At 34.5% G+C, this 144,179-nt stretch overlaps 2 protein-coding genes across 6 annotated transcripts in view; one reads left to right on the forward strand and one right to left on the reverse strand.

Moving 5' to 3' along the window:
- Positions 1-4,751: 4,751 nt before the first annotated feature.
- Positions 4,752-94,914, forward strand: LOC140669589 (transcription factor hamlet). 4 transcript variants are annotated; one of them, XM_072899603.1, is made up of 9 exons: positions 4,752-5,118; positions 5,684-7,529; positions 59,452-59,808; positions 60,879-61,084; positions 77,601-77,732; positions 79,432-79,558; positions 88,803-88,902; positions 91,203-91,359; positions 91,439-94,914. In XM_072899603.1, the coding sequence occupies exons 2-9, from the start codon at positions 7,493-7,495 to the stop codon at positions 93,464-93,466; spliced, it is 3,144 nt and encodes a 1,047-aa protein (XP_072755704.1). In that variant the 5' UTR covers positions 4,752-5,118; positions 5,684-7,492; the 3' UTR covers positions 93,467-94,914. The 4 variants fall into 4 exon arrangements, with proteins under 4 accessions (XP_072755704.1, XP_072755709.1, XP_072755688.1 ...); XM_072899608.1 differs by lacking the exon at positions 4,752-5,118 and having other exon boundaries at positions 5,674-7,529; XM_072899587.1 differs by lacking the exons at positions 4,752-5,118; positions 5,684-7,529 and adding an exon at positions 54,040-54,678.
- A 48,566-nt stretch (positions 94,915-143,480) lies between these two features.
- Positions 143,481-144,179, reverse strand: part of LOC140669684 (uncharacterized) — a 3,036-nt gene continuing 2,337 nt past the window's right edge. The window contains exons 5-6 of one of the 2 annotated variants that reach the window (XM_072899725.1): positions 144,059-144,118; positions 143,481-143,722 (exon numbers count right to left, since the gene is read on the reverse strand). In XM_072899725.1, coding sequence (XP_072755826.1) covers positions 143,681-143,722; positions 144,059-144,118 — 102 coding nt within the window. In that variant the 3' untranslated portion in view covers positions 143,481-143,680. Of the gene's footprint in view, positions 143,723-143,814; positions 144,119-144,179 lie in introns of both variants that reach the window. The other variant, XM_072899721.1, reaches the window with a different exon arrangement.

Below are 144,179 nucleotides of genomic sequence, written 5' to 3' on the forward strand. Positions count from 1 at the left end.
CCCAAAAATTATAAATTCGGGCTGAAAAATCTATAAAGATAAAATTCAGATTAGAAGTTTAATGTTTAAACACGCGCAAAATCTAAGTAAATTCCACGTGCTCCAATGTTTTTCTCTGTAAAATTCTTTTACATTCAATAGTTTAACTTTAAACAAAATATTTAAAATACTTTGTCTAGATAGAAATCTACAACAATCCAATTAGCATTGATCGATATTTAGTTTTTATTGAAACCCTGAATTAAATAGAGCCAAGAAATTAGTTAAATATTCTGAATCGTTTATAGACATAAAACCAGATTTTAAAAAGATAAAAGAGATATTTATTTTTTAAATTATGATTTTAGCAACTGCGCTTTATATTCAATCTGTGGCAAAAATTAAATGCGAGAAAGTCGATAGGGATAACATATAGCGGTAAACCAAAAAAAAAAACTAATATGCTTTTATATTTTATTCTATTGAAAGAATTTAACAGCTGATATTAAAATAAAATTTCTTATTCGCTTTCATAAAAATATACCGATTTTATTCAACTCAATTTATTAAAAGAAGAAGAATGCAAATTTTTATTTCAATCAAAAACTTGTATTTTGAATAAAAATTGAATTATTAATTCATACCGTAGTATAATATATTTATTTAGGATTTTAGGGATTTTTATCGAAATTTACTATATCTTGGAAATTTTCTGCAAAATATGTCAAATATGAAAACGCTTTTTCAAAATTCACCTCCATTATACATCCGATATGAAAAGTGCACTCACGCATTGGATGCAATCGTTCGCTTTTTCAACTCTTGCCAAGCAATTTATTTATCTTCCAATATTACGCATAAACTGCACGTGGAATATTTATTATATTATTGTATTAATATTTATTATAATAAATATATTATTTATTATCATAAATTTCTTATAATAAATATAATATTATAACAAAAATGATATCAAGTTACATAGACTAACTATTACTTTTCTGCCGTTTGTCAATTGCATTATTTATATTTATAAATATAGAGGTACTATCGTGTTGCTTCACACATGTATCAGCGAAACTCATTCCTACGCCACTGACAGGCATGTATTCAATTCGCGCATAGAACGTGCGCGCTCTCTCGCCGTACGCAGATACGCATACTCGGGCGTGATACACGCGTATGAGCTGACCCTCACCAACACCAACGACCGACACCTGCCTCTTGTCGTTGCGAATGCATAACGCAACCAGCACGCACACGTAATACTATATCCATTTGAATATGGATGCCTTATGAAGTCACACATATCGTCCTCCCACCTGGTCCACCCTCTCTCATTCCTCCCCCTTGTTTTTTACACTTTTTTATAGTTCTCTCTCTCTCTCTCTCTCTCTCTCTCGGTCCCTCTCTCTCTCTCTCTCTGTCGGTCGTGTTTTTTACTCGTGTGCGAGCGCGGGTGGAGCACGTGCAACGGGAAACAAAGAGCACTTCGCGAAGAGGTGACCCGAGAAGCGACGCGAGGGAAAGAGAAGGTAAAGCGGGTTATGGGGTAGAGAGAAAAATGATGTTGCAAGAGGAAGAGCGCGCAAGCTGAATGAGAGTATGCGAAATGCTCTCCGACGACTGTGCGATGCAAAAGAATGGAACTAGAATGAAAATACTTGCTGGATATCGTTGGTGATTGGAAGATTTTCTCGTTAGATATTGTTCGATTCAATGATAGAAGAAAGAAATTATCAAATTAAGAATTTTGTGAGTCATTTTCTACCCTCTACTTTGATGTAAATATAATTCTCTTTTTTTGTATATATTATATATTATATATATAAAATTTAATAATAAATTCTATACAGTTTTAAATTTATATAGGGTAAACTAGGCTATGATGGCCATAAGCTGTAATTTTTTCAATAATCGCTACATAGTACGCTTTTTTAATCATTATCAAAGGTAATCGATATTTACAGTAATTTATGTGCATACATTATTCGAAATAATGATATTGTGAATCTTACATCATATTTTTACTTTTGACTACCTGCAAAGTTTTTCATGTCCACTAACTGTTATAACGTCAAATAAATTACAGTTAGGCTATCGTAATCGGCGTTAGACATATTATAAAGATATGTAAATTGTTATATGACCTATAATTTTTATTTCCGTTTTCACTATTTTTTTATAAATATGGCCATTTTTCCGTCACTATGGTCATCTTTTCCTTAAAAGTTGGGTAAGATGGCCAATGCTTACTATTTTGAGAATATAAAATTTCTATTAAATATTTTCCTTTTAATTTCGATAATATTACGTAATTTAAGCTTCAGTGAAGATAATATGCCAAACACTATTAAAAAATAACAAAAATAAAAGTATGTTTTTTGCATTTAAAAAAACTATGGCCATCTTACCCGAGTTTACCCTATATATATATGAGAGTGTAAAATTTATGACTCGTTAAATGAATCGCAATGTAACGTTGGCGATTCGAGCGGGTGGCCTCGATTAATCCGTCGCGAATCACCGATCAAGGATCTAAGAAGCGAGTCCACCACACATAATAAATATCATTTGTCTCGCTTCCGATTCTACGCTGGATGGAAACTGCGTTTCTTCACGAGAAGGAGTGGTCGACTTGCTCGAATCCCCGTTCGTCTCTTTGCATATCTACATAAGTGCTTCATTGGACATGACAATCTCTTAACAAAGGTATCGAGTATTATATTGTACATATTTTTGCATCGAGCAGAAAATTCAAACTCATCGCGTCATTTTGATTATAATTCTTCCGGTAGAATCTGGGGGAGCGGGAGAAGAGCGGAAATAGAATCGCTCGATTGGATCCTTTGATCCGGTAGCAACGAGAGTCGCGACGATAACCGTAACCCCTGGAAGCGGGCATGCTCGTATTCGTCGTTTCTTCAACGACACGGTGCGGCGGTCTTTTACGATTTTCCAGGATGAAAATAAACCGGTGCGGACGGTCCGCGTCGCGATATTTCTGCGCGAACTCGTAGAGCCAACAACTTGCGATGGCGAACCCCGTCGACAATAAGTCGCCGCGGCCAGTTCTCGTTAAAATAACGAGTCCTTACGATTTGAAAGACTCGTACGGTGCTCATACGCGCGTAATTATAACGGAAAACGATGCAGCCGGCACATTTCGGTTATTCCCGGCGCTTTTCGCCGCAAATTAAAGCGTTCATAAAGAGTGAGAATTATGTGAGAGATATGATAATTGCATTTTATTGAAGTGCTGAAGTAATTTGCTAATTACATTAATTTATGATTATGACGATATCATTATAGATGCTATATATTATTTGTAAAAAGATTTTTTAATAAATTATATTAAAGTACTATAATTTATTAAATTATTTGAAAAAATTTATATACATGATTTTTAAAATGAGAATTTTGTACGCTAAAAAAATATGATGAACATATATGAAAATAATATCGATATATGCGATTAGGTTACAAATTATTGCGAATATCATCATCATATTATTTATTAAAGGATTTTTTACTAGATTATATGTATACGATCAAAATATAATAAGTTCAAGGCTCTCTCTCTCTCTAAAAATAATTATGTATTAACAACTCTGTATGCAGAAAATAAATATTGGCAAATAATGACACGATATATGACGATACATTTAAATAAAAACAAAAATAATCTTAGAAATTCATATAATTATTAGATGTTTTTCAGATCCTTCTTTGGATCGTCCTCAGCAACTGCCAAATATTACACAATGAAAAAATTGTACAAAACAACGAGAAAATGATCGCGCATACGTACATAAAAATAATCGTGTGCTTCTGTTATCGCATAATCATTGAAGTCTTGAGAAAATAAAGTGACTAATTAACTCGGGTAAGTCTCTCTAACGGTACCCATCGGTAAATCCTCCGTGGTGCGACAATGCAAACAATGTGAACGTCATCGTACATATCCGAAGGAAAATTACGATCAGAAAGAAACGCCGCGAGAAACGAGAGAAAAAAGGAGACTTATCAAAAGAGAAAAAAGACATACCGAGATAGAGGTATATTTGTCACTAACATTAAGAAGATTGTTCTTGTAATAAGCAATTTAAAAATCAGATGGAAATCAGAATACTAGAAGGGAGGGAGGAAAGTTGATGTAAAACGGCGCAATCATTTTAACATAGACAATCTTTCTAGCAACGTGTATAGTACACTATTTAGACGCCCAATTACATGGATTTCTATTAGATTATTATTTTTTTTACGCTTCGTGTATTGCGCTATTGGGCCATTACTTATCAATGTTAACTTTCTATTATATACGATATTAAATTATTTGAAAAAAATTGATAAACATGATTTTTAAAATAACACTTTTGTATATTGAAAAAAATATGTTATAAAAATAACATATTGACATATATAGTTCTCTCAAAATTTTGTAAATTTATACAATAGCTGCAGTTGAGCTTTACTATTTAGGGTAAGTTGAAATAAAGATAACTTTCTTAAATGAACAAGTTGTCTTCTCGGATCACGCGAATCTCTGAACGCGCCGATCCGATGGGATTAAGCTAAAGAAGGGAAAGAAAAAAAAATGGGATGAGAGAAGCAGCCGATCCTGGGTCCGAAAGGACGAAGAAGCAGGGCGGAGCTGCGCCCGGAAGGGTGCGCGGGCGCGTTTCGCGCCGAACGAGCGTTCGTGGGGTCGGAGGTCGTGTTCAGGTGCGACGAAGACGGAGAGGAGGAACGCTTAGTCGAGCAAACGCACCCAGAAATGCAAAGTCGAAGTGCTGGCGTGAAGCGAGTTGCTCGTCGAGGTTCGACGTGGTAACCGTCGTCGCGTGAAATAACAGTTTTTCTCCTCAGGTCTTTCCCGCTCGCTTACGAACGTGTTCGTTTTTCGCGCGGTTGATGGATAACGTTGCTTTAATCAACAGCGGATGATTCGGAAACCGATTGACACAGCGCCGTAAATTATATGCGAGCAGTGATCGCGACGATAGACGGGGTAGAATACCAACGTTTTCGGGCATCGACTGGAATTATCAATCGATACCGCGCCACGTGTTCGCAGACAGCGTGGCAGCCCTCATGTGCAACCACGTGTAAATAATGTAACAATTGCAAGATGACTCAGTACGTAAATAACTAACGTCAGAAAATAACAAAGTATTTCATACAACATATTCGGTTTTCATATTTTAATTTTTTTTATCATATAAGTATTCTTTTTTTCTTACAATTAATTATCTTATATATGTATATAATTATTTGACTCTCTCTCTCTCTCTCTCTTTCTCTCTCTCTCTCTATCTCTCTATCTCTCTCTCTTCGAGTGTCACGTACTTTATCTGTAGAAAAAAGAACGACGATTATTGATTAAATTACACACAATACAAAATTAATATTGAAATTTAAAATAATTATTATATATGAACCGATTTGCAAAATTGCACATTTGTAAATTTACTTAACAATTTTATACATAAATTATGAAAATTCTGTCTATATAAAAAATGTAATATATAATAAAAGAGAAATTATTTGATGAAAAAAAAAAAAATACTTTTTAATAAAAACTTACGAAAATATGTAATCGTAGAAATATTTGTGTTGTCTGTAATTTTCGCAGACAATCATATTATATAATATATAATCATACGAATTACCAAATTATTCTCATTAAATTCGTCGGACGTAGCAGTTTGAGACACACAATTATTGGCGTGCTACGCGATAACTTTATCGAACAAGAATGTTTATAATCTGTGCACATGGTGAATACTTCGAGAGCGGTACAGACTACACGTCAGCAATCACGGCAGCGATAGCGGCTAGACACGAAGGCGATCGGTAATCAGCGTCGTCAGCAAATGAAAGAGCGACACCTGTTCCCAACGGATGCTATCGCACAGTTCGAGCAGACGTAAGAAGAGATGCAACGAAATTGGACACTATACAGACATCGCGTGAAATCGAACGACGATATATAATACTTTAGCAAGCAGTATATTCGGAAAGAGCGTATAATGATAACATAAAGATAACTATCGTATACTATCAAGATGATATCTGTATATCAATAATGCGTGCAATATCTATCCGATATCGATCAGATCTAATAATATAACAGCAAAATCGTGCAACGTAAATCATTAAAAGAAGAATGCAAAAGTTCCAGATGAAACTCGAGCCATGATGTTAATTTTTCTTTCTAATCATGCTTCCAATTAAAAAACGTTCGATTGTCAAGTAATAATTACGTTTTCATTCATGCCGAAATGGGCGAGCGCCCTAGAAGGAAATCAAGACAATTATCGTGCGGGAAGCATGAATGAGAGAGTCTACGGCAAGTTTCGCGCGAGAAATATCGATCGAGAGAGCACCTACTAAGGGTACGTCTGGTTATTGACGGGCGCGAGATACGAGAACGAGAAGTCGGGCGGCCTCCGGCCTCCGACGGCGGCGTCTTCCGCCTCCGACGAGGAATGTATAAGCGGCCGACAGAGACAGGCAGGTAGGACAGAAGCCCAGGAGCGAAGAGTGGCGAGAGGTCGCCGTGAGAGAGCCGCCGTGTGCACCGCGGAGGAGAGACAGCCGCTGATCATTGGTGGACAGCGGAGCCGGGTCGCCTACGTGGTGGGGAAGCCACCAGGTCGACTTTGCAGGTGGGGAAGGCGACAGGAGAAGGCGGTGGAGGAAGAGGCGTCGTCGTCGTCGTCGTCGTCGTCGTCGTCGTCGTCGTCGTCGTCGTCGTCGTCGCCGTCGTCGCCGTCGTCGCCGATGCTCGCGGTGGTAGTGTCGCGGACAGTGGTAGTGGTAGCGACATGAAGAGGAGGCAAAAGAGGGCGGAAGAGCAGGAGGTGTAACGACGGAGGTGGCTGTAAGCGAGGAGAACGAAGGGAGAGGAAGAGGTGGAGGAAGCGGCGGTGGAGGAATCGCGGGGAGAGTTTGGCCGCCGCGAGAGAGGGAGAGAGCGTCGAGCGCGAGGGGATGGTGGAGAAGGAGAAGACGCGAAGGACAGGAGAGGCCTCCTTCGCGCTGTGTCGGAGGACAGATCCGACGTGCGTCAGGATCCCAGCCGGACGGAGACCGATCGACCACACTCTCTTCACCGCCGTCGGATAAGCGGAGGAAGAGGACGCGACCGGTCGGGTCCGATCGCAACGCGGACTCTCCGATATACCGGTGTTTCCGGTCGTGTCCCCGGTATATTCGCGTCCGATGGTGTCCGGTATGCGTGTCTCCTTCGAACGTTTCCGCGGGCTTTCGATCTTTCGATCACTTTCGCTGGCAGACCGGTCGAGAGTGTGAGAGGTCACGACTTCTCGTATCTCGCGCGCCGCGACAATCCAGGATCGACGTTCTCAGGGGCGGGAGGGGTGGACAGTGCGAGCCGATTGACAGGATAGTAAACCGGTGCATAAACTCGCATGGCTCGGAGGACCGTCAGCGACGTTCTTACAGTTAGTGTTTTGTTTTCGAGTTCGCCACCCGTTGTCGTGCAGCGATGAGATCCAAGCCGGTGGCGAGGAGACTGGCACAGGGTGAGTAGCGTGACATTTCATTCACTGTCATTAATGACTAGTATTGAATTACATTAAATAAGTATTTAAAAAGTTGACTCGAAAAAAAAAAAAAAAAAAAAATTATATGTCAAATAGATATATAAAATGTGTAATTATATAATTCTATTTTTTTTACTTTTTACTTTTAATTCTATTTACAAAAAGTCTGTACGTCATATTACAAATATGCATTTTCATTTTACAACATTCTGTTAATAAAAGATTTTAAAATTTTAATAAAATCTTTTATTCTTAAAACATTATATTTATTCATATATGTTTTTGTATATAAATTGCTGAATTATTAATATTTTAAAATATTATAAATCAATCTGTGATTTTTGAAACATAAAGATTTGATGGAAAAAAATGCAAAGAAAGAAAATGAAAACAAAACCAATGTAATTCTATAATATTTTATTTTGTATTACACTCTGTTTCGAACATAATTTATCCATATATTTACCCTGTGCGCATACAGAGCTTTGTAATTTCAATTACACGCTGGGAAATACGGATGGACGAATATATGCGAGGAGATTGTAATTACTGTAGAAATTACTTGACGAATAGAAGCATTTAGAACGCTTTCAAGAAATGTGTTGTGATTTTTAATTTCTCACATATGATGCGTCGCAAGTAGTATATGACACATTTCCTCGATATGGATAAAAGAATGATTGTGCATTGTTGTAATATATATTTTTTTAATAATACTTTTCATTTTTTTACGAGTAAAAAATATAATTTCATTTTTTTCGATCGATTCCTTGTTCTTTACATATTTATTTTTTTTTTTCCTACTATACAAAATATTTAAAATTAAATTATTAATTAATCAACGTAAGATATATTTTCTGTCACATAGGTAATCACACAATTTTATATTTCTTAAGTTTCTACATTATAATAAGATGTGAAAAATTCATTATACTTTTTTACACACACACATTACGTAATTAATATCGAATTTCATAATTTCGTATTATTATTTCGTCAATGTGGTATTACTGAGAAAATATTTAATTAAATCTCAACTTATGCGTTAGTTTTAAAGAAGTTGTCCAAGATTATATTGAAAAAAAATCATTATAAAAGTAAAGCTACCTTTATTAATTTTCATTAGCGATGCGATGCGACCGCTTGTAAAATCCTCGCGATCGATAAAGGGAATCAGAAATTCGAATGAAACTCGATTCCATCGCGCTCCTGGAAACTGCTACTGTACTAGAACGGAAGACATTACGAGTCTTTCCGCGGAACTTATTTAACGAGGCAATAAAAGCACATATACTATGGCATGGAGGGGTACTATATAAAACTCATTTTCGAGACTTCGTCGTTGCAAAACGAACCTGTGTCTTGGCCAAGTCGAGACTTCGCGATCGTTTGACAGGTTTTATTTTCGACAAACACTACGTATGATACAATACACTTAATTTTTTACGGCGATAACTGTACTGTAACTATAGCTCCTTTTTATCATTATGATTAAAGAGGAAGCACTATAACAATTCTCGTTTACGATTGTTTTCAGTCGTATAAATTATTTATCTTATCGATCATTAAAATTATCTAATGTCGAGGAGCAATTTCAACTGTACCACTCTTTCGGCGGTTCGGTCGAAAACTATACCTAATATCTTTCGCCTTTAAATCGCGGGGTACTTTCGGCACAGAAGCTGTACGACCCGAGAATATAAAATTTCGTCGATAACGACGTCGTTGTCGCCCATCGGTCTTATATCCCCCGTGAAATAACCGACCATTCGAGGCATCGCGACGCGATTGGCCGTCGACGAGATCGACCGCGACGGCGAATTTCCGATAACGGCGTCGCGAACGTGTCATTGTCCGTCATGTGTCACAGCCGGGACAGGGGCGAGGAAGAGAAGAAGAGAAGAAGAGAAGAGTAGGCGGTTCTCGCGCTGGCGCACCAGGAACGTCGATATTTCCATTCCTCCTTTTCCTGTTGTCTTGTCTAGTCACTCCGGTGCTCGTCCTCTCGCCATTCCACCTCCTCGTTACAGAAGGTCCCGCCCATTGCCCGGTCTCGGCGCAAGGTGTTTGCGACTTTTTTCAATATTTCCCCCGGACAATTTTGCCGCAAACGCGGTAGGTTTTCGCGCTAATATGACAAAAGTGCAAATTCGATCTCCCTTTGTGCGCTGGTTAACAATGCAGCATCAGCTCTCGGCGTACAAAAGATTCGTCCGTGTCGACGTTAATTTATTATTGTATCATGAATGCTGGCGGAGCAAATTTTCGACGGCTCTACGTGGTTGTACGTATATCTATTGATATTTTTTTCTCCAATGCGGAAGAAAATAATAGCGTATTGAATGGAGAGATGTCGAAAGAGAGTCCACATCTAGTACATGAACCCATTGACTCGCATTTATTTCTGGCATGTTGCTGCGCGGAATTTATTATTAACCTCGCGCTTCTCCCGCTGTTAGGGCGCACGCTGGGTTCGACAAGTAGAAATACACTACACCTTTCACAAAGTTCATATAAACAGAATTATCTTTCGTGCAAACGTAATATATATATATATATATATATATATATTTTTTTTTAAAATAATTAATACATTATTTTTTATTTTTAAGTTTATAATTTTTATTGTGTCATTATAAATTTTAGAAGAAAAGTATATTCTCACGAACATTTAAATACATATGTATTGAGTTAACATTTAGTGTTTTGAGAAATTTTATGTAAATTTATTCAAAATAAATTTAGGATTTTTCGATGATTATTTATAGTGTTTTATTAATAATTTTGCCTATTATTATCAACAATCAGTTTTTACACGATATGTGGGCTATATACATATAACGCGTATTATTATAATAACTCCCTTCCTATAGTTCGATGATTCTTTATGAAGGTACATGCTCTCGACGGATCTCATAATCTATAAGCCTTAAAAATCCGTTAATGCTTGAACTCACAAAAATCGCCGAAACAATAGATCCGACCCGTCGAATTCGCGGTTAAGTCAGACGCGATTTTTTACGAGATGATGCTTGAGAAAAGAAAGCAGTTGGGGAACGTGTATAAACGTATGTATAAAGATTGTGCATATATTTTTAGAAAGTGAAATTAACCTTTAGTAATATATAAAACTGACTCTTTTTGTTTTCGCATGAAAGTAAATTGAATTACGCTAATGTTTTACTCCTACGTTTTGTGTAATAATCAGCTGTACTCATTATATTTTTACATTTTAATTTCACATTTATATAAAATTAAAAAAAAAGTATAACTCTACATTTTATAAAATAATTTACCATATATTCTTTTATCCAGCAAATATGCTAAAAAATTACACGTGCATTATAAATTTGAAATTCGTTTCGTTCGAAATCCCTGAACATCTTGATGCGCACTCGACGCATTGTGCTCGCGAGACAAGCGGGAAATTCGTGAAACTGATAGGAAGCGGAAAGAAAGAGATATACCTTCTTTCTCTCTTTATCTCTCATTCGCCAGGCTATAGGAATAATCGTGGAATCCACCTACGCGGGGGCATTTGAAAGACGCATCATCCCATTGAGAGTCGCATCTAACCGCGCGGTACCGGAAGTCGTATCCGAGAGGAGACAAAGCCAAAGAAACACAACACACGGAGTACGTGGGAGGAGTACAAGAGGGGTGGGAGTTCTGTTTCATCGCCGCTTTTGTCTCGCATCCTGAGAGAGAGTACGACTTGAATGAAAAGTATGAATAGATCGGATGATCCTAAGGTAGGTCAGTCCATTCTCGTCCCTGCGGGAGACTCTAGCTACCGCGAATCCCACCTTCTTCTTCTTCTTCTTCTTCTTCTTCTTCTTCTTCTTCTTCTTCTTACTGTCCTTCCGTTGTTTCTTAGACGAACTTGATTGAAGATGTCTTCTCTCGCTCGAATTTATTTATATATTCGAAATGATTAATATAATTGAAAGGTACTTTTCCTGTGTCTTAATGACGTATACGGTCTAATAAGGAAGAATGGATCTATGTTCTATTGATCGATTATAAAAAAAATGGTCAATTAACCGGTGATTAATTTTTCAAAGAAGAAGTTTGATTTTCCAATCGATAACTGGTTCTTAGGATTAATATTATGAGCCGAGCCAATTTCGTGAGCTCTTGGAATTTGTGAAACGTTATTGGTCTCTAGCCTTGTCAAGAATTCGACGTTTTATTTTGTTTTATAGGAGACCTCTGCGTCTATATAAATGATGTGGAGCCGCAATATCCGCAGTATACATTGTGACACAATATCTCAACTATTTGCCTACCGCATTTTTGCGTGTGGAAAAGCGTATGTAATAGCGGTCACGCGAGCGAACGTACATACTTCAAAGTCGTCTCTCGCATCGAGCAGACCCGTGGACGATGGAACACGTGATCGGCCGATCAATCGCTCACGGGCGTGCGATATCTTCCCCTTTTCTATTACAACGGACGAATTTTTACGGCGTATTATATCAACGTGTTATGCGACGAACGCGTATCGAAGACGAAGCGATCACGGGGAGAGGAAGGAAAATGAATCGGATTGGAGAGGTCGCTCGACAGAGGCGTATCTGGGAAGCTAATGAAAACTGAAGCTTCGAGCTGCCAACTTTGAATTGTTCGATTGATTGCGCGGAATAATTTTATTCAAGAATTTATAGCTAAAAAACACGCGCATTAAAATAGAAGGCGTAGAATACCTTTTTTTCTTTAACACTTTTTGCTTTTATCTCGCGATTGACAAGTTACTCTTTTTCTTCAACTTTTCTCAATGTTTTGTACAGAGTATCTTATGGCAAGTTCTTGAAACTAATCAGCTGTCATTTTTTAAATGCACATAGGGAGCAGGAAAAGTAAAATATCTATGAAATATGAAAATGCCAGAACGATAATTTTAATGATGTGTAATTGAAGTGTACACCATCAAAATTGAAACAGAAATTAAGTTTCTTTCGGAAACTATAAAAGAACTTTATTTAACATCTCTTTTAAGGTACCATTCATCATTTTTTTCACAACTCTGATCAATTTTCTTATTACTTTGGGCTGTTGAAAGATGTATTTAGTAAGATTCTCGATATTTAGCATCTTTTATAAATGTTTATTTAATGATAAGACCATCTCCGATCGTCTTTAATTTATATAGAAATAAAATTATTAAAAGATATTTGACTTTTTTGTTCCATGTGCATTCAGACATGATAGTTGATTAATTTCGGCTTTCTATGGGACACTTTGTATCTCTCTTCGAGATGCAAGATATATCCATCCGTTCCTCTTGCGCAATTTCGGACAACGTTGTTATCATTGTGCGAGAGAGTTTGAGTATTAAAGGAACTTCTCGAGGGTGAGGGGGCCATCGTATGCAGCATGATTAAGAATTACGACGCGATATATCACTCAGGCCAGATCACAGATTGTCTCCCGTTTCGTTTCGCTGTTGCGGCTTTTAATTGGCAACCGTGTGTATTTTGTGTGTGTGTATGTGTATGTGTATGTGTGTGTGCTACAGGCTTCTAAATAGTTTATCGCGATTCGCGTTGTGTCGTGTGTGACAGGCACGTCAGGCAGCTCATGTAGTCACGTTTTACGACACGACCTGGTGTTAATAATACTTAAGCGAACTACTAGCGGGAATGGCCGATCGAGAGTCGATCGCCTCGTAAAATCGATATATAATGAGATAATGATACATTTTTTTATTCTCAAAACAGATTTCCTTATCGTGATATCTTGCCAGGTTAGATAACTCTTTTATTTATCAAAAAATCATTCCAATAAAAAGTTTCTTGTATAAATTTATAAAGAACTTGCGTAATAAAATGATAATATCGAATATATAATGATATAATAATGTTTCTTAGAGGAAACTATCTCTCAGGTTCTATACTTAAATATCTCTGAATTTATTTCACAGAAAATGGGTTTCTTGTATAAATTTATAAAGAACTTGCGTAATAAAATGATAATATCGAATATGTAATGATATAATAATGTTTCTTAGAGGAAACTATCTCTCAGGTTCTATACTTAAATATCTCTGAATTTATTTCACAGAAAATGGGTACATCTATAAATTGTAACTATAAATTTATTGGCAGCTTTTCCTAAAATATAATTCATATAGTACTTAGTTTTCTAGATTTTTAATTACATATATAATTTTCTGAGAGAGAGATTTGTTTAAAACAATTGTATTATAATTACTATAGTATATTTAAAAAAAAATTAATGAGTAAATAAATAAATAATAATTTTATAATTAAACAGTTTAGATATATCTTATCTTTTATATTAATAATCAATGATATGATTTAATTGACGATTCCGGTATATCCCGAATATAAATTAAATGCTGACGCAGGCGAAACTGATGCCGAACATAAACCGAGTGTTGAGAGTTCGTCAAATCGCGCAATGGTATCGATATCAAACTCTAATTCAATGTGACGTCACTTCTGAAAGAGTACGCTCAAACACTCATTGGCGAGCCGGACGTGATCGATTCCAACGACGCGGGTTGAAATATCAACACAATGCTTCCTCGAAAAACCGAGTGTGGTTATGCAAAATCCGATAACAGAAACTTGGAACAATCATTCCTGCGCGCAGGCCTTGAATTTTCTCTTTTTACGCTTTTCTTTAAAAATCTCCTGCTTTCTTTACAAAAGTTTGCCGATATTCTCGCAGATCTCTGGACCTCGGTTCTTTTCCTTTCACGCATTTGCCGTCATCAATTAATCGTTCGTTTTGCCTACGTTTATCATTTGTTTTACCATTTCCGGCGGGGAATGCAATCAGTCCGGTTGAAAACAAATGTAGCCAATCAGGCATGACGGACAAACACGCACAGACCGAGGCAGGCTGATTTACTACACGTATCGTACACGCTTTCAACACTGATGTTCATAATCAATCGTGATAGTGTTTCCGAAATAATATGCTGCACACAGTGTCTGACCTATTGATGCGTGTAATATCGTTAATTTATTCATGAATAATGTGAAACATTTCACATGCGAAACATCTCACATTTTGAGAGTAAAAAAGCGACAATTTTAAATTTAAGTTCTTTTCTTATTGAGATAAAAAAGTAATTTATCTTTCCAAAATATTCCTCACCTTTTTCTTTCTTCGTGCAAAGATAAATTTATAGCTCGTACTTATCACGTTTCCTTGCCTATTTTTTATATCAATTCATCAGTTTTTTATTTCTATTCTCTATCTTCTTTATCTTTTTATTTCTATTCTTATTTTGACATTTGACATTATACATTATAAGTATACAAAATTGTATTTATGTGCTTATCGTATACAAAACATAAAGATAATGTACGATTGATTGACTTTTCTAGTCTTATAAGCGTGCAATCTTTTAACCTGTATAGTTTTATATGCTAAACGATCATGTTTTGCCTTGATAGATTTGAATCGCGATATCCTCGAACGGTATTAATCCAGACAACGGCAAGTGTTGCTATTGGGGATACGCATTGGCGATAAGGCGCCATTGTTGCCCGCAATTCCATAATTAAACAATTAATCATCTAATTAGACATCCGTCCCGCTTCTCCTGCATCGAGATCTTTCCTTCCGTATCGGTCGATTGTTTGTCAAATATACGCGCGCGTTAAAGCTCGGCAACGCGATTTGCCTCGCGAATTTCTTCCAATCGGCGCTCAGCGATCCTACGTCTCATGTTCAGATATGATTGTTTAAAGAAACACGGAAAAAATAAGATGAATACGAGTGCAAACTCAACCTGTTACTTATAAAGTGCTGTACTGCGTGAAATTGCATCAAATTGCTGCACTCTTGTGTTAAATAATCGGCAGATTTTTTTGAACATAAGATATTGAGTTGTAAGGTAGACGTATCAATTTTGGATCAAGACGGATTTCTGAACAAAAATAGACATTTTTATTGATACTACAAGTTTTTTAAATTTATATTATTTTAAAAATATGAATTTATAAAATAAAGCGAAATATTTAGATTTTAATGAGAAAAATATTTACATAAATAATTTTTTTTAATGCGATTAATATTTCATGTATAAGACGTTTTCTTTTTGTCAAAATCTAGATAGATTTCACTTTATTTCATAAATTCATATTTTTTAAGATATGAATTAAAAAGATTAAGTATCAATAAAAATACATATTTTTTTTGTTCAGGAATTTTATTTAGAAATTGATATGTTTATCTTATTTTAAGGCTTCTTTAGATGATATAATTTGCAATAAAATTTAAAATAGAATTTATACACCACATATTTTAATGTATACATGTAATTTAATATACTTTGATATATAGTTTATATATATTTTATACGTTTTAAACACTACATGACAGAAAATATATAAAAATAGTTTTGTCTTGAATTTTGTCGCAAATTATAAATTGTCTAAAGAAGTTTTAAGCGATAAATTTATTACCCATATGATAACATATATATTTGGTCAGATAAAAATTTGTCGATAATCTTGTTTAGGAAATTGTCTTTTTGCACATTTAATTTTTATGCCATTATTTTATTTTGCTATGCATTTGTTAAATAAAGACACGTTGTCTAGAGCTAGCTTTAAATAGTAGCCAACGTGCGCGGCCCCTGAATAAAGACTGTACTTTGCGCTATTGAGTCGTGAAATTGCCTGTGAATGGCAGACGACATCATCTCTGTAAACTTATAAGTAAATTTTTACAAACTTGTTAAACAGTTCATACATTCCTTACACACAGAGATCCAACTTGTTTTATACCTCTCAAAATTGTCTACTTATATCTTAAAAATGGGACGTATAATATAAAATTTATAAATACAGATATGATTAAAAATAAAAAAAATTAATAATCATGATAGTAATTTTTCGTTTAAGAAACGATTACAGAATTTGTAATTTTCTTCTATATACAATAATTTCTTCGGAGATGGGAGAGGAAAAAATGCGCAAAAGGGGCAAAAGAGAGAAGATAGAATGAGGTTTAAAGTTCCTTGGCCGTTGTTATCCGGTCCGAGAACCGACGTTATTTCGTGTTGCGTCGCGACTCATAAAGAGATGTCACACTCTAGGGATGGAATCTGCAGAGGATTTAGCCGCGCGTTAGCTTCTGCAGCGATAATGGCGTCGATAATGGCCGGAGAATTAGCATCGACGACGACGACGACGACGACGACGGCACGCTTCGGCCACGTCGCGCTAATGGATGCGCGTAATGCGTCGTGTCAGCGTGCATTATTGTTGACGAGGTTATTAAATCTCGAAGTCCTCCTTTATCTCGCCCGATTCCAGGTACGCTCGAGGGCCATGAAGAAACGAGTCTCGAGAGCGACGCAGACGGACAACAGGAGGAAAGAATGAAAAGAGCCGAAGAGAACCGTGGCGGATGAGCACGCGTGTCCACGCATGAGGCCGCAGGGATCGTTAAACGACGATCTTCGTCGTTTTGTCTCGCACTCTTGTCTCGAACGAGTATCTCTCATCTTAGCTGTCTCCGAGAATATTAATAGACAGAGCCAAACATTCGTGCAAACGTCGATAGTTTTTACGGTACGCCTCGATCCCCAGAAAAAATCGCAAGATTGAAACGTAGTATAAGTTTAAATGAACTCGCGAGATTTTACTGTATTTGATGATTACAATTATCAATCATGTGATTCTTCTAGTTATTTTTAAATCGCGATAATATACGGCAAATATCATTTAATATTATTTTTTACATGTCAAGTTTTACTGTAGCTGTATGAAAAATTACTGATGTAATGATTTTTAGGAATTTTTCCTTAAAGAATATTAAAAATTGATTTTTTGACGTTTTACATATGTTTTTATTGAAATTTAAATAATTCATCAGTATTTTTAAATCATGGATATTTAGCTCTTTTTTTTGTTTAATACGAATAAGCTTCTGTGCGTTCGAAAATGCACAATTCGACCGTGTGATATGCTATTTTTAGTGTAATTATTTAAAATAAATAAACTCGGTCTATTTTTAATCTGGAGGGGATATTTATGAGGTATTGAGTCTAATTTCATTAAAATAAATTAAAAATTACAAGATAGTGTCATTTTAAAATTAGATATATTTAATTAAATAAAGTGTATTTCTTGAAAGTTACAGAAAAATAATAATTATTAATTTTATAAATTTTATTTAGATTTATTTTCAAAAAAATGTTTTCTTTAAAATAATGTGAATTATTCAGTCGTTAGATTTCAAGATTTCTGGTACAACTTTAAAACGGTGTTTTGAAAAAACTTGTTTATAATTTTTACAGGCTTATTTCAAGGCGCTATTCTATTTAAACTATTATAACTCTGTCAATTTTACGAATTTTTCGATGAAATTTGAAAGACGTATTCTTCAAATTTATACTTTCAGAATATGTAAAAAAATTCGACTTTTTACTCTCTAAAGACTGGGCCTCTAACAATAAAAGGTTTTTTAAGCATTATTGGTGATTATTTTTTTAAGATATTTAATAAAAAAAATATGTTTATTTTTATCTACATAAATTCACACACTTGTTATCATCATAAACTTTTGTACGCGTCGGTGGATTGGTATACGATTAAAGCGTTTGACGAAATGGCAAGGACGATATAGGCAAAGTGTCATAAATGCACGAGTGTCTTCAAGTTAAAAGGGAGACTCGAGGGAGCGACCCTTTGGTGCGGCTCGCGTGTCCGACGTTGCTTTACGAGTCTCATTTCCCGCGATGTCATTCCGCCACGAACCACCATCGACTACTTAAACTCGTCAACGTTTCCTTCGGCTGTGGCGATCTGAGCTGAAGAACTGGGCCAGAAATTCCGGGATCAGGTCGACGTCTCAGGTCGAAAAACGGCAAACTTGAAAAAAAAAAAATACACGCGAACGCGATGTTGGAATGCCATCGATCTTGACATTTGACCGTTTTATGCCACATGTCTGTCGAATCAATCGCGCGATCTTCTCTGTCGTGATAGTTTAAGCGAAATCATGCTTGCGCAATTTTGAACACAGAAAAAGAAAGCATATCGAGTGACTAAGAAAGTAAGATCGACCGGCTCCCGTGTGTCGCGTAATTTAATAAGCCCTCCGGTTTTCGTGCCTCCATCGATCGACGACGTATTACTCGAGACGCGCGCTAAGATTTCCCCGATGACAATCGCGGCTCGCGAGCGTGTACTCGGCTCTCGTGCAACATAAAAGTGTCCCTACGTGGACGTTTGTGCCGCTCGTGCCGCTCGTGCCGCTCGTGGTCGGACCGAGAAGTCGATGTAGGAATGACATGAACGGTTATCTCAGTGGCCACGCGATATTGTCATCAGGGGTGAGAGGGCGTAAAGGTAGTTACCGTAAGGGAGAGAAGGCGAGAGAAAACGAGAGAGGAGGCGCAAGGGAGGAGGACAGCCGAGGAGGGACGTGGTGAAAGGGACGGAGGTGGACTACAGAAGGAGGTAGAGAAAGAGAAAGAAAGAGAGAGGGCACGATAAGATCATCTTACCACCCTCTGGCATAAGTCGACAGTGGCCTTTCCCTGCCCTGACCGACTCCCTCCGTGACTCGACGGAGACCATTTCGACGATAGCACACACCACCGCAGTCGGTCGGCGTGTTATCTCGCACGCGAATTAGCTCTACAGATTTCCTTCTTTTTTTTTTCTTTCTGTGTTCCTCCCTCTCTCTCTCTCTCTCTCTCTCTCTCTCTCTCTCTCTCTCTCTCTCCCTCCCTTGCCGCCTTCGGCGAACACCTCCGTCAACCCCCGCGCTGCCACTTCTAGTCCGACGACGTTGCGACAACGTCGAGGAAGGAGGAAAAGTTCTCGCGCGCGCTTCATGCAACCAACCCACCCGCATACACCTAACATGACAAGGGGAGAGTGAGGTCTCTCCTCTCCGCCCTCGTCCAGCACGTCTATCGCATTAGCGAACTGCCACGTTGTCGGTTGCACCACGTTGTGCACCTGCATTGCATGGCGCGAGGCTTGTGATTTACGCGCCGCCTCGGGAGAATCGCGCATGTGATGTCGTTTATTGGAAAGTAGCTGACCACACTCTGGGGCTTTTCTTTCAACCGCGCGACTGTTACTCTTTTGCTAAATCACGTAACTCGCGATTATAAGGCGAGAATAAACATCGGCTTGAAAAAGGGGGTCGCGTTCATTTGAATATTCTACTTCACGTGTAAGTATTCTCTTATGTCATCGGACGCTTTTTATTATAAATTTTCTGTTGATACTCATACCACGAGGATTAGATTAGATTCTAATATAAATTATTTGATGGAAAAGATTATTGTGTAAAGTAAGTTATATTCATTTCTGATAGATTGAAATCTTTTTACAAATATAATGATGATTTAGTTAAAAGATATTCGTTATCGAACATTTCAATCACACAAGGTTTATATTGATAATATTTTTTTTTTTTTTATCAACATCTATTCCTGGGTTAATGATGTGTCTAAGGAAATGATGTTCATGTTACCATGTTGTCGCGATAGAGTCTCGAGTTTCAGTCACTTTGGAAAAAAAATCGCTGCAAGATCGTATGTAGATTGTGTTTAGACAGATCTGAAAGATTTATCGATAACGACATGAGTTTACGATCAGTCCAGCAGCGATACTTATAACAATTGTTTAGGTATCGTGACGTCAGAGGTATCGCTTTTACACTTTTGGAAACATAAATACAAAGACAAAAAACCGTTGAATTTCTCTCATGATTAATTTAAAAAGATATGAAAATTAATCTGTATGTGGAGGACGCACACAGAAATAATTTTTTACTTTATTGAAAAACACTTATTGTTAATATAATTATAATAAAATAATGGTACTTTTTGATGATGTATTAGAAACGAGAATTAATATTTTTAATATTGTATTGAAATAGTTTGCGAACAATATTTTTCTCATTATGAGACGCGCTTCAGTAGCCTATGAAAGATACGTCGGATTCCAAGAGCACTTCTGATCTACATAATTCGGTGTGTACTTGTACTATCTCGAGTACTCTAACTTCATTAGCTTTATAGATCTCTTACGAGTTAAAAAGTGGATGCTGAGAACCTACGCCAGGTCAAAGACTTTTTTCTTTATATTATTTCTTCTCTTTATAATTTATATTAATATTTCTCCCCAAAAAAGTAACTTTAATAGATCATCTTTTTCAAACATATCCACTATCGATATATTTAAGAAATTATCGAATAACCTTGTGTCACGATCTGAAACCTTATCGTTTAATTACGAGAGAAGTTTTTTCTTTACCTCGCGTTACGTGTCATGAGTTGCTAATAATGGGGCGACAGACTCGAGTCCGAATATTTTGTCTCCGATATCCTGATGGTTCGGGCGACTCCACGCATCACGTAATATTTAAAATGGTTTAGAATGACAAAGAAACACAAACACACAGTCGCAGAGAAATGTGTTGCCGTTTCGAGGCACGTACACCACTGTTGCGTCTATTTTATCCTCCGCGCGTAAGAGGGTAATGCTCTTCTAAAGCGTCAAAGATGCAGTGAAATTTGTTTGATTTCGAGTGTCTTTATTCAAATTCCACGTTGTTCGAGAATTTAGCGATTTTAGGCATATTTTTATAAAATATTATAGTTATATACTTGTAAGGAGATAGATTACACTTTCGTATACTATACAATTTATATCTTTTCGGTCAATTTCTAGTCTTTCTATTAATATAACTGCTCGATCTGGTTCTGCCTCGCGTTCTGTTTCTGATGACAATCGGCAGGAGACGCGTGTGAAATTACCTTTCCGCGCGTATTACAATAATGCACCAGTCACTCCGGATGACTCTGGCGTTTCTGCGAAATGTTTCGTGCGCCCAACTATTATTACGACCTGTCGTCGTGTCTTTGGATGACAACTGAACGAAAATCAATAACGCATGGTAAATCGGAGAACAAGTTTGGAACAAAGTCCGGACAAACGTTTCCCCACGGTTTCACGCACACGTACAAATGTCACCGATGTTCGCGTTCTCGTTTGTTCGAGAAAGAGAGCTGTTGTTTAATCTTTTTCTTTTTATTTACATTGTTGAAACATAAAGAGTATTTTTGTCACGTCATGGATTTGTCTTATCAACTTATTATACATCGAAATATTACATTCTCATTTTAAGAATATTTTACTTTAATATCTTTCTCTAAATCAAGTGTCAAAAGGAGCCTCTTAATTTAAGAAAGAAATTCTCTAAAGAGTAAAGAAATTCTGTAGAGTCTCAGATATTTTTAATATATAAGAATGTATACTGAATTGTATATTTTCTTACCATTATATTTTTTATTTAATATTTGGAATTTTTAATTCCAATAATAACAAAAATAATTTTATTAATGGACATTTTCTATTTATTACAATTTTGACAAGTTAATATATAGTTTTTACTTAATTTATAAATAAGATATTTCAATAAAATATCACGTAAAAAAGAAATCCTTCTTCATTAAAAATATTTATAAGGAGAGCTTATAAAGTATATATGTACATTTCGAGAATTTTTTAATTCAATCATTACAATTTTTCCTTATATATAATTTTGTATATAATTATATAATTTTTCATTACAAAAAGAATAGTGGGACTACAGTTGAAAATAAATTTATCTCTCCATCGAGACTATAAAAGAGAAAAGTTGCATAAATTTTTTATTTTATTTAAAAGAAACAATAAACATAAAAAAAGAACAGATTTATATCCCTGTTTTCTGAGATATACGCAATCTATCAAAGATGATTATTAGTTTTCGATTTAGTTTCTAGTTTATGGCTTCTCTCGTTGCATCGCAGATGTGCATCGTGGGAAGAGAAAAGAATCTCTGTTATACATGTATATAATCGCAAGCGCGCCTATACAATATATATATATATATATATATATATATATATATATATATATATACTATCTGTATACAAATACAGATAGACAGATGGTTAGAAGTCGCAACGCGAGGCCGTAAAGATACTCGGTTTATCGTTCGGCCGACCACTAAATGCCGTCCAATTGTCTCGACTCATAAAACAAATGGCTCCTCAGAGTCATGAAGTTTTACACAGATTACAGACGTGGATCATGTCTACGATCGATCGCGAGTCAAAAAGAGGGAATGAATATTTATAAATACGATGAAAAAATTACATTCTCATCTTAAGAATATTTCACTTATCTTTATATAATATCTTCCTCTAAAATAAACGCCAAAAAAATTCTCTTAATATTAGTTTAAGAGAGATATCCTCTAAAGAATTCTCAGATATTTTCATTAATATGCATGAATATTTATTGAATAGAATAGATTTCTTATCATTATATTATTATATTATTTAATATTTGAATTTATTAATCTCAATGATAAAAAAAGAAACAGTTTTACAAATAGACATTTGTTATTTATTAAAACTTTATCTGAGTTAAATATCTGCAATTTTTACTTAATTTATAAATAAAATATTCCACAAAATACCACATAAAAGGAAAATATCCTTGTTCATTAAAAATATCTGTTAAGAGGGTTTATAAAGTATATATTTCGAGAATACAATTTTTTTTTATGTACCTCTTATCGTTCACAGATTTCCTGTAATTTGACATTGCAACCTTGTCGTACCTTTTAATTAAAGAAAAAAAAAATATATATATATATATATATATATAATGTATACAGCATTTTGCATGTCTAATCTTATACACATTTTAAAGCAAACGAACGAGAGAGAGAATCACACTTTTAACTAAATTGGAGAACATATGCATATATACTCAATATATTAACATATATGTAAGTTTAATTAAAATTTCATTTGATTTTAATTCGTTCCCTTTCGTTACTAGATTCCGGTTCACACGCTCGAGGACTGGCCGTTCTTGAAGGGAAAAAAATGTGTGTCAGTCATCGTATATTTTTCTCTCTCTCTCTCTGGAGAGACAAGAAAAAAAGTATCCCATCGCTTATCGAGTAACTAATACAAAGGAGGGTTCATTATCTTTTCGAGCGGATTCCGTCGGACGCGGTCTCGAATGTCCTTTTCTAAGTACTCTTCTCTTTCCGTTTCTGTCCTATTCTCCTCTCAATAGCGGCCACCTTATCTTCACGGAGATTCGCGCGGTTTATTCGCGCTGAATTGAATCCCGCCCTGGGAATCGTGATCGCCGGTCTCTCGCAGTTTCACGGACGTATATACATGTTCCCGTACACACACACACACACACACATATATATATATATATATACAGTGGCTGCGCTTGCTTACTCTGTACGTGATGGCCTTTACATATTAGCGGCATTTTTTAGAATTAATTTAAGTCTAAGATCCTTAAAATATATACAGGGAGCAACTCTAATCAATACGAAAATTAAATGTCTTGAATTATCGGGGTTTTCTATTTTTAAAAAATTTATTAAAAATTTTACAAAAATAATATTTTTTTCCGATTCTTTCCCAAAAGGATGTATTCGGGGGTGTTTATAAATTTTCAAAATAATAAAATATTTTCTCTCTGTCTCTCTCTTTTTCTTGTTGCATATCTTCCTTATTTCTCGCGGAATAGACACGCGCTTTCGCACGCGCTAAAACGCGTGCACGTATGTACGACGCACGCCTACGCGCAGCTCCGAATATTTATGCGCTCTTCTACACGTGCACGCGCGTGTGCGTCCGTGGTGTGTATACTTGTGCGCGCGCGTGTGCATACTGCGCTTTCATGCCATTTATTGTTCTCCGCTTGGGAACGAGAGGTCTGGTGAGACAAAAACTCGCGGTTTGAAGGAGTGAGAGAGAAAGAGAGAAGGAAAGGCGGAGATGGAGGGAGAAAAAGTAGAAGAAGAGGAAGAGCAAAGGATCGGCTGGTGGCACGAATCGGGTTTAGGACTGTGTCAAATGACACTGGTCAGGACAAGACCGCCACGATGATGGTCCCGGGAATCCTTCCAGCATCCCCTTTTCTCTTCTACCTTATACTGAAGTTTCGCTCGGGATGTAATTCACAAGACGAGACTCGCGGAGGTCGCAGGTCACGCGAGGACGAAGGGAATATCGTGAGCTGAGAGACCAGCGCCGAATTACACGCCTGTGAGCGTGTGTCTTGTGTATATTTGGCGATCTTGTTTCGGCGAAATATTCCTTGGAACCTCTCGTTCCGCTTGAAAGAGAACATTCTCATGCTAGTGGGTGACAAAATTCATAAGGAAACTTTACCAAGTAGAAAATTGCGTCTTTAAATAATTGTAGGATTGTTGAATCCCATTCTCATTGTAATCTTTTTATAATTTTATAGATTTCTTTGATAGGTCTTTTATAATAATATAAATAAAATTTAATATTCTATTTCCAAATATAATCGCGAGTAATCTAGTCAAATGGAGACAACAAAAAGTTCAAATTATTATACGCCAGATTTAATTCGTTTTTAAATGCAATGTCTAAACTCTTATCTGTAAAACATCTCGAATTTAAAATGCAAACAATTTGACAAGAAACACAAAATTATTTGATAAAGGATCGTTCGCGGGACTATGGGACTTGCGTCGGAATTTTAGTCTCGATTTACATTTTCTTATTACACATCTCTATTTATCGACGTCCGTTTAAATCGCGCGTGTTAGAAAGCTTGAAGGCAAGTAAGACATATGTGAATCCTCCCGAGACACATGCAGATCCTTACGTAATCGTAAACCACCGAGGATGTGGGCGGGATGTTCTTGCGTGACCGTACGATCGTGTTTTGAAGGATCGCTTCGTCGGGTCCCGTCTAATCGACCGCTACATTTGAACAGATGTTAACATCTTCTGGGTGCAACTGTCTGACCGCTTCTCTCTCTGATTTTATTCGAGCATCGTTAACAGTTTCCGGAGAATACAACGTAAGTGACATTGTATATCCGCATGCAATGCTAACGTAGTTATATATTCTTTTTTTCCCCGCTTGTTATCTATTATTAATATCCATTATTAATTAAATTATTAATGACAACGAGATCAATTTGTTAAACGAATTTGATGCTGCGTCAATTTACGAGAAAGAGAGCGAGAGAGAGAGAATGACAATGACCGTTATTCGAATGTCATCCTCCGAATCAATCTTTCATTGCGCGGCGTAATAGTTTCATATTATGTCACATGACACTTTATGTGTCAAACGTGTACGTATGTGAATGGCGTAGAGCGGGCGGACATGTGTGAAATTAGCTTAATCTTTGAGCTCGGATGACAATGGTGATACAAACGCGGTACGTGTACGACACGTATCGTCCCGTGTACAGGGTGACAAATCTCACCCAGTCGACACCCCTGTCCCACTCCGCTGTCTCTCCCCGTGTAAATACATTAGAGGATGATCCTCCCATTGGCGTAGATATTTTCGCGCGCGCAAGACTCTTTAATAAGTTATTATTATTATTGTATGATAAATGGAGTAATTTGGAATCTAAATATTTTTTTAAATATATTTTATATTTAATATGTCATTGTATTTGGAAAAAAACTCAACTAACGATTTGAATGATAATGATTTCAATTTATAAACTTTAAAGTTAAAACAAAATTTAATATCCACAAATAATTTTTTATATCAATAAAAAAATATATATTATATTCAAATTACATTTAAAAAAATTGTAAACTATACCTCTAAATAATTGCTGTCTCACTTGTTCCTATCTGCTGTTTCACCAGCAAACAGAATTAGTGATTATATAAAAAAAGCAAATAGTTCCAAAATATATCCACGCAGGAATCGACTGCGATACATATTTACGATCGGTTAGTGCCACGCCATTGACAGGCAGATATCGGCGGTGCAGTAATTTAACAATGAGCCAGCTGGCGCGTGCTGCAGGGAAGGTTGCGACCCCTAATGTAGTTATATAGTGTACTTTCCAACACCGACGCTCGATGCACGCGCACGCACACGCACGTGCACACACACACACACACATACACACACACACACACACACATATGTACATACACATACGGCAGCAGAATTTCACGCGGCACGGCCGACAATGAACGGGGATGCCTCAGCCCTTTTGTCACGGCGGTTCCCGCGTCAATGCACACCGAGTCTCTCGCTTCTATTTCTCTCGATCCCTCCGGTTCTCTCAGTCACATCACAATCTACCCCTATTTATCGGCCTAATTCAGTCATAGGTGCCTTTCGAAAACGCAGAATTTCTCTAAATTGCGGATCGTTTCTTGGTTGACACATAAGTCTCAATTATCTCTTTAAAATATTTTACAAACATTTTTTCCTTTCTTTAAATACAAAAAAATATTCTAGAAATTATTTGTTGCGATATAAAGGAAAGTTACCTAAACATCGATATATTTGTACAAATCCTATCATCATCTATAAATTCATCTATTGTAATTTAACCTTTATCAATTTAAACTTCATCTATTGAATTAATTATAATCTAGAACACATTATTATGATACCATTAATGCAATTTATACATGATACATTAAGGTAAACGTATCAATAGTCGGACATGTAACGATGCTAGTACGATTTTGATTAATTTTTATAACTTACAGTTTTTTTAATAATATAATTATAGAATAAATTGAAATATAAAAATGAAATATAAAAGTCTATTGTTGATGCATAAAAAACATAAAAAGTGTTCATTTATTCAATTATTTTAATAGTAACAAAAATTTTAAAGTGTATGTACAAAGTGAACCAATATCCGGATATATAAAAAATGTTTGTCCCGATTACTAAACTTTTTCGATTCAATATTTGGACACGATTTTATGCAAATAAAATAAAATGATTTCTAACAATTTTATGTAGTAACTATAATTTATTTATGAATTTTTTTATAAATTATATATTTAAAAATATAATTTTTTATAATTACAAAAGTATAACCTTTCTATAATGATTTTATAATGATATAATAAAATTTTATCTAACAAATATGATTTTTATAATAAACAATATTGTGATTTATTTTCTTTCTTTGACTTTCTTTAATTTTTTTTCTTCTAACACTCTTTCCTTCTCTGCTTCTTTTCTTTAATGATTATTTTCTTCATAGATTGTATCTTTTCTTTTTCTTTCTTCAAATGATAAGCCACTCTGATGCCACAATAGGTATTTTTTCAGTTTTTTTTTCGATATATTTTCTGGTCATAAAGCTCTTTTAAAATGGTAACGAAATCATTTTTTTTAAAAGAATGTTCTTTGAATCATGATCTCTATATTAGAAGAGATGACTAAAAAGAAATTAATTATTGGCACTATCTAATTATGTGTCATCAAAGTGAAGTGTACCGATAACTAATTGTAAGCACACGATTAGTTACCTAAATTAGTGCACCAGTAACTAAATTCGAAAAATTTATCAAAAAATATTGTTTATATCAATTAAAAGCATTTTTATAATTATTCTTATCTTTTTTGACTTGAATAATGTTATATAAAATTTTATTTATAAAATAAAACAGGAAATATATACATAAAAATCATTTTAATAAGTAAAACGAATTTTCTTAAGAAAATTTTAAGAATATTCTCAAAATATGTTGTTCGCCTAATTGCGTAACAAATTTATCTTTTACTAAATTTTAATTTTTATAATATTTAAAATTACTATATAAATATTCTTAAATATTTGAAAATTTGATAAAATTTTGATATTATAAACTATTTGAAATTAATAATGATAAATTTTTATGTTAATACCTGGATATAGAAACATGTCCGGCAATCAGTACTTTAATGCGATTTATATATGATTACAATGTTTCAGCTCTCTTTTTATAATAATTAAAAAGAATATAGTACAAAAAGAGAAGAACAAATAAAAAATAGAAAATAGCCTTTGAAATAAAAAAATTATATATTTTTCTCAAGGTATTCTTATACCATTATTGAGATCAATAAGGAAAAATAGTTCTGTAGCTTATGTTAGAAATTCATATTGGAGGATAACATGGTAAAGTGTGTTATGCAAACATTGGGTATATAAATCTTGTGCTGAAATTTCAAAAGATGAGTCTGACAATGAGTACATGTGTGACTTATGTAAAGCGATTTAAAATAGATTTTTACGTATATAATCTATGAAATATCTTTTGATAATAAACTACATTATATTGTTTATTATGTAACAATCTATAAAAACAATTTTCTTTTTCAAATTTAAAAGAGTATTTTTTTCAATGCACACTATATATGTAAATATAATTTTGGCACAAGATTTATAATTTTGTTTTTTTTTTTAATCTCTAAAGATTAGTAAAAAAATTTCAAAAAAAATTGAGAAAAACTAGAAAACATCTATCTTTACATCTGGTGATATAAGTAAAAAATATGTTATCTTGAAAGATACATGATCTTTAAAATATGGGATCTCTTTTTCGAAAAGACTGGCCACTTTATCTCTCTCTTTCCCTCTTACATATTTGAGAAAGACTAAGAAATATCAGTGAACGAAAGATAAAATTTTATTCTCATCCAGAGAATAAAAATTGTCTCTCGATGCAAATCTTACTTCGATACGAGATCTCACTGTGGATATATTACTGGCGAGATATGAATAATTGACGCGCCGAACATAATAAAATTCCGCGCCGGCCGCGTGTGTGTTTCGCAACCCCCCTGGCTTATTTCGTCGCCCCTCCTGTAGTCTCACGAGCAAGAGAGCTGCTTCCTACACCCGCCCGCTCGGAGCGTTATGATTAAGTAATAAAACATTTAGAGATTCCCCCCCCCCCCACACCCTCTCCCCTTTTCCCGGGCCTCCTCCGTACGTCAGGCTGAAAAACATCCCCCGATTTCGGCTCCCGTGTACGTCTCCATTCGATCGGTCGGCGTGTAACTCCGAGCGGACGGGCGACGTGTGTGCACGCGGTAAAGGGCGTGACGACAGATGCAACGGAACATATCTAACCCTCCTCCCCCCTCCCCGATGTCGGGGGTTCACTGGGCGTTTCTCTCTCTGTCCCTCATATATTTTTTTTTTCTCCTCTTCCTCTGCTCGCGATCGCAGATAACGTTCGGGTCCAGATCGCGATCATAATTCGTGATCGTCGCGTTGCCGTCTTTGTCTCCCTCTTTCGCTCTCTCTCTCTCTTTCTCTCGCTTTGTCCGTGTATGCATTGTTTATTGGAAAGCTAACTTCCGGTGCGCGCGGCTTTCGAGATGCGAGATAGACCTCTAGTGGTTGTAGATGTTAAATAGACGGTTGGCCAGAAATAGCAGTTACCGAATACCGCTAATCTTGTGATATCATGGAAAAGTTTTAGATCAGCGTGTATAAGAGAGATTCAATTTCGATTATACATTACAAATGATTATGCGTATTGTTTTATCGCCCTCGATTCTCTATAAGACGAAAGAAAGAAAAAAAAGTCCTATGATAAGTATCTTCAGACAAGTACATTCATATATACATATATAAATATATATATATATATATAGTTATATTAATATTGTGAAAAGATTTTATCTGAAGCTTATTATATTCTAAAATCTAATTTTAAACTAAAATACTACCGAGATAATTTATATTATATATATTTAATATTTTTAATTAAAGTATAAGTAAATACAATTATAATAAGTATAATTAAAATATAAAACACATAACTATATATCATAAATAAAATTGCGCCTTAATTACAAAAGATTGTTTAATTATGTATATGTATCAAGTTATGTGAAGGATAGTTTTTTTAATTTAATTTTTTTTACCCACGAGAAAGATAAAAATCTTACGAATGTTCTCGAAAAATTACCGACTCGGTCTCCTTCAATCGTTATTCTATCATTTCGTTGGACGAGCATTATTGGCCCGACACGAGCCGGCTATCGTTGCGTGTGTCGAGACAATGGCACGGAGTTACCGGATGCTCGTGCTTCCAAGCTTGATTTATTGGTCCCTAGAAGCTCGCGGATTGCCTGTAATTCCAGTTATTTCGATCTAATCCGAAAGTTTACTCATATCTAGCCATCTAGGCCTTCGTCCTGTACCTCCTAATTTTCTCATCTCGATTTCGGATTTTTCGCTTTCGAACTTTTCTCTCCTGCGTATCCAATATTCTTCTTCTCTTGAAAAATAGCTTTAATATATTAAATAGAGAATATTAAGATAGTGAATTTTTTTCTGTATGCAAGAAAGATAAATAAGATTATTTTATCAATAAATAATATTGTGTTTTTCAATATTGATTCTCTCACAATATATATATATATATATATATATATATATATATATATTTATAAATGTAAAATATAGCAGCGTCTATATATAACAAATATGTTTGCAAAAAATGACCGTTATTTTTACCCTCCCTCCCCTATAGTATCGTGTTCTTCTTCTTTTCTTCTTAAGAAGAAAACTCGCTTTCTTTCCGTTATTGATCACAGCAAAGACGCTCGGTCGTAGGCGGATCCTTGCTTCTAACGTTACGCGCGTTTAAGTACGTCGAAGATCGAATACAATAGCGTATGGTTACCAACATCTGACCTCGTGTACAATGTCGTCATTAGAATATGAATATAGTTACAGCTCGCGTGTCGTAAGGGCACGCGACATATTTCCATACAGTCAATTCGATTTTGCGTTATCTTGACGTTTGCTCTCTATTAAATCCTTCCACATGTAATTACCTACATACAATCTCGAAGTTATAAAATATCTGCATTTTGATTTAACAGCATCAATTTATCGATAAAAATGAGAAGAGAGAGAGAGAGAGAGAGCTAATGATATCATAATTATATATATTAGTATTTTCCATTAATATTTTTCTACATATATAATTTCACACATTTAACATAATTAATCATATTTTTTTAAATTAATCATCATATTTTTGTACTATCATTAATATTATCTTTTCGAATTAATTACATGTATTTACGAGAACATTTCTATAAATAATACGAGGATATTTCAATAAATAAGGTCGCACACAAAACATTTTACACGTGTACAGTTGTTAATGTTATATATTCTAATTATTCTAATATATATATATATATATATGACTTTTATTAATTATGTAATTATATTTGATATAATTTTATTATATAATTATGTCATTATTCTATTATTATTACATAATTATATTATTATTATTATATAATTATTTAGCAATTATAAGACAAATCAAGACTTAAATTAATGTAATTTTGCGTAGATTACATGTTACGGAATTCTATCTTATGACACAGAGAATTGACTAGCCATTCACACCATTGTGGGAAAAACAAATACATGCGCCGAAAAGCTCTTTTTCAGCACATGGAAAAGAACCCAATCAAGGAAACGAGAGATAGTGGCGTGATCGGTGTGGCGCCGCGCTGTTACTTCCGGCGCGGACGATAGGCTGACGCATAATTTCCGGTCCGAGGCCCGGAGGATCCATCGATCAAACACTTTGGATTCGAAGAGGCTTGTCTGAATATTTCAGAGATACTCGTCCTATTGTGCTGCGTTCTGTCCGAATTTTACATTCTTCACTTGCAACTAATAAGTTTACAAGAAAGAGGGATTATAAATTTATATATATATATGTACACAAATTTTTATAATCTCTTCTTTATCAATTAATCAGTTGCAAATAAAAAACAGCAAATATATAAAGAAAAAAATAAACATACATACATATATATAAATAAGAGAGGGAGAAAGCAAATTATTGCCTACGCAGAAGTATTTATTTTTATAAATGCTTTTGAAATAAATTTCTGACCATAATTTTCGCTAGAACAAACTGAAAATGTAATCAGAAGCATTCACATACATCGCGCATGCTCGAGTACAATTGTTGAAATACATTTATAAAAGGAGGAAGGGGAATTGAGCTCCGAGATTGTTTCCATAGCGTATTTTCTATAACAGAGAGAACCCCGGTGCCTTTCTCTCCTAAAATTGAATAGTGCCGATCGTTATGTAGCGCTTCTACAAACGAGTATTTTATATGACGACTTTATTGACTTAGGGATATGATATACGAGGCGCAAGAACCTCGGGAAAGCAGAGTTGCTCTCCTCTTCCTTCCCCTCTTTTACAAAATATTTTACTAACTTATCACAACCGCCGAGAAGTGGCACACCTCCTTTGCCGGTGCATCTCCCCGACAAGACTGCTTCAGGCGGTAATTATTTAGAACCCCTTTGATGGACGTTCTCTCCTGGTCTCAAGCTTAACCTCTACGTCTCTTCTCAGGTTGCCCCATAAAGTACTCGGACATTCATTGGCCTCCGGTCTACTTCTGCGTCACCGAAAACGCGAGCTCGCCTCTCGAATTCGAAGCTTCATTTCACGCCTGCTTGACGAATAGCCGCCTCTTTAGATTCACCTCTCGCATTTTTACTCCTGCATTTTCTGTATATTGTTACGCTGCGCGCGTACAAAACACAAATAACTTTAGTTTCAATTTACACAGATAATTAAACAAATATGTAAATAGTTTTTTTAAATAACTCTTGTAATGGAAGAGAAAGATATTTTAGACTTATTTTAAAAAAATAATTTTTAAATCGATTATTTATATCTAATAAGATTTAAAAAATATTAAAATTGAGATTTAGTAAAAATATTGCTAAGGAGAGAGGAGAAAAAAGAGAAAAGAGAAGCTTTTTACATATTAATATTATAAACATTAATATAATACAAAGTATTTAAAAAAAATTTTTGTTGAAAACAAATAAATATAATAATATCGAGTGGAAGGAAATTGGAAAACAGGGAAAACTCTAAATCAAATGAAATTATCGTGAAATATTAATTGCAATAAGTCAACTGTTATTTGTATCAGTGTTTTGAGTTATCATAAGTACTAGCTTTTAATATCGATCGCGTATGCAGAAATAGCGACGTTTGACGTTATCGCCAATCATTGATAGCGAAACGTGGTAGATAACGTAAGGTCATAATGAATAATATCGCGATAAACAATCGCTCATTGTCTCTATCCTCCCACAATACTGGCGCCCCGAATTTTTCCTATCTACAGGAAGAAGGAAGTCTGTATCGGAGCATGTCGAAATATCTTGCGAAGGGGAGGGAAAAAGGAGAGAGAATGAGAGACAGAGAGAGAGAGAGAGAGAGAGAGAGAGAGAGAGAGAGAGAGAGAGAGAGAGAGAGAAATAGGACAAAAAATGGCAAACATTTCATCCGTTTCATTATATGTTATTTCACTCTTTCTGCATAAATAAAATAATATTATAAACAATATGCAAAATTTAAAATATATATATATATATTAATCTATTATTGCAATTATTAATATCATATTTATTATATCAGTCGAGATAAAATAATTAATTAGATTACATAGATAAATTAGATAAATTAGATTAAATAAAATAAATAAAGAAAGAGTTATACATATTTTGTAAACACAAAAGAATGTTATAAATATAACATAAATAATCAATTTGGATCGAAATATCTTTATCATAAATGTCTTTATCGTATTAATCTATTATGTATTTAATAATTTTATTTATTGATAATAATAAATGACAATTAAAATGTAGTAATAGACGGCAAATGTATATATTTTTTATAATCAATTTTTCAAGTTGATTCTAAGATGATCTTCTAAGAATTTATCTTACTATTGATACGCGTCTGGAATAATTCTGGAAAAATGCTTGCTTATTGCGATATTATTTTATTATGATATTAAACATCCGATTAAATGGAACTCTGGGAAATCCATCGTCGCTATCGGTCAATATCGATATTTTGGGATAAGAATACCCATTGAAAATATTTTTACGTCGACACATATATGCGTATGCGCCGTGCTTTGATACTATATTTATGTCGCGTTTGCTCGATTTAGCTTCCTGCGCACGTTCTCGCGTCAGACGTGCATCGAGCTGCTTGCACTGAAACAAATTTTCCGTATACACCTGCGTTCTCAACACGATGCCGATGCCGGAGAGATCCAAATGGGATTGCGGACATTTATTAACCCGTGCACCTGCGACTGCTCTCGCTCTCTATTGTTGCGATCCTCGTCTTTTGGTATCCATTATCGCTCTCTTTCACGTGTCGAAATCTTTCGAAGAAATTCATTGTTCGGCCTCTTTTTTTTTTCCCTCTGACTGATAGTTTACAATCCTTCCTCCTGTGGCGAAACCTTGCGATATTATCCGGACACTGCAGGTCATTAGTTAAATAATCTCCGACACACAGACGATGAGCCGGAAGAATTTAAATGCTTAGCGGCTTATGTCCTCTTCTTCTTTATCTTATTTTGCTGTGTAAACAAGGGTTTGAAAATCTCTCTAGAGGTTTCTCAGAGCGGTTTGCCTTTATCTTGCTGGTTGTTTAGGCTGCCGAAGCCTCTCGTGACACGTTTAAGCGCATCATAGTAGGGGCGATCTTATACGCAGTACAGGTGGTCCGAAGATAAAAGGCGCCTGTGACACAAGACTCCTGAGGTCTCTATCTGTGAGATATTGTATCGCTGTCAATCAGCAAATATAAAAGGTTTAATTCTTTTGGAGATTCACGTAATAAAATTTACAATATTTGTCAAGCTAATTGAGTTAAATAACAAGTTGTATACGAGAAAAAATTTATAAATATTATTGCATATCATAATAATTTATTAAATACGTATGCAAAAGAAAAAAAAAATATATATATATATATATATATATATATATATATATATATATTTATTAATTAATAAATTAATTTCTGCAAAGATTTTACATATTTTAAAACAAAATTTATATAATGTCAGCTCTAATGTCAGATCAAATAAACAAGAACGAATTGAAATGTAGTTTTAGACGTGACTCATCATATCTAATTGTAAGAATCAGCTACTCGATTATAGATATCGGCAATTCTGATGTAATTTGTATTTTTGTAGCGTTAATCAAATGCAATTCTGATCGTACAAGATCAACTCATCCGGTTTAGAATTAACAGATAACAGACAACTTAACTCGTACTTAATCGTCAAAAAACAATAAGGTTGCGCGTGAAAAACACGTGCAACATACGCGCTGCGCTGTCATTCGCTTCGTTATCATATCACGCTCATTAGCTGCCATTACCGTTACCATTCCTCTCTGTCACGGCGTGTTGCGGTTAGCAGTTATGTTGCCGCGATACACAATTTATCTTTAGAACCTAGATTCTTCCCCCGAAGAGGATTTTATAGCGCGACCGTTTCATTATATTCAAAACTTGTAATATGTAATGTATTCTTCTGACGCAATTTTACATGCATATATATTTGTAAAGTGTATATTTTTGATTGTTAGAACGATGTTGCAATTCTTAAATTTTTACTTTTTTATTTCTATTAAACTATATACTGTGTGTTACGTCATCATTGTCAATATTTAGCGAAAATGCAAGAAACACTTTTCTGTGACGTTAATATGGAAAAAGATAGACTTTTACTTTATTTTATTTTATTAAAAAAAAATGTACATTATCTATAATATGTGTATCATAATAATCACGTTTTGAATGTATACACAAGAAGCGAGACTTCTAGAAGATTAAATTCGATATGTGTGACGGTCACATATTACAGATTATTTTTCAGCGCGTTATGATGCACGTATCATGCAGCGTGTGTGATACATATATACTTTATCGATTATATGTATGTGTATAAGTATATACAGAAGTTTTGGAGTTCCGTGAAGACCACAGAGTGATAAAGAAGAGTAGTTAAATACATAGATAGATACAGATATCGCATGAAAGTGTTGTTGGCAGATTTGATTACCATCGGAAACAGTTTCGGTAAATCGTCGTTTCAGTAAACATTCAGACATCATGCTATCATTATACATTTCTAGGTCAGATCTTTTCGCATCAATAAATATAATTAACGCTAATAAAGATTTGCAAGTATATAGTGCAGCATTTAATTTTGGATACTACTTGGTGGAGATAATTGTGAGTATTGTTATAATTTTTGAAAAAAAATAGCACACAAAAATCAAGATTTGTAATAAAAAGTATCGATTTATGACATTATATTGATTTTTTTTAAGATAAACGCATATCTATATCTTTCTATGTTAATAATAAGAGTGTATCGTATATTATAATTATCATATGACAAAACTATTTATCTTTATGCTTCCTCAACACTTGGTTAACATATCTAAATATATTTCTTTTCTTTTTCATATATTTAATTTTGATCGATATTTCTTGTAGTAAGCTTCTTCTAAATTTTTATTATGACTTGAATAAATTAAATCATAGTTTGTTCATTTCTCTGAACAGAATCAAAAAATGATAATAATCTGATCAATGCTTTCCAAACAAAAGTCGAAAAATATGATTCTACAGGATAGTGTTTTAAAGTATTTAAAACACTATTTTTGGATATTCAACATTTTTTTCTAAGACATTTCTAAGATGTATCCAAAAACTATATTAATTCAAAATATTCAGAAAAACATCTACTTTATTTTTGTTAATGTATTTGTTTATATCTCAGTGTTTAAGAATTAAATAAATAATTTTCTGTCACATTATTAGAAATTATATTCTTTTTTATAAACGTGATTATATATATATATATATATATATAAAAGACAATTTTAAGATTCAAGTGATTTGCAAACTTACGTAACAACTAACAATAAGTCGCATCGGTACTTCCTCTTGTGATTTCAGCCCGTAGGCCGCAGAATAATGTCAGGGAACGAAATCGGTAGAGAACACGGACCGTAATTCGTGTCGTTTCTTGTTCGGCGAACTTTACGAAGTGCCCATTTGCCTTATCGACTCTCGCTCCTTCCCTCTGCGTCGCCCCATTCTTGGACTTTTTCACTCCCTTTCTATTGACGCTACGCTACGTAAGAGTCGCGCGTCCTTGTCAGAAAGAACAACTTCTGGCACGCAATCTTGAGCAACGTACATAACTTGTACGCTCCGGTTTTCGACGAAGAAAAGAATCTCTCAAGCAGATATCTCGATCGCAGAAAGCAATTCAATATAAACATTGATTAACGATCGGTATTTAAAATTGACATATTGCTCTATATTTTCACATCAATATATGTATGAAAAAAATATCACTAGCTTCTGATACACATTTGCGAACCACTGAATTATTAATTTTTCTTTTTAAACAATTTATCAAGTTGTCGATTAAATATCTTGCCGGGAAAATATTTTGACAGGATTATCTCGATTATTGTTTATCTTTAGGGAAAATTATAGAACTACAAATGTAAAATTTAATTTATATACTTAGATGATTATTTTATGTATATTTTTCTCTCTTTCTCTTCCTTTCTTGCTCTCTCCCTCTCTCTTTTTCTCTTTCCGTTTCTTACAATAAATGTGTGAAACGTTTGTAACTTTAATAATAGTTACTCAAGTTATCTGGTGTATCCAAAGACCATCCATTCGTCTCAATCTCGACAAGACAGTTCTCGATCCCAACGATAGGATCACATGTCCGTCATGATTGATAAGATACGCGAAAGGAAGGTCCGAATCAGGAAGTGGGAGAGCAAATCTATTAACCGAGAGGGGCGCTCTTTTCTGTATAATTAAAGATGGGCCATGAAATTCGGCGAATGCACAGATTAAGAGTTCTCGATGTTATATGGTTTCACAAAAGATAATTAAAATTATCATGTGCCATTCAAATTATCACGTCATGTAATTGTAAATAGTAATCCTATAATTAGAAAGAGTTAAGAATTTAGTTAAGAAATTAATACTAATAATAAGAGATTAATTCTCTCTCTCTCTCTCTCTCTGAACAAAAAATTTTTCTCTGAAAATATTTAGTTGTATAAAAATTCTGTATTTTTTTATGATCATGTATACATTTATTTTTTATGTAAGTTACGATATTAGATAATTTAATTTTCAATATTTTTTTCTCAGAACAAAATAAAGAGTTGTTTTTGTATTCTTAAAATTTTCATATTGGGTAATTTTTTCTCTATACGATCATAGACAGAACTTATAAATTATATTGTAAAATTTTATTTCTCCAACTTAAGCTTTTTTATCTCATTTATTTAACAAATTATGTACCTTATGTATAAATAATATGTTAGATAAATATTTAAGTTGTTTATTAAGTATTAACCGTTATTGAATTATTGAAACTAAAATTTAATAAATTTAATTTATACGTGTGTGATATATTATTTCATAAATTACAAAATTAGATGTGTAATTTTTTATAAGTATATATATATATATATATATATATATATATACTATTTTTTGTTTCTTGTACAATTTATATATATGTCTATAAGCAACATCTAAATATACATATAGATTTATTTCTATTTCTTTAATAAAAATTCTTTACTTTAAAGTTGCTAAAAAAAGAAAGAGAAGATTATGGATGAAATCATCATTTCCGATGAAAAGAATTAATCGACGCGAGCAAATAAGGATCGAACGATGTGCTCTTCGCATTTTTTTTTATGTTGAAGAGAAGGAGTGAATAAACGAGAGTTCTCGCACGCGCGCGAAGCTGCCCTTAAAGATCCCCGAGATGCTTTAGGGATTGACGTCAGGAAGCGAGGGAGGGGGGAAGGGAGAGAAAAATGAGTGAAATCCATTAGAGGGGAGATTCTGTGCTTCTGACCTGTGCCTCCGATTCGCGCACACGCATTCGTACGCACGTTCACGCACGCGCGCGAGCGTGTCGCACGAAATTCACCACTGTCGGTGTTCGAAGCGCGACAAAGAAGGTAGAAATCCCCGGCTGTCACCGCGTGACGTTCCAGCCTCCGCGTCACGTGCATCGTTAATGCACTTTTCAGCTTATCTTCGCCCGTCGACGCGCGACGTGTTAATTAGCGGAACGTTTGTCTGCAGGAATGTATAATTGGCATAATGACGCAATTCTTGTCAGATGCAGATTTTAATGCTGCATTCTTTTTCATTTTCGCTCGCGACTCCATCATATGTCGTAGACGAGTATCCAGAGGAAAGGAAAATTATTATTATCATACTTCTCGTTTTTCAATATAGCATTTTTACTACCTACGTAATTTTGCATTCTTTCTCTTTACATTTTAATAAAACTCTTTGAATATATATTTTTTTTGTTATATCCTAGATGAAGGATCGATGTACATTGAATCGTTGATATCGTTTACGGGTCACTAATTGTAAGTGGCAGCAGATGCCTCGTTTCACAACAATTCACAACGATTACACCCGCCCTCAGAGCAAACTTTATATACATTCGATCATGTACCTGCAACAAAGATCGCCGACATACACACAGTCGTACTTATAATACGACTATAGGAATATAATTATTATTCATAGGTCGCGTGCTGTGCCAATCGTATCATTCTCTCGATAGCGATTTCTCTCTCTTTCTTTCTTCTGTTTGGACATGTGGTACGTGTTGCCGATACGAGATGCTGTGGTCGATCATAGGACTTGCTGGACCACGACAGATCCCCGTTCTTGTAACCCTACCCCCTCCGTACCCATTTCCAACCGCTCTCTCTCTCTCTCTCTCTCTCTCTCTCTCTCTCTCTCTCTTTTTCTTTCTTCTCTCGTCTCTTTTTTTTTTTTTTTCAAAGAACCGATCGTCGAGCCGTTTTGTCTCGGTAATGCGACGATTGTTGGCGCGAGCCTTGAAACAAAAACGTGGCCGTACCATCTGTCGGACCGAAAGAGGCGGACGCGCGCGTGAGAAAGAGAGACGGGGAGAGCTGCGGGAATGAAAGAAAAGAGCATCCGTAAATGTGCGCGACCGGGGGATTGTTTTCTAGTGGCTCGTCGTTTAACCCCCGCCGCCGATCCTCCCTTCGCGACGAGAGCCATCTCCCTCCCCTAACGTAGGGTCGTCGATAACGCCGTTTAGACTCTCGATTTTTGATCCTTTGTTGCCTCCTGTGTATCCGTCGACAATTTTGTTTCTCAACGATTTTTTTTTCTCATCGGGTTATTATTCAATCGTGCGCTTTTATAATTGATACTTTAACAAAACAACAACATCAATCATATATTTTTGTTTAAAGAAATTTGTAAAAAATATTTACTCTAAAATTTTCAGCTCGTTTTATTATTATATAAAAATTTTATTTTTTATATTATTTTTATTTACGAAAGAGTAGATGTTAATAAATATAATAAAAATCAGAGATCAAGAAAAAAACAAGGTTTTAAAAAAAATAAGGATTTGAATGTACAGTAACATGAAATTCTCAATTTTTATCGACGCTGATTTTATCGAGAGCCGTTAATTTCATGATATCCAAGTAATTTACAATCGCAAGCACGACTTGATGAAGTTCGCGGCGAGCTGCGGTTTGAGATATACGGGACACCCAGTAGGTGGTCGATCCACGCCTAACACGCACCCCGCATAACACGTAAATGCGGTGTAGTAGCAGGGTCGTGGATTCTAGCAATTACACGCCCTCAAGTGCCCTCAGAGACGGAGCCCCATTAGGACGAGAGTCGGGGGATGTTTTAGCACGGTGTGGCTCGATTTTCGAATTCGCGCGGAGTATTTAAGTTTTTGCGCGCCATTTTGATTCTATCTAAATATTTGTCAATATTCTCTGATACTGTAACTTCCGTCTAATTTTTATATTATTGGCGAGACAGGTAAAAACATATTTTTAAAAAATACTTTCTATTTATTTCTAATTCTAGCATATCTCTCACAATTTAAAACATTATTTTTTGACAGAATTGAACGGCCAAACCAATCAATTTTTATATCTAACATAGAAAAGATCCTTCTGATTTTTTTATATTCGTTTCTGTAGATCTTTCTTAAAAGAAGATATATAACAAATAAATAAAATATAATAAAATTAACAATGATAATAATTGAGAAACCATCATACATGTAGAACTGTGTTTGATTACAAGTACACCTGATTATAAAATCTATTTTTCCCCGGCTCTTTCGATCACGATGTGGCGAAAATCTGTTGCGGAAAAACATCCATTACGAGCACGACCGGTCATGTACGGCCATAGATTGCTGTAATGGCGATACAGCCGCACAAGAAGCTGCCATCCAGGCTTCTTTATATCGTGTTGTCTTACGTTGGTAGCGAGCAAAACCGGGAAACCCTCTCTGAGTGCTTCGCTATGTAAGCCATTTCGCCGAGCGGTGGGTATCGGACATTGGCATCGTTATATCCAGGTACACGTTCACATACATACCTACACAAGTGTGTATATATATATATATATATATATATATATATATATATATATATATATATATAATATCGCGCCAAAGTCATGGCTGAAAACGATTAATCCTCCACGTCGAGACGTCATTGCCATCTTCGGTCCTTTAATCGGAAGTCTCCGAATATATGTCGATGACATGACGTCACACAGTGTGCTTGCGAACTTGGTTCAAAATGAATTGATCATCTACGTTATCTGTCATCTAAATAAAAGTTACATTTATTTTGTTTAAAAAATAATTGTATTAGAAACAGAGAGAGAGAGAGAGAGAGAGAGAGAGAGAGAGGGAGAAAGGAAAAGCGTATAACATTCTCTTCGTGCTGCTGTTATCTTCAATAAATTTTCGAGCTCGCTCGAAACTTCTCGTCAAAACGTTCGTCAGCGCTCGATGTCCGCGCCACAGAGAAAAAGACTGTGAGACGAATTTTCGCGTATTTCCCCCTTCAAATGTTTAACGACCGCTCTCTTGTCGTGGCTGTAAATTCATTTCGAGCATTACAAAACGACGAGGCCGGGGTAAAACGTGTCAGTTGCGAGGCGCGCGAAAACAACGAAAATAAGTACGTTCCACGCATTGCTCGCGTCGCGGCGGCTACGTCTGTTACATCGAGATTGATTTTGCAAAGGATGAAAATGTTTTTCAAAGAAAAATGTGCAAATATATATGCACACGCATATATGTATATATATGTACGCGCGCGCGCGCCTGTGTGTGACGCACGCGTGTGTTTAGACTCTGAACGCAAATTGATATCACTCATTGTCGATGGCACGATAATCAGTTTTTTAGCGCCTGTTGCCATTTAACGTCGATCGCGAGTCTCGCTCGTAACGTGACAGGAGTCGCGTCGGAATGACAGAGCTTGATCAAAGGACCAAGCCGGGCCGTTTGATGTCTGATGCACGCGCTCCCGTTTCAACGGTCAGCAGCCGGCGGCTGAATTCGAATTCGCGATCGAACTTGAATTTCGATAGGACACCGAGTCGAATCGCACCGCAGGCTTTAACGGATATTTCGAGATCCTTTGATATTTCATATTTTTCCCAGAGATCGACGTGACGCCGAGTAATGAAATTTTCGAAAAACGATGAAAAGCCGTTGAAGCGCGATTGAAGTAACGCACTCGGGACGTCATTGGGAATAAATATCCGTTTGTTCGTTTTCGAAATGTTTGCATATTTCCTCTCTCTCTCTCTTTCTCTCTTTCTCTTATTTTAACATGTAAAATAAATACACGCGTACTTTTTTTTCAATTCAGAAATATATATATACTAAATATACGTGTATCAAATTTTTCGAAGAGAAGGGTCGCCCGCGCTTTACCTCGCAAATTTCGCGATTCGAGTTTGATGACCATTCGTTTTCAAACAATGACACGACACGAAATTGAATCTTCCCTCATCGCACCCTCCTCGCGATTCTCTAATTTTTTATCCCCAGCACTCTCGGATCCTCCTCAGTTATTTACGACTTTTCGTTGTTCCTTCTTTGTCGCGGAGGAGTCGCGTCGACTGTCGCGGCTATCGAAATCAAATTAGAGCAAAGGGGAAAGGAAGAGTCGGTCCCGGGGGCACCCTCTTGACAATTTCAAGTGAAATATAGATTCTCAGCTTATTGGCTGCGCGAGAGATCTCGGGAACGTCGATTCTCCATTTCTCACGCCTCGAATTGATTCTCTTTGCCTGCGATTGCGACTTTCGAGAAGCGCGATGGGTTAACCGCAAACAATGTCGTCGAAATGACACGTGAGCCCTTGAGCGTAGAAAATGAGAGGAAACATTCTCTTTTGGAAAACCGTCCAAGTTTTCTTTCACGATTCCAACTTTTTTTGTTGTTTTTTTTTTTTTTTTTTTTTTAGGAAAGGGTGCATCGACTTTTCACACACAATTCCGAGTGTTTTTTTTTCTTTCAAGCGTGCAGGTGGTAGACTGTTGCTCGATTAGTCTTCTACTTGTTACTCGTAATACATTATAAATCTTATGTAACGATTCCTGGCGGTGCCAGTGTTTAATCTTAAATTTTATTTAACATTGTTTGAAATTTGTCTTTTTCCTAAAAATTTAAAATATTTACGTAACTTTATTGATTGAGCAGACAATTGAGAAATTAATTTTGTTTAATAAATATAAATAAGTTTAATTTATTATTTTATTTATATATATATATATATATATATATATATAATTTTATTTATCTTCTTTTTGATAAAATTTGAAAGGAAAAATGTTCTAATCCATTTCTCGTATTTCCACCTTCCTCCCGATAAGCAATTCGACATCACAGCGATTGTTCTTAAGGCATGCGATTAAATCTCGTGGCAATCCGGCAGGATCTTTATGAAATTTCAATTACAGTACCATCGATGTCGCACCGCAGGGTGCCTGTAACCCTCGACTCTTCAACTTCACGCCTTTCAATCCCCTCCTTCTTCATGCCGCTCCGGCACCGAAAATCGTAGGATGCAACTGTAGGTTACGTTGACGAGCGCGATGTCCCTGGGATGAGAGAAACGTCTTACTCTACCTCCGCCCTTTCAATCGCGCCCTCGAAGGTCCCAAAGGGTGACGAGTAACTCTTCCCCTAACATCCTCGCGGAGTATACTGTCCATCGATTACTCTTCCACAATTGCGGATATTTCGACGGAAAGGTGCCGTTAGATCGGAGATATTCGATTCCCAGATGGCTGTCGTACCTTTATCCCCTCCTTTCGCTTGCGTCCCCTTTTTTTCGTTCCGAATCCGTGGTGCTTACCAGTCGGATGCGTAGCTTCTTTTTTCTTTCTCTTTTTCTCTCCCCTCTCTGAATAGAATCACGGAGCTATTCTTCCAAGCATTGTGAATGAAGGCGGTCTATTCGCATGTGATGGAGCGACGATTGCAGGAGATATCTGGCCTCTTATCTCCGTTATTGCGAATTCGTTTGTCAGCAAGCGATCATCTCTCGCTACGTGAAGATTCGATCAAATCCATCTGTTGATCGACGAAACAGACATGTGGGAAAATTGTGTCAAATGGACAACTTTATCTAGTAGCTCTTTGCGGTCTCTAATAAACAAAAGATTAACCTATATTATTTTACTTTTCTTATAAACCGCTATATTTTAGAGATTTTATAATTTGCAAAAAATTATAAATTTAAATATATATATATATATATATATATATATACATTTTCTCGTTTCAACAAATGCCTCTCTCGTCTGATCGAAAGCTATCAAGATAGTTCCATCTGCAGATAAATAATGGTCGCGCGACGTTAAAGGTCGATCGATAGCAATCTCGATACCACGCGATTCGGAGAGACGGACGCACAATCGTCCTTGCGTTCGAATGGGGTAGGGGGAGGGGGAGCGAGCGCGATGATCGAGTCTCCGCGGATCTCCCTCTCGCGCGCCGACATTTCCATTCCGTGGGCGTTGTGGGGTGAAAACCGGAGAGGAAGGGAAGGGGGAAGGAAGGGGGTGTAAACGGTCAGATCGTATCTACCCGGACGAGGAGAAGTGGCCACCAGGCCGCCCTTCCGCCGTAACTCTTCTCGCTCGTCTCTCCCTCTTCCCTTCACCTCTCCCCTTCCATTTCACAGGAGTCCAAGAGTCCAGGAGAGGATTTAAACTTTTGAATTGGCTTTATCTCGCGCTGCTTCTGGGGAATCGCAGAAACGCGGGGGATGCGTGGTATAAACGGAACGAGAGAAATTCCGAAGGGAGAGACGGTCAGCGCAAAGCGCGCGCGCACGCTATTGTCGGCCCCTTGTTTACGAGCCGGGCGTGAGATTCCGTCGCGGAGATTCGATTCTTTTCGCGACGATTTATTCGGCCAAGGACCGTCGCGCATATACGGCGCGGAGGATTAACTACGGCCGATATCCGGAGGCCGCGAGATTGGATTACTCGGCGTTGAGAGTCGAGCGTTCACGACCGGTGATGTATTCCCGGAGTGGAAATAAAAGAGCCGAGAAACCTTTCGCGGCGCACACATAGAAATGTACATGTCGATGAATTCTGAGACGGATAAATTTTCTCTGTTTCCCTCAATTGTTAGCTGAAATTTCATTCATCGCGCTATTTCTACAATTAATATACTTTCGATTTAAACGGGGGAATAATGATAATCTAACAGGACTTGTCGAAGTGATTATTTTTTTTTTATTTGACACAGTTACTTGAGTGATTCAAAGATAATCTTTCAGAAAGGACTTTTTGTCGTTTATCTCCTACATTTCGTTATGTTTGATTTAAGTATATAATTTAAATAATAGAGTTATAAAAAAAATTTCGAATAAAAGTTATTTTGATTAAGATTTATTTAATGATATAAACAAAGATTTTTAATTATTCTTTAAGTTAAGGAATAATATATCTATTTTAGTGTGCTTTATTTATTTTTTTAAGTATTTTAGTTACGTTTTGTATATTTATGACATGTTCGATAATGTGCAATAAAATACATACAAAACTGTATTAAAATAAATATAGTATTCCATTAAAAAAATAAAACTTATAAATATTAAAAAAATCTTTTAAATTTTTGTTTTATTATATAGATGTTTTTAAACATTATATAAATGTTTCAAACAAAATAAATTTTTATTTGAAACATTTTTTATTACTCTATTATTTAAAGAAATAACTGTATATAGATCTACATTAACTATAGTTTATATTTAATTTTCAATATCTTATATTTTTGTATCGCGATATATTATTGTCACAAATTATATTTAATCGCGATACACTATTGTCAATAAGAAGTTTCATTCACTGTATCAAGTGATTGAATGTGTTTGCGTGTTTCGTTAAGAATCGATAAAAGTGGGGTGAAGGCGCGAAAAGAAAGAGAAGAAGAGTAAAACTTCCATTTTCCTTTAATTACGATGTTGCGGAACATAGATTATGACGTTTGCTCGCGCTCAAAAACATCTGTTCCCTTTCCTTCCTCGAACGAGTTCTACCCTTACGCGGTTTGCCCCCGCTAAGGACCGATATCCGTAGGGGTCTCACCCTTCTCTCAATTCTGTTCCTCCGCGCGCGCGAGAAAACGTCGATCCGGTCGAGATTTCGTCGAGAGAGCGTGCGCCTCGTTTAAACAGCCCGAAGGACAGCCTAATTAGAATTTAATCGTCCTTGCGTGCGTCGACTCTCTCGCAGATAAATCTTATATCTTATTCCCGGTCGCCGATACTGATTACCTTCTTATTTAAACGTTACGGTCCGCGCTTAGATAAACGAAACAAATCAATTAAATTTCAGTCGATTTTTATTTTCAGATACACCCACAGAGCCGATTGGAATTTATATACACAAGATTCTGAATTCTCTCTTATTTCATTTATTATTTATAATACTGAGGGAGTAAAAACGGACGGGAGCTTCGACGCGATGTAACTTATTCATTCGGTAATTGTGAAACAGAGTTAGACGAAGAATACACATACTTTTAACCAATATCGCGATACTTTGGCCAAAAAAAATCATAAAAAGTAACGAAGTAATGTTCTTTAATTGAAAGGGAAGTCTCTCACTCGGTAGAAAAAAAAAATCTCCCGCCGCGACCTTAATTACGGCGAGCCACCCTCCAGCCAAGGGGGTTGATTAACAAGCGTTGGCAACTTTTTCGCTAACGGGTTATGCGAATTTGCGTCATCTTTTTAAGCTCTCTCTCTCTCTCTCTCTCTCTCTTTTCTTTCTTCCGCTCGGACCTAAGAACAGGATGGACGGGTGAGAACCGCTGGTGGACAAACTGATGCGGAGAAGGAGGGGGAGGGAAAAGGGCGGCGGTCAGAGGGAGAGAGAAAAGGTCGCCGAGAGATTGAAATTTAATGACGGACACGAGATAAAATTAATTTAACGGCGAGTTGCGCCTGTGAATTACCCTGGGGCTGTGTGCCGAAGCCCGGATCACAATGGCGCAATGGCCTGGCCGGTGGGCACGGCAAACTCTGCGCATACAGCACAGACACACACACACACATACAGACACACAACACACACACACACACACACACATATATATATATATATATATACATATACATACACACACGCAGTCGTTAGTTTAGCGTCGTCACCGCCGTGTATACCAGTAGCATTACTATCCCCCGTCCTCGGTCGCTACCACTACCATCAGCCACCGTCCGGAGCACCACCATCACACATAGAGTATACCATCAACATCGCGCGTGAGCCGGGGGTTCGAGCGAGCCACGCTCGAACCAAAACATAATTAGCCTGCATTGTTAATGCATCAATATTTGCACGCTGTCCTGCCTTCCAGCCGCGGCGCGCGAGCTGCGCGCTTTCCAATAAGCTCGCACTTTGTTGCATCCGCGGCGATATTACGGTCGCGATATAGGTATATACATATACATATATATATATCTATATATATATATATATATATATATATATATATATATATATATATCGCTGTTGATTACCTGTCGATTTTTTCCTTCTCTCGTTCTCTCCCTCCCTCTCTCTCTCTCCATTTCGGTGGACGCTTACCTGGACACACCAGACCGCTCTAACGTGTGTAACGCACCGCCGCCGCCGCGGTGTAAACTCGATGCACAAACCCGGTGCACCTGAATTAATCGGCGGCGAACTGACGAATCATGCGCGCCACTCACGATTAATTTATAAGCGAATTTTCGTTCGCCATAGAAAGATATATGCTAAGCGCCCTGTGTAATTTCCAGGCGCATTAACTACGGGAATGTTTCCATTGTAATATTAAGAATCGAACGACTACGCACGATGCCTTTATTACAGCAATATTCAAAAGATAATCAAAAGTAGATTGATTAAAGGTTGTTTAACAATCAATCTTCGTTATTTAGTGGATTTAATGAAAATTTGATAAATATGATTTTGCCGAGGAAAACCAAACAGGTATGTTTAGCGACTGAATTTAGAATTTTAGAACCGCAAAATTGAGAGATTCGAACAGCAGAGAAGCCAATAAACTTTAAAACACATAAGAGGTGTTGCAAAGTTAACAGAGACGATGGAACAGGGGCGTTGCACGAGGGTGTAAGAGGGCTCAACGCTATACCGGATTTTCCCTACTTCATCGACTTCCGGTTGCTCGCGTGCCGCAATTCTATCGCCCGCATCTGGATCTTTCCTTCTGCCGATCTTGGCCGCGTAACCCAGTTTCCATGAGTCTTTTTCTCCGACGTTTAATTGCGTCAATCATTATTCAATGATCGGTTAGTATTCTAATCAATATTTGGTTCATTGATCTATCAATTTATTTTGAAAATTTATAAAATTATATATGTACACTTTAAAAAGTATTTTGAAAATATTCTTTAATTAGAGTATCTCGTAGATATCAAATTCTAAATAAAATAATATATTAAATTCGATCGATGAAAGTCGTAATAAATAAAATATAAAGACCAATTAATAGACATGTAAAATTGAATGAAAATCGTCTTACTAATTATTTGAAGAAAAAAAGAATTCTCTTATAAAAAAATCATTGCGCCGTATCTTCGAAGCACGCTGAACTCAACTCTAAAAATCGTTAAGTCGAGCGAATCTCTCGAAGGGAGGCCGATGGGAGAGGAAGGGAAAGGGAGCGACGACAAGCTGCGGAGTCTCTTTCTATCGAGACGGGGGGCGTTTCGCGAGCAAGAGGAGCCCCGCGTGGGGCACACGGAGTCTTCCGTTAGTTCATCGTCTTCCGGTGACTTCCGGTGGTCTCTAACGAGGGACAATGCTTCTCGGTGCACGCTGCGTGCACGCGGCGCACAACAATCGCGTCTCAAGTTCCTCCAGGCGGGAGGGCGGTGCTGCCGGTCTCGCTTCTTCCTCGTCTCCCTCCTCCTCTGCCCCCCTCCCTCCCCCTATTCTTTCTTCCTCTCTCGACTACTTATGCCTTCATAACGCCAGCCCTCAATGACACATTAGAAGCCAGCGCTTGGAAAGGTGACGTGCGTCGTGTGCGTACACAACATCCAGATGAGAAAGAGGAAAAGGGGGCGAGCGAGAGAGAGAGAGAGAAAGAGACGATATGATTCTCTCGACTCGAACACAAATTATAGACTCCCGGGTCTCGACCGTTGACGTCTACTCCGTACATCCGTAGACTCCATTCGCTATTTCGGCCCACTCGTGGGATATACTTATGCTTATGTACTCGTGCTCTTGTTCGCGAGCGCGCAAATGGCATTCACGGACACGCACGTCTCTCTTTCTCTCTCTTTCTCTCTCTTGGCTCTCGATCCTTTTCAGCGCGGATCGCACGTCCGGGCTCCGGCCACGGGGCCTCTCATTCTCTCGTCGGCTCTCCCGGTGTCTTTGTGGGGAGACGCGCCAATCGCCTCCGGGTTATATACGTCGAGGAGTCGACTACGCGAACTTTTTTTTACAGAAGGCCACTCGAGCGCGAGACAATTGTTTAGTCGCCTCGAGGATTGACTTCTTTCTCTCCTTCCGCTTCCTCTCAATGAGTCGCTCTCTCCTTCTTTCTCTTTTCTTTTTCTTTCTCGGTCAGCTCGCTTCTTCTTCTCGCACGACCGTTAACGGTCGACGGAGACGTCGCCGAGCAGTCTGCTCTCTTTCTCGGCGTCGACAGATTTCCAATCGAACTCCGGGGGATCGCATAATGAGATATTGTACACTTTGAGTACAGTGAAAAAAAAATCTAACGAATATTGAAATTTTCCTTCCAGTTTGTATGTATTTTTCTCTAAAGCAATCTAAGTAAACAAAAATGAGGAGAAAATAATTTATAAAAATCTGTGGTAAATGGCGATTATCGTGTGTTGAAATAAACAGATTCAAACATCAACTCTCAAAAAATAGTTAATCGATTGGAAATCAATCACATCATGTAACATCATTATTAATTTTGATAATCGTAAGTAATATTGTGATACGTATACATATACATATATGAGTCTCTTAAAAGTTGAACTGATCAACTTTATTTTCCAATAAATTCTTAATTTTAGTATCAGAACATATGATAAAAAAATTATGGTTATTAATATTGGTAAATTTTACAAATATTCCATCGATTTAATTTTTGAGAGATTCATGTAACATTAGCAATTAAGAAGAAATAAAAGAATTTTTATATTTTTCAATTGTTTTTCGTTAAAATACACAATCCGTGCATATGTCGTTTGGCGATCGCGGGATAGGAGGGGGGCGGGAGAGGAGAATTCTATCTGTCGCTTCATCCTTTGACAGTCGGCGACACGCCCGCAAAATTGCTTCTCCGGCATGGAAGCTCGGCTGCGGCACGGGAGAGACAATTTTTCGGGGGTTGCAAAAAATATTAATAACTCCGGTGTTGCAGAGCAAAGGACGTAGGAGGGCTCCCCGAGTAAGGGATGGCATGGTCGGGGACTCGTGAGTGGCGGGTGAAGGCGGGGGGTGTTTGTAGTAGATCGGGGGTAGCGACGAGGGGGTGGCAAGTGTTTCTGTCAGTTTAATAGCTTCGCGCCTACCTACCTACCTACCTCCTCATCCCTCCCCTTCCCCTTCGCTCCAACAAACTCACCCTACTACGCGCACACTTTGCTGCCGACATTACAGCATCGTCACTCCACGTGTCAGAAGTTGCGCCAGACGTAGGAGGTCTGCTTAGATCTGATAACCCTTTGATATTCCTGTTATTTATTGCCCCTTCGTATGTTCGTTGGTCTTCGTCGTTGGCGACGTCGTTGTTGACGTCGTCATACGCGTGAGAATCGATTGGATCCTGGATCCTTGGTTAACTTCTCTGTCATGTTTTACAAAGCCACAATGAGTGTGAATTCAAAAGTAATTGGAAAAAAATTTAATTAGTAGAAAATAATAGACGATGAAAATTCGAAAAAACAAAAATTATATCTCGATGGCATGCGAGAAAATAAAAAAAATTGCTCTTTCATACTTTTCATAAAATAATCGCGAAATTAAGCGATATTACATTTTGCAGATATTCGTTACATATACAAGTAACGATAAATATCTAATTATCACTAAAGCTAGTGTGTAATAACATTTAATTTTGCGTAATAACACATAAATGTTTTAATTATAAATATTTGCAAAATTTCTAAATAGTAAAACATGGAAATAATGTATTACAAACAAGCGTTACATACACATATTTAATTGTCAAGTTTTAGTATTTAATTACATTTATTCCATTATCTAATTTATTATATATCGTGTCTGTATGTATGTGTGTGATCGCACATAATTAAATTGTTCAACTTTAATTCTGGCAAACTTTATTACTTCTCTGCATAATATGCGTTTTTAAGCACATAAATTCTACATTTTTTTTTATATTACAATTTAAAGATTTTTCACAGTTATTTCTTTTAAATTAAAAAAAAGTCTATGATGAGTAAAATTATAAGAATTCACAAAAAGATATTTTATTTCAGTTTTGACAAAGGATACACGGTTTCTTACCGCCAAGGTGATATCAACATCCGCGATGTGGAGACATTTTTATGCCTGTGTAAATCAAGCTCTTCCAAATATTGCGCGTAGGACGAGGTCGACGCCGAATGAACAGAAGGGTACCGGTCTTGCCGGCCATAAAGAATGATATAACTGCACGCGACACATGTCTTCCCGGCTGCGAAACACAGTCATATCGTCGTTACTGCCGCCTTTTTCCGCGCGCACCGGCTACCCGAAATGAAGATTTGTTTCGGCGTCTTTTTCTCGGCTCCGTCATATATTCCCGCGTGGCTTTATCCGCGGTCGTTCTGATTTTATGAGCGCGAGATTTAAATCATCGTATCCCCCCTCATTGCTCTGGAAAATAAACCGACAGAGAAACAGTGGGAAAATAACTCTCGATTATTTTCTTATTTTTTTTTTAAAGAGACAAAAATGAAAAAAAAACAAGACAGATGAAAATTGAATGTACGCAGAAAAAATTATCCAATAAATTAATTCAAATAAATTCTTTTAATAAAAATAGCTCTCTATCTTCGCGTTGAGCTTGCGTTTGCTAATCTTTGACTTTTGATAATATTTGGGATACTCTGATGGGATAAAAAAATAACAACAGTTCTAACAATAAGATATTTTTGTAGAACGCGTTGAAGAAGAAATAGTATATGCATATTCGAGAGTCATTGATGGAGCTCGTTTCGACCGTTTCCCAAGCGTTTGAGATTTTAAGAGAAAATCTTTTTCGATTAAGATGAATGCTACGTATTCATGGAAAAATATTTTTTTCCGTTAGACAATACGACATTGACGGTTGTCGATATTCTATTCCTCCGATTGACTTTGAAGTCGATTCGATGGTCGAATCACGTCGAATTGTCGAGTACAGTTGAAAATGAAAAAAAAAACCGAGAACTGACTTGGAAGTTTGTGACAGTCATTTTTTGCAGTGAAAAAGTGGTCACCCTTGTCCAATGAGGACTCCGATGGCTGTCCCATTGACCTCATCTCCGCGTGGGGTCCTTCCTTCCCTACGTCCTCTCGTCGAATCGCCTTTCGACGTAGACTTTTTGCGATAAAAAATATTTCAGTCCGTTGACATCCTATCGCTGGCTACTAATGCGGTTGGAGGTTTTGCTCTGCCTTGCGATCGTTCTTGAATTCACTTACGAGGAAAAATATAAAACGTGAATGTAAGGAAATATAATACACGCGTCAATGGTACGTTTCGTGTTATTCAGATTTCGGACGGTTTTCTTGGCTGATTGGTATCATGCTGGTACTATTCTAGTTTAAAAGTTTTTACAAGTATAAGAGGAATATAAAAAAATTATCATTTATACATAAAGATATTTGCTTATAATTCTCATTTTATATTTAAAAAATTTAATATATAATAATTTTATTTTTTTGCATTATTTTAATTTTATGTAGATATTTATTTTTATGTAATGTTATTTATACAAAATCTAAGGTTACATGTAATAAAAAGGGAAAAAAATATAATATATATGTTATATAAATACATTCATTGGCGTTGTGAATAAATAATTATTTGTTGTATTACATTATTATATTATATTGTTTTTATTTATTATATTATTATAATATTATTCATTTACATTACTCCGATAAAATTGTTGCGTCTCATTGGTTTCGTATAAAAATCGATTTTTATATTCAGAGCTCTCGTATCTTCGAGAAAAGAATCCCGTGCTCGACTTTGACATTCAGCTACCGCGAAATCTCCTTCGTTATCAGCATCACGTTACGCTACCCCCTCCCCTGTTATCCCCTCCTCATATTCTCTCAGACAGTCGCATTACGCTCCATCGCCGAAGCGCCGGGTCCCTCTCGCTCGCTCTCCCGAGGGATGCTGTAGTCGCCTTGGTGGGGACCTCGATGCGATAGGGGTGGCTCCGCCCGTGAACCAACCAGAGTTCCCGTTGGAGGTGACCCGCCACACCCCGTGTATCGTCCCTGGGATCCCGAGAGAACCCTCGTTGTGCCATCCTCTTCTCAACAGATTTTGGATCGTCTAGTCCGCCAAGGGCCAGCTGACACGGAGCAGCGCTCTTTCCGTTGTGTGTCGGTCTCTTCCTACCTACCAACCTACCTACCTACCTATCTACCTACCTATTACTGTTTCCGCTTGCTGGAAAGGCTCAGGCGCTACCCCCCCGGTGCGCGATCGCATCTACCCCCCCCCCCCGGAGGTAGACGGGGTACTCGGGTCCCAGTCGGAGTCGCGACCGCGTTCTCAGCCGACCCGACCGATCGATCGCTCGATCATGAAGACATTCGGCCCGGATTTCCACCGACCTCGTCGTTCGTCATTTTCGTGATGTTGACGTGATCTCTCGTGTGAGAGCAACTTCTTGTGATGCCGATGTGTCGGGAGTGATTCGAATCCTCCGAAGTCTCCGAGTCCAGAGTCATTTGGAGGATCCAGGATTCCCAAGCGAATCACCGATGAACGGTCTCGATCTGTCTCGATCCGTCGTGGATTGCAAGATGAACAACGGTAAGTCGAAGAACGATCGGGTGAGCGACGGGTATAATCGTTGACGAATCGTCCAAGAGTGTGATAATCGAGTTGGTTATTTATGTCGGTGCGAAATGAGCGAGCTGATAAGACGAAATTCTTGATATCCGGTATGACAATCAAACGATCTTGATTCGAATTCTTATCAAATTAAGATATGCATTGTGAAATTAAATTTGCTCAGTCATTTTAGCCTAATTTCATCGACAGTTTAAGTAAATAAAATAATTTATATATAGCGATTGATCATCTGTTTTTGATTATTATAACCTTATCTGCTATGTAAATAAGATGACGTTTTGCTTTATTAAAATCAGCTTTAATCGAGATCGATTGCATTGAAATGTCGTCAACTTTTAAAACATATTGTTAGTCTCTGTCATCACGAGCTTGGCAAGTTGGCACTTCTACAAGTGTCGCGTTTGAAGTGAAATATCCTCTCGTGCAAACATCAGCGAGGAAGCTTGACCGCAGTCTGTCCGGAAGTCGGACTCCGGAGATTCGATCTTCTCGTCCAATTTGGCCTGCCTCGGACCTCGACCAATTCCGTGACACGCTGATAATGTTATCGACGTTTCACGATACTGCTCCTGGCCGCAGAATCCCGTCGCTTTTCTAATTAACCTCTATCGCTTCTATTTGCGCCCTCTCCGGGCTGATAGGCAGATTCGATATTGTCAGCGAGATTGCGTCTTTAATCGCGTTATCCGCAACGGAGCTTTCGCGACGCAGCAAATTAAACATGTCGCGCGTTCTCCAAAGGATCCTCGTATCGCCAGGATGTCCTGTGCGGTCAAAGCAACGCGGTCTGCACGAGCGTAACACCGTGCGGTGCAATCACTCCTTCCGACATCTCTGTAGTCGCCAATTTGCTTAATTATTATCTTTTCCGGAAATTTATATGCGCGTGCTCGCTTCTTCTGGACAATAGTCCTGCTTTGCGAATGTTCGAGATGTATTACTCTGAACTTTTTACGAGTATTTTTATTTCGATGATTTAATCCTCTCTTGTTAATAATATTATCATTGAATAAAGAATTAATTATGACAAGATACGGAAGAAAATAATAATTGCTCTAATATTATTCAATGTCTCTATTCGAGAAAATAAATTATGAATTTTAGAGTTTGCATTTTGAAAATAAAAATTTATACAAAATTTGAGTTTCTACTTTGCACTCAAATAGGCAGTAAACGAATAGTTTTCCTTGTTGAGGAGTTTTTGGCAAAATTGTAGATTAAATAATTTTAAAGGAGAGTAATCAGTCTGCTTAAAGTATCATGTATAGCAGATTATGATAAATTGAAAATTGAGATCAAAAGTAAGAGAAAAATTCGAAAAATTTAGTTATATTTCAGAAAAGAGGGCGAAGAGAATAATTTGTGTATAAGCTTCATTTTATCTTTCATTTTCCCATTTATTAGTCTTAAACGAAATTCACTTAATAATATTTTGACGCGCACGTTTGTCTATTTAATGGCAGATTAATCCATCATTTGCTCTATCGATTTGTTAAGCCGTTCGATCGCAAAACGTCAACTGTCTATGCATTCGGCGCGTGCAACTCTAGCTACACTAGAGGCAATCGATGGACGAATTGAATCGCACACGCGCATCAATCATCGATCACACAATAGGCCCGTGCGATGCAAAAGAGTCATTTGCTTTATAACTCGCTAACTACTTCAACCTCCACATGGATATATAAACACGTATTATTATTTTAAATAGCACGGCGCAATTGATGAAATAATTCTCATCAGCCGGCTATCTACACCGCTAATAAAATATTGTAATTGTCATTTATTGTAACATTTACATATAGAAAATGGCGTACAGAATCCGTGAGATTCTATTGTAGATTTGATAATAAAATTCTCTTCTCTCTTGATAATGTAAGAGAAAATTATTTCTCGATAATACAAGAGACGAATTGAAAACTTTATAAATTTTGAACAGAGATTGACGTCTTATTGTTTCCTCTCAGGATTAAATCTATTACGGATAATCGAACGCGGAGAAATTTCTCGCGCGATCAATATAGAAAAAAAAAAAAAAAAGAGAGAGAAATTCTTCCCACGATTAATTTGCGTCGGGTACACTAAGCGTTGTACCAGAGCGACACTTTGCTCTAATCATCCTTAGAGCCTCTTGAGCCGCTATCATCGCGGATAATGTAACGCATGGCTCAACAAGTATACTCGTACTTTTCTGTCAAGGGAGAAAATACTCCCGGCACTTGTGTATCCCACAGAAGTCAAAGACCCCTGGGCTTTCGAGGGTTTCCCAAATATTGTTGTTGTATCATATCGACTCTACGACGCGAGAGGATCTGGAGTGCGTATCCGACGTACCCTCGCGTGATCAGGTCTCTTCTTTACGATCATCGCCGTCCGCGAGCGAATGTCCGCTGAATCGTGTTTGTTCTGGTCGGATTTAGACCTAAATTTGGGATGACAGTGTTGTATGCAATTGTACGCGTGTACGCAACTGTTTCGAGATTTATTTATTATTATCATGAGCTTTTATTTCTCCTTTCTTTCAATGTATATATATAATGTATAAATCTTTCTTTAAGAACAATTTAATTGTAATATTATAAGATATCATTAATCTGCAGAAATTTTTATATAAAAAAAATGTTCTTAGCAATTGTGATAAATATTTAGAATTTTGTTAATATTGCTCTATTTGTTATTTTTATTTTTATATTACTCTTGTTTATACAATTGTGATGTTATTATTCGCATAAATAGTTTGATATGGAATAATTTGTATTTTAAGACTCCGAGCATAAGCTCTAATATAGGTATTAGACGACAATCAGCGATTTATTTCCTCCTATTAGTCGTGACGCATCGATATCGCCACTCGTAGACATCCTGTCTCTTTGAGCTTCGTGTCGACTAGCACGCCTTGCAGGATCACCGTTTTCTTTTACGACTCACCCGCGTCGACGTAAGTCGACGGGGATCCGTAAGTCTTTGTTTACTCTCTCGATTAGAATGGAATTGAAGCCGGCATCGTAAAATTGATATTTTTAACGTTTTATTGCCATATACGAACCATACATAGTTGAGCCGTGTCGAAGAAATATCTCTTTTGTCTTTTCTTTTTTTCGTTTCAATAAATATCTGACAGCGAGATATGAGTAAACTAATTTAATTACAGCCCTATATAAATCGTAATTAATCGTGAGAAAATTTTCATTGTAAAATTATATATACATATATATATATGTATAGTGCTTCCTTTTCCCTTTTCTTCATCTCTTTCTCTCCTCGACGATTTATCTACTTTGATACACCTGCCAGGTCGTCGCTAAAACGATCATTTGCTTAGTCGCCGATTCACACGGAACTCTTGCTATTTGCAGAGGACTCTCAATCTTTGCGGGCGTTCTGCTGAGACTCGAGGACGCGCATACAGTTCACAGTTTGTTTTTAGATAGCCGATACACCACACGGATATCTTTCGATTCGGAGATAAGACAGGCTATTAAAAAGTGCCGGCTAGAGCGAGTTATACAAACAAAACCAGATTCATGCGATGTTTTTTATTGCTTCGAAGCGTGATATATAAAATAATTACCGCGATAAAATAGACAATAGATGATTGATTTGAAAAAAAAAAAAAAAAAAAAATACATTTAGTATTTTTCATAGAAATGTTTGTGCGTAAATCTGTACACGATTGAATTTAAAATATAATAGATATAATTTTTTAAATAACTCATCTCTTTTATTACATTCGTATATCCTTACCTAGAATTTAACAATAATAGCAAAGTTTTGACAATACACATACGATGGGTACTGTTTCGTGCTGGATGACGTCACGACGCATCAAGAATAGCCGACAAGAGGACAATAAAATCCTTATCACAGCAAACATCCTCGGCTTAGGTGTCACTGCATGCGTGCGGCAGCTGTGTCCAAGAAACGTACCGCAGATAGGGTATGCCAATTGACACTTGTCCTTGTGTGTCTAGGATTTTGTCAAGTTACAAAGAAAGAGAAAAAGCCAGAGAGAGAAAGAAAGAGGATCGCGGAATAAATTTATTGCACCGCTCTCGTGTGAAACCATTCATGATTTTCCGACCTTCATTGAGACGCAAAGTTTACACGAAGCCACGACCTTTCCCGCAACAAAACGCTCGTACTTGGGTTTAATATCACGAACCGCGACTTTATCGCGGGAACACAACGAGCTGCCGCTTTCTTAGAAATGACCGATCAATACGTCACGTTCCAGAAAATCGTCTCTCATCAACGTGTATATCCTTCCGGTAGAAATAGAATTTTCGCAAGTGGCGTATAACGGAGTGTTATTGAATATATGCAATAAACGTTTAAGATGCCAATTCGCATCTTTCAAATAATCGATACGTGAGAATTTTCACGAAATAAGTACAAGTTATAGTTGCAGATTAAACGCTAAATTGGTTTATTAAAAAAAAATATATATTCATTTCATTTCTGCTTAACTAATGTCATTATTAATAGAAATTATTATATTATATTATTATCTAATTTTACTCTTTTTACTTTTAGAGACTGAATGCAGAACTGAAAAATATCGGAAAAATAAAGAGTAAAAGTAAATTTAATATTTTTGTGAACTTACAGAAATATACACTGTATTATTACAAATAAATTAAATTTAAAAATTAATTCCTTTGTCCTTTCGAAAATTCGTTCAAGATTTGTCAATTACATTTGAGAATCTGAAGAATATTTTCTTCTTTCCAGGAAGCAGCGACGAAGGCGAGTTGACGGGCGCGACAGGCGGGGGTGGCGGCAACGAGAACACAGAAATGGAAGAGAACGGATCGACTCGCACGAGCAGCAACAACAATCCCGTTTATAGAGATCCGCGACCCCTTCAGGCTGGCGTCGCGCACGAGGTATCTCAAGATTACAACCAGCAATCGAGGACCGCCTATCAACAGCGCGGCTACTCGCCGGGGATGGACCGACAACGCAATTACGAGAAGGAGCATCAATCGTTGCAGTCTTCTAGGGAGGAGGAGAGAAAATCCTGGGATTACAACGAGAAGAACGCGCGGAAGGAATACTCGAGACTGCGGGATTACAGCAACGAGTATCGTGAGTCTTGCAATTCTCCGAACAGTTCGTATAAAAGAGTGTTTAGTCGAATTTTGTGTGAAAAAAAATTCTTCAGAATTACCTAATCTTTTTAGATATTTTGCTTAAACTTTCAAGTAAAATTACATAATTTTTAGATAATATTTTTGAAAATAAGTTGTTTTTATTATGTGCGTTTTTAAAACTTTCTATTCAAACGTTCAAAATTAAAAATTAAAAAGTCACCTGAGTTTGATGAATATTAGATTTAAAAAAGTAACAAAAAGAACCGAATGGCTTTCATAAAATAATAATGCATTTCTGTATTTTGCACAACTTTTTCATTTTTTAATCAACAAGAATTTCAATGAATATTATATGCTGTATATTTAATATCTTGCTAAAACATTCAAAATATATGAACTAGATATTATATATTTATTATATTATATATTATTTATAATATATTTTAAACATATTATTCACATAAAATTCTCATGTAGATTTTAAAATAAATATTTAACTATTAAATAAACTGTTAAATAGAATACCGTGACACTTTTTCTAACTTAAATATCAATTTATTAATCGGTCAATTTGGACAAGAGCGATATCATTATTTAAAAGCTAAAGGAAAAAAATTACACGCGAATATGTTGCCGTATCACTGATTGCTAATCAGACAAATCGGTGAACTACTTGCAATATAGAAGCAAAATTATTTAAAGAAAGTTTTCTAAAAAATCTCAAAATCTCAATAAAATTTCACGAGAAGTTTTAATAAAATTGCACGATTCTCTGATTTTTCAAGGTAAAGAGGAAATTTCTGAGAATTTCAGATCTTCTAGATTTTTTCCAAAGTAGAGAGAGAAATGGTATTTTTATGACGTTTACTTTATTGTCAGTTACATACACGTAAAAAAAAGATATTGAAAATTTGTTAAATTTGTGCGCATCCAAGTATCAATATAATCAAGTTTCCCTTCTTTAGATTTATAATACTTGCATCAACTACATACAGTTTTTTCAAAATTCTGTGTTTTTTTTATCAGAATATATCAATAAACACGTTCTAACGTTTGTCTGCGTAGAGGACATAAAGCAGGAGATAAAACAAGAGTCCAAGGATCAGTCGAGTCGTGAGTGGGTGTCACCTGTTCCGGAGGTCGAGGTCGGCGGTTTGGCACCCGGTGGCCCGTACGTTCGCGCACGCAAAGACATCCCTCGCGGCGCGAGATTCGGCCCTTACCTCGGCAAATGGGCAGGCGAACCTTTCAACCCCCGTTACGCGTGGGAGGTGAGTCGTATATACTACTTTCGCAATGTGTACAATTGGTATATCTATGTGTGTGTATGTATGTATGTGTGTGTGTGTGTGTATGGAGGGGGGGGGGGTAGGTGTGTGTTATATCGTTTTCGCACCCGTTTTCGAATTCTCGAGCGAGGCGATCGTAAAGCGAATAGGTCGGTGCTCCATCAGTTCAAACTGACCTTTCAAAGCAAAAATGTTTGCTGCGATCTCAATGTTACGAAGTAGTCGTCCCACGCTTTTGCCGTGGAACTTTTTATCGAAGCCAATCAACGTGACGAGTATTTTTTTCAATATCTGCCGATTTTAACGAAGAGCAAAAGTTTGCTTATATTTTATCATAATATTAATTTTATACAGAAGACACAAGAAAAATAATTTTATACAAATATTAATCTATTTACGAAACGATTTAACATTTTATATATTTCCTGCTATATGTGATTAGTGTAAAAATGTATTTTCCAAATGAGTATGACGTGTAAAAATAAGAGGAATATACATATAAGAGAATATTAAATTCAACAAAGTTTTTTTTGTCAGTTTTGAATATTTGTGATTTTTCTCATCAGCATCATACATTTGTACTTTTTTTTTTTTTTTTTTTTTTTTTTTGAGATTCGCGAAGATTCACACGCATGAATCTTATCCGATATCATCTCGATTCTAGATTGTCGTCAAACCGTTTGAAAGATGATCGATCTGTTTATGGTTGAAGTTCGACGCAGGAATGTTTCATCCCGCGTCCGAGCCCGATGGGTCCTATCCTACTATAATCCGGGGTATTATCCGACAGATGCCGGCAATAGTAAAGGAAAGAAAGGGAAAAGAAAGCAGATAGAGAGACAGAGTCGTCTCTTCGCTTCGACAGCAGCCACCTGGCCGATTCGTTCGCCGAAGGTGTCATCCACGTTGACAGATCTGTCAACGACGGATCGTCTCGGACAGTCTTTCACTTTCACTTCCTCCGAAAATTTTCAGATTCCTATGGAATTTGTTGGAAGTGCATACGCTGGGCCGCACATTTCCCAAGTCAACCATAAAATCGGTGTTCAAAGTCAGGATCGGAAAAGTCAGCTTGTTCAAATCTTCGACGGATAATAATTCGTGCGTGATAAGCGCTCACGATTTATTTGCGCGCTTGTCTCTCATGTCGTTGCAGTATCGTCAATTTTTTAGATATTGTGATATAATTCATTGATATTGCGATTTCACCTTCAGACCTGCTATTTGCTACGTATGTCAGAAGAGATTTCCAAGTCTGGACAGTAGGAAACTGATCGCTGGTCCAGGGGGGGATGTGATAGATATGATAGCGCGGCGGCGTTAGCGCATGTCGCACTGACAAAATGTAAATGGCGCTATCCATCTAACTGCCGACAAAAAGGCAGCCGGGGCCAACTGTCGGAGTGGCGATTACAGGATCGATTAAAGCCCAAACTACCCCTTCGTTTCGTCGGGCCGATCTATCAACCCCACGCGCGTAAACGTGCGACAGGGAAAACATCGCGAGAGAGAGAAAGAATCGATCGCGATTTCTCACATTGATCTATGCTTATTCGCAAAATCGCGCAAACTGAAAGAAAGTTTTCAAAATTATTCACATTTTTATTTTTTTTTGTCACAGTTTTTTAAAAGATATATTAAATTGATCTCACATAACGATTATTATTATATTTTGAGCATCGGAATAAAATAGAGTTTTATTACGATACTTATAAAGATTTTAAAATTTATATAGTACGTGAAATAGATAGAAGGTTTTATTTAAGAATTCTCAAATATAGAAATATTAAAATCATAGTGACAGAGGATACCCTGCGATATCGAATTTCCATGACAATATTGGTAACGAATTCTTGGGGTCTCGCGAACCTTTTCCAGAATCCGGTGAAGCAAAAAAGCTCCCTTTCGCTCGATTCGCACGTTAGAATTCCCCGATCCTAATCCTTTTCTCACATCCTTCGGGAAACGCACTAAAGTTCTCGAGGGGGGGGGGGGGAGAACAAGGATCACGAAACCGAAATTCGCCCCAAATTTCCTTGGTGTTTACCCACTCTGAAATTTCCCCGCGAAAGATCAGAAAGTTTTTATGAGATTAGATCAAACATTACTTGGATTAAGATTATTCTGAATCAATTTCTTGATCAATCTAAACAAGCATAAATTTTTTCAGTAACAAACACATCAATCTAATTTTACCAATAACTAAGACAATAAAATATATTCCTAAACATATTCCTAAATCATATATATTTTTTAACAAATTTATCTTCATTTTTCATTAATTTTTCAAATGTATGAGATAATTTTATGATTTCCGTAAAAATAAACAAAAACAAATTTTTATTTTTATATTATAATATTTTGTTATTTGTGTATGTCACGTATATAACTTTAGAAATTTGCGGAACAGCAGAAAGAGAAAGTTGTCTTTTTTTGGAGGGGCTTGGATTATTGCCAGGACTCGAGTCCTGCGGGAAGTTTAGATGTATCACTATTACATCACCTGCCGCGAGATTCGTACCTCGTTTTCCGAATCTGTCAAAAAGGGTGAGACAAAATACAAGAGGAAGAAAAAAACGGGAAGAGATGGAGGGAGAGTCGAGGAGGGGGGGGGGGGAAAGGGACCCTCTCCTCTCTCTCTCTCTTCACGATGTATCCTGTTCGGTGACGCGTGATCCGCAGGACGACCGACCTGCGGCGTGCTTGCGTGGCGACTAAACCAATCTACGGCTTAAGTTCACTCGGCCGAGAGACCCCTCATGCGTGAGGGCTCGCGCTCCAATTTGCCGAATGATTTCGAGAACCCAAGTTAAATGATCAACCGAGTTGCGTTTATTGCGTGACGGTCGACAGACACGTTTGAAAAATGATTCCGCGTATCGCTCGAACGTGTAAAACTTTGCGCCTTCTTTTTCCAATAGCGTGATACGTTGTATAAGTCCCTAATTAAATATGTGTTAAATAATTATTTTATATTATACATGTATGTGAACTATGTTCGTTATTTTTTCAGGTTTATTTATTTTATTAGTATTTTATATATTTTAATAAATAAATAAATATATATAAGAAATATAAATGTATTAAGTGCGAATTAGATTATCATGTGCACATTTTAACTCATGATTCGGTAAGTTAATAATAAAATACAAAAAATATATTTCAAAGATTTATTATTTGAAGAATAAATTTCGTTATTAACTTGAAATACATATATAAATCTTTGTTTTTCTTCTTTTTCTGGAAAATATTAAAAATCATTTGTGTGTGTGAGACGTCGAATTTACGCCTACGAGATTCCTGCTATTCTTTCGGTTATTCGCGTATGTATTCCCGCTCTTCAATATTTTCCCTCTCACTTTTCCTCGTCTTTCATATTGAATCGACGGCGTTTTTTTTTTCCACGTGGTTGCCGGTAACCCCTCTCGAGGTCTCTTGACTCGGATTGAAGACCGTTCGCCTTTCGGAGCGATCACGTGGGAGAAAAAGAAGACCGAAGTGCCGCTTGTTTTTCATATTGATGCAGCCGCACGCGCCTTGTCGAAGCACTTTTTCGGCAAATCGGTCGGAAAACTTTGCTATTACCAACGTATGCAACTGACAAATTATATTAATGGTGATTCTCAATGAGAAACGTGCCATCGTCAATCGCAAGGGTCCCAATCATATTGTTATAATATATGACGTTGTCATATCGACGTATCGTCTCTTTTTGAGAGATCAATATTTTATATCAAGGCTTCTAATTATTTAAAATTGCAAAAGTAGAAAAATTATAAACGAAAACCTGCATAATTAATAATTTTGCGAAAACGGAAACAACAAAATTTAAATGTCAAAAGTTCTTTCAAAATTGTTAAATTAGTACTCTTTTATGCATATGTATATATTTATTATAATTATTACATTGACATTTCTTATTTTTGTTTCCGACCAGAATCCATTTGAATTTATTTGTAGCTTTGAAAATGTAGATTCCGTTTACGGAATTTCTCAAGAATCGCGAGCGGGACATCGATGCAGGGATCGCATTGTCGATATTATTAAATCGCTGGTCCATCCTGAAGTAGGTATTTTAGACAATCTATGCGTTCGCCGTTTTAGACCTACAATAGGGCACATTGGTACCTATTATCCGCAAGACATTGTCCACGCGAACTGGTCTTTAGGGCGTCACTGAAGGTCAAGCCCCGGAAGTGATTCGACAATGAGGTACATTATACCCTCTCTCTCTCTTCCATCTCCTTCCTCTTTCTTCACCACCTCCTTGAATCTCGTTCTTATTAACTTCTTTAGCGCAACCTAAATGCAACGTGATCATTTCTCCTGCTGCATCCATAGAGTTTGGTATTTCAAATCGATATCCGAATGGTCAGCGGGATCGCCAGTTCTCAAGGCGTAGGGTTACGGTCCGCCTTGCGATTTCCCGTATTTGAATTTGAAATAGGAGAAAGAGGCATCGCGAATGTAGAGAGAGAGAGAGAGAGAGAGAGAGAGAAGAAGAAAATGCGCAGGATTTGTAGCTGAAATCGAACAGAGAAGGCAAGAAATGGCAAGAAACAAGTGACAATCAGTGACGCAGGGATCGCCGGTATTGTCCGAGCTGTCACACGTCAGCTGACTCGTCAGGATATCAAAAGATCCCCGTAGCGGTCATCTACGCGAATATATACACACACTCTGGTCAAGAAGAACATAAAACAACCATGTAATTGGTGCTTGGGGCACCCTGTGAGTCACTAAGTTTGAGCATTAATTTAATTTTATAGGATAATGTTGTAACGTTTTTTCGCGGTTGAATATTATCTAGGTAGGCTTGAGTGTCAACTTGAAATTTTTATGTGTCTCTCGATAAGAAAATAAGATCCGATTATAAAGAAATTTCTGTCATTTTTGTATAAAACATGTTCAGCAACATTTTTTGCGACTCGCAAGAAAAATTATATATATATATATATATATATATATATATATTTTTTTTTTTCATGAAAAATAAACCGCATTCGCAATTTTTCATATTACGGTCCTGAGGTTGACCTACGAGTGTCGCGAGAAAACCTGCAGCGTGCGATGTGCGTGAGACGCGTTGTTCGAGAGGTGCCCGAGTGACTCTCGTGGAATATAATGTAACAAGCGACGAAAAAGTTTTTCTACAAAAGCGGCACGAAGTAGTATATGCACCAAGAACAGGCGCATACGTTATTTTTTAGCAAGGGCGCGCGAATGCAAGGGCGCGACCAAGCTAACTAGCCCTTTTCTCGAGGATCGGGTTTTTGATTGACGGGTTTTGCCAGGTCCCGCGAGAGCACCTTCCCGTATTATGTTAATAGAGATATGATACACCTTTTGTTGCGACCCGTGCCGTTAAAGCGCGTATTTTGACATTTAAATTTACTCGCCTTCAACTTGCGAACGAATCTTCGGCGCTCGCGCCTTTTTCGTTTCTTCATCAAACGACCGCTCTGTCGCAACTTGAGGAATAAACTGTGACAAAAAAAAAAAAATGCAAACCTTATGAAGTTTGGCGACGTCGCAATTTCAATATTATATTTGTGTTTTTTTATATTTTTAATGTTTATGCTTGGCTACCTTTTAAGCATAAATAAAGCTTTAGAATCTTTATAAAATTATGATGTTTTTTTTAATAAATACAATATGACTTTACATTTCGTTTTTATATATTAATTTTCGATATTTTCGCGTTAATTGAAATGGCAAAATCGTTTACGAGCACGGACATATTAAGAGGCCATATGAGGCTGAGGCTTAACTCTCTTCTCTCTCTGCCAACTCAACTGTAAGTCCAATTCACCGCTTTGCACCCCGTCGCACCCTCGATTCGTACCGTTTCCTCTGGGGTAGCAGCATAGGGTGATAAATCTCGCCTGCTCGTTACCCCGCTATCTGTCGATAATAGACATAACCGACACGTGTTGCCCGGTCGTCAGGCTGACCTGGGTATCCCGTATGGAGGAGAATCATCGAGCCGTCGGGATCATCAGCGTTGAAGGCTCCCATGACATTCTTCTTATCCCTTCGATCTATTCTTGCTAGATGATTGATTTTACAATCTTAATGTTTTGAACATTGATCAACATTCTGGATTGAAATGTTATATTCTTATTTTCCATATAAAAGTAAAATATTAATTTTATCAATAAATTTACTATATCATATTTCTTTTCGATAGATTATTAATCGTGTCTAAAATCAATTAAATGTATTACAACTTGTAATCTAGCAAATTTTTGAATTTTATGCAATTCAGTTGTTATCAGATATTTATTAGCTTAAAAAATATTTAAGTAATTATTGATTATAATTAATTGTTTATAATTATTTGTGTGTATGACAAATTTGTATTATATATTTTAAAAAAATGGAGAAAGAACAAAACATGTCTCTCTCTCTCTCTCTCTCTTTGTCTAAAGCTGTAACATTAAATCCTTTTGCACTTACGAGGTGTAACAGACAAGGCAATTCGCCTTTCCGTGCTTTCACCGTTTCGCCTCTTTCGTCGTAACGGTTGGGGTGAGTTCATGGGATTTGATGGTGACGCAGGATAAGGCCTCGGCGTGTGTAGGAAGCCGTTTCTCGTCTTCCCAGGCGTGGACTTAATTGAACTTGTTCGTCGAGAAGTCGGGCAAGTGCTCTCCCGGTTATAATTTACGTGAAACAATCGTCGCTTTTGATGTGCCGACGATTGTCTCGCTAGGTGATATATATTTGCGAGAATGCTTAGGTTTTACTCTGATGATGACTTGGACAAAAGAGTTTTTATTAAATCAATCATGCGTATTTGAAGACAAACTCAAGAATTGCTAAGCAATAGCTGCTAGTCTTCGTGCAACACGACTAATCATGTCTTTGTACGTAATTTGTAGTCGCAGAAGCAAAGCACTTCTTACTCGAAGCTTACCTAAAAGAGGGAAAATAAATAAGAGAGAGAAAAACGAGTTTTCATTTATATATTAGTAAATTAAATGGTTTTTAAATAGACATTTATAATGTTTTTAAATTTTTACTTTCTTAGTTTAATAGACTTTTTGTTTCTCCTTTCAATAAAATAGAAAAATGAAGAATAAATTAAAAATTGAAATAAAATCAACATTTCTTATGAATGTTACATCTTAAATATTCCAAAAGTTTTGAAAACGTAATACTACTGGATAAATCAAATTTTTTACACATGTCAACGATAGCAAATCTGTAGCAATTATTATGTGAGATTTGATTTAAATTCTAACTTGTAGGAAATTTTGCGACGAAACATTATTCAGTGCTTGAAATAATCAAACAATTTCGTGTTTATTTTTTAAAAATTATGTTTTTCGTTCTTTACAAGTTTAAAAGTTTTCTTATCATTAATTAGGAAAAATATTAATTATCAATATTTGCATTATATTTTGCAATAACTCCGAATTTTAGAAACACATTTATTTTAATGAATAATTTTTTATTATATACAGTCTATTCTTAATCATATCTTTAGGTGAGATACAAGTGATGTATTTCAAATATTTCTCTTTAGTTTTATACATATATAGTCAAGCATCAATCTTTTCGGACGGGTCGCTCGGAGAGCAATTTCTCACTATTCGTTCACTTCTATTGCATTCGCACGAACCTCTACCGGTATTTAAAATGTAAACCCAATTTAACCCATGAATCGACGACCAATCAATGGTAATTGTTTTGTCGCGAGAGGAAAAAAGGTTCATTCGGTAGCGACACTTTGAAATGCAAGCCTGGCTGTTTGATCAGACCAATGACCCTCGCGCGAACCAATGAAATTACGCGATAGTACATCGGCCAGCGGCACTGATTGAAACTTTTTTTTCCGGGCCAAAGTTATATATGCGCATCGAAATTATATTGTTGCGACAACTAACGCAAACGGCGATTGAATTTCATTTTTCGTAATGTATCGAAACGAAATTTTGCTTTGCTTGGTTCATCGCTCGGTTCGATTCATCAGAAAAAGCAAGTCGCAAAAATCACCAATGTCAGATTTAATAGAGAGATTCACGCGGTTGCAGAATATAGACTGCCTGGCGAATTTTCACACGTATAGGTCCACTTAGCTCGAGATTGCCCGAGCTCCAGGGTTTGACAGATTGTGCTCATGTGAGCGCGCGGGCCCCGCCACAATGACCGAGCTAATCTGGTTCGAGCGCAGGAAGGTAGCCTAAGTTCAATATACACACAGGAATATACTGCATCCCGGAGGTTGCTTTCCGTGTGCGCTTTCGACTATTGCCCTGCATAAATCACGGAGCCGCCCCCGGCTAACTCGGAGCTTCGTGAATCGCGGCGTCGACTTAATTGTCCCATACGCTGCGTAGAGGATGAAGGATCTCGGCCCACGAGATGTATATTTAGCAATCTCGACGCAGAAATTGATTTTTGGTTAATTCTCCTCCCGTGTGTCCTTATTTCTTAATACTTATTATACATTAACATAAATCGCGACAAGATCCAAGATAGAAATTTATATATAATTTTATGTCTCGTGTTTCCTATAATGTATGTGTGTATTTTAATATACATTTTGTGTGTGTATTTTACTTCTCTTTAAATGTTCTCTGTCCGTTTATATAGTACGTGAAATTATAGAATGTTAAGTACGAATAGATAATCTAATGCAGGTTTAAGCATATTAAATTATTATAATATAAATATACGTTAATTATCGGAGAAACTAGTATTCAATAATATTACTTAATTTAATAAATTATAAGATATTGAACTGAATGTGTGAAATTATATAAATGGGACAAAATTTATAAATTCAAGTATAAGAAAAATTTTACACAAATTTTATAGTGATTATTTTATAAATTTATAAATTTTGAAAATAACAATATATATATTTTTCCATTTTTAAATAGATTTTAAAATAGTAATTTTTTAAAATCTAATATTTAATAATTTGTTTTGTACGGTTAATTTTACTATTATTTTAAAATCTTATTATATTTTACTATAAAGAATATTTAGAGATATTAGAATTGAGAATGGATAAGAGTAGATAAGAAAGAGATATACATCGAATTTATTAAAGTAAAAATCATCATCATTCTTTGTTGTGAGTTATAGCGAAAACTTGTTTTGAAGGGCTGCGGATCGTCGAGTTTTGCTAAATTTTCTGGCGGGTCAGACTCTCTAATGATCGATCATATAAGAGGCTGGCAGTGACGCGGCTCGGATATAATTTATACCGCTAGATACGTCGAGGGTAGCTTCCCTTAGAAGTCGTACTGCAGAGAAGGCGAGCGTGTGTATCGGGGGTGGCATCTGCTGCGTGTTAGACACGGGTCGGAGGGCACCGCTTGCTCTGTCATTACTTGCATTACTTTCCCGCCGCGAGTCAAGTGGGTCAAGTAGAGAAATGAGTAGAGAAACATGCGATCGAGGAGAAATTGTCGGTGGCGAGCAGACGTCGACGTTTAAACGGCTGGAATTTTTTATTCGAGGTTATTTGAAAGGGTAATCTTGAAATAAAGAGATTAAAAAAACCTCTTAAAATAATTATTATGTGAAATCTTATCCAATTGCGCGTGTGTATTATCTTGTATTATAAATAATGGTATTTAAGAATTATATTTCTAAAATATCTATTTATTTATTATAATCTTAAATTCAAGTAAATTGTAATTTTAAAAATATTACTTTAAAAAATTTATTTTATATCGGACATAGAAATATGTATGTATATGTTTTGCTTATTTTTTATTGATAAATTATTAATATATTACTAATTCTTATTCACTAATATGCGCATAATTTAATTTATTTATTATAAAATTATATATTTATTTATATTTTTATATTTTATTTTAATGTATATATTTGTATTCATTCTTTTCTTTAGTCCCTTCTTTCTGGTTATTTTACAACATATAAGGGTTATAGCATAGCTGACACTCATAAATAAACAAAACTAATATCTTTATCTTAAAATTATACATCTTAAAAATTAGAAAATTTGTTCAATTAAACGTTAATATACTTAATAAGCATTAATCATACTCTTCATATTTGCTGCATTTTTTGTTTATAATATAGATTACAGTTGCATATAAAATTATAAGGTATGCAAATTTTTTTCAAATATGTCTTATTATATATAACGAGAAATCAAAAGTTTATCAAATAAACTTGAAAACTATAATTATTATCTAGAACGTAAAGAATTATTTAGATGCTGCTTTTTTTTTAGAAAATACAGTCTTCTAAATAATGCGTCACCTGTTTGACTTGATACGCCGATATGTACAAATGAGGTGATGTAATTATTCGAACGTGTGTCCCGAAATAGCGCAATTTCACAGTCAAAACGCATGAAACGCGCACAAAGGCGACGAATGCAACTATGTCGATGAATTCTAATCGAGCGAGAACGAATCATTAAAGCAATGAACACGTCATCCGCGTGATCTCGCCAGAGAGAATTGAAAATTTATAATCGTCGTTGATTCCGCAAAAGGAGTTTGCGCGAATTTCCATGGTAGTTTTCATGGGTTTAGATCAGATTTTATTACGCGAAAATCGCGCCAACTCGGGGGCTGCAGGGATGCGATTCCTTCGGATTAATCAAGCGTTAATTAAGACTGCCTCTCGGGTTTCTCCCTCTCTCGCTCTCTCTTTCTCACTTTTGCTCCTCGCGATACCGAGTGGAAATTAAGCAAAGATGTCGCCGTGCCTAATGTCTCGCTCGGTCGTAAGAATCGCGCCGGCGCGGCGTTACGTGATGCCTAAACTCGTAAACAGCTCAGTTATTTAGGGGATGATAATTGACCGTTTCGCTCACCCCCGTCGTGCCAGCTCGATGAATTTCTCGAAAATGCGTCCGCGACTCTGGGAAATTCGCCGGTGCGTTCTAACGCAGTTGATGTTTACGAGAGACGATCTCTCCTTTTCTCTCTTTTTCATTCTCCTTCTCTCTTCTTATGCCTCTTCTCTTTTCTCTCATGGAAAGGGGATGAAAATGACATTCGATACGCCATTGTTGTATGTCATACGATCATAATCTCGCTTACTCGCTGTTGCCTCCCATGATGGATACGCGTTTATTGCCTGGCAAGTCGATATTAATAACCGTGATCAATTATTTCGTTTGAGTGTCGTGGTGTTTTTGATAATAAACAGCCTTAAAAAAATAAAGAGTTATCGACGTACAAAGGAACCGATTTATTTATTCAAACTTGTTACGTGTGCTTGTTATTTATTTGTCGCCAATATTCTTATTTATTCGTGTAATTGATTTTCTATTTCGCGCGATCGATATCAATTACAAAACTCATATTTGCATATTTTAAGGCTTTTTGTAGGTAAATATAATGCTTTACATATTTGTGTAATGTTTCCATTAAAACAATTCTTAATTTAATTATAAAGAAAAAAGATAACAATATTGTACTTAAAATGAAAATTTATTAGAAATTGATATTTTATTACGACCCGCGATAACTAGAATTTTCATAATCTTTCAATGAAAGTTTTATCCAGAAAATGGCGCCGGCACTAATCTCTGCGAATCGGTCAAGTTGCCGGATGGATTTTTTCCGCACGAGAGAGGGAGGACACGCTGTGTCGGCTAAAAGCATTTTTGCGTCGGCCATCATGGAGCTATCATTTACTATCGATCCATTTTATTCATAACTTTCGCCAGTCGTTGCTATTGAGGACACTTTCTGTTTTATCTATATGAAAAGCTTTCAACATACAGCTGCCTGCTGGGGCGTACATATGTCTATAATCTTGTATTAAAAACATATACATATATATTTATTCATTTATTGAAACTACTTGTATATTCTGGGCCAACTTTATATAAATTTATAATTATTTATACATAAATAAAAGAATATAAAAATAATGATTGAATAAAAATAGAGTTGGTAGATGCGCGATACAATTAAAATATTATCTCAACTCTTTATTTAATTTAATATAATAAATAATTTAATAATAATTTCATAATTTCCTAATTTAATTTATTTAATAATTAAATTAATATAATTAATTTAATATAATATTTATAAAATAATTTTTACATATATAATATCTTTTATAAAGAATAAATTTAGGAAGAAACTCAAATGTAACGGAAATATGTTTATTGCTCTACGAATGTAAACTTTAATGAAACTTTGGTCTAAAAAAAAAATATATATATATATATTTGTACTCGATGATATAATCGATAGCGATTATTTCCCTCGTCTTCGATGGATCGCTCAAAGTTTCAACAACGATGTGGCGTGTCGCCGATTATGAGGGACCATTCAGTATGGGAACCTTGTCTGGCAGCTTCTTTCTCGTGTGGGATATTTTCTGTAAAATTTAAACGACGTGAAAAAACCTTTCGTAGGTCTCGTTTTGTTGAAGGTGTGAGGTTACAAAGAGAAAGAGACGCGCGCATTTTGTGTGTGAAATGGGACAGTTTTGCGTGCCCCATGCCGAGAGGATCCTCTAAGCTCGTGTGTCCTGTAGATCATCTGATGGACAGGATGTACCAGGTCGTTACTTACGTTCTTTCTTCCCGCGACGCGTGAAGATCTTCTTTCGCCCAAATAGCTTCGATATACTACATTTGCGTTTTTTCGCTTAGTTCGAAAAAATTCGACTTTTCTGGAATTCTTATCCTGGAGTAACAACCGTCCAGCATTTTATAAGAATTTTAATTTTAACTTTTATCATTATTACAATTTTTACGTGCATTCCTGTTATAGATATTATTATCATCATCATCATCATCATCCCGTTATTAAGGTATAATATTTTTGTAGTGAGGGCTCTTTAGGGGTGTGGAAGGTGGCAGGGGAGAATGTGTGGGATTTTGGAAATTATAATAATTTCTATTGTAATATATATCCGATATGGCTTATTATAAGATATTCCGTGCTTCCTACAATTCTTCAGCATTATAATTTTCTGTTTCGCCGCAGAATGGCGCGGTACGATCATGGGAGATATTCACGTCCAGACAAATCTGTCCTACGAATTGTTAGCACATGTCCGCGTGTATGCCGACAAAGCGCGGGCAAAACTTCCCGCTGGGTCGTTAAAGCCAGTGACGAATCTCTCTTTCTGTCCTATATATCCGCGTCTCAATTTTCCTTTGACAAATGTCGAAAAACGCGGTCAAAAACTTTCCGCCGCGCGTAATTGGAGCGTGAGTATCTCATAAATGTGGTTTTGTTAGATTTAATAATACCAGAGCCTTTTTGCGTATTGAAATATATATTAATATTATGACGCGTCTTTCTTTTTTTGCTAGAATTGTTCTAGCTTGTCAACGTAAATTTTTCCAGTTTCAAAAAAAGGGCATTATACAAAATGCCATATTTATAAAAATAAATAAATTATGAAATAAAATAAAATAAAATAAAATAATTAAATTAAATTCAGTTAAATGAAATTAAATTTTATTTAACGTAACTAAATGGATTACAATGTTTTCTATTCAACTTTACGGATTATGCAATCGTGACAGCACTCTTTTTCCTTTATTAAATAGTGTTCTGTTGATGAGAATTTTTTTTTTGTTATAAATAATTTCCTCAGAATCCCTCGCAAAAAAATTCGCTGCGACGCCAATGAAACAAGTTGGCGCATCATTGTTGTAGGTGAGACTCCGCGACAGATCCTAAGCTATCGTGTAAGCTAGCGAGTCCTCTATTGTATAGAATGCCTAGTTCGTGCCCGTTTCTAAAAACTCACTTTAATGGGTCTCTGGTAGCAAAGTAACCATTATGATCATCGAAGAATCGTGCTACCTTGATTCCTTTTCATCATTCTTTTGGCAAACTGTCCTGTCTCCTATTCGGTTATTGAATACTATTACGAGTTTCTCGACTGCACTATCTGGATTAACGTGTTGTGAGACATGATACTGTGGTAGTAACATATTAATTTTAGTTCACGTAACATCCTCATATATCAAGATTTATTGACCATTTATTTAGATAAATGAGGATCAATTATTTTTGACAGATATTATAATGTATTTTTTTTCGCAATATTATTAATTTACTTAAAAAGCTTAATTTCAAATTTATTCATTTAAATGAGATCTATAAATTTTATTATTACAGATTTGTACCATTTTTATATAAAATCGCATTCTGTATTTATCTCTCTAATAAGAGTAGAATTATTATTAAAGATTATAATATGGATTTGAAATAAATATATACCTATGTCTACTTCTCCAAATGTATAATGAAACTTAAGCAAGATTAGCAATATTAAATAAGAAGAGTAGGAAAAAATATAATAATAGTATTGACATTAACATTCTACAAAATATTTTATAAAACACAACAGTCGAAACATTTTGCATGCAAAAAATGGAGATCTTCACATAGGAAAGATTAAGATAGAAATAATATAAAAGGTTTACAAAAGAATAGGAAGATGAAGATCAAAATATGATTTGGAAAAATAGAGTTTGCGAATCAAAGGGAAGAGACCGAAAAATATCCAAGCTTAACAAACTCTTGCGATTTATGGTGTTTTTGGAGACCATAGGATTATCCTTGTGGACGGATTGTTAAAGCTCTGAATGAAAAGCTCAATGAAATGTCCCATTACTTAAAGCGCACTCTGTTTAGGATTAGGTACCTGGAACTAACATGTATTCACCTGCAAGATCATTGATTTTTATGGACACGCACTTAGTTACACTTACAACCAACAGGTGGTGTGAGCCTACTGACTCTTATTGCAAATACCATGTCTAGACATAAGTTTGTAAACTTTTGAAAAATACGAGGATGAATTTCAGACTGTCAATTTTATCAGGTAGAGATAATACCGTCTTTATCTGTTTGCGCTAAAATGTGCTTCTATATACTATTTTATTAATAATATTTTATTATAATATTTTATTATAATATTTTATATAATATTTATTAATAATATTTTATTAAAAATTTATTTATCAAGATTATTTACAATATTTATAAACAAAAGCTATATAATATCTTTAATATGAAATTTCTTAAATCAAACATTTATTAAGGTGAAGAACGTTATAATCATAAATGACATATAATACAAATTAATCTATAATTATAAATCATAATTGATAATATAATGATAAAACTTTAATTAGTTATTTAATTTATAATAATATATAGTGATATATAAGTTTAATTATTATTACACTTTCTTAGTTTAATAAATTTATTACACTTTTTAAGTTTGATAAAAAGTTAGTATAGACGACTTACAAATTGCGCCAAATATAAAATACAAGAGATTTTATTTATAATTTTATATATTATATACTTTAATATAGAATGTATTTATATTTAATATCTACATACATATATTTTATTCTAGTTCTTTAAATGTTTTTTCTAATGTTCGCTATATAAAGTTATAAATATAATTTTTCTCGAATTTTGTCAAAAATATAGATCGTCTAAAGCGAAATAAGTTTAAATATCACACATAAAAGATAATAATACCATTTATATATTGTTTTCATATTCTGCTCGTTTAACGATATACTTCTATATCGTTCGATAAGAATACAAGAGTTGCAAATTATCTCGTTCGATAGGTACAATGGCTTACGGTGGAAATATTTTCGTAAATGGCGGGGACAACAAGGTCCGCGGTAGAAGTGCAAAATGTGTTTACCGCGTGAGACGAGGGTGACGAGGAGAATGTCCGTAGCTTCCCGTTGGCAAATGGGGTGTCCAGGAACGACGGCGACGCATCGGGGGTGGAACGCATGGTCGGTCAAGCGTCGCGGGGCGTCGAGGTCCGCGCGCGCGCGCGCGTTAGAGAATTGAAAAAAATCACTTGTCTCGCCCTAAAAGCAGAAACGTCTCTCGTGGATGCTGGAGCGAGAAGTCGCCGGAACAGATGCGACGAGAGGGTGACAGTCCGTTAAACGCAATGTTCCAAACCCAAAACGTTGCGGAAATTCACCGCCACCGGAAATGTACACTCTTGCGCGTTATTTTGCGCACGTGCGTCGATATTGTGATTCGGAAAAATATTTTCGCGATCGCATGCGGCTTTAGGTATTGCCCAGAATTATGATAAAGTGGAAAAATCAAGTCACGCAATTCTTGTTTCAACACAAATATATAAAAAATGAAATCGGAATTTACTTCTTTCTTCTTGTATTCTGGATTCGATTTTACATTGTCATTAATCGTCACAAAGTAAAGTAATTTTGAAATATTATATATGAAATTTTTGCGACATGATACGTCTGTATTAACAGCGAGAAATTGCGATATAATATTTTATTACGATGTAAGATACGATGAGCGTTGCGGGAATAAATTAATTAAATAATAAAATCTCAATTTAGATGTAAGGATTATTTAATAGGAATGAAGGATAATTTTTGATAAAAGAATGTACTTTACATGTCATCATACATATAGTTTGAAACCATTTCAAATTCTTTATTGTATCTTATAGTTTCATTGATATTAAATGTTCATATTAGATGTGTTTCTTGCAGATATGCATAGCGGGCAGCGGAGTGAGAGGCTGGCTGGATGCATCTCACGAGACGAACAATTGGCTGAAATACATCCGAAGTACTGCTAGTCCACACGCGGTAAACATGCGCCACGTGCTCATTGGCGGTCAGGTAACAAAGATTCCATAATAAAAAATTAATAATAAAAAATTGAAATAAAAAATTTCTCGTGTGCAAGTGACGTGTGTCAGTGATTTTTACTGCATTAAAATTATAATAGCATAACTTAACGCCGGGAATACTTGAAATTAGTATAATAATTTAGGAATGCAAAACAGCCTTTCTTTTATAATATTATAAGATGATAAAAATTCTCCGTTTGATCCTTTGTAAATTTTCGATTTCGATTTCATTGTGACGTTGACAATGTAACGAAGAAATTAGAGAACTATTGCTTACGTTATGAGCAAAATGATCCTTTTTTTTTAGACATTTGGCGATTATTCTCTCTGACTCACTCATCCTCTATTTAGCGAGCATTTATACGCAACTGGCACTCGATCGACAGTTGCAGTTAATTGGAAACAATAATTACTCGGCGTCAAAGAGAGTTCCAATTTAATCCGCATATGTTGTCGATTGTTGAAAAGCTTATTATTACCTCACAAAGCTCTTATGTTGTTTTCCGCACATTTGATCATCCATTAAGCGACTACATACTTACCTCTAATATACGTGTAAACCTTGTTGAAGCGTCAGAGTTTTAGTAAAAAATACGATACATTGATTGAGCCAAAAGAAAAGAAGAGAAAAGAAGATTTTTCCATTTTCTAATAAAATGGAAAACGATTAAAAAATACGCTTAGAAAATATACTTAAAAAATATCACAGAATCTGTTTAGCCTTTCGGGAATTGCGTAAATAACGTTTTAAACAGATATTTTAGTCTCGAGAGGCATTACAAAACAGATTTTTGGTCAAATCACCCTTGAAGAGACTATCCTCACATATGATTGGCCGTCGAATAGACGTTATAAGCGGAAACGATGGAGGTCACGGTGTCAATTTAGGGTCGAGCTCGTGCTTCTGTCCGTTTGACTCTCTTTCTCTTTTTAACCTTCCCTTGTGTGAACCATGGCACATGGTATCCGCGATGTTGTGGGCGCGCCGTAAGCTACATGTATACAGGGTGTTTAGTTATTAAGTCACCCCACGGGGTCGTTTCACTGACTTCCTATACGCCCTCTCGCAATCGCTGTGGGAATGGGGGAGAGACGCGTGCTCTCTCTCTCTCTCTCTCTCTCTCTCTCTCTCTCTCTCTCTCTCTATCTATCTATCTATCTCTTTCTCTATTAGTGCAGAATCGCCGTCGTAATGATGCTTCGGGACCCCGTGACGACACTATAAAGATCGTTTCACGGCTTCCCGATGTTATAGATCGACCTTCATAGAATCTCATGCAGATTATGTGCGTGCGAGAAGGGATATTGTTTAATGAAATCAAAACGCATGCGTTGTCTTTGTCAATATTTTTATAGGTTTAATTGAGACGTAAATTGGGAAAACGCTTGCTTTTGTAATGTCTGTGATAATTGCTTTATTTTTAACGTCGATTTCATGACAGAAAGATTTAATAAAATACAAATATTTTTTTGCTAAAATTATATTTAATGTTATATATAATTATGTATTGCACATAATTAATACATTACCGATAAGGAATAATTTTAACATAAGTTGTAGACTTAGAGAATTAATTCTAACGATATAAAACAGTCTGTAAAAAAAGAGCATTAAAATTAACTTGGAACATATCTTTGAAAGAATAAAGAATTAAACATTTATTAAATATCAATCTCGACAATCACAGATGGTGTATGAAGCCGTTCGCGATATTGCAACGGGCGAAGAGCTTCTTTTGGGTCTTCGGGAGCCGCTTCAGTTGCAGGACATGCTGGGCGAGAATACGACCGAAGACAGAAGCGATCGAGAGACTGGTGAGTGTCTTAAGAAAAATTTTGTTCAAAATAATATTCTCATTTTTATGAATAAAATGTATATAAACGTCCTTACTTATCTATCCATCTATACATTTACCTATTTGACAGTAGTAAAAAATACTTTAAATAGTTAAATATTATTATATTGCACAACACATACATAATTGTAATTTTTTCCATAAAAGGAATACAATAAATTGAGTTTTAATAAATCTAAAATATTTATTTTATACAAACTAATCTGATATTAAAATTATAAGTTATTAAAGTCGCTAGTATTTAATTATAAACAACGGGTTAATTAAAAACGACCTGACTAGCCAAAATTATTCAATTTATTTACACGACGTTTCGACCATATGGTTGTGGTCCTTTTCAAGTGTAACTATAAAGAAAATAAATAACGGATCAAACATTGATATATGGATACAATTTTTAACGGATTTAAGCCAAACAATACAACATAATGGCGTTATAAAACTAGTCTACTCACACGTAAATTAAGAAAGAGAAGAAAGAATCCAATGGGACATGTTTAAAGGTAGAACTTAATGATGGAATAATTAAATATGTCACTTAGTTAAAAACAATGGTTATTAATTTTGAGATGAACACAAACAAGGAGACACGTCATGTCAGCATGAGTTTTTAAACGAAACTGTCAATGGTTAAAAAGAAAAACAGTTCAAACGACCTTTATAATTTTGTCATAAATATTATTTAAATTTTCAGTATCTCTTTGTAGATTAATCGTGGAGTTAAATTTCTTAATAAAAAACATTTCAGCTATTTCTCTTTTCTTAATAAATTTTTCATTGTGTAAAATAACCAAAGAATTGGTTCTGAGCGCCATTGAAAAACGATGGAATAACATCAGTTCTGCTACTAACTTTAGCCTTGCTCAATTTATACATGTTGTGGAATTAATTTTAGATTCGACAAGTTTTAGTTTTAATGGACAGTTTTACGAGCAAATTTTCGGAAGCCCCATGGGCTCTCCTTTATCTCCGATACTAGCGGACATTGTTATGGATGATTTAGAGTCTCATTGTCTAAATTTGTTAAGTTTTAAAGTCCCAATTTACTATAGATATGTGGACGACATATTTGCAATAATTCCACGCACACGCATTGATGAGATGTTAGATACTTTTAATAATTTTCACCCTCGTTTAAAATTTACGTTTTAGATTGAACAGAATAAGTCCATTAGCTTCTTAAATACTACTGTTTTACGTGTTGACAATGGACTCATAACTAATTGGTACAGAAAACCCACTTGGTCGGGAAGATATATAAACTTTTATTCGAATCACCCCATGAAATATAAAATTAATACGATTTACAGTCTTGTTGATCATGCATTGCTGCTCTCTGATACTAGGTTCCACAATGAGAATTTGTGTATCGTTTATAAAACACTGCGTAATAATTGTTTCCCTGACAACCTTATTGGACGACACATCAAAAAGAGGATCAATTTTTTAAAAAATCGCGACAATTTGGAATTTGAACCCCGGGGGAAGGAATTACAAAGAAGCAGCCTTTTTATTTCAATTCCTTATGTTAATGAATTTAGCTTTTGTTTACGTCGTATTGTTTGTGACGCTGGTTTGAACGTCGTTATGACTATAACTAATAAACTTAATACATTGATTAAGCGTGGTAAAGACAGATTACATACTGACTTTAGAACTGATGTTGTTTATAAATTACAGTGTAAGGATTGCGATGCGCTTTACATAGGCCAAACAAAGCGACATATACGCACACGTATTAGAGAACATCTTAACAATATAAAATTACATCCTACCAATCAATCAGTCGTTAGCAAACACAGAGTTGAATTTGGGCATGATTTTGAGTGGGACGATCCGGTTATTTTACACAATGAAAAATTTATTAAGAAAAGAGAAATAGCTGAAATGTTTTTTATTAAGAAATTTAACTCCACGATTAATCTACAAAGAGATACTGAAAATTTAAATAATATTTATGACAAAATTATAAAGGTCGTTTGAACTGTTTTTCTTTTTAACCATTGACAGTTTCGTTTAAAAACTCATGCTGACATGACGTGTCTCCTTGTTTGTGTTCATCTCAAAATTAATAACCATTGTTTTTAACTAAGTGACATATTTAATTATTCCATCATTAAGTTCTACCTTTAAATATGTCCCATTGGATTCTTTCTTCTCTTTCTCAATTTACGTGTGAGTAGACTAGTTTTATAACGCCATTATGTTGTATTGTTTGGCTTAAATCCGTTAAAAATTGTATCCATATATCAATGTTTGATCCGTTATTTATTTTCTTTATAGTTACACTTGAAAAGGACCACAACCATATGGTCGAAACGTCGTGTAAATAAATTGAATAATTTTGGCTAGTCAGGTCGTTTTTAATTAACCCGTTGTTTATAATCTGATATTATTTTAAAAAGATAAAAAAAGTGATTCAGTACAATGTAATATATTTATTATTAAAAAATAATGTCTGAAAAAAATCCAATAAAAACGCAAAATAAAATAATATTTAGCCGACAAGAGATATTAGCGTTCACGATTATTTTCGGCACGACTTTACGACTTACTGCACTGCGATACGCATCGCGCACGTTGACGGCTCGTGCGCATACGATCACGGATACGAACGCAAATGAAGGTGCAAGAGGGCAGGTGTTTTCCGAAACGACGAATCGGGGGCGGGCAGAGGGTAAATCGTGAATCGTTGTGTGCACGAGCTGCTCGTCATGCACCCTTGACTCTGGCGTGATTCACCTGGTCGACCGTTGCATATTAACCCCCGTCCGGTAATAAGCGCTGATTATCTGCAGATAGACGTGTTCGAGTCACATGTCGCCAGGCCTGTCCCTCTCATGTGACTCTTGTCCGGAACCATCTCTTCTCATTTATCGATATATACATGCAAAATGCTGTATACAATCTAGACGTAATATGTGGTCACAAATTTTTTGTTTTTTTTTTTTTTTAATAAAAATATCTATATTTTTAAAATATATATTTATATAAAGTTGCATTATGTATAAATGTGATGATTGCTGAATCATTTTTCAAAAAGGATCATACATTTGAAATAACATTTTTAACTATACATATAATAAAAGTTTAGTATATTATAATAATAAAGAAAGATATTTTTTTCTCTTTTTCTAATTAGAAAAAAAATTTGTCAATATCTAAGTATTTAGAAAAAAGGATTATACATTTTTTAGTATGATTCAGGCAACAGGTTTCCTAAGTTGCACCATAAGTTGCCAAAATTTCACATATATTGGACACAACACATTGGAAACAATATTATTTGATTTGGAAAATAAAATAATTTTTATAGGCTGTTATATACAGTCTAAACAGTACATATAATTATTATATACGATGTTTTGTCTGTATCAAGATAAAATGTCGTTATGTTAATTGAATTATTTCTTAACGTTTCACTTTTTCAAAACTGAAATCGAGCCTTCTTGTAAAACATCCTTATTTTTTAAATTCATTAGTATTAAAGAGTATATTAGTACGACTTTTTTGAACAATTAAAATGCCTATTTTAATCTGTCCGCTTAATTTAGCCAATCGATCGTTGGATTTCATTATGTGGACCATTGCGCCGTTAATATATTCGGGGCGTTTACGAAGAAGGGTAGCTTCTACGTGCCTGACTGCTCGACAATTATCTGGTTGTAACTTCTGCGCGATGGTCAGAATCTGGATGACGACTTGGTAGAGCTGGAGGGTTATACGCGACACCCAGATGTCGCGGTAATTAAAACCGGGCTTATTGTCAAAGTTCTGCCGAGCTCGCAGTCTACGACTAATTCGCCAACAGTTTTTCGTCATAATTTTGGGACCTTGTCAAGGTCTCCTCTCGCGTTTCCTGGAAGATACTAATATATTTGATATTAAATATTCCATTGACAAAGTCATTTATAAGATATTATAACGCACGATTGCGCAATGAGAAATGTTCCTAATTTGGAGATTTCTAAAAATCTAAAGTCGGGTTTAATTTTTTGAGAAAAATTGATGAAGCTTTTGATGAAAGATAAAGATCTATATTTTATAATCAAACGAATAAAATATACACATTGGATAATAATAATTTCTTTATATTATTTAAACTATGTATGTGACTTTTATATTAACAAAATAAATTATACTTTTATTATAAGAAACAATATAGTAAATATGATGACGTTTTTTCATGAATAATTTAAGATTATTTCGAAAAAAATGTGCTTCCAGTATATATTCTACTAGAATCATGGTTAGAAGCAGAGTTTAAAAGAAGGGAGGTACAGTTTTATGAAATGGCTTTAGTAGTGAAAAGTTACTGCGGCAATTAAGTTGAGCCTACCGATAATGTTAATTGCTCTGAATTTACTTTGGAGATTAAGAATCTCATTTGCGACGATAGGCAAATGAGGGTTATGGCATAAAAAAAATTGCATCCACGTGATTTTCTTCTATTTTATATTAATATAATATAAACCGTGAAAGCATTGCGTTACTTTTACTTTATTGATGATTTTAACTTTATTTTCTTTATTATTTAACTCATTTCGTAAATATAGAGGGAAAAGTAAAGAAATTAAATTAGTAATTATGTTATATATGATATATATATAGTATACTTTCTTCCGTTGATTCACAGAAAACTTTTACTTTTTTACATGTATTTTTACGCATTAAAAGATTAATACCCCCTGTAAACGGCACAAGAGTGGTACTGGCGTTACCGTTAATCCAGTAAAGCCATTTTTACGAGGGAATCTCCGACAAGCTGGTGCGTGCAACAGGAATAATGATGTCAAACAAACGATGTATGTTCGCTCTGTTCCAACCCTTGCGAGGGGCATCTACGATCCCTCGGACAGATCATTTTTTTTGCGAATAGAAAGAGGAGGAGAGAAATAGAGATAGAGATATATATTATATATAAGGAAATAGAGAAAATACAGACAAGGAACACAAAAGAAAAATGTACAAAAAGAAAAATATATAAATTAAAATTATTTTAACTTACATTTTATTTTGAAGTGTGCCTCCAACTTGGAAAATGAATATTGAATTTATCTTATATAGATGTTATGTGTATAAAATATATTTATATTAACAAATTTATATTTTACTCGCATGCATGAGGTGTTAGATTTATTTTCAACTTTTTACAGATATAAAATTTTCATTTGTTATATTATATATACAAAACAGTTAACGATTAAATATATTTTAATAAAACCGAAAATTGATTGTTCTTTCTTTTTTTTCTTTAAATTTGTATTTTGATGAAACCACGAGAGAGAAAATTTAACAAATAATTTTATAGCGACATGGCGAGCAAATATATATGTGTATGACAATAAGATTTTTCCAGCTTATTTTAATCTATAACTATTTAGATAACTAATTACAAAATATTTACATAAAAATGTCTAAGCTTACATGTATCTACATCAACTGCAATATTATGACTTTTTCTAGCAACTTTTTTATTAGACTTACATGAATCGAATTGCAAAATGGCAGATGCAATTATTGTGGGCAGTTACGATGATTTATGACTGTGATTTTCTGTGGAGTTTGTTTTTTTTATCGTCATTTTCTTCTTTTTTTTTTGCGTCTACATCGTATTCGGTGTGTTTTTCGATAGCTCTATTAGGGTAGCGGATAATTTATAGCTAACTATTGTCGATTAACACGCGCGTAACCAGGTCCCAGGGACGATTGAAAAAAAAGGGCACGGGTTAGAATGAGAAAAAAGGGGTATCCGCGTACAAAAGGGCACGCGACACTCTTTCCTGAGGGGGTGGTGAGGTAGGGAGGTGCGTGTGACATGTTACAACCCCATCTGATTCATCGGACTAACGACACGTTTATTTGACATTTGATTCGAAATCGCTACGGTCGCGTGCGACAAATTTTTACAGAAAGATGCTGGCAGATATCGATTTTCAGTTTATTTCATAACAGGAGAAGTAATTATTTTTTTTTTGTAGATTATTTATCGAGTGTAAGAAAAAACATGTATATAAGATATATATAAAAGACAAGTATTATAAGAGAAAAGATTTTTTACTTTTTTAAAAGTAAGAATATATATGTATATAATTTATTTTAAACACACACATTTATGTTTAAAATAAACATTTAAAACATGTTTTGAACATTATATATTAAACACATGTTTTAAATATTATATGTATTAAATAAATATTTAAAATATGAATTTTTAAAGACATGATTAATATAAATTTATAAAAGGAATATTAAATAATTATTTTGATTTGTGTGTAGTATAATAAAATTTATTTCTTAAAAATATTATTACAAAAACAATTGTGTTAAATATAAAATATGTTTATATTATTACATTTATTTTTTTAAATATTTTATTTATTTTTATAAATAAAAATTGTGTATATATATATATATATATATATATATATATATATATATATATTGTGTTCACATTTTTATTTTAAAAAATTATTGAGACAAACTTCAGTAAATATTCTTAATATATTTTTTATAACATTTATTTAATAAAAAATAGTTTATCGAAAAAAAATATTCAATTCATATTTTTTTGAATTATTATATTTAAAAAATTATCATTTTTGTAATGATTGCACCCGATTGAACTATCATCAAATGGAAATCACATGTGAGGAATAATGAAGATTTAGATAATTGTAATAGAAAAGCATAACAAACGCGATGAATGAACAAATAAATTTATATTAATCCGTATATTAATCAATTTATTTTAATAATTTTGTTTTTTTTTTGTAAACGCATCCCCGATGCGACAAAAACATTGATTTCCGTTACTTTTTCCCATGCAACTGCCAACTGACTATTCGACCGCGGGGGGTGTGTTGCCAGTGGATCCCACCTGTTGACTTTCCGCAACGTGACTTTGTTCCTACTCCTTCTGCGCGAGTAGATTAACATAACGCTTTCAACCGTTTTCATTAATCTTGAAAGAACGATCGCTTCAGAATATACGTACTTAATTCACAAATTATGAATTTTCTCAAAATTATGCGAAGGATATTTATCATTCTATCATATTAAATATTTATCAAGAATATCAACACAAAAACTAAATATATTATTATCATTTCATTTACAATCTGCTTTTTTATTTTTTTTGATTGGTAGTTAAAATTCTTTATCCATCTTTGTATTATTTTATCTATGTATTATTATTTAACAACTTTGGAAAGCTGACATTACACTGTTTAACAAATTTATATACATAATTTAATTACATAATTTATTTTGATATACTTGGGCTCAGTTATCTTTTTATTATAATTTAAAGACAATTTAAAATTTCATTAGTTAATGACGTCATTATTTAATAATTATCTTGTCAAAATTTAAACAATTCTTGGCTCGTTTTTCATTGGACTATTTTTTGAATACTGCATTCGGGGGAGACCGTTTCGAGCGTGAATTCGAAGTCAGCCGCATCCTTCATTGTCTAAATTCACGGTATGCCGCTACGAATTAGTCGTGGAAAGAGGAACGATTAACGTACTAAAGCCCGGGGGAGAGATGGTAGCATGGCGTTGGGCATAGTTGGTGGTACGGGGATTGTGCCCGGTTCCCATGAAGGTCCGTTGGGGGCCATCACTCGACCATATGGTGGAAACAAGTGTAGCGGCAGATTTAAATAACCGTTGGAGGTTGGATATCGTTCAAACTCAAGTTGCACCATACTCGTTTATGTTTAGACTCCTTCATGTATGCAAAAAAATTATTAAAAAATTAAAAAAAACTTTATTCTTTTCAATTTGTCTGTTATTGAGCTAAACTCTTTGTGAAATAAATCTTTTTTTTTCTATATTTGTTTAACAAGTTTTACGAAATATTTATATAAAAACAAGGTAAATTTTGACAATAGACAGCTGATTGATAGGCGCTGGTAATCACACGTAATCGCGATACTCTTTACGGTAGCAACGATGCTAGTTGCGTGTTCAATCGTTGATAATTGCACCTTGTTTCTTTCATGGGTTTCTGATTTTACCTGTCGTTTGGGTTCTGATATTCAAAGGTAAAACGCCGCAGGGGAGCTGCTGAGACTCACCTGCGATTGGCTGGTTCCCTACGTCGTTTGTACCAATAGCGAGCGATTCTGAACACCCCCGCCGGAGTTTGTAATCACTGAACGTTGTACCGTCAACTAACTAGAACATCATTGTGTCTGTTGTCTTTGCGATCGCTTGTGTGTCGGATTGTATTTGTTAAAAAGGCAAAGGTGACAGAGTGACAGTGAAGTAATTTGAATCTTATTGTGATCCACTGTTTTACAATCGTATGACAAGTGTGGTAGATGAGTTCTCAATATTTGAGAGAGGGATTATTAATTAAACGGTAAATATTTTATAAAATAACGATGTAAATAATTATACATATTTAGTAAATTAGTATATGTGAACTTATTAAAATTCATATAAAATTTTTATTAATAAATATAATATAATTAATAATTTTACCATAATATTTATTAAAAATTTTCTCTAATCGTATTTTTCTCTAATCGTTGTTGCACAAATTAATTTATTATTAAGATACTATGTAATTTTAATTATCGGATTATATGTTATAATTTAAAATTATGCTTAAATTAATTTTGTGTATAAATAAATAATGAAAATGTCTGGTTCAATCAGTAAAACTTTGAATGCGCGAATAATTTGACAACATGACGAAAAGCGCGAGATTTAATTACGTAAATGTTATAGTGAGATTTAAAGTCGACGATTTAACGCCACACGAGTTTGTCGAAAATTGTTTCCGCCAATTCTACGAAATTAAATCATCGAGTCGAATCCCGTAGGAATGTCGAAGTCTTCGTTTAATAGATGAGACGATATTGCCACTTTAATTTAATAATTCAAGAACAATCCACGAGTGTCCACTTGTCACGCCACGCTTCTTCTCCCCTCGCGCGGTTCTGGATCACGTAATTTGCCTACAACACGACGAGTCACGTATCATTGTTCGCAGGGGGTTGTAAATTATAGAGCTATGATCATTCGCATTCACACACATATATATATATATATATATATATATATATATATATATATATATATGTATACATATAAATGTATTTACACTTGCGATGAAGTCGCGACTTTTGCTCATCCTGTCTTTGATGTACAACGAATACTTGTAACCTGCATTACATTTGTCATTTACAGCCTCGCAACACAGTGGAACCGTCGACGAGGACAAGGAAGACGAAGAGGAGGGAGAAACGAGATGCACCGTCTGCGACAAACCGTTCCAAGATATTGAACTGTAAGCCTTTATTGTGTCATGATGGTTTTTTCAAGATATCAAAATACAAGTGAAGAAATAATTTTACGCTTATATTCAAAAGTATGTATAATTTCGAAAATTACCAACTTGGATTTAAAATCCAAGCATATCTTCTTTTCATTGAAAAATTTTATATCTGATAAAAAATTTGATAAATATTTCATTTATGAGCAATTAAAAACGATCTGTTCCACACCTTAATATTATATTATAATATTCATTAATATTTATGCTAGAATGAAGATAGACATTTTTTATTTTTACCTTACAAAAAAGTTATTCTTCGTATTTCATTATTCGACGAATCGTCGTTGATGCGACAATACAATGTGCTATCTCATGAAGGATTCATAGCGCATCATTATACGCTTTTGAAATCAGATGAGCGACGATTACGTGCTCGACGACACGATTGATATCGAGAGACAACGGCTTTTATAATCGACCGACGAGCGTTAAAGAGCACTTTCGTCGCGTCCGTCGATTTTCAGCGTCAATTATTAATTAATCGATGGAATTCAGAGGGTGAGTGCTACGCGTAATCGCCTTCTAATCTCAGAGGCTACGCGATACGCGCTCGCAAAAGCTTTTTTTGTCACGCGAGCGAGCGATTTTGAAGAACGATATCTCTCTCTCTCTCTCTCTCTCTCTCTCTCTCTCTGGTGTTCTTCTTTAAGACTCCTTATTCGTTGAACAACATACTTGCTTACTCAGCTTTCGTTCTGTTGTCGTTCATTGCCCTGTCATTGTCTTTAATTGAGAAATAATTAATGTGAATTTATAGACGGTGAGAATAATATAAAAGCAAATTAAATCGATATTATTCTATAAATTCCTCTTGAATATATTTCTAATCTCTCTTCTCTTTCTTTCTATTTTCTCTCTCTCTCTCTCTCTCTCTCTCTTTCTCTCTCTTTCTCTCTTTCTCTCTTTATGATGCGCAAAAAATTTTACTGTTAAAGTATTATATTAAATACAAATCAGACGTTGTGTGACCGATGAGAGAGTGAAATCTTTATTTTCTCAAAAGAAATTCAGTTTTTATTTACCAAATGCTATTCAACAGTGCAAAGTCAAATACTAATATATAGCTAATATGGTCTTTACAATATTTGAGCACATTTTCTGCACGAGTGAAATTTTATCTCTATATTAACTGCGGTGATTAATTTTTTGTTCAAGAACGGATATTTGAAACCGAATAAAATGTCGTCCTCTTCTTTTAATAAATTCATGTTACCCTCTCGTTTAATTCTCAATCTTAGCTTTCACCTTTTCAATCAATCATATTTTATTCAGCGCAACATAATTTTGTAACACAATACTTAGTAGTTTTTCTTTACAATAAAAATAATCTTGTGTGTAATAATTTATATATATTTCAAGTATCTAGAAAAATCCAAATTTTAATGAAAATTGACCGGCTCGTCGTTTGTACCGTCTCTGATCAACGATAATACTCACCATCGTTTTCTCTACTAGCGGACATTAAGCTAAGTTTCTTGACGCGGCAGATTCACCTGTTGGGGGTGTTAAACCCTATGCCTACGAGATCAGGAGCGTACTAAGGCTATCCCTCCTCCCCCTTATACATCATCGAAGACGTCGCGTGCCCGCAGCTCATCTGGCACGACACACCGTTACCATGAAGGCACTATCTCACCGCGAATAGGTTTCACACGACGCGTGTGTCCGGGGGTGTAAAATCAATGTTGCCGCACACCACGACACCGTCCCGTGCGACGATAACCCATGCCTACCCCGTGACAACCACTCTTTCCCTCCCCCCTCCCCCACCTCCTAACGATGGCTTTTCTTCGTGACGGCGTGTGTTCGTGCGCGACGACCGCCCTCTTCTTCAGGGGCGTGCGACCGTTATTATTACACGAGAGTCGAGACCCGCCACTCGCCGCAGAGTCACTTAGTCATCATCCGGAACTTGCGCTCGGCGCAGTCTTTGTCGGTTACCGTAGCGCATCCTGCTTGCTCACTGGTGGTCTGATTAAAGTTCTAGCAAGGTATATGGAAAGTAACGTTTCGCAAACATTTTTGTTCGCCAAAGGAGAACTATCATCAATCTTCCGTATGTGCGAAATCTTTTTAAACAAAATGCTATAATAAATGCATGTCTGGCTCGGAGATATATATTATTTTTCAATAGCGTGCATTTTTATAGATACACATTTGTAAATATTTATTTTATATTTAATTTATAATCTATTTTATTATTTTTGTGTGTGTACTGTATTTAATGGATTGTTTGAATAATTTATTTTCAGATTGGATAGCCACTTGGTGACTTGTCACAGATATCCTGCGGAGCAGCACCGTTGTGACAGCTGTCCTCGTGCTTACGCTTGGCGGCCGCTTCTGGTACGGCATCGCGCTATCGTTCATGGTGATCTCAGGAATTATCCCTGCGAGAATTGCCCCAAGGTAAGTTTTAAATTCGCGCTTTGCTCGCCGAAATTAGACAATCCTTTTGATCCAGTAACATCTTCAAAATCGCTAAAAGTCAAACATCCGGCAGGTTTTCACGGACCCGTCGAATCTACAGCGCCATATTAGAACGCATCACGTGGGTGCCAGGAGTCACGCTTGCACGGAGTGCGGCAAGACCTTTGCGACCAGTTCTGGCTTAAAGCAACACACTCACATTCACAGCAGCGTAAAGCCCTTCCAGTGCGAAGTCTGTTTCAAGGCGTACACGCAGTTCTCGAATTTATGCCGGCACAAGCGTATGCACGCCGACTGTCGCATGCAGATCAAATGCGTTAAATGTGGACAGTCCTTCAGCACGGTAACGTCGTTATCGAAGCATAAGCGATTTTGCGACTCCACAACTCCCACCGGTCCGCCTGGAACTATGCCGCAGTTACCGACGCCAACGACGAATCCCTTCCTGGTGTATCCACGGCCTCCTGTGAGCCTGCCAGGTGGTCTACCCTTCTACCCACCTAGTTTGATGGGTCCTTATCCGGGAATTTTTCCGAACGCTCCGAATTTTCTGAATACACCTCTTCTCTTTCCGCCGAAGATTGAGGAAGCTGAAAAAAGGAGCGAGAGTCCTTTTCCCAAAAAGGAACGATTCACTCCTCCAAGGGTGCTGCCACAACACAATAAAGTGTCTCCTTCTACGGCGGAGGAGGCTACTTCTACCTTCAGGCCGTCTCCGGCTAGACCTCCGGTTCAACCGACTCCGGAAAGCGACGACGATTTGTCCAAGAGGAGAGAAACAACGACCAGAAACAACGAGCGAAAAATGAAAACTGAAAGAGCGTCGAGTGTTTCGAAGGAAGAGACGACAGAACAGCCGTTGGATTTAAGAGTGCAGACTAAGAAGCAGGACATCACTTTGAAAAGCGTGAATAGGAAGAGTCGCACACCATCGCCGGCGCCAGTGCTGGTGTCGAAGGAAGAGACACTCGCATCTCCTGACCCTCCGAAACTGGAAGAGGACACCGCCGCTCCGTTGCCGATGGAAATCGAAACCAAGGAAGTTCCGAACAGTCCTCAGCAACTGAGGACTAGTCTGCCGACCGAACAACCACCGACCAATACGCCGCCGCATATGGCTTATCCCAGACCGATACATCCGATGTTTCTCGAGACGATGTATCGCGGCCCGACGGGGACGTTTCCGGGATTTCCTGGGGCGCCACCGCCCCCGGGGACAGCCGCTCCGGAATCCAGACTGATACCTCCGCTTCCACCCTTCGGTCCACCGCGCGGGCTTCCTTTTTTAGGCTCGCTTATGAACGGGCTCAGCGGCGCTAGGCCAGGAAATGGTTTCGATTTGCTCGCCCGGCCGCCATTGAGCGCGTTCCCCGGCGTGAAACCGTTTCAAGAGGCCGTGATGTCACCCCATCACCACCATCACCATCACCATCATCATCATGTCCATGGCAAGATGAAGGATCGGTATTCCTGTAAGTTCTGCGGCAAGGTGTTCCCGCGTTCAGCCAATCTCACGAGACATCTGAGAACGCACACCGGCGAACAGCCGTACAAATGTAAGTATTGTGAGCGATCCTTCAGCATCTCGAGCAACCTACAGCGGCACGTCCGAAACATCCACGACAAGCAACGGCCGTTCAAGTGTCCGCTCTGCGAGAGGTGTTTCGGCCAGCAGACCAATCTGGACCGACATCTTAAGAAGCACGAAGCCGACGACGGTAGCGGCGTAGTCTCGGTCGCCGACTCGCCTGGCAGTAGTAACGAAAACGAGCGGGAAGACACATACTTCGACGAGATTAGGTCCTTCATGGGCAAGGTTACTTACGGTGGCGAGAGTGGCTACGGACTTCCTCATCACCCGGCCTATATTCCCAGTCAGCTACGAGAGATAAACGAGAGTAAGATGGAGTATGACGAGGACGAGGATAGCGAGGAGGGCGCGTCTCCGCTAGAGGAGACGGATGGACTGTCGCCGATCGAGGCCAAGGAGTCGCCGTCGCCCTCGCAGTACGACTTGAAGCTTAGGGAGAAGCAGGAGCTGCTCAATAATAACACCGCCGAGCCGGTGATCGAGATCTCAACATAGCCCAGAGGTCGAACCGGGTGATTTGCGCTTCGAAGGACGGGGAGAGTTCGTTTCCCTTTAATGTACAGAACCGTTTGCGAGTAACTGTTCGAGAGGTAACGCTCCGACGCGCAGGATTATCATAGCTTAGAATGGTCCGCCATACTTTTGACCTTGCAAAACATCGATATTTGCACTTTCACGAGATAAATTAGTATTTTCAAGTTATATAATCGGATTATTCTCCGTGATACCGTAAATCTCCATGAAAGACAGCCGACAGTGATAATTATATTTACGCGTCAGTATACTTATTCCGGAGAAGTTTCCAAAGAATATAACCACAAAGAATTAAAACCCCACCCCAGTTATACTTGTAAAACATGTGCTCTACAAAAAAAAAAAAAAAAAAAATGCAAAAGAATTCGGCGAACAAAATCCCCGAAGATCTTGTTACACAATCCTTTTTTACGCCCCACATTTGTTTGCACTAGGCATCGTAAAGAACAACAAATGGACCAGTTAGCTCCCCTTCTCACATATACACGCATATCAGAAGCTCTTCTATCACCTAGTTCTATAGTTTCTACAGACTCGTTATATGAATGTAATACGCGCACGTAATTAAATATTACTCCCTATCCCTTCCCCATCCCTCTTCGTCCTTGACGAGATCGATTGAAAAAAGCGGGCGGTATAACATTATTTATTATTATTATTATTATTATTATTATTAACAAAGTTAATTTATCGTTATTATTACATCGTCGCTCGGCAAAGAGGATCGTACGTCATAAGCATCGAACGATCGAAGCGTTTCACAGATTGTTAAACTTGCTTGCAATGTATCCACCACGATCGATAATCCAATCACTGACGTTTGTAGATCCTAGATGTATCTACGTGTGCGCTGTTATCAACTGGTTTGTTTTTTAACAGTATTATAGTCGCGTTACATTCAGAACGTTCGGGGGCTCTTTTTGAGAGCGAGCAGTCGCGGAAGTTAGATTGTTGTAAAAATTCTATCGTAAGATGATCGCGTTTGTAATTGCTTGAATCGGTTCGAATATTGAGGATTTTATTAGAACATAGCTCTGAAACAAGATTATTGTATTGTAGTAGGAGCGACGAGACGACAAGAAAAAGTTCCATTTGATGCGAAGATAAAAAGAATCTAGGACCTGCGAAATGAGAGAAAAGTTTAGCACTTTCGCATCGTGTTCGTGTATTAAAAATTGATGTACGTTAGTCCGCGGAGTCACAAAGCGACGAGAAAGGAAGAAAAATCGAATCGACGTAAAGAAGAAATACGTGTATAATTAAATAATTAGATGGCAACGAAAAATTTTATCGCGAAAAGAACACTGTACAAATTTCTATTAGGTGATATATAACATTTGTAAAGAGACGAGAGGAAAGATACTTCCGCGATTTTTATTAATATATATATATATATATATATATATATATATATATATATATATATATATTAATATATATATATATACATATATATATATATATAATATATATAATATATATATATAATATATATAATATATATATATAATATATATATATATAATATATATATATATATATATATATATAATATATCGTATTTATATATATATATATAATCGTATTTATATATATATATATATATATATATATATATAAATACGATTCTCTAGAGAGGTTTCTTTTTTCTCGTAGTAAACGGGACGAAGGAGAATTATGTCACGTTAGCGAACCATACCGTTCCTCGCGTTTCACTCACCCCCAGTAGGAATATTTAAGAAACGCGTCTCTATGATTTAACGTGTGTCACCGATGACAAGAGAAAGTTAATAACGATGAGAGATTAAGCACACAGCGTATTACATGTGTACTAAGTACGCTCGCGATTAATAAAAAAATAATTATACAAAGAATATATCGTTCGTTTGTAATCACCGAGTTGGGGCTTCACTTGTTTTTTCACGTAAAAATTTTACGAATACACATTCTACATATCTCTCTCTCTCTCTCTCTCTCTCTCTCTCTCTCTCTCTCTCTCTCTCTCTCTCTCTCTCTCTCTATATCTTTTCCTCTCTATTTCTCTCTCTTTCTCTTTCATTATAGAGAATAATAAACTTATGAAGTGATTAGAGCATAAATATATTGAACGAATTACTTAAGAAAAACTATATTATACGACGCTGTCTATCTATACATACTGTATAAAAAAAGCATCCTGTAACTCTTCATTATGATTACTATTAAAATATTACACTTCAAGTTGTGAATTATCTAAGGGATAGTGTCACCTGAGTCGATTTTATCTCCTTTATCTTATATTCCTATCCAATAAAATTTGACGAATGATCATACCATAATTTTGATACTTTCAACATGTTGCCTAGATTTAACAAAGGCAATAAAATACAAATAAATAAGATAACAAAATAATATTTTTACAATTAAAGAGTTACACAGCAAAGATGAGGAATAAATCAAATTAAATTGAAAACATTATTCTGTAAAAAAAAAAACAATACATAATAATACACACATAAAAATTTTGAATAAAAATCAAACTTTTCAAGCAGAAGAGATATTAAATAATAAATAATATTTTTGTACATTTATTTTATTTAAAAAAAAATTGACATATTTTTCATAATTATTATATCATTACACAAATACGATAAAGTAGCTTTTCAGTATACTTATTCTACTGACTTGTGCTGCACTCTGATGCTGCGTATATTTAAAATAAATAATTTTGTATTAAATAAATGATAAAATTCATCTAAAAATTATAAAAGAAATTAGTACAATGATGCCATTTACATGAATGATTTTTATTTAAACAATTTAAGAATTGTAAAGTGTGCAGTGACTTTCTTTATCGACGATAAATACAATATCTGCTCTAAAGGTAAGATGTTCTTCACATTCAATTTATTTTCAAGACACTAGATTACGCTGCATTCTACAACTTATACATTGCAATCAATTTTATGTTATAGTAAAAAAAATACAATTTTTTACATTAGACATTTTAGGACATTATATGAAGATAATAAGCACAAGCTTATAATGAATGACTTTTTTTTTTACAATTATATGATATGTAATAATAGACAAACTTTTATTTTAATGCAATAATTGCTCTTAAATCTTTATTATTAATTTTTATTCTTATTATTAATTTAATTTAACATATATATAATATATAATACATATTGCCAACAATTAAATTAGCAAACAAATGTTGCTAAAAAATAAGGAAAATCTCGAATGCCACCAGTTAATTGATGGACGATCTGGCGTTGATTTAATGAAGGTTGAACTTTGCCTGTATTATATACATGCGGTACGTTTGCTTGAATCGATCCTCGACGCCCACTCGATTAGATTTATTGTATTATTATCGTACTCCATACGATCCACCATTCAAGTCTATCTGACTGAACAACAATGTTCACACGTGCGCCACTTAGACTCTTATCGTTGAATCGCCAAAGGAAACCAGTAAATGCATCGATTAATTCAATGCTATAATAGTTATCACTTTAATAATATCATTTTACACACTTATCGAGTTGCTTTATAAATAAAATACAAATTACCTCTGAATCATGATGCGCGATAAATTAACAGTAATTACTTGTTACATTATCAATATGTAATTCTATATCATATTTTTTTTCGCATTTTTTACTATAGATGTCTATTAAATATAAGCAGTGATAATAAAATACTGTTAAAACGATATCGCGGAAGAAACTCGAATAACACACTGATTCATGCTTCAATTAAACAAAAAATCAAATTAATATTATCGATATAGTTAATAACACTATTTAAATTATAAACATATTTAAATTTTTCATATATTAATTATTTGACCCTAAATCTAAATATTAATGAACATACTATATTTGTCTTAATGCGTTTTTTTAGATAATATAAATATAATGTCAATAATAACGTAAATAATTTTTTGCTTGCAAAAGAAAGTGAATGCAGTTGCACAGAAAATAAACCGACAACCTTTTTTTTGGTCAGACAATTTCACGAAATTCCATCGTGATTTGTTACAAACACCTCTTAGGTATTGCGCCTGTTAATTTACGTCGATTGGCAAGAAATGCATCGCTCCTCACGTTGATCGAGCTTGCAGCCTGATTCGATGGCAAGAAGAGTTGTGTCTTAATCAACAGAGTTGTAAAAAAACTGACACTTACGTCATATAATCTGAGACCGAAACTTCTTCGTGCGCTAATGAATGATATGATGGGTATGAATGAGATAATCAAAAGAGAGATGTAGGTACAGAGAAGAGAAAGTCGAAATCAGATTTTGTCAGCCCGCAAAAGTAACCAAAATATATGTATTATTTATTTATACAATTTATATTTATTAGGTCGTTATAGATGAAACGGTCGTTTCTGATTTTTTGATTGAAATGTTTATATTACAAGCTTAATACATATTTTCCTAATCAAAATAGTCTTTATCTTATTTCAATACATTTCCTTCAACGCGACACAAATCTTTCAATGTCTTTCCGATAGAAATTTAGAAAAACGAGAAATTTAGAGAGAAGGAGAGACAATGAATTATCTAGAAACAGTTTTTATATCAACTCTTTCAAATAATTTTTCTGTCAATTTGAAACCAACGTTTAGTGGTTCGTTCATTCGCAGTAACTTTGCCGAAAACAGAATTTATACTATGCGTTGCATTATGATCGAATTTAAACTCATACAAAAAATTATTCAAAATTTCTTTATTTTCTATAATGTAGGCAATTTGATTTTTAAATATATGTATATCGTATAATATAAATGAGGTTGTTTGCATTAACTTAGGAGATATGTACTTTTCGAATAATGCTATGTACAAAGAAAAAACTGAATTACAAACACGAAAAGTGTTAACTTATGGAAAATGGTCATTTCATTTGTAACAATCTACATAATATATCAGTGTACACAAAATATAAACAATGAAAATATAAAGTAATAAAATATAAATTAAGGGGATCCAAAAGCTGTTCTATATTATCGAACTAGATTTAACCTGACATGACAATATATTTGCTTAATATAAAAGTTGTGCAATTTATAAACACAAAATAAAATAGGTTCTGCTAGGAATTGCATGAAGGAATATTTGTAAATTTTTAAAAATGACGTCTGACATCGAGTTTGTGTTTCAATCTCGCACACTCACAGATGCACGAGAGTAATTTTTTTACAGATTTAAAAAATCTTTTTTACTAGGCTTCTAAAGTCATTTCCAAAAGTTTACTAATATTCTGTTATGTTATTCCAAACGCGGACGGTATCTTTTGCACGGACGTACCGTAGAACTTTTTATATTAAATAAATATTGTGACGACGTAACTGTCATTTTTTAATTTTTTATCATTTTTATATAAAATTATTAGTCTCCGCGTTGTGTTTTTATAAGTACTTTAATTGAGAAGAAGGATTTATCAATTTTCGTAGCCAAAAAAAGGTTTTCAAAATCTCTAATTCATGTTTAGTCGCTAATTTTGGATCTCTTTAATAGATGGAAAATATATAACAGTATCAATCTTTATCATTCTCTTTTTCATTACAAAATGAAAGAATGCTTGGGTATGCAGGGCACTGATTTCCAAGGAAAAAACTGACTGATCGTATACTTTGAAAGTATTGGCGATAATTTCCGATTTTTTAGTAGCTCGATTGATGCGTGCAAATTAAAATGTGGGTAAAAAATGAAATGGCTATAGGCAAGAAAAGAGAAGATTTTTTTTTTGTTATCAAATGATTCTCGTAGACAGGAATATCAGTGAAAAGAGTGATCCGAGACAAGCAAGGGGCAACCTACGACACCAATGAGGCAATAATTGTACGCGCCAACGAACATTATTGCTAGCGTGACGTTGACAAAAACGAGCGAGCTAATCACGAAATTCCGCGCGCTCTCTTAGCACGTTTAGAAAGTGGAAAAAAATCGTGCCGGCCGGTCGATCGATCTAGCGATTAGCGGTACAAATCGATAGAACGCCCGCGAATCGCTAATAGTGTGCACCGCTATCTATTATCTATCATCGCATCTTGACGAGGATTTTAATTAACCCCGTGACTTTTTTCAATTTAATAAAAAAAAAAAAGTTCGCGGCAATAGAACGATGTTGAAATAGGATCAAAATTTGCCTGTAGGGGAAATGTTTCAAATCGATCTGTTTTTTTATACTTTTGAGCTAGACTCGAATATCAAGTTTAAAATTATTTAAAATCCAGGATACTTTTTTAAAAATGCAATTTGTCTATAGGAAAGCCTCATTTTGCAGTAAATATTTTTTAATGAACTGGTAATGGTAATTGTAAACAATATAAATCTTTTACTGGTATTTTTGAGAAAAAGTGAGAGAAAGAAAGGGATGGTGACTATGACTATACACATATTCATTTTTATCGAAATTCTATATTTTGTAATTCTATGCGTTGAAGGCTCACGCTGCGTTTTTATTTATTTTTTTTTTTTATTGTTCACATTTTTCTTCTCTTACTGCGAAGATAAGGCAACAAATTAAATACCTTTAAAGCAATCAAATAAATAACTGTAAACGAAAATAAAGTTTAAATGCATTCACATTCGTTATTTCTTAGTTTAAAGTTTATGAAGGAACTAAACTCGGACTGCTTTCACTTTTTTTCAAAAACATCATTAAAAGAAGAATATTTCCTATAAAAAACTGATTTTATACATTTCCTTTACAAATTTTGATCCTATTTCAATATTAGTTTCTCGTTCCTCTGCATGTATTGTATAACAAAGCGTGATTTTATCATCTGTTTCCGAAACTACAAATTTCGCATTTTTTTACATAGGAGAAAGAGAGAAATAATACAAGTTGCAATCAATCTATTTCCAAAGGACAGAAAAATTCCGAGAATAATAATAATCGAAACGCGGATCTACGGTCGCGCGAATAAGATCGAGTTCCCGCGCGAACAGAATTCGCGCTGCAGATTCTTCTTTTAGGACACCAAAGCGAGCGGCTGTCGAGCCTCGATAGTTTTTCTCATTTCTCACATCTCGGCACGTCGCGCGTCTCCTTTCATTTTAACGCATGATCGCGCACCCGATCCGACCGGCAACACACCCATCGATCTCTAATCTGTGTACGCAATAACGGCCGGTCGAGCTCATAGATCGTGGAATGGAAAACGAATAGTCCGCTTGAAAGATGCACGGCTATATAATGGCTACGATAAATTATAAATATGTATATGCGCGCTCTCGGGAACGAAATAATTTTCATAAATAATGAATTTAGAAACAATCTGCTAAAAAAAATTCTCAGCAGTGCCAATACTTTGTTATCGCTGTAATCAACTCAGATAATCACGTATACAGCTTCACGAGCTTCTCGAGAATTCTAGCAAATCCGACTTATTTAACATCGAAGGCTGCTCGTCGATATCCTTGAATATATTTGCGCGATATTTTATTATACATATATCTGAGAGATGATGCTCACGTAATTATCGTTTTACATATCATATCATTGTCACAAAAAAGTTGTCACGATCAACATCTTCTTTTACAAAGTTATATAATTAACTCGATCGTCGCCACCTACGACAAGTGTCCTTGAGATGCGAAGCGAGGTTTTTTCACATGTCTTCTCGCGGAATTATAAATTACATAATTATTTGTAAAAAAGATTAATTGGTTTCTTCATTTATTCAGCATCTTATGAAGGATCAATCGCTGTCTATAGGCCACGTGTATATCTAGATGTACTTCTGGAGGAAGGATATGAATATCCAAAACTTGGAAGACTCTCTTTCTTTCTCTTTTAAGATACCTAAGCAAATCAGTTTATATTACTTTCACTGTTTGGCAAAGTTCGAGCTCAAACTTACTGAGACAGCAGCTTCTCGTTCTTAGTATGTTTTCCTTTCTACACCATCGGATTTTCTCGCGGAATAAAAGAAAAGAAGAAAAAAATTTCTCAATTACTCGGTGCGGCAGGTATGCAATATTCGCTTGATGACGATGACTCTCCTATGATATCAGCAAAAAGAATCGAGACGCATGATTAAAAGTCGTGATCTTGAGAAAAAAAGATGCTCGAGACTGTTCAAGTCAATTTGCTAAACGCGACAATTATTGACTATAATATAATCCTGTTTGCAAATTAATAGTTATTTATTTCACCGAGATTAATAACAGGATGACGTTTTTATCTCGTGGATATGTTGCCTCAAATTGGAATTGGGTAATCAATCGCGCGATATATCGCGTAGATATAATCGCGTTTCGATTCTTAATTGCAATCGATACGCGAGAAGAAACTTAGACTTTTCGCAAGGAAATTTAGTCTTATTATTTGATGTTCATCGTGATGATTCGTGCATGCCAATCATTTTCCCACAAGATTACCTCAAGCAACATTTCGTCATCTATCTAAAGAGAACCGCCGTTTAGAGGACGAGATGCAAAACAAACGCCATATCGCCATCCATGTGTTTACCGTGACGGTCGTATGCAGAAGAAGTGATTTATGTAACAGATCTTTTTCCGGCTAAACAGATAGAGGCCATCTTGACGATGAGCCAATCGATGCATCGGATAATTTCCATCAATAATTACGTCTTATCGTTCGCTTCCAATCGATACAAATAATAATTGGCATTCGTGCGTGCGAATAGTCATTATATGTTCTTGAGAATCTTCTGACCTGCAACGCGAATGATCGCGTTTTGTCCTCCACGGAGGATTGACGATAACCATCTACCGTGTAGGCGGTTATTCGACGTTAATTGCGATCTAGGAATCATGATGTATACATTCCTGTCTATCCAATGAAGCGTAAATGATATTTCGAATCCATCATCAAACGGAGGGGACCACTCTCAATTACGTAAGAGCGAGCTGCGCGAATAAAAATCTCAACTTTTAACAGGAAGAATTGAGCAGATGGCAGTGTAGGAGTCATTATATATGTGTATGTGTTTATGCGCTCGTTGGGCGGAGGCCTGCCCATAGCCACGTGCACGCGACGTACGTGTTTCGCACACAATCGCGCGGAGTGCAAATGTCAAGGGATTCCTCCCGATCGGACTGGAGCAAGAAACATTGAGCGCACGTAGCTTAAAGAGACGACTTAGATTGTGATGCAACTAATCTTTCATTTACGGCGTATCATTCGTTTTGCACGGTTTTGCTTAAATTTATTTATTTTCAGAAGAATCACCATTGGAGATTTGTAGACATAATCCAATAAGACACCATATAGTTGGAGTAAATAGAAATAAAAAAAATCAAATTAATTTGAAGTAAATAATGATTTTATTTTTTTTTAAATTTTATTTCATAATAATATATTTGCTTCTTAAAATAAGTACAATTACTTGTACATAATTATTCCATCTCTCTCTCTCTCTCTCTCTCTCTCTCACACACACACACTCACTCACTCCCTCATTATTCTAAATAAATGTATATATAGCCCTTATATATACATAATTATTCCTCACAATAGTATGTATTTTGTTAGTATAAAACTGTTGGACTAAAATATACAGAATACGATTTCTACATTAAATACAATTTAAATTGAAATAGATGTTTCTTAATATAGATTAAAACGTTTATTAATATAGATGAAAATTTGCTAAATAAATATCGATAGTATGCTTTAGCTTTAGATAATAAAAAAAGATCAAGAATGATTTTTTTTACAATAAGAAAACACATTTCCACTTAACCAAGTACTTTGATACTTTTTGATTCTACTAAAACGTAGGTGTGTACGTTTAAGAGTCGACATTTCTGGATATCTAGTTAATAATTTTTTTCTTCAGGGAAGACATTATTACAACTTATATTTTTTTAAATAAAATTCTACAAAATTTTTTGATATAGTTGAAGATCTATAGTTTCAATTTTACTAATTTTCCTAGCTGTTTTCTTCGCTCACAGAATATATTAAATGCTTCAGAAGAATCCACCAACATCATTGTCTCAATCATTATCTGTAAATAAGTTTAGTTTTCTATCAGGCGTGCGCTCTATTATGTCCTATCACGATGAATGAGCGCGGGGAAGGATCAGAGAAAGATAGAGAATCAAGATCCCGCATGTATGCAACAGCATCGCGCGTACTCGCGTGCAAGTGTGGTGTCTCGGATCATCGACCCTCCCTCACGTGGGTATCGATAGGCAAATGTCAGGAGATCCCATGAATCACACACCGCGAAAGGGAGAAATGTGAGAATGAAAGAGAGAGAGAGAGAGAGGACAAAAGAGCCCGAGAGAGCATCCCATTCACACACAAGAGGAAATATCGAATCTCATCGGCGACATCTCGCCGCGCCGGCGAAATGTCAGGGGAGATCTCTCTCCCTCGATAGCAGGCGCGTTTCGCGCCGCCGGGGGCGGAGGAGGGGGTGAGGGAGAGAGGACTGCCACGATAGATGGAGAGCTAGAGAGTCTAACGAATAAATCGAGGACCGCGCGAAACGGCGGGTGACGAAAAAACGTTGCCGGTGCCTTACATAAACGTACCACGCCCTGTTGTCCGGAGCACGTTCGCCGTCTCTCTCCGGCGAGCATAGGCAGATCGGATGATGTCTCGTCGCGCGTGTGTGTAGGCGGGCCGTGTGTGTGTGTGTGTGTGTGTGTAAATTCTCTGCCGCGCGCGCTCCCGTGCCGTCTATCCTCTCTCAAGGGTTGTGGGGGGGGGGGAGGAGGGGGAGAGGGAAGCGTGTCGATGGCGGCTGCTGTGTATACAGCCGGCATCACCGACTTGCCGTCTCTCCTTAGTCTCTTATTCAGACACGACGTTCGTGGCGTTACTTCACGTGGGTGTTCCTGGAGCATCGAGAGGAAAGTCTCCACCGCACCGGCGGCTTTTATCGCTAAATCCTCGAAATGTCTATCGAGATTCCATCTCTCCGACAATCTGGCGATCTGATAGTTTCAATGCGCGTGAACGTTTCTGTCGGTTATATGCGTATATACATGTGTACATATATGTATATGTTCTCTATATAAGTGGAGTACATGTATTGTTTTCGAGATTTTATTTTATTTTTTAATATGCAGTGCATTCACTAATTCTTTATTCTTATCGAAATTTTGATAATCTTGTCATAAAATAAATATTTTTATTTTTATAAAATAAAACGAGAAATGAAGAAATTTTACTTGATTATTCTGGTTCTATGTAAATGAACATTGATATTTATATGTATTATGTAACGTAAATATATTAAGCAGATTCTATGTCAATTTTTGAAATTAATTATTTCTTAGTGATATCATCGATAAAAGTCAATTTTTATTTTTGTAACTAAGCTTTAATTTAAAATTCTATTAAACTACATACTTATGAATTATTATGCGTTATGTAAGAAAAAAATACGATTAAATATATTTTTGTAAATTCGGAAGAAAAGTTTGACGAGATCATCACTCGCGTAAGAAAGTCCCTTCTCGCATAATTTGACTCTGAGAGAGCAAAATTTTTTCACGTAAAATGAAATTCGCTCTACTTTTCAGCCGCCCGGTATCAAAGAGGATTTATGTCGTCGCGACACGACGACCTCGACGAGAAATTCGGCGATGTATTAATTCGGCCGCTATTGCGAAAGCGAAATTGAACGCGTCGGAAGGCCGCTTCGCCGTCGAGCTGGTCGCAAGGTTTCCTCCTCGAACAACAAGCGATGAACCGTACGAATGGCGGAAGATTTCCGTGCGACGAAGCGTGAAAAGTGGAGCATTCTGGGAAATTTGTTCCGCCGTCAGCTACGGTCGTCTATCGCGCCAACGTGTTTTATGGTCGAGAACGAGAGATACGACAGCTGTCGATAGATAACGTTATTTTCTCGGATTAACATTTTTATCTTGTAAATGCCGATTTTCTTTCTCCTCTCTTCTTGACAGGAGAAAGGGGCGTATTCGGTATTATTACTCGGTATTATATTACTTTCCCTTATAATACCGATCGTTTTCCCATAGCGAGAGATCGCGTTTGCTTCCGCGACGAAATATCTCTATGAATCATGGAAGGCAGCCGCGTTACCTGCCTCGTTATTATCGCCAACATCCGCCAATTATGTTATCACTTTTCCCGTGTTTTCCTCGCTGGAGATGCGTGCTCCTCTAAAACAAAAAAGAGGGATATAGGTACTACTCTATCAATTACATTATCGGGTCAAAGCTCAATACTAGTAAACGCTTTCTCAAAATGTTTCAACTTTCATCTTCCCTGTTATTATCAATGAAGTTATACTATCTGTTACGAGATCGAAAAGTCTTTTTTTTCTATGCTCTTAAAATTCGCAAAAATTGATCGCTTGTTTGATTAAAGATTTTATGTCATTCGCATTTGTCATTTCTACTTGATATCCGATCGTGAGTTAAAAAGTAATTTCAATGATCACCTGTTAAACGTGAATATATCTCGATGCGATTATCGTGACTAATCAAGCTTCTCGTAACTCTTGAATTCTTCGGATTCGGCGTCGTGAAAATTATTACCATCTCACCCTTCTCCGATAACTGTATCAGGCTCGTGTCTGAAATATTTCTTTGCTCGCTACCGTTACGTTCCCTAATGCTATTTGCGCCTATTTCTATCGCGTATCTACGCATCCGGCATCCCGGGCCCGGCGCTTACGGTTTCTCTTACGAGAAACATGAGAATCCTGTCCGTTACAAGGAGCACGAACCGTAATAAATATCGACTATTTCGTCTCTCAATCGATACAACATGCTACTGATGCGGAAAAGATCGTTCTCTCTAATCCTTCGAAATCGAGAAAGATAAATATGAGAGATAAAAATGAAGAAAACGAAAAGAGAGATAATATTTAAAAATTATAAATTGTTTGACAAGTAAGAATTTATCGAGATCATTTCTCGTTGAGATATATCCATAAGGTTTCAAAGAAAAAAAATAAATTACTTTAATTAATGCAAAACGTGTCAACGTTGCAGCAATTTTACTATTTCTATTAATTTATCAATTCTGTTTTATTTATGAAACTGATGACCATAATAGCAATTCATGTCGCATACAATAAAAATACGACAAAAATATTTTTTTAATCCAAATTTATGAATATAAAAATTTTTGTATAAGGATTAGTATTTTAAAGATGAAATAACTATATATTAATATAAAAAAGATATAAATTTGTATATAATGTTATTAATAATTATTTAACATGTAAAAAAAACCTCGAAAAAAATATATTTATTCAGTAGAACTTGACAGAAATATTATTACAAAGAGCTACGCTCTTATTAATTATATAAATTCCTATCAATTCTCTTCCATAATTCTTATATACATATAAGATGCCAAAATAATAATTTATGACAGAAATAGCAATTAATTTGCATGCTCATATCTTATTTCAATTATGAATAAGATGTCGCTAACGGCTGTTTCAGGATGTAAAATGTTGCTTTCTAATTATAGCAGAACTATGTAATTACGCAAGCGACTATAAAAGAAGCAATAATGTGTAATGCATTCATTTAATATAAATTTCAGATATATATACATATATGTATATGTGAGGAAAGAGATATAATGACAAGTATATTTTTATATTCATCTGATGTAATAAAATCTACGACTTTAAAAGCGGGCACGATAAATCGAGCATCGATTCTTAGTAAAAAATTATATTTTCGCATTGTACAAATAATTTAAGTTGCATAGTAAAGAAATTATGCGTAAAATACGGAAGTAAATTTCACTTTTTAAATAAAATTTGATTATTTTAAGAGCATTTTACTCATATTTTTATTCTTATAAATTTATGCCTATTATATTTTTATCCGCTTAAAATAATTTTTAAGAAATTTATCAATTTACTGTAATTTAAATGTAATAAAAATATCTCATTTGTGACGCAAGATCGCCTATTTCGCGGTTGGATAATAACGGCGATAAAATGCATCTATTCCTTCCCGCATTAATCCGCGCTTGCTCGTAAAGTATCAAGGTGGAAGGGGATATAATATGAGAAGCATGGACGAATAAGTGAGACGCGCGTTACGCTACATGCTAAACGCGCATCGCCCAAGTGCTCATGCAATAGAAAACCCGTCCTGATCTCTAACGGAGTGCAAGAGCCGACGATATATACATATGTTAAATAAAAATAACAAATCTTTTTCTGTGTTCGTGCACTTAATATTCTGGTCGAATGCGTCTACTCGTGATCATGTCGTATGTTACGCGAGAATGGTCCAATACATCTTTGCTTACATCGTGGATTCATTTTCGCTCCCGGCTCTGACGACGATCATATATATACTGAATCTTAGAAAATAATACAATGTTAATATATTATAACGAGACGGAGCAAAACGTGTGATGAAAATTAATTGGATTCTGTTTTATTTAAATGTACAATACAGCAATAAAATACGAAGAAAGAGAGTAATTAATTTTCACTTTTTGTCGCTATTTCGGTCTGCAAATTTTATCATGTCATATTTTTAAGTATCTAATAAATATAATAAATATATTTTGCGCTTAAAATTGCAAAAAGGGACATCTTAATGTATTTTATCACATATTATAGGTATTGTATGTAATATGTTGCAGAAGTTTTGTTGCGATCAATATTAAGTGTTGTTAAGATTTTAAAAATTTTTGAAAAGAATTTGTTATGTCAATTACGATTAAAAAATATTAAATAGAGATTTTGAATCGAAGTTTTTTTATAAATGTTTTTTAGATTGCTGAATATAAATTTGTCAAGGTTGATGAATTTAAAATAAACTCAAAATAGCAAATGTTAAAGTTGAAAAACTAGAATTTTTTATTAATTTTGTCATTGAATTTATCAATTTGGAATGAATATTACATATTTGTATTTAGCAACCTGGAAAATTATAAAGTTTGAATAAATATAATTAAATCTTGAGAATATAATCAAAAATAAATAACATAAATATTCTATACTTCTTCAAAAGATTAATTTACAATTTCCTTAATAGATTTCATTTAATTATATATATCTTATTGATTATCTATACAAGCAAAATTTTTTTGATAAAATACATTAAAATAGCTTTTTTTTATTTTCTTAATTGTGTTGTAGTAGAACAATTTGAATACTAAAATAATCATATTCATCATCAAAAAACTATAAGAAATAAGCATCCTTTTTCTGCTGTTAAAAAAAAATAATTTTTGTTGAACTGTATTATTAAACAGATTGAAAGAGTGTTCTTATATTTTGTTGGGAAAAATAATCAGAATGTGCATTGCTCGATAATAATAGGTACCGGTATCATATTTCTATCAGCGAATTCTTATAATTTTCTTTATTTTATTTTATGGCTTACAGCTTCCTTTTCTTTCTCTTTCCAAAACAAGAAGGCTACATTCTGCGACATCGCGAAAGTTGCGTAATCTCAATATACAGATAGGAATTTTTCGCCTGCAATCGCCCCCCGAATCCACCCTCGCTCGCGTCGAAGGCGGCGCCGGTGATGGCGTGAGAAGAGGAAAAAGGACGGACACGCGCGATGAGGTACGCTAAACACATATCACTTAGGTGGTCATGAAGCGAATAAGAGAGAGAGAAAGAGAAAGAGAGAGAGAGAGATAGAGAGAGAGAGAGAGAGCCGGTTCTCTCTAGATCTCTCGATCCGGGGCACGCAGACCTAACTAGCGGCGAGATACACGGACGATTCCTCTCGTTGCCGACTATCACCGGCATGCAACACCGAGGAGCACACACCGACACTCTCTGACGATCTTGGTTCCGTAACGTTTCCCCCTGTTTCCCCCTCAATCCCCCCTTCGCGGAGATCTCGGCAAGAGCGTGAATGTGTTGGTCGGGCGTGGTCGCGCAGTGGCCATGGAATGCGCTCACTTTCACCGGCTCCGACGAGAGACGGAGAGGACAGGATAAACCCGGAGATAGAGAGAGAAGGAGATAAAAAGATGCAGCGCAAGAGAAGAGGGGGAGAGAAAGAGAGAGAGACATCCAAGGTGCACGCACACGTCGAATGCAATAACACCATGTGCGAAACATCGAGTGCCATAATTCCTCTCTAAAGCTGGTCCCCAGCTGGTCTGAATATCTCTCGAAAAATTTCCGAAAATCTACACAATTTTCTCTCTCAATAAACGAATCGGTACACTACTATAGGCTTTTCAAATGCGTGACGAGAAAAAAAATCGGTGACAAAATCGTTCTAAAAAATAACGCTGAAGATGGAACGTTTGATAATAATTTGTCTCCATTACAAAGTCGTGGCAATGACGGGCAAGAAAGATAAGATCTATTACGCATATCCGTCAATCGACGTATTAATCCGTCATGCAGGTGACGTATCCCCTTACGTGGCGACGGACATCGTCTAATTATCCTATAAATTATGACTACCGCAGTCAGGATAATTGATAAGCATCTTACACTTCCGTTGCGTAAGAGGCTGCAACTGCACTTGCCGGAGCTTCTTCCTCATTGAAGTCCCGACTGTGTGTCAGGTGCAGTCGCAGCTGATCTTGCGCCGCTGAAACCACAGAGTGTAAACAGCTGAAGATATGAATCATCCGAAAATTTATATGAGCCGCTTGTCGTCGCATCATAAAGGCTCGTGATCTTCCTTCGCGCTCTCCAATAAATCGAATTACAATTAATTTTCGGAGGATATGTTCTAAAACTTTCTGTCTTCTTGAAGAGAGAACCAAGAAAAAAATGACTCTTACCTTCCTTAAAGTCGAATGGTAATTTCACGAATGTTTATTCGCGAATGTTTATCTATTGATATCTTTAAAAAAGTCGTTTCAAGAAAGAATGTAATATTATTAATTAAGAACTAATCATTTCGTGATAGGAGTGCGAATTATATGTATAAAGAAAATTAATTCTTAATTATTTTTTTAAATATATTTGTCTTTTATCATAATAACGTCGAATGAAACATTCTTTTTCTTTTCACAATTTCCTGTAATTGACTAACAATACCGAATTGTTACTGTTACCGGAATATAAAGTGGATTGTAAAATTTGCGAAAATTGGTGCAAATTTGCAAAAGTAAACAGATGTATGTACATTTGTTGTAAATTAAACGCTATTTCGTTACATTAAATATAAAATTTTATTACAGCAGCGATGACTGAATAAGATCTATAAAAAGGTTGTTTTTAATTAAAAGTGCATAAGCAGTACTTTCAAAATTTAAAAAAATGTTTGAACGTTTGTACAATATTTATATATGTATATGTATAGAGGCAAAAATTTATGTATGCATTTTAAACTTATTAATATTACCATCAGATCTTTAATTTTTAATATTTATAATTAAAAATTATTTGATAAATTTTTAATGATTTTTTTGCAATAACGCGATAAATTTAATCTTAAAGATTTTATTATTATAAATATCATAATTGATAAATTTATTTTAAGAAGTGAAAGTTCTAACAACATACTTAATACCTATTAAATGCAATAAAAAAATTTTTTTGAACACATTATATGCTGTAACTATAATCAATAAAATACATTAAAATAATTTTCTTTTACAACTTTAATCACAAGTTCTCAAAATTAGATGAAATAAATTTAAAAATAAAATCATATTTAAAAATCGAGAAAATATTATTATTCTCTTTCTTGTATTAAAAAAAATTAATTATTTTTTGTTAAACTGCGTTATTGCAATGGAGATATTGATAAGTACCACAACTTATTCTTTTTCTAATCGCAATATAAAATAGTAGAGCGAAAGCATCGGTGGGCGTGCAAGAGATATTGTTTCCTTTTATGTTGTATAATTAATTCTATGGATCTTATAATTATTCAGATTGTCGGTCAGCCAAACATAATTAAATACGTTCCCTTTCCCTTCATATTCACACAAATATCTATATAATATATTGCACTGTTAAGTTTTCCATTGTCTTCCTTGTTGCCTTTAAAAGATGTGGAAAGTGAATAGCTCGGAAAAAGTCTATAGGTATATATATATATATTGTATAATCAAATATAAATATATGTATATAATTATATATAAAATATATTTTTTTCTCGTATAATCTCTGTCTGTATTTACGGAAAAATTAATTAATTAAGAAGAGACTACGACATTTTAGAAATAATTAAAAAAAAAGAAAATAATTTTTGCGGTGTTTTTTGTCTTTAAAAAGTACAACTTGAAGAAATAAGCTCATATATAATCGTACATAAATTTATTTATATATTAATAGAGCTTTTTATTATATGTATATCCCGCGTATCACGAATTGTGACAGATCTTACATACGACAAACGCGAATTCGCCGACCATTTTGTTCCGCTGATACCTGTAGATCAGCGTGATATCTGATGCCACGACTAACCAATTGGCATTTTCCTGAAATAATTGCATATTATATGGGAGTAATTTTCACTCGCGGCCGTTCAACCGTGAATACGAAGTGGTCGACTCTTAAAGTGCGGACGGGAAAGGGGATGAGGGGTGAGGGGGGAGCGGAGAGGAAGAAGGAAGGGAAAAAAAGGGAGACAAGTTGCAACGATACGTTGCATCATATCGACTGATAATTATATCGCGTTGCTTCGACACGCAGCCAGGCCACGTGAATATCAATCTCACGACGAGGACGAGGCGGCGCGACGCTTTACGTCACTCGGTCCGCGATAATCGACTTTTTCCGTGCCGGCAGGTTATACAACAAACATCTCACTTCTTTTTTTTTTCCTTACGTGACGTGTTAGCGAGCGAGCTTTCGTGCCTTCTCGTCAAATTGATTGAGTCGTTAGCGATAAAATGCGCGCAATAATGACGCTGGCACGTTGCCGAAATTCCACCCGTTACAATCTGACGGTCTAAATTTGTTCCTTTGTAGGACACGATGTTGACCTTAATTCGAGAGTTAAATTAAAGTAAAACTCGCAACCGATAATTTATCGTACGTGTGCTTTATCAGAATGGGATATCAATTCAAATTTTTCGCGTGATTTTAGTACATATGTGCGAAAAAAATTTTTCAGTAAACCAGCCGCGAGAGACGGAGTGAGAAAGCGAAATGGCATTTGAATAAAGGGCAATAATGAAACGAAGCACGAAACAAAGCAATAAAGTGATTAGAGAGAATTAGACGATTGATAGTAAATTGCTTGGTTGGATATCGTCGCCTAGAAAATTGTGGATGTGCCAGCCATGGCCTTTTTTAACATTTGTGTGAGTTTTAATTTTTCGTTAATTTCCACATATATTGCTAAATAATACAATTTTTCTAACAAAAACGTTTGCGTCTTGTTTGAATGTAACAGCTGCAATTTGTTAACAATTTCCTCATTCTCATGAATTATATACAAATGCATAAATAAATAGTATATGTAATAGTTTACGTATTAATATTTTCATAATAATGACGACAATAACATAAATAATATTAATCATTATTATTTTATTATATTTTGTTATTATTGTATACCTCTCTTTCAGCCTAACATTTGTATTAAATATAGAAGAATAAATATGCAAGTCAAATTTTTCTATGAAATAATAATAAGTTATGCACTAAAAAAGTATGTTATTTAAAAAAACTACAATTTTTTCAAAAAAAGAAAACAATCTTTCTCGCTAATAACGAATAATGAAAATTAGAGGGAGAATAAATCCACGGCGAATCTTGCGCCGCGTTGCAAAGGAGTCTTATCCTTTCCGGAGCGTGGCGACTGCAGTTGCAACCAGCCGTGGCCTTCCTCAACGTCATCGGCCGCGGATACTTGCACTTTCCTGCGGTGCCCCAGTCGGAAAGGCTAATTAAACCGCAACAAAGAGGAAAGGAGTTGCGAGTGAGCCCGAGTCAGCGATCAGCCGGGATTATTTATACGATCCGCTCCTGCAAAACCAGTTTCGTATAATTCGGTTCGTCGTCGAACGGCTCGTTGCACACCCGTTTAACGAACAGAACGTATATACGCAGACTTCCAGATTCATTCATTTCTTTTTTTATCTCTATTTTTTCTAATACAAATATAAATAACATTTTTTTCTCTTTTATTTATCTCTTTTATACATTAATTAAAATTCTTTTTTATTATAAAATTTTGTAATTAACTAAAGTTCTTCTCTATATTTTAATATGAAAAAATTATATACATTTAAAAATCACAAAGCATATATATTATTTCCATTATTTTGCCATGACTCGTATGTATATCTATTAATCACTACAATAGTAGAAGACAGACAGTCTTCCGAGGGTGAATCTGTCGTGGTAAGACTTGATTGCGCAACTCAAAAGTATTTGTGTAATTTTTCTCAGAGCGAAATAATTTATTCTCGCGTATTAATAATCTTATTTATTTGCCGATACATGTTCGAGTTGCCAAGCGAAAATCCCGACGATATTCCTGATGCGCGAAGGCCATCGCAGGCATCAGAACGCGATGATTCGTGTTTAAAAATCATCGGCACACCGCAAAAATCTCTCTCTGTATATGTGCTCAACGTCTTTCTTAAATTACACGTCCATTACGGTGGCATTATTGAATTACCAGATGGACGCGCAATGTTGCACTGTACGTACCAACACACACACACACACACACACGTACGAGTCGTTCTTCAATTTCGAAAGGCTCGCTCGTATCGCGGTAACACGCCTGTATACACAGTTGTTGCAACGAAAAAAGGGGGGCCCCGGCCGATCGCGATCGACGGATCTCCGACCGCGATGACCCCCCCGGGGCGCGTTTCGCAAAGCGCGATAAGTCTTCTCTTAATTTTCGCGCGATCCTGCCAGAGGGGCCAGCAGAGAGACGATGGGCGTGAAACGCCCAGTAATTGCGGTCGGACCGAGGCGGGTTTGCATTAACTCGGCGTTTCATTACGATTCGCGACGCACCCGATTACCGGCACGCATTAACGATTATTAAGCTCGCGCGAGGAAAAAGAACGCGGGCGATTAATTACGACGGGCGAATCTACGGAGTGGTATAGGATAATTAAGGGCGTGATTGAGATACATTCCTCCGCGCGTGCTTGATTTATTTTCAATCGGTATGTTGAGGAGCACATTTTAAATATATCAGACATTATCTGCAATATATGTGCATATATCACATGCTCCCTTCTTGTAATTTTGAATTGATGTCTAATTAAAATTCTCTTCCAGTCAAGCCGGCTTGGAATTAAATTCGATACGGTGTAATAAGTTTTATTTGCTCTTGCGCGCGCTTAAATTTAATTTATATATATAAAATAAAGATTTATGTAAAAATTTCTTAGATCGCGTATTGTCTGACTTTTGTATTTTTCTTAAGAAATAATCAACCTTTGACAAGACATAATTATAATGTCTGTTATTATGACATAAATGTCATAATTATAATATATATGCTTTGAATATTTATAAATATCTGTATTTTATCGTTTTCACAAATTTTCAATAATATAGTTTATATTAATAAATTATAATAATCTTTATAAAACATATCTTGTGTTAATGCATTAATCTTGTTATCTTACATGCATAGATTTTCTTAATCAAGAATTGATTATGTAAGAAAGAGGGACAGAGGGAAGGAGAGTACGAAAGCATTCCATTAAGGCGTACATTGTATATATCCCGTAGTTGGTACAACCGATTCACTCGAGATATTCGAGCGAACAGTACATTATCGCTCGTGCTAAACCACCGCTCGTGCTTCAGCTCGAGTTTAGCCCGAGGAGTGGATGAGGTACCGTTATGATTGCGCAAGAGCCGCGCAATGCGCTCTCCACAACTACTGTCCACTGTTGTAATAATCGCAATGAGAGAGAGAGAGAGAGAGAGAGAGAGAGAGAGAGAGAGAGAGATAACCCGCGCATAGCGGAATTTCGCACGTGGCCCTTGCCCTCGTTTTTCCCTCACTGAAGAAACAAAAAGGCATAATCAAAGGGTATTTGACACTACATACATGGTGTCCCATTTGTGTTCTTTGTGCTCGAATTTACTACGGAAATTCAATAACAAATCGAACGAAGATGCTGTTTTATTTTCTATGAGAAATGCTATTTGTTTCACGAGAATTTGTATTTTATTTTTAAAAAGATTTCTAAGCAATGTTTCTCATTTTTACCCATTTAAAATATTTTTGTTTTTAAAAAATAAAAAAATAAAAGTATATAAATGTATTTTTTACATTATAACTTGTGCTTTTTAAATAATTTTTCTCCCAACAATTTTAAATGGTATTATTTAAGGATAACAGAAATAAAGGAAGAAAACTAAATACATTGAAAATGTAAAGAGGACTTATAATTATAAACTAGATGTTATAAACTAGATAAATTATGAACTGATGTGTCTAACATTATTAACTGTAACATTACAACCATATCTTAATTTCTTCTTATATTTTATTTGTCTGGATGTATATATAATCTGGTTTCGATATCAATATAGGTAGAACAAAATGGTATAATAGCATATAAAAAGATAAATATTTTTTATAAAAATGAAAGCCTTCTATATAGAATCTTAATTTATAAAACTTACACTTTATTTGTCAAAAATATTATCTTTTCGTCAATAAGTTCTTGTTCTATCAGAGAATGACTGACGAATTTGCTTATTTAAAATAAGTTATTTTAATAATTACCATTATTAATTAATACAGTAAATTTATTTAAGTGTATTATTGTTTATTGCGTGTTTAGCTCTAATAAAAAAGAAACTATTAACAAAATGTTTTCCAGTTTGCAGATAAAATATAATTTTCAGAATAAATATTTAATTTTACAATCACATTTTTTTATTATATAGACCTAAATAGTCAATATTGAGTTTGAGATTAGAGAGAGAAGCACTTTTATATTTATAATAATTTTTACACGAGATAGGGAATATTTATAAATAAACAACTTAAGATATAATAATAATTACTTAATACTCTCATATAAATTCAGCAAGAGATGTTTTTTATACTCTTAAAAATCTAATATGTTCTAGTTTATTTTATTTTATTCTTACATTTATTTTATTTGGATTCATATAATTTTGAGATTAACAGAACCTAGCTACTGGAAGCATCTGCTCGACTGCATCAATTACTTTTCCGCACACACTTTTGCTTTTCTTTTTTATAATCGTTAGGTACAGCCTTTGCTCCGGGCGATTGCTCAGCAATCATGTTGTCTCGATAATTATCACGCGAGAGACAACGAGTCGAATATTTGTTGCTCGAATAAACGGTATTGCACAATTTGATTCCGCGTGAAAGATCGCACGCGAAAGATTACAATTTCCGGCATAAGTTTCTCGCGCCGATATTTTTAGGAAATAATTATATGTATACCAACAACACAACGGCGCTTGATAAACAAGAAAGTACTAATTGAAAGAGGGATGTATAGCTTTTATTCTATGTAAAATTAACTATGTAAATGAAAAAAAAAACGACAAATATTTGTAAACAAAATATTTCGTATTCATCAGTTTAAAATTGTAAAATTCAACTCACTTCATTAAAATTCACTTGTGGACGCGAAATTATCATGATTGGTCTCGGGTTTCTTCTTCGGGGCTATGCTCCATATTTCGAAGTGACATTTTTCGCGGTTAATGAGACGAGGCGGATACGCTTCTTTAATGAACCTGTTTACCGATAAAAAACAAGTACACGCAGACTGTCGGACGAATATAAACAGCGATTAATTAGCATGTTTCATTCCGTGAAATATAGGTAACTGTAGTTACTAAACAGAGTGCGTTCTCAAAGGAATCTATTCTATATTGAAATATACATAAATCATAGTTTTTTAACAGATCAATAATCACGTTTTTATTTCTTAAAAAAAATATTAAAAATATAATAATATATAAATAATACAAAATAAAGTAAAGTATATTATACATTTTTAATAAAAATTAATATATCCCATCTATATTAATTAATATAAATTGAAAAATATATCTACATTGTAAACGATAAAGATACTTATTTTCTATTTGTTTTATTCATATATTATATGATTTGTAATTGATAATACGTAAAGAAAAAATATTATTTTAATATGGACGTAAAAAGTAAGAGTCATTAAGAATCTTATAATTAGTTACTTTAATCAACGCTTCTTACTCAGGAAATGTTTGTCAATTACTCTCGATCTTTTGTATGTAAGAACGATACTTGACGATACTTAAAAGTGTATACGCCTAAACCGGTTGCACGTCTAATACGAAAGTGTGCCTTGTATTGAAGACGCACAAGTGGATCAGCATTCTGCCGATCGAATCGCTTCTTTCAAACGTCGAGTTCTGTTTACAACAAGAGCAATACAGCTCAGATTAATGACTTGCATTAATACAGCTCTATTTCGCATAATTACTAGAATAAACTAGATTCATTAGGATATGTATTGTATGATCTTTTTAATAAGCTCTCTGAAATTGAATCGAAATATTTGTGCTTCTAAATGGGAAGATCAATAAATATTTAATTTACCATTCAATTGTAGAGAGAACACTCTATTAAATGTAATAATAAAAATATTTATTTTAAAAACCAGACAAATTATTAAATTATATATTAATTTTATATTAAATAAATTTAATAAATAATATAATAAATAAATTTGATATGTATAACTATATATATATATATATATATATATATATATATTAAATAAAAGTTGAAAAATTAATATTTAAATAATTTGTTTTACACATTACAGAGAAATAACGATTATCATCAATGTGAAAATAATTTTAGATTATTTATCACAATTTATATTAATAAATTAATTAGTTTATTTAAAATTATTAATAAATTTATAATAATTATTAATAAATTAATTTACTAATTAGTCACAAGATAAAAAATCGTAAGATGATTGAGAACCTGTTTTATATATCCTTTAAGAATTTCCACGAAGAGACAATTTTTTATGATTAATGACTTCTATCAATGTTCGATCCTTTTTCTGCAATGCATTCGGGGAAACTTTCATTCTACATACATTGAACGTAATCATTGGGTGCTAAAGCTTTACTTTAGCGAAACATTACTTATGTTAGTGGATTTTTCTTAATCGTTTTCTCGCCAACGATCGATATATTGCATATAATTGATTTGACGTCGATGATATAAACCCAACAGGATGCCAAGAATGCAAATGAGGATGTATTTTATGCCGGCTTGATTTTAGTGCACGGCACCGACGAATTACCGGTCGTGAAAATATACGACTGCGTCCCAAATCTTTTCCGCTTCCTTTCATTCGGTTGTTTATGAAGCGTCTTCAAATTGTCGCCTGAAGATTCGATTCGTTTCTTTTCAATTATGCTTCGAAAAATTGCTTGAGCCGCGGCGATAAAAAACAATGCGTAAATCAAACTATACATCAATGTATAAATCACAAAGTATACCATCAATTTACTTTTTTCATTACTTTTGCACTTGTGGAATTTCTTTTATAATTTTTCTCATGCATGACAAAAATATTTCGCGTAAAAATATTCAAACGTATAAAATTTATGATTTCAATATTATAACTAGGTGTATGTGTGATTACCGACATCATATTTAATTGTAAAGATACAGGATGAGAATTTTTAATCTTCTTAGACTTGAAAAAATGGCGGTTTACGTAAATAAAATTTTGTCGCTATTGATACGTTGACAAAAACGGTTGAAAATATTGACTTTAAATCAACTATTTCTCAACCTATCTTCCAGTAAATGCAAAAATTTTATTCGTGTGTAACTATAGATGGCAGAAGAATTAAAATTGATCAAAATATATGTATAATTATAATATAAAAAATTTTTATAATAAAAAAAATTAAAATTTATTTTTTGAATATTTTTCCATTTTTTTATATTCTCAGAAAGCATATGTTTATGATGTAACAAGTAGGTATATGTATAAATGAGAGTAGGATATAACAAATAAAAACGTTTGTTCTAAATTAAAATCTACTCAGAACCACTAAAATAGTTAAAAATTTTTATAATTATTTAAATATTAATTTTATAGTTATTTATAATAATTTATCTTATAATTATTAACATAATCTATCTATTGTATTTAAAAAATTGCAATTTGTTTTCCAGGTATTCTTCAATCATTTTGTTTTCTCAGGAAAAATGTTTACGTAAGAGAGCATGATGCATCAAGTAAAATGTTTATTTGAAATTGAGATCTACGATAGAAGGAAAACTATTAAAAGGATTAAAAATTTCTTCAAGATTCACACCTTTCACTATCGTTTTTCAATCTCGTGGCGGTTCCTTTTACTGATAATTTGCTCCCGCAATTTCTCCAGAAGTGCTTTTATGGACTCATCGGTTTACAAGTTGCAATGCCATCCTATTATGAGACAAGGAAGAGGCTGCAAGTCCAACCTGCCATTTCTTTTCTTAGCGGAATACCTTTTTCTCCAGATGAGGGTACGAGAGAGAAACACGATGATGCGATTATCTAATGTCTTGGAATGTGAGATCTCTGAGTATCGAGAAGCTTCTGAAAACGTGTCCTCTGCCGATCCTGATATCTCCCAAGAAGAATCGCAAAGTTTTCTAGAAAATGATCTATTTAATAGCGCAAATACCCAGGCTTTCAACATAAAAGAATTAGAAGACATTGTCGAAATAATAAAAAAAATATATATATAAATTATAAAAAAATTAACAAAATTATTGTATTAGTTCTCGATACATCGGACGTAGGGAGGTTTATACCCATGAAAATCTATTATCCACGCGATTAGATTTCACGTGCCTGCTGGAAACGGGACATCGGAAACCAGTGGTAAGTTCCAGTCTTGCATCGTGTAAAAAAAAAGCACGATATCGAGCATCGTTACAGAACCGTCGAAAGCCCATGGAGACTTATATAGATACGAAAGCGCTCGAACTTCCGCGCCGGCGCGTATCGCGATCCGGAATCGCCCACAAGGTAGCCCCGGAAGCGAGCTCGACTCACCACCACGTCGGGTTTGCTTAGCGGGAGGTAAGAGCCTGCCTCAAGGTGCGTGAGCCTTCTTCCTGGCGGCGGACGCGTTAATAATTCAGCCGCTATCTCGAGCGCCGGCGAAAAACGAGATAAAAGCATATAACGAGAGAAAGACGAGAAGAAGGAGAGAGAGAGAGAAAGAGAGAGAGAGAGAGAGAGAGAGAGAGAGAGACCGAAGAAATGCGTGAAGGAGAAAAGGATGGAAGGAGAGAAAGTTTCCTGATGATATATGCAACTATACATTTGATGATTATCCTGCTTAGACGTTTCAGTAGGCAGTTTTGGTTGCAATAAAAGAACAAAAATAAAGCGCGAGTTTGATGTATTTTTTTTGCAATATTATCTCGTAATAAAATCGTGTTTTCAATCATACATGGAAGATGATGCTTCAATACGACAGAGAATAATATTCTAATTATGATAAAAATTTTAGCTTTCTTTTCTATAAAAAAAAAGACATTATAAATTATTAATATATATATATATTGAGAATAATTATTCTCTGTGAAATTTGATTTCGCATTAAAAACAGATGACATTTCTGTGCTACCATGTGCGTCAAAGACAAGAATGTTGCGACGTTGGTGGACCAAGACCGAGACGGGAGATCGCGAAGACAGGGGTGGAGGAGGAAGAGGAGAGGTGAACGTCGAGAAACCGAGGCGTAATCCGAAGCATATAGATGCATCGATACGAATCGGCAAGCTATATCCTACTCGATCGCTCGTTGATCTTCGGACACGTCCAGGCTACGTATACATGTATGTATTACATACGCACATGAGACTGTCCAGCTCGTGCGATTCCACCTCCACCCACCAGCTCTGTATGCGCACAAAAGCGTTCCTATTCCCCTCCACCCCGGATATGTCCACTCTCTCGTCGTTGCCTCCCTCCTCTTTCTTCTCTACTTCCTCGTGTGTATGTGCACACATTATCTAGGAGCAGAGAATGCGAGCGGGCGGTCTGTCTTGGTCGCCTGACGGTGGCCGGCGTCTTCAAAAATGTAGAGAACGGACCAACGTTGTTTACGACGTGTTGCGCTGATTCCAGAGGATCGCAATTTAACGGTCTATCTTGCAAACAGAATATAAACAACAGATTTTGAAAAGATAAATTATAATAAAATGTTACATTAAGTTTTTATATCAAAATAAATTAAATTGCTTTATTAAATTACGCTTTGACAAGAAAAGAAACACGCAAGAAAATAATCATTTGTTGTTTCTTTTTTATGCCAGTTTCAGTTTCTAAATTGTTTTATTATGTTACAATTTTTACAATGTATAATTAAAGTTATAAAAATGAATTATTTTAACCATGTTATAGCTATGATACGTAGTATTTAAATTTTTGTAATTTATATATCTATTTTGTAATCTATATATCTATCTTAAAATTTATGTACATTTTGAATTGATCAATTTCAAAATGTTAAGTTTATATTTATTAATCTAAAAAATTCTTACAGCTAGTTTAAATAAATAAAATTGAGAACACAAATAAACTATTTGATACATCAATGATTTAATTTTTAACTTTTTTGGTGTAATAAACTCTATATTTAATCGAAGATATTATTCATAGTCGATAAAACAAATTTTTTTGAGTGCTGAAAATCCTAACAATATACTTAACTTTGATTGCAATAAAATATTTTCATTACATAACATACCGAGAATATAACGTGATAAAATAAACTTTATTCGCAACTTTCGTCGCAAAATCGTAAAATTCTTAATTGCAATAAAACTCTTAAAACTCTGACATAAAAAAGCAATTTGAGATCGTATCCAGTATAAGAAAAATTAATATTTATTTCCTTTCTTGTGTTAAAAAAAATTATTTTTTACTTAATTGTATTATCGGTCTTAAATAATTTCGAAAAGAGTGTGTGACATGTGTAAATTGTCACATGTATATCTCTATTTACAAGTAATGTTATTCATAATTGAAAAAAAATCTTGAAATAACTTAATAGTTTCTTTTTAATACAAGAAGCGTAAATATTTGCAGTTGACGTATTAAATAATTGCGATATGAAAGAGAGAATGAAATATCTCTGTTTAATAAAGGCATCAACATTTCAGAATGACAGCTTTTGTGTCTAAAGATAAAACGTCAAATATTTCGCTTACATATGTAAGTGCACATTGTTGACGATTCCCGCCGGGGAATAATTTTCATGGCATGTAACGGAAAGGCGGGGTCGCGATGAGAACCGCTGCTCGGGAAGCGGACTCTCGGAGCACTTTATCTCCGGAGTCCGGGATGTGGGTCGCGACTGCCGCCCGCCACGCGAGCCATTACTATCTTAAGGCTGGTCCACACCTGGTTTGCAGCTCGCGATCCTCGCTTCCTCGAGCACGTCCTACGTAGCATTGCAATCACTCGACTACCACCTCTGCGCTGTCAAGATCGATAGTAATTATTATTATCAGTGCTACCGAAATGCGATTTATATATCGAATAGGTTTTTCTAACATTCAAAATTTGACACAAATTTCTCTTATTCATCTCAAAATATCTCTATCAACGATAATCGAATGGATTAGATCAAAGAAGTATTATTTAGATTATTTGCGCTTTCCGAAATGATAGAATAATATATGTAAAATTAAATCAAATCCTGGAAAAATTAAAATTTCAGGATATATAAAAAAAATCAGATTAGATGTTAATAAAGAATTAGATCTCTTCTTTCTAAAGAATAAAAAAACTATTAAGATTTTGATGTATTAAAAATATAGTAATGATTTCTGTAAGAATTCGTGAAAAAGAAGTAATAAAATTAATTGACCCAGTAAAGATTTATCAATAGAATGTTTTTGTAATGTATATTTAGAATTGTTGTGAGATAAAATAAATTGCTCCTAAAATAAATGATATAATCTAATATTAAAACAAAAAATTGTTACATTTACTAAAGGTTTATTGTAAAAAATAGATATTAAAAGAAGATAAACTGTTCTCTCTCATCCTAAACCAGTATTATCATTGATAAAATATCTTAAGAGAAAAATAGAAATTAATAGAAGATAGTCAAAATTTTATATTATTTATATATGGGTATGCCATATCAGAGGAAACAAGTATTAAAGGAAGAAAAAAAAATTTTTCACAAATCCTTCAATTATGAAGAATACAACTATAAAAAAATATAATAAATGCATGACAAATACTAAATTACGCGCTGCATGAAATTTGCAAAAGGAGAGTCTGTATTTGACTATATATAATATATACGTATGTATCCGATATTTACATTATGGTGCAATCATTTGCAGCTTTCGCGGAGATAATCGGCGCGCGTGCGGCAAATTCGTGCGGCGCGTTACGCTTCCGATAGAAGAACTCCTTCCCACTTTCCATATTCGAAACGAGGTTGCAGGAAATTAATGATCGACGATTCATCGACCGCCGAGGCCCCGGCGGCGCAATTCTCTTCCCGCAGAAAATGCGCAACTTCCTTCGTCGCAGAGGAGTTTGCCGATTTATATGGATGAAACGCCCCATCTCTCAAATTTATACATCCATATGGAAGAAGTACCAGAAACGCCACGAGATTTCCAAGAGTTTTAATCGGCCATTTTTATTTATTCTACAATCTTTACGACGCAATTTGCAATTGTTGGGCTACGAATAAAAAATAATTATAAATAAATGTTTATAAAAGTCAATCCAATTAATATTTTTCATATGAATTATAAATTAATTATATAAATTTTAATTATGACTTTGAGACATATTAAAATGACGGTACGGATTATATTGATAATTAAATAATTGAAATTGTAAAAAAATGAATAAAAAAATGTGTAAAAAATTAAATAAAAAATGAGAAAGTATAAATTATTAGTTGAGTTATACAGTTATAATTGGTAAAATTCTTACATTCGGATAATATGTGAGTTGCATACAATGTGCAAAGGCGGTGCCATACACAAAATTATCATTGAAATTTTTTCGTACTGGCGTGCCATAAATTTTAAATTCGCGGGAGTATATCTATAATAACTAGAGTTTAGTTGTTTAATGACTGGAACGAGGTACAAATTGCCGGATAGTTTGTTAGATGATAGCCTAACGATGATTATCTCCGATATCGTCCGATTTATACCGATTGAACTCTCGCTTATGTCTTAATGGACGATTATTATTATATTATATAGGAAAAAATTTTTTTAATGAGAAAATATTATTAACAAGGAACGCGGAAAGTATGTACCTTTGAACAAAATGGCGGTTGTCAAAATAACTTAGAAACGAGATATAATATTATCAATAAAAATACGATTCGATGAAATTTAATGTCACAAAATTACGGAAGTATTAGATTAGCGATTTATATTCTGATATGTAACTGTCATACACATACTAGTGTATGAAAAGCGATCTCTGATCTTAAATATACCTATTCACAGTACGACGAGATCGGTATTAAAGCTCCATCGTTTAAATAGCCACTATTACGTTCGGATCCGATCTCGATTTTATCGAAAACTGTCGAGTCCAGTTAGCGTGGCTACTCGCGAGAACGTTGTCTGTAATAAAACGATCACGAATAACGGACGCGGAGTACTTTGGACTTTTTGTTGTGTGATCGTCGGCAGCTTCACTTTCGATATTACTTTCGTGCCCAGCGATGTATCCAATATCACCCGATCCTGCCACGAGAATCAAACGCGAGAGAGTCTCTTCGCTTTCATCGCACGTACGTAAGAGACGTGAAACTAGATCGAGCTACACTTTTCCGTACGCAAGTGCGTATCTTCGAAGCGCTTTCGGATGCTGTCAATATCGCGAAATAAAATCTATGGAATTTTATTTGATATTATTACAAAATATAATATTTTGTTTCTTATTTTCTTTACAATTCTTTTTTCTTGTATAAAGAATGTACAGATCAATTAAACGGATGAGAAAGATTGTGCGTCTTTTTTTATAAATTATAATTCTTACATCGAAAATGTATAACATTGTTATATTAATATAATATTATTTCTTATCTCACTTGTAGAAATGTATAATTTATTATTAATATTACTTATTTATTTACAAAGAGTATATATGTGTATTAGATAAGGTAAAAAAGACATACATTTTTATGTGCAAAATTTAATTTACTTATTTTTAATTTAATCATTATTTAAAAAAAAATTATGAAAATCATTATTGTAAAAATATATTATTATGAAAATAAAGTTAAAAAATTATTTCAACTTTAGCTGTTTTATTTGATTTAAAAAATATATTTTGCATCTTAAATTAAATTCCTGAAAGAACAAAATTGCGTAAATACTTGGTATCAATATTATGACTTTCTCGTATCGTTATCTTCGAAAGAGACATTCTTTTTGAAGCGACTTGCAGCAAGAGAGTATAATGATATTTAATTGGGTTCTCTTGCACGCTGCAGTCTCAAGAGAAAAAGAAAGATAGAGAAAGAGAGCTATTTTTATTCTATTTAGAGAAGAATATCAAGAATCTGCATTTTAACGATCATTGTACTCAATTAACTGGAAAACGATTGTTTATTATTAATCCATTTCACAAGATGTACGTAAAGTAATTAAGATGTTTCACAAAAACATAAAAAGAATCTTTATTATATCATAAATTAATATACGCCAAACATTTTACATCTTCTGTTTTGTGTAAATGTATACTTGGATAAATCAAAAGGAGACTTAAGTAAAAAACTTCATTAATATTGACTTTGCTGATGAGAGAGAGAGAGATGTTAAAAAGATAATATTGTAGCTTATATTATATTATATATTATAAATATTACAGCTTTTTCGACTTTTAAATTTCGGAAGCAGTATATGTAAAACATGACGAAGAAGCACGGGATCTTTCTTCTATCATTGTCGTGTCTAAGGTATATAAATTTTTTCCCCGGGATCCCGAGCAATTAATCTTCGTATAGCAGCCACGCGTTCACTCTTCGTACATTCCATTTGTATGTGTTTATCTACATGCGCACGTTTACGCGAGAGAGTGACTTCTCGAAGTCACGTCTAAAACGCGAATAAGCGAGGCCGAGAGCGGCGATTCCTACGCTTAAAAATAAATAAAAAAAAAAGGACAGCACACGCGCGCGCCTTGCGGTGGCACGGACGTATATGTGTGTTTATGTATGTGTATACTTATTTCCCGTGTCGAGAGCACGGACCGCTCGCTTTGCGCGCGCGAGGCTTTCTCTGGCCACCCCGCCCACAATGTGTGCGCGCGCTCGCTATCTCGCGGTTACGCTCGTCGATCGTGTGGATCCCGCTCTCGATGGTCGATTCTCTGGTTTGCCGCTCGTACGGCAAACCAGCTCCCGGACGGCGGCGCTCGATAATTAAACGTGCCGGTTTCGCGATCGTTTCGATACGGATGGTGAATGATCTCTCGCCGTTTCAGGCGGACCCGTATTTATGATCCTTGATCATCGATGTTGGGGTGCAAATTTTCCGAATCTCGAATTACATAGTTTAATATAAAAGGAAGAGACATTTTTTTCGTTAATTTCCGGTCTTCAAATTGTCACAATTTTCAGAAATATACGAAAAATTGCAAAATTGAATTATTTCAATATATTTTATTATTATAGTTACGATATAAATGTGTTACAGAAGTTTTGCAATTAAAATTAAATATGCGTGTTGGAATTCTCTAACTTTTATAAGGAATTTTGTTTTTTCTAATAGTTGTGACTAATAAAATGTTCGATGTTGAATATAGAATCTCTTGCGGAAATATATTTATTCAAAATTATTATATTTGTTTAGTTTTTATTTATATTTATTTATTCAAACTGAACGATTTTTTTTAAATATTGAATATGAATCGAATGTAAAAACTGACAAATTTAAAATATTATATATATAAATGTTTGCAAAAACCCCAACTATTTTTTAATTCTAATATCCGTTACATTAGTTTTGATAAAATACATTAAAATACAAATTCTTCAAAATTATGGCATAATGAAGTAATTTGAAAACGGATTTACGGAATTACGGAAAATGATTATTCTTTTTCCTATGTTCGAAAAAAATATTTTTTTTGTCAAACTGTGCCATCACTTGTCTGGACCATCCGTAATATTATTTCGTCTAGAAAAGATACCCACTGTTTTTTATTTCATATTTTAGTTATAATATAGATTTTTTTGTAATTACACTGTTTCATAGAAAAATTTGTGATTAATATTTACACACATAGACATGAAATAACATTCAGAAAAACTGCAAAAATACTGCGAATTTGGCGCTCGTCACCGATTTGACAGCACTAGTAAGTGTCGGAATATCTACTTACAAATTAGAATACCTGTCACGTGGCATCAGAGTAAATTTCTCGAACTTAAAAATCTCGTTTCCTGAATATAGAAACTTCACTTATCTTCTGCAAAACTCAGCTATCTTACGTCTTCTGCCTGAAGAATTCCAGCCATCTGCCGAGACGACCGACCTCGCTAACAGTGGATTCCATCTCCGAATCGGATAACATTCCTGTCAATCTTATGACATCAGATTTTCAAACAGCGAAGTAGACTTCTTGTCTCAGAAGTCTACTTCTCGGTCTGATTCTGCAGTGACTTATGTAAAATAATTCAATAAGATAAAAATGAAAAAAGAAAAATTATATTAAATGCAATTTTTTTATACAAGTTTTCCTCAAAACTATAAGTTAAACAATTTAAAATCAAGGTGATCGATTAAACTGTCAATATAGAGCTGTTAGATTGAAAATTGAAATAAAAAGTAAGAGAAAAAAAAATTTCAACTCTGACAGCAATTTATGTAATTATTTTATTGAGTTATTTGAAGAAACGATAAAACAGACGTATTATCATTGCATGTAGTAAACTCCAAAACTGGAGCACTTTGAATTTTTGTTCGATTGCGTGTCAATTATTCAAAATACATCGAAAAAGTATACCACCCACTCATTTACGAGCACATCCTACGAACCCAAAGTTTCTCTTCCGCTTCGCGTTTCACCGGTGCGCATGTTAAAAATCATAATTAAAACGCGCGTCTCCTGCAACTGCGGTGGGCGACCTCATCGATCTTGAGAATGAGCGTTTTCGCATTCGACGAAGAGAGAAAGAAAGAAAGAGAGAGAGAAAGAGAAAAGAAACAAAGCGAAAAAGTAGCGGATGAAAGGTAAACCAACGGCGAGCCAACGGTGGCCGGCTGCGTTTCCGCAGTCGCCGCAGCTGCAGCTCGCTCGAAAGGAAGAGTAAAATGGTAATTAAGATTAGATCGCGAGGGGCGAGGCGAGAGAGGAGCTCCGTACCGAGGAGATGAGGAGCGGACGGTCGAGCGAGCAAGATCCGAGTGAAAGTAACGCGCCGGCCAGCCAGCCGGCCACGCGCCCTGCCCGCGCATAAACACGCATACGCAACGCGCGTACACGCCCGCCGCACCCGCAATTGCGCGGGACGTCATTAGAAGTGTAACGGTGCAGAGTCTTCGAGAGAGACGAGGAAGCCGGAGCGACAGCAAGAAAAATAGCCAAAATTATCGATATCATAATATTGATTAAAAAAATTGAATGTTTTGTGAAAAAGCATTTAAAAGTATTTATAAAGTTTATTATAAATAAGTTATTTGTCGAGAGATCTTTAGCAAGGAGTAAGAATTTATGTAAATCTGTATAAATTTTATTTTTAAGTAACTTTATTTTATTTTGTAAAATTTGTGTTCATTTGAAAATTAGGGATCCAGTCTATTTTTTGGCATTTTACATATGTCTTTATTAATATTTAAACAGCAATATTTTTAGTGTCTCTGCAAAAAAAACTTGATCTAGTTTTAGTCTGTAAGATATTTGTAAGATACTTAATTTCAATTATCCAAATCATATGAAAGATATTTCAATTTTACTGAAATTTATTGATTTTTTGAAAAAGTCAGAAAAATATAATTATTAATTTTTAGAATTCTAATTAGGTTTAATACTTTCAATTTAAAAAAAAAGTTATTTGATCTATTAGTATTCAATTTCTATGAGTTTTTGTGTTTCAAGATATTCGTCACACTCTGAAAACAATACATGTTTTGAAAAAAATGCATTTCATGTTTCGCTCATTTCATTCGTCACGTGTCGTCCTATTTAAAGTTTTATAATTATTCAATTTTGCAAAGAACTTTTCAGCAAGAAAGCCATATATTATGTTTTCAACAAAAAGAAAAAAAATCGTTTTTTGACTCTCTAAAGTAACTTTTCTTTGTAATTTATGGATTCCATTATACTCTCGAAATGTATACTTTATAAGCTCTCTTATAATAGATATTCTTTATAAATAAGAATAAATTTTTTTTTACGTGACATTTCTTTTTAATATCTTATTTTTAAATTAAGAGTAAAAACTATATATTTATCTTGTCAAAATTTTAATAAATAGCAAATGTCCATTTGTAAAATTACTTTTTATTATCATTGGAATTAATAATCTCAAATATTAAATAATATAATGATAAGAAAATATCCTATTCACAAAATATATATTCTTACATTATTAAGAATATTTGAAACTATTCTACTTGTTAAAGGATTTCTCTCTTAAGAAAATTAAATTAAGAGGGTCCTTTTGTTTTAGAAAAAGATATTATAAAAATAAATGAAATATTCTTAAGATGAGAATATAATTTTTTTCAGTGTTGAATTTCCTATTCTGTATAATTATGGAATTTTTGAAGAGTACGAAGAAAAATCATGAGAGCTATTAGCATATCGAGAGTCCCGTTGTAACATGGTTCGTCACTCGTCATACTGATTGGGTATGATAGGAACTTTCGATTGGTGTAACACTCTTGCCCTCGTCGATTCGCAACGCTACACCGGGACGAATGGACCGCGATCTAGTTTCTACTGATCCGAATCGGGCAATCCGCGCAACGCGCGTTCGTCGACTTTTCGTGATACACGAGCAACGCTTTGATACACTCGGACAATAGCGAGAAAGAAGTTTGCTCTGCCGCTGCACAATGGCGTAATCAAGCCAATTGCTCAGTTGATAGTTGACTTCTTCTCATTTCCGCGAATTTTTTTCGCGCGCGATGTCTCTTTATACATTATGTACAGATTTATTCTATTCCTGAACTTGTACGATGAGCTTTGGAGATTTAACACCGAATAAATTTTATTCTCAAAATGTATACTTTCTAAGTCCTTTTAATATGAATAAGGATATTTTCTTCTTTGCATGATATTTTTTGAAATACCTTATTTATAAATTAAGAAAAATTATATATTTAACTTGCTAAATAAGTTTTAATAAAATAGCAAATATCCATTTTTGTAAAACTGTTTTCGTTATCATTGGAATTAAGAATCCTAAATATTAAATAATAGAATGATAAAAAAATATCCCATTTAGAATATATTTCTATATATTAAGAAACTATATACTTTACTTTTTGAATTTTTCTTTTAAATTAAAACGATAAATTTGGCGCTTTTTTTTAGAAGAAGATATTAAGATAAGTGAAATATTCTTATTGTTAGATGAGATTATTTTTGCAGTAAAATTATAATATTTAAAATTTTTATTTTGCGTTGTTTAACATTAAAATAGATTGTTTTACAATAACAGTTAAAATAGCAATATAGATTCAAATGTAAGCCTCCTGACGCTTTATGTTCTATAGAGAATATATTTTATAAATAAAATTATTGATAAATATATATGATAATAATAAGAAAGGAGATACGTCAAATCAAATTTATTGAAAAACTTGCAAACTATATACAATTGTAATAAAAATAAGTTAAATATAATAAAATATTAATTACATAATTAATATTTATTAATATTTATTATATTATGTAATTTTTATAATATATACTATTATAAATAATATTAAAATATTAAGAGTTTCAAGGTATTAAAACTAACTCTGTTGAATTGAAGGTTCAAGAAAAGGGTTAATAAATGCAAAGTACATCAAAGTAGATTTTTACTAATCCCTATAAATCATCTAAACACAAATTATTTTTAAGATATCAAACTTTTCGATACGTTTATAATATTGCGCTTATTATTAGTATAATGCAAGAATGTCATTATATACATACATTATGTACAATTTTCTGAATAAAATAAAGATCGAATAGCGCATTAAAAGAGCCAAAGTGGTTATCTGTCAGTGTCAATTTTATTATAAATGTTGCTAAATTTAAACATTATATATATATATATATATGTATATATATATATGTATATATATATATATATACATTCAAGAGATTCATTGTGTCATCAAATTTTACGTTTACCTATCTTGATCTCCTAATGATGTACAACACAAATTGATGTCGTGCCCATAAAGATCTAACGGCTCGTGGCCGATATTCATTAAACATCGGGGATGATTCCCGTTTACTCCTATTAATTATCGCTTTGTGAAGTAATGGTCCCGATGCCTCAAACCGATTCTGCCCATTAGACGGCTAACGCGACTTAATAGTCCCGATTAGAGATACCTGAATCATTAGGACAAGCGGTGGAACGTATAATTAATAGATATTACCCTCACTCACAATATATCTGATATACTATACTTCACACAAACTCAAATATACTCTTTGGCTATATTATTTTTTTATCATTTATTATTAATGATATCTCTTAATTTTTGTAATTTTATTCTTAATCGAATCGAGGCTACGTCAATTTTCTTAATGAAAGCTAGTAAATTAAAATTATTATTTTATTAAATTATTTTTATAACTTTATATTTGCATTTTATATACTAGATGTCGATCTGTGGCTTGGAATTAAACGTTTGTTAATTTACAGTACTTGAGATCGCGCTTATACAAAGTCGCACGTATCTAATTTCTCAAACGATTAATTAAGAACTAATCGTGATATCGCAATTTTGTTCGGTGTGCAACAGCAAAATCATAGGTCAACTTGGAGCTATTCGAAATAGCAGTCTAAGCTACACAATATAAATACTAGAAGAAACTATGCCATTTTCTTGCAATAAGGAGCAATTACCCGGATAATTTCGCGAGTTTTTACTCTAATACAAACAAGATAGGGATTTAGATTAGCATGCATGTATTGCGCATTTTTTTAATGTAATAATACATAATTGCACTTACAAGGGCAGTATTAATTTTTCTTTGATTGTGTATGTATAATTATAATACGCGTAATTTCGTGAAAAAAAGAACATGGCATTTAATAAGCAGTTTATATTTTTTTCATATATCTTAATATATTTTTTATATTCCTGATGACTAAACAATATTAATCTTTTAAACTCGTCACTAGTTGATGCTATATTAGAAGTTACACATACATATATATATATATACAGGGTGTTCGGCAACAAATGGGACAAAATTTAAGGAGTGATTCTAGATGATAAAATAAGACAAAAATCAAGAATAACAAAATTGCGATAGAGGCTTTGTCTTTTAGTTATAAATATTTGAAAATTTGCGTAAAAGGTACCTAAAGCAAAATTTTTGGCGTGCGTAGACTACATCGCCTGAATCGCTTTCTAAATACTCTGTGACGCAAAAATATGCAGCGAATCTCTATTGCAATTTTGTTATTCTTGATGTCTTATTTTATCGTGTAGAATTATTCCCACCTGTTGCCGAACACCCTGTATATATATATATATATATATATATATATATATATATATATATATATATATATATATATATATATTTATAGAATACTAAATGTGAAATATTAAATGTCGAGGAAAGAGAGATATAACATTAATAAAATTCTGTGTGAATTTTTTTTATCAACTTATTACTTTTGATCTTCTTTCAAAAAGATTTGGAACATTAAATAATTTTGAATAAAAAAAAAATAATTCAACTTTTAAGACTATCTTTTGACTTTGATGGAGAAAAATTTTGAAGATGAAAAAAGTTAAAGTGACAAGTCAAAAGTTGTTTTTGTTTGTAAGGTAATTGTCGCAGTTGTAAGTCATGTCCCAATAGTAAGTCACTTTTGCTTTTTAATTTATTTTATTAAACACATATTTAAAAAGAAACATAACATCATTATACATCATCTATTAGTAAAATATCACATTTCTAACTTAACTAATATTACAAAAAAAAATTAATTTTTAACTGGCCATGTTTTTGTTTAATCTGCAACGTAAATGTCAATAGTAAGAAAGACTACATATTTCGTAAATGAAACAAGTTTATATTTCTCTGCAAAATAAGAGGTATGTTTCGTATTGCAATTGAGACAAAAAGATTAGAAGCGACTTACAACTGGGTCATCAATAGATGATTATTAAAATTTAAATAATTATTTTATGTACAAATAAAAACCTTTTTATTTCAATTAAATATAATAGTTCAGAAAATTATTATGTAAAATATTATTATATTCAACTTATACTTTTTTTTAAACATAAAAAAATTGTAGTCAACAAGCTTAAATGACTAATAACTGGGACAGTTATCTTAAAGCAATTTACAAAATAAGTTCAGGATTTTTCGACTGTTGATCTTCGCCGCTAATTCTCACCTCAGATCTTTTGCACGAGAGAAGTACGGCATACCAGCATTCATTCTTAGAATCCTTCGAAAATACCGGAGCTGCGCCGAGAATGCAAGACTAGAGGTAATCGGAGGCGTGGTGTGTAAATCTTGTAATGTCAGACGAGAAACATTTCTCACAACGAGACTGCGCGAGAATACACGCGAATATTTTTACACGGATATCCATTATAAACAGAAATGATTTTTAATCCATGTAAATTATTCATACGCGAGAATTCCGTTGAATTGATTAATTCAATTGATTTGCGCGAGACTGTTGTATGATTGTACAGAAAGATACGGCGCGTTACGTTATTTCCGGCAGACGATGCGGTGAACGATATTGGATTTAATAACGCGACGCTTCGAATTAGATATTACTGTGATATTTGAAAACCGCGCAAAAGTGAAAGTTAAATATTATAACGCATTATCCGCTTCATCGAACAATTAGAATCAAACGTTGCGTTACATTTGATGTTATAATCTTGAAGAAAAAGAAAAAACTCGGAAGGCAAAACGAGTACGATTAAATCGTGATGACTCAAACATCGCTTGGCAAGTGTCAGACTGCAATCTATAGACAATAAAATTTATCCAGAGGAAGCGATATTTCAACATTTGATCGTAAATTAATAATAAACTCTCATGTGACTTGATTCAGTTGTTAATTTTCCAAGTCAAAATTTTTCTCCTACTTTTGATCTCAATTTTCTATCTATTTTAAACAATCAGATTATTTTTATTTTAACCTATTTAATCTAGAGTTTAAAAACTTCTTTTTTTAATGTCTGAGATACAAATTAAATGTTATATGAATTGAATTTATCGAAATCGTTTAGAATTTATGAATTTGAGTAAGTTGAAAATAGGAAAGAAATTTCGATTTGGATCATCAAAATTCGAACTTTTAGTTTGTCGATTCTTCTTACAAGTAATCCAAAATGTCAACGCTCCATAATTTGTATAAAAATATCTGACGTCGCTTCGCGTCGAATTATTTTACGAAAAGTCGGACGATGAGTTTCGTCACGTTCGCTACGTTTAATTAATTTACGACGAGTAAATTACGAAACTTGTTTCCGCGTCGGGAAAAAAGATCCGACATCGTGATCGGTTATGAAGCGTCTTTATGTCTCCCGGGAATCACGATGAAGCGACGTAATATCATATTTTGAGCATGACGAGAAGTGGAGTCACGATAAAACGTATACGGATAATGATTGGTACGCTAATGTCTGTCCGGAGTTAGAACCAATTAAGGTTCGCGAGGAATCTAGACTGCTGCTATTTTCGTTTCTACCGTTGAAGAGAGAGAAAGAGAGAGAGAGAGAGAGATAGTCAAGTTTCGATTGCAACATCCAAAGAGATATCAAGAGACCTCACCTTCAGAGAGAATATCCAATCATTCTCATTTTGTTTGTGCGACGTAGTAAATTAAACGTTTTGTTAAAACTCGACGCGAGAATAACGAATTACATTCTAGGAGCTCTTTCTAACGCAGAAAATACGTTACTATTGAATAATGGCGTGCGTATTTTTACACAGAATGTGCCCCTCTTGTGAACCACCAACCTCGAGTCATTAAGAAATTGGACTCGCGATAGGGATTGGGAAAAGCATGCCTCTCGCGCGAATACATTTTACAGAAACGGCAGACATAGAGGCCAACGAAGGGAGGGAGGAGGAGGAGGGCGTGGGAATTCATTGATTTATTCATCGATTTATCCCTCGCCTCCGGAGAATCGACGTCGTGCACATGGTGCTCCGTCCTCAGATGCGACGGAAGCTCGTAAAGTCGATCCTCACCGCGAGAGAAGGAGATTCTATCGTCTTTTCTCTCCCACGCGACGCGATTTCCAAGGGTGCGGCGAGAGATTCTCTATCCTCTCCCTCGTTTCGTTCCTCGCCTCGGACACATTATGACCCGAGCCCGAAGAATCCGCGATACCGATACCCAGGTCTTCTACCTACACAACACGACACCTAGGCCGAACGAACGGGCCGTTTGGTTCATTCTTTTTCCCCTCAGCTATACTCGAGATTATCGTTCCAGAGCGTTGCCGGACAATTCCTCGGCGGTTTCTCGATTTCTGACTCAGCCTGTTCCGTCCGCGGAATATTAAATAATTTATTTGTTAAATATAATTTAAAATATTAAGAAAATATAATTAATCGAATTTAAAATTTTGTAAAAATTTACCGATGATATAAAAAAAGAAAAGACGTAAATGTATGTCTTATATAAAAAATAATAAAAGGAAATATAGAAATAAGTTAGATGATCTTAATAAAGTTTGTTACCGTGTATTATATTTCCGACGTTGTGTTATTCCTTCTTTGAGTTTACTTGCGTATATATTTCTCGCGCGAACAACGACCTTATCTCGTGTTGAGATATAATATTACGATGCTCCTCTACACCTTCCGCATTCCGACGAGCAGTCCTTTTGTGTTTTGCCCACGTTCGAGTCCGACGATGACACGAGCGAGTCGACGATTTAATTAAATCGTTTCTCACCTACGACCTCCACCTTTGGAAACATCGCGTAGCGCTATCATTAAGTCCGATGTACACTAACGGGCGATGAATCACGCGAGCATGTACGACGTGTCAGTCTACATGTGTGAAAGCCAAGAGTAATTACAGATCATCTTTCTAATGGATCGGTTTAAGGTCGCTGTTAGAATTCGATTGGTCGTGAGAAATCAGATGTAATTAAAGTGTGGATTAAATATCTACGCGCGAAAATGTTTTTCTTTTGCCGAGACAGAGAGAGAGAGAGAGAGAGAGAGAGAGAGAGAGAGAGAGAGAGAGAGAGAGAGAGAGAGAGAGAGAGAGAGATTAATAATATTTTTAAATATCTAAAGTTTTACCAAAATTTGTGCGGACTCTTATTTACCTTTTTCTTATTAATGTTATGATTAATCGAATCTATATAAAAAAATATTTTTCTAATAATAATTTGTCTTATAAATGCTTAGACAAAAAGCTTACGAGATGCGTAGCATATTTATTATGCGTACGCATAATTTTTTTTTTATAGCATAAAAGTTATGAAATTTATGAAATTTCTTATATATGCAATATTTCTTAAAATTTATAAAATTTCTTATATATGCAATATTTCTTAAAATTTATAAAATTTCTTATACAGGGTGTTCGGCAACAGGTGGGACAAAATTTAAGGAGTGATTCTACATGATAAAATAAGACAAAAATCAAGACTAACAAAATTGCGATAGAGGCTTCGTCTTTTAGTTATAAATATTTAAAAATTTGCGTAAAAAAGGTGCTCAAAGCGTGGTAATCATCTTATTTTATCGTGTAGAATCATTCCTTAAATTTTGTCCTACCTGTTGCCGAACACCCTGTTTATGCAATATATAGGTATGCATATATAAGATACTTCATAAATTTTATAACACTCATGATATAAAAAAAACATAATAAAAGCTAAATTGTAATATACGGTGTTGTTGAGAAGTATTATAAAAACTCAAGACAATTAATGGATGTTAAAATAAACCTAAATTTAATGGCACGCATATGATTTCATATAATTATACATTTTAATTTTATTTTTTATATTACTAGCTTAAAATTAGAACTTTAAAATTTTCAAAATAAATTTTTAATAGCTTAATAAGAAAGTTAAAATTTTATGATATGTAATTTTAATACATTTATATTATATTATATACATTTACATACATTTATTTGTATACATTTATATTTATATTTATATACATACATAAAGCAATCATGGCACAGTGAGTGTGTCTGCTCTCTGTACCAAAAATTCCGATTAGAATATCGAATTTCGTTCGATTTTATTTGATCGCCACCTCTCGGAAGGCAGTGGCAATCCAGCGAGAGTATCGTGCCATGAACTCCCTCTAATCTAGGCCGTTTAGAATCGGCATTAAAAACAATAGGTCCCATATAGCTGCAGAAGAGACGCACTCTGCAAGTATATGTTGAGAGATACCACTTTCTAACAACAGGAGAATTAAAATCAGACAATAGTGAGGACGTCACTAATCCATAAAGTCTGGCAGCAAATGCTGGGCTCAAGTTATGATGTAGTAATTATGCTCCTCCTTTTTATTTTCTGATGCGTCTTGACAATTGAAAGCTCTATGCTTTCAATTGTCAAGACCTTGACAAAGTGAAGGCCATATTTTATACATTTATGGAAAATACACGCTATAATTACTTTTTGTGTTTTCACTTTCTATTAATCCGAATTTTAGTATGTGAAAAATATAATATAAAAATGAATAGCTTTCTAGCTATTATTCTTTGAAGAATAGCTTTGTGAAAACAGTGTGCGCACAAAGCTCTTTAAAAATAACACAGATATTGTTCTTAAATGCTCTTGAAGAAAAAAAAGAGACGTGCAGAACAAAGGAAACGTAATAGTAAAGGATTTCAAATAGAATATTTCAATATAATATATTCCCACATTTTCTTTTTCTTTCGCCTTTTGTTTGTCTTTATCAGAATATTCTATTCACCATGTTTGCTACTTCAATATTTATTCATTGACGATTCAAAAACTTTTGTGTTAATATGTATTGTAAATAACTTTTTATTATTCACATGTGTTTCGTTCAATACAGTCCCAACAAAACGAAAAACAAATAAAGATGTGTATGAGTCATCAGTCAGTATAAAGATTTTCACCTCTCTCACAAGAAACAAATATAAAAAAAAGAAAGAATATAAAGAAGAATACAAAGAAAGAGTATAAGTAAAGAGGTAAGATATTTCTAGGATTCTTACAAAAATAAACAAAAAATAAATTGTAATTATTTTATAATCTCTTGCAAATTGGATATGCGATCAAAATTAACGCTGCAAACAAAATATTAGTAATTTATAGTTGATTAAACTATTTTAGATATACTTTATTTTATATATAATTTTTGGATTTTTTTATGGATTTACTAATGTTACAAAAATTCTCTTTGTCGTTGGCCAAATCTACGCATGTTTTTTAATAGATAAAGAAAGAGAGTCTTAGTTTGTGTTTTGTCCTTTTAGAATTTTTAAAAAACAATTTTTTTATAATTATTAAGGATATCAAAAATAACCATTTGATGAGAAAAAACTCGATTCATAAAGCCAAAAATAATTAGTCTAGATATACCACTATACTATTCTAACGCTATACGTATATAGTATACAATATGTAGTCTAAGATGACTTAATATGATAGAGCAGTATAATTTTTTCTCACTTAATGGTTATTTTGACATCTCTAATAATCTTACAATATAAAAGACATTATTTTTTAAAAATTTTGAGGAAAAAAAGAACACGCTATGACAAAATGCCCTACACATGTGCAACTTTATTTGTAGGGAGGTTAGAAGGGGATAAATCAGGTGTTCTCGATATGATATCCAATCTGCAGCGGACTGCTTGTCTGCTTTGCGAATACGTGTCAATAGGGCTCCTACTCTTTCCAATACAAAGAATTAGAATTATATTGAGTTTACTGCCACAAAACGCTGATGTAGAAATGAAAAAAAGCATTGGATTAAACAGTGGTTATTACAAAGAAAAAATTTAGTTATGTTAATATTCGTAAAAAATTAGATTGATTGTAAAAACTTCCTACACATAGACTACGACACTTTCAATGAATTACTCTGTATATAATAAAAAAATATTTCATTCATACATAAAGCATTTGTACACTCAAAGAAGACTGTACACTTTTAGACAATTTCTTGTTGCAAAAAAATTAGTGTCGATAGTCGTGTGTTAGCTACAGTATTATCAATAAAAGTGTTAGCTTTCGCGCTTACATTTGTGTATAAAATACATACAAATTATTTTGTATTTTTATACACATATATACATATAATATAGCAAATTAGTGAAAAACTAGTGAAAAAACATTTGCTGTAAGCTGTTTTGTTCATTGACTAATTTTTTACAATAGCTTTGATAACAGACTTGATGGAGGAAACGATTGCTTATATTTTGAAAAGTGAGAGTTTCAGCGTCGGAAATGTAATGAATTTCAGTTCTACTACCAAATTCGACCAATTGAGAGCACAAAACAACAAGTTGTGTAAGAAGAAATTTTATGAGAGGTATTTTATTTTTAAAAAAACTTTTATATTATTTTTTTTATTGATTCTTCCCCCTCAATGGAATATTTGATCGGAAATTAATAGTCAAAAAATTGATGTTATTGTGTTATCATTTTATTAATTTAAATTGCGTCTGTTGCTTTATTAAATATTAAACCTGCTCTTGATGTTACAATTTAATACGACTTTACCAAAAGATTTACACCTAAAAATTGTATTCTCAAAATGTATATTTTATAAGGACTTTTAATTGATATTCTTAATAAATTACGAACATTTCCTTTTTTATACGGTGATTTTTGCAATACTTTATTTATAAATTAAGTAAAAAATAGTATATTTAATTTGTCCAAGTTTTAATAAATAGTAATAAGTGCCATTCGTAAAATTATTTTTTATATATTGAGATTAATAATTCCAAATATTAGACACATATAATGTGCAGAAAATATTTCAGTCAGTATATATTTTTACATATTTGGAATATCTGACTATAAGTACTATATTTTTTAGAGGATGTCTTTTAAACTAAGAGAATGCTTTTAGTGCTTATTTTAGAAAAAGATATTATAAAGATAAGTGAAAAGTCGAAATCTTAATGTGTCTAAAGGTTCTACGAGTTATAATAACGTCGATCAAATAATTTGTTGTTGTATAGATGATATTTATTATTTATGTACATTATAATTTTAAACTTTCTTTACCTAGGTTTTATTATTAAATTATAATTATTATTTAATTACAAATATTTAAATTATATTATTATTAAATTATAATAAAAGTTATCCTGTTTTTTATTATTGTCTCAAGTTATTGCGTATTTATTAGGAATGTGCTATTTTTTTCTATACTAGAACACAGTTTAAACGCGCGTTACGTGCGCGCCATTTATTTTGTTTATGTTTATATTGTGTTGTATGATTATATTGTATATGTGAAAGTTAAGCATTAAAGTTTTTTTCCGCAATGCTAATTGATTGTTAAATATTTAACTTTAATATTTACAGTTGGCTTTAAAAAAGCATTCTTCTTTCTTTTTCTTTCTTTCTCTCTTTTTCTCTTTCTTTATTTAATATTATATCCCTTCTCTTTCTTTCTTCCATCTCTTTTTTTTTCTATTAATTACACATAATTACACAATATACAATATATGTATATATAATATATGTACCTTTCTTTTGTCTCTCTTTTTCTCTTCTTCGGTTTCTTTAACTTTTTAAACTTTTCTTTAATATAATTTTTCTACAAATTATCACACAAACTGTCAAAATTTGACAGCTGCAGACGACACGCGCAAAGCAAATCGCAATAATGCACTTGACAATGAGACTTCGAGACAACCAATCAGCATCGCGGAAAAGCAATGACAATGTCGATAACATGCCTTTTTTAAAGAGGGATTGTTTCTTGCCGCTATATAAAGAACATCTTGTTCTTAACAGTATATTTCGTATTATTAAGATATAATTATTTTTTTATTTTTAGAAAGTCATTATAATAAGAAAAACATAATAATACTAGATATTAGTTTGTCGTTCTCAGTGCCTTTCTCCAGAACAACTCTTTATTACTTTGCAAGACACTCAACATAACGTTTTAGACTAGGATGCCTGACTATGATTTTTAACTATTTTACCATTAAACTTAAAAAATATTTTTTTACACATCTGACTCCTTGCGGTTTAATTTATTTTATACTGTTATTATTGTTACTTATATTGTTTTCTTTTTTTTTGTAAATATGCATAAGTACTACCCCAAAGAAAACTCAAATTTTTTTATTTTAATCAACAAAACTAGTGCGAAGATAGTACGTACAAGTGTTTTTACGAAGGCGCAAGTCTTCTATAATTGTGCATTATTTAAATAAAATGTAAAAGAGTTATATTTTTTATTATTTTCCACAATACGAGGTGATTCGATCCCATCAACAAAACCTACTATTTCGCTATAAGAAAAAATTCATTGATTTAATTATATTTTACAAGAATGTTTACTAAATGTTTAATAAATATATATATATATATAAAATAATATATATATATATGTATATATATATATATGTGTGTGTTTTTATTTTTTATGCAATCTCTGTATAAAAAAATACCAAAAAAATAAAAAAATATTTTAAATAAGTTTTACATTAATTTATTAATTCCTACTTCGACAATTCCCATCTCTTTCCTCCATTTAGTCATCTTCTTCCAACACCTCCTAGTTATAGCTCTTATCCTACTCTCCTCCAATCTCTTATCAAACTTCTACGTTCTCCTTCTCGCTTTTTCCCTTAATTTTCCTCTTTTTTTTTGACGAAAGAGAAATGCTTCTACACATACCCGCCGCCGATGGATGTAATAATGGGTTATGTGGGACTCGTTCCTATTTAACGGGGAATTTTCATTAAAACACTCTCGGATAGATTACCTAGGCGTGTATGTGGGGGGGGGGGGGGACCCGCGGAATCTGGTTGTTGCACTACTTCAGGGACCCCCCTTACCGTTGCTATATACCCTGGCATATCCCATTCCACTTTCATTATCCAATTCAATATTTATAAATTAACCCTCAAACTGAACACGTGGGTCTTTCGTATCTGTGCCATTTTTAATCTATTGTTTTAAAAAAATATTAATAAAGTTTCGAGGTTGGAAACTTAAAAAAAGTTTGTGTCAAAAGGGATTTATAACTGAAAGGACAATTTAAACAGTTTGTTTAGTGCAAAGTGCTACCCATCCGTTCAGGATTATGGTGCCAAAAAAACGTGTTTAGTTTGAGAGTTAAATAAAAACTACATATTTAACTTTATCAAAGTTTTGATAAATACCAAATGTCCATTTGTAAAATTATTTTTTTACCAATAGAATTTTCCATTATCTATCCCAGAAATCTATCTTTAGTACAAATATTCCTACACATTAAGAATATTTATTATTCTTTAGAGGATTTCTCTCTTAAATTAAGAAAAAAGTTTTTTTGACGCTTATTTTAGAGGAAGTTATAAAGTAAAATTATATTTTTAATTTGACACTCTACAGCTCGATAAAAAAATTTCTCTCGAAAAATTTAAGTCAAGTTTTATAAATTATAATATTTTGACTACAAACAAAATGTTTTTTTTTATTTACAATTTTTTTTGGCCGAATTACATGATTTAAGTTGAAATTAAACTTGTGTATCTTTTAGAAATGTCGACTTGACAAAAATTTATCGCAGACGAAAAATTTAAAAAGCATTTTGAAGCTTGAAATTACTTCTATGTACACATCTTAATCTTCCTAATCTTTACAAACAAGGAACGCATTTTAAGGATATCAAGTAGATTTGACGACGTGTGAGATACAGTACAATTAATTTATTATATACATTTATATTGTTACGTCCGTGGAACGATTTCGATTTTCTTTCCAAACGCGCGTGACGCAACACTACATACATTTATATGCCAATGTTTAAAAAGATGTTGGCCAATACAAACTAGTCATTGGAAAGTATTTTAAGAATTGCTGCGGAATCCTCTGGAAAACGATCTGCTAAACATTTATTTGGTACGTAGTGAGTGCCTCCAAATTTGGAAAAAAATCGTCCTATTTCTATATTATTGATTTCTCTTGGTGGACACATGCATATTTCATCTGTAACAAACAAAATATACATTTTACATTATACAAACGAAAATTCATAGAAATGTATATGTAATTTATATTAATGCTATTAATATTCATACTTTGGGACACATAACATATTCTATTATTATCAGTGAGAACTACGTAGTGTGGTTGATCTTGAAGTTGTCGATTCATGAAAGAGTTGTGATTACAGATACATCGGCCTAGATATGCAAACTGGGAACTCTTATTCAAATTATTTTCGAATGTACAATTAAAATTATAATCCCAACTGATAATTACTCCATCATTATATCCATCAAGATGATAAGAATGAGATAAGAATTTCACTATTATACCCACAGCATATTTAACTTTTGTTTTTCTTTGGTTTGGTTGTTCAATTGTGTGTTCAGGTTTAACCTGTGAAAATAGCAAAATTCAAACATGTTAGCGATTTCTAAAATAATATAATATAACTTAC

The sequence above is a fragment of the Anoplolepis gracilipes genome, chromosome 1 (genome assembly GCF_047496725.1).
Source record: "Anoplolepis gracilipes chromosome 1, ASM4749672v1, whole genome shotgun sequence".
In the NCBI taxonomy this organism is placed as follows: Eukaryota; Metazoa; Arthropoda; class Insecta; order Hymenoptera; family Formicidae; genus Anoplolepis; species Anoplolepis gracilipes.

Excerpts from the sequence above, each read along its gene's own strand:
- LOC140669589 (XM_072899587.1), top strand. The coding sequence starts at position 54,627 with ATGAACGGTCTCGATCTGTCTCGATCCGTCGTGGATTGCAAGATGAAC. Across the intron at positions 54,679-59,451 it reads GGATTGCAAGATGAACAACG|GAAGCAGCGACGAAGGCGAG; the intron begins GTAAGTCGAAGA and ends TCTTCTTTCCAG. Across the intron at positions 61,085-77,600 it reads ACCCCCGTTACGCGTGGGAG|ATATGCATAGCGGGCAGCGG; the intron begins GTGAGTCGTATA and ends TGTTTCTTGCAG.